The sequence below is a fragment of the Hibiscus syriacus genome, unplaced genomic scaffold (assembly GCF_006381635.1).
Source record: "Hibiscus syriacus cultivar Baekdansim isolate YM2019G1 unplaced genomic scaffold, ASM638163v2 tig00112225_pilon, whole genome shotgun sequence".
In the NCBI taxonomy this organism is placed as follows: Eukaryota; Viridiplantae; Streptophyta; class Magnoliopsida; order Malvales; family Malvaceae; genus Hibiscus; species Hibiscus syriacus.
The window spans coordinates 20,001-155,593 of NW_024063273.1; the positions used below are offsets into that span (position 1 = coordinate 20,001).

A 135,593-nucleotide genomic window follows, 5' to 3' on the forward strand; every position below is an offset into this window, starting at 1 on the left:
AATAGGACATTTCATGAGAGATTGTCCATTGAAGGACAGAGAGCTTGCACAATCAGAACGATCTGTTTTGATGTCTCAAAGAGGTAGGGGTCGAGGTAGAGAAAGAAATCAAACAGAATCTTCTACTCAACAGGAGATGCGCTCCACTGCTAGAATATATAATCTTAATGATAATGAAGACTGTGAGGACCCAGAATTATTAGCAGGTATCTTTCGGTTGTATAGTAAATGCGTTATGATATTGGTTGATTTAGGCTAGCATAATTACATTTGAACAGTAAATTGATGAGAGAAGTACTAATTTTAGTTATGAGTTAATTGTAGTAGTTTTATTGATATAAACCCATTAAGGTATAATGTTCAGGTAAATAAGATTTGTGGTTACTTGAGTGGATTAAATAGCGTATGAGAACATGAGAAAATATATGGTTTAGTTATGCTATAAGGAAATCTTGATAATGAGGAATAAATAGAGAAAGATATGAGAATGATAGAGTTTAAAGAATCAAGTAGGATAAGTGTTATAAGTGGTGTTAGATTATTTATAGCATGAGTGAAAGAGATATGTAGTGAGTAATTAAAGAGGACTGTATATAAGGATTGCTTCATATTGTTATAAAGTGAAAATTCGAGGACGAATTTTCTTAAGGAGGGGAGAATTGTAACATCCCAAACTAGGGGTTAGTGGCTAAATTATAAAGTTTAAGAATTTGATGAATTAAGTAGAAGAATGGAATAATTCGATGATTTATTTGGAAATAATTCCTAAAAGTTGTTAGTAATTATTAAAGTAGATGAAGGGCAAAATGGTCATTGAACAAAGATAATATTAAATATTAATAAATGGATATTATAATATATATGAGAGGTATGATTGAAGAGATAAGTTTTAGACTTATCTTCTTCATCTTCATCTTCTCTCAAACGTGAAGAGCCAGCTTGCAAAGGTGAGTTTCTTTGTTAGTTGGTTATTTGCTAAATTTATGGTTGGGTTTTGATCATTAGATAATAACTAAGCTTAAGGAAAGCTTAGGTTATCTTAAGATTGAAAGATAAAGAAGTTATGAAAGATTAAAGAAAAATGGGTTTTTAAAAGGAAATTTTGGAAAAGAGTTAATAAGAGATTTTTAAGATGGAATTTGACTTTTCATCAAGAAGAATAGGAGATTTATGAAGTTGGAAAAGATTTATAACAAATTTGAAAGTTTAGTAAGATTCTTAATTCTTAAGAATCTTGATGAAATATGGAAGATAAATATGATTTATATGGACATAAGTTGGTTTCAATAATGATAGTTGAGTTTAAAGTCATAATAGGGGATCAAAATAGAAGAATTAAGGGAAGAGTTGATGATTTACGTGTTAAAATGTCAGTTCTGGGCAATGTGCATCGATGCACATTCATTGTGCACCGATGCATCGATGATAAATACCAGAAATTGTTTAAGGTGCATCGATGCACATGCAGTGCATCGATGCATGAATTTAAATAGAAAACATCGAATAGGATTTATCCATCGATGCATAAGGAGTGCATTGATGCATCCCCATTAAATAAAAACATCGAATGCATTTTATGCACCGATGCACAAGTAGTGCATCGATGCATACATTCATTGAAAGAGGAAATGGGCTTTTCTCTTAGCCTAAGAAGTGACAGTTTAGAATATATCAATTGGAATATTGATATGAATTTGTGTATTGTTATGTAGAGATAGAAAGTGATCCGTTTCAGGACAATTGAGGAATTAGAATCGAATCAAAGCAAAGCTAAGGTGAGTGCAAATTATTTTGTACTTATTTTATTGAATTAACATTGGCTTGTGATGAGCCAGTGATGGAGTTACTATGGTAAGAAGTAACTTCTAAATTGTTATGTGATTACCATGTATGCATTAATACATAGAAATAGATGGATGCTATGTTATATGATTTATATGCTTAAGTGAAAATGCAACATATGATATATGTTATTTGACATGACATGCATGGTTACATGAAAGAAAGCTATATGACTACATGTATATGTGAAAGAAGCTATAAGCTTATATGCACATGTGATATACGTGATATGAATTACATGAAATGATTTACATGAATACATGTATATATATACATGTGATATGATATGAGATATATGGTTACACATACATGTGATATGTGACAGAAGAGAAAGAACAAGTGATACGAAATGTATAAATAAATGCCCATAGTATATGATACGAGAGCTATAGGTATAGTTGGCATGCCAAGAGTCGAGAGTTTTACCTATGTCTTTCGAGACATATGGACAGTATACCTATGTTCTAAGGAACATATGGACAGTTTACCTAGGTTCTTTGGGACCTATGGACAGTTGTCGAGGTTCTTTATGACCTCTGGATAGTTACCGGGGTCTGTGTGACCTCTGGATAGGTCCTTCGGGACATTTATACGAGCTGTGGTGACAGCATTAGTGCACAACCTCAATGTACTCACATACCTCTATTCTCAATAATATACATGGGCAATGAAATTGACAGACAAATGAAAGTGAAAGTGATAAAATAAGGTAAGTTGCATGTGTGCATGACCTGATTGTATATTGTTATCATACCATAGATTCATGCATATTGATATGTAGTGACTCAATGATATGAATGCACATACATGAATTATATGTGTTATATGATGAGTATATGGTAAGTGGAAAGGAATATTGATAGTGTTTGTATATGTATGTCTTTTATTTATATGAAATGATATATGGTTATATTATATGTTTTATATGCCTCACTAAGTCTATGACTTAGCGTGTAAGTGATTTACACGTAGGTACCAAGAACGAGAAGTGAAAGAATAGAAGTGGCAAAGACAGTATCACTACTAAAAGATCAGATCAGAAGTATTTGACAAAGTATGTATTTGGTTATGTATAAAGTGTTGGCATGTAATAAGTCATTAAGTACGAGCACTCTGATCAAGTCTGTATTTTGTTTTAAATAAAGTTCTAAATTTCCCGGGATTTTTCTTAAGAGTCAAGATTTGAAAAGTCAATGTGACACGTCGGACTCGTATCCGGGTCGGGTACGGGTTGGGGGTGTTACAGGGAGTAGCAGTCTTGAGAGCTCGTGGGGTTTTCACCAGTCCGGATTGATATTGGATTGGTCTTATTACATTGGTTGGATTCACACTCCTTTTCAATGCGGTCGCCGCTCTGGATTTTGCTTACTTTGATGGTAAATATTCCATAGAACTTTGTTTTTTTTTCGAGTAACAATTAGTTTCTAGATGTACCTCTTCGAAATCCTGCAGAATATGGGAAATCTCAGGCAGTGTTTGAGTGAAGAATCTGCTGAAGAAGACAATGTAGGAACAGATGAAGGTGATGAAACGTTATTAAACAAAACCAAATCCAAAACCAAGAAAACATCTAGAGGTATCGCTAAGCTCATTATGTCTATGCATTGCCTTAGCCTCACTGACAAATACATGCACTTGCAGATGCATGTTACAGGGAATGAATACAATGCTCGATAAGTTTTGAATGCATGTTACAGGGAATGAATACAACCTGAAATAAAACAAAACTTTTCTCTTGTGTTTCTCTCTTTTTTATCTCTCGTTTTAAGTGGCAGAGAAAAACGGTTTTACCGTTAAAAGGAACCGGTATCCTGCTCCCTCATCTCTACCTTCATGCTTTTATGCTTAGCCATGATCCCGCTCTTCACTGCTTAGACAAAACAGTCAGTATTTTCAGGAACATCTTCATATATGCTTCTGTTGGAAAAGCAAAAAAGACGCCCACAGTTCTCGGTGTTAAACGAAACCGATGTGATTTTGAATGTCTATGATCTCACTCCTTACAATGATTACGCTTATTGGTTTGGTTTCGGGATTTACCGCTCCGGTATTGAAGGTTTGTTCCCTCTTCTTAATCTTTTCGTTTTGTTTTTAGTTTTTTTGTACCAATGTTTTAATCGTATCTTTTATAGATGTAGGATTCTCAACATCATTTTTTCCGCATCTTCTGCTTCTACCGAGGGAGAATTCTTCTTTTTAGCTTTCACACCATTGGATTCTTTGGATTTTAATTGCTTAATCAATAACTCGGTAGCTACCTCGTCATTGCTAAAAACGACTGTAAATCAATTCTTTGGAGAAGTTACATTGTTTACGTGGTGAGGTAGCTCTTTATGTTGAATGCTTGGAGGTTAAGTTGAAAAGTCGAGTTTAATTTTTTTTCCAAGGAGTGGTCGATTTTGATTTCACTTTGGAGCGATTTACCTCTTTTCTCACGGCTCAATTGGTGTTTTCTTTTTATTTTGCTTATTGACGAGTAGCATATTGGTGTTAGTGCGGTTCCTTTGATTATTTGTTGTGGGTTTTTATGTTCTTTATTTTTTGCTCAGGGAATTTACGCTAAACTAGTCATTGCCGTTGTAGTGCTTTTGATCTGCAAATTTTAGATCTCTACAGCATTCTAAGGTTAGTGGTAGTAGTCAGTAATTTGGATTTGCAAATTTTATAATATAATATCGTTTTATTGTTGAGTTGGGGTGTTTGAATTCTGATTTACAGCTTCCATTGTTGAATGTTATTGTATATCTAAATGTAAGTTACATTTTCTTCTTTTGATTTCTGAGTGGAATGAAGAGGCTTGTCCCTAAGTTACATTATCAGGGCATTTGGGTTTGAGTACCTCAAATCTTTATAATTTGCTTTGACTGTGAAAGCTAAGTTCTTTGTTGGCTGTACTCTGTTGTAATGATTTGTGTTCATGAGAAATTTCAAAATTGTGATGGCACAGGGTGTTTCAGTAGGTCCTTTTTTTACAATTGGTTCTTCTGTAAAGCTAGGGAATAGATGTCGATTGCATCCTTCGAACCATGTTTTCAAAAATACAAAATTGGGGAACCACTGCATTTCTATGACGTGAGTTTACTTTGGTTGTCTTCCTCTCACTAATTTCTGAGGTTCTGTTAGAAGTATGCATGTTTTATGTCGTAATTTATGTAAGTACTAAACTTTATCGGGCAGTGCTGCAGTGGTCGGTGATGATATTTCCAGGCGTGTGCTTTGCATTGAAGTTAACTAAGCATGTATATATATTTGATTTTTTTCATTAAAAATCATATTTCCTCACAATATCTTGAATTTAACCCAAGTTTTAAGCAACATCTGCTATTTACACTTGTAGTTAACAGTCATTAATTATGGGATGAAAGGAGGAAAGGATAGTGGAGAAAGAATGGAGCTTTATCATATAGCAACAAGAATTCACCCTGTTTTCCTCCCTGGATTTTAAACTTGCCACATGGATTACTTATTCAAAATTGACTGATTAAACAAAGCCAATCCATGCATAAAGGTCATTTCAACAAAACATGATGGCTTAACCAATTTCGTGAAAGACATATTTCTAAAAGAGAGGGACCCCATGATAAGAAAAAAAAGCTATCAAGTCCCTGACTCAAGCAACCTGTTCTTTTTTTTTCAAACAATTTTACCGATGTTTAATTCTTGTTCGAGCCATTTCAGCAAGTAAAAAAACAAATAACTACTTTGGTTATTGAACAATCTTGTGTTGATGGGACGGTGGCAACGGTATTTGTCTTAAGATAGAGCTTGTTACGGTTATCCCTGGATTCATCTATTGTTTATCAAGTCTCCATTAAACACATTTATTCTTCTGCTTTAAACCCCATCATTTTGCTTATCAAGTCTCGTAACCCAATAATCCCCTAAACCCAATAATCCCAATAAACCCAATAATCCTCTAAACCCAACAAACCCTAGAAACCCATCGACAAATGGGGTGTTTGCTTGTCCCATACAATAACAGACCGATCATCAGAACCAGATACAACTTTTGCTCTGTCAGAACTAAAGGCACGGATGGTTATGCGTAGCAAGAGTCGGGAGAAATGTTAAACAAACTTCTGAACAAGTAAAAACATTGTAAGAAAAACATTTTAGTGAAAAGAACAGACAAGTAAAAGGGTTTAAATGTCAAATAATAGACATTGTATTTCCTTTCAAAGTTGCCCTAAGTTCAGAACCACGAAGGCTTGGATCCAACCTAGACAAGATACAAATCAAAATCGTAACACTATTGAACTGAACATAATTAAGCAATTATAATTTTTTGCACCAAAAAATGAAGCAATATTCATAGAAGACAGAATAAACACAAAGGCATTATTCCTTAGACATGTGACAGTAGTAATTTTTTAAATACAATTTCAGATAACATAAACACCTATGTCCTAGATATATCACGTCATAACCACAATTTACAAGTGATCATGGGTATGAAGATGATGGAATTAACAAAGAGTAACTAAGTTCCATAGAAGGTTCAAGAATTCGAATTCTCTAGTGATGTAGTGACATTTTGTTTAGCTGAAAAACCAACCAATGAAGTCTTAGGAGAAAAATCAAAATATCATATGACTGCACAGAAAGAACTAGAGCCCCTCAATCTGAACATGATGCAAGATAGGGATGAACAGAACAATTAAAGTTTGAGATGAAGAGAAACATAACCAAAGTCTTACAAACACTATATTAAGTTCTATCTTTTGAAGAGTAAACCAGGAAAAGTATGATCCTTTTTTCCTCATTTAGAAAAAAGATGTTGGATAGACAAAATGGCCAGAAGAGCAAAATAGAAGCAAAACAGAAATTTGGAGGGAATCCCCATGTCGTTGCTTCAGTCATATAAAATCAAACACCACCAATATAGAACATGAATTATGTGATTAAATATATATAAAATAAAAGATATAGTACCTCACTGTTCAGTCGGTGCGTCCATTAATACAGAAACCAGCATCTTCACGATGACCCATATAATAACACCAGCGGAGGACTTAAGAGCGTGCGAAAATAGCGTTGGAATGAGACCTCATCCCATCAAACAGTCACAAAAGCCCAAACCTTAAAAAGAAGCATGTAACCAAAAAACCCGTCTACCACCCCTATTCTCTTTCCGCCTGCGCAGGGTGAGCAAGGGAGACAAGCCCAACCCCATGAAAGGGACATGGACTTGACGGCACATTAAGGTGTTATTTTCTTGCCACTTATAAACCATTCACACTGCTTTTTATCTCTCGGTGTGGGATTTCGTCTGTTAGTTTCTTTACTTTTCCTACTTAAAAACTCATCTCTCATTTTAGTTTCTCTGTTTTTCCTCTTTGATTTTCATGCGCTAGCTACCAAAGCTCTGTTGTAGGATATTGTTCTATCCCATACAAAATATGAACACCGTTTTCCTCTTCTTCGTATATGCTTCGTTCACACTATATATGAATAATAAGTTGAGTCGTTTTGCGGCTGAGTTAGTTCCAACAGAAAAAGATGCATGTGAATGGTTTGTGGAGGGCTTACGCCCGAGATTAAAGGAGATGTTGATTTTGTTAAATCTGTCCTCGTTTCAAGAGGTAGTGAATCGTGCAAAAGCTCTTGAAAGAGCTCAGAATGAACGTTATGGGGATCAAAGAGTTCAATCTTTTAAAAGAACGGGGCCTTCATCGAGTTTAGTATCACCCAAAAGAAGTAGAGATTCTGGTTTTCGATCTCAAGCACGGTCAGAGTCGATGACATCCTCTGCTAGAGGATCAAGTCAGATGAGAGATAGACAGACTCAATTTGTAGAGTCTGGTAATGGAAGAGCACAATTGAGACATTGTCAGAATTGTGGAAGATATCATGGTGGGATATGTAGAATTAAATCTGGAGCTTGTTTCCGATGTGGGGAAATAGGACATTTCATGAGAGATTGTCCATTGAAGGACAGAGAGCTTGCACAATCAGAACGATCTGTTTTGATGTCTCAAAGAGGTAGGGGTAGAGGTAGAGAAAGAAATCAAACAGAATCTTCTACTCAACAGGAGATGCGCTCCACTGCTAGAATATAATCTTAATGATAATGAAGACTGTGAGGACCCAGAATTATTAGCAGGTATCTTTCGGTTGTATAGTAAATGCGTTATGATATTGGTTGATTTAGGCTAGCATAATTACATTTGAACGGTAAATTGATGAGAGAAGTACTAATTTTAGTTATGAGTTAATTGTAGTAGTTTTATTGATATAAACCCATTAAGGTATAATGTTCAGGTAAATAAGATTTGTGGTTACTTGAGTGGATTAAATAGCGTATGAGAACATGAGAAAATATATGGTTTAGTTATGCTATAAGGAAATCTTGATAATGAGGAATAAATAGAGAAAGATATGAGAATGATAGAGTTTAAAGAATCAAGTAGGATAAGTGTTATAAGTGGTGTTAGATTATTTATAGCATGAGTGAAAGAGATATGTGAGTAATTAAAGAGGACTGTATATAAGGATTGCTTCATATTGTTATAAAGTGAAAATTCGAGGACGAATTTTCTTAAGGAGGGGAGAATTGTAACATCCCAAACTAGGGGTTAGTGGCTAAATTATAAAGTTTAAGAATTTGATGAATTAAGTAGAAGAATGGAATAATTCGATGATTTATTTGGAAATAATTCCTAAAAGTTGTTAGTAATTATTAAAGTAGATGAAGGGCAAAATGGTCATTGAACAAAGATAATATTAAATATTAATAAATGGGTATTATATATATGAGAGGTATGATTGAAGAGATAAGTTTTAGACTTATCTTCTTCATCTTCATCTTCTCTCAAACGTGAAGAGCCAGCTTGCAAAGGTGAGTTTCTTTGTTAGTTGGTTATTTGCTAAATTTATGGTTGGGTTTTGATCATTAGATAATAACTAAGCTTAAGGAAAGCTTAGGTTATCTTAAGATTGAAAGATAAAGAAGTTATGAAAGATTAAAGAAAATGGGTTTTTAAAGGAAATTTTGGAAAAGAGTTAATAAGAGATTTTTAAGATGGAATTTGACTTGTCATCAAGAAGAATAGGAGATTTATGAAGTTAGAAAAGATTTATAACAAATTTGAAAGTTTAGTAAGATTCTTAATTTTTAAGAATCTTGATGAAATATGGAAGATAAATATGATTTATATGGACATAAGTTGGTTTCAATAATGATAGTTGAGTTTAAAGTCATAATAGGGGATCAAAATAGAAGAATTAAGGGAAGAGTTGATGATTTACGTGTTAAAATGTCAGTTCTGGGCAACGTGCATCGATGCACATTCATTGTGCACCGATGCATCGATGATAAATACCAGAAATTGTTTAAGGTGCATCGATGCACATGCAGTGCATCGATGCATGAATTTAAATAGAAACATCGAATAGGATTTATGCATCGATGCATAAGGAGTGCATCGATGCATCCCCATTAAAAAAACATCGAATGCATTTTATGCACCGATGCACAAGTAGTGCATCGATGCATACATTCATTGAAAGAGGAAATGGGCTTTTCTCTTAGCCTAAGAAGTGACAGTTTAGAATATATCAATTGGAATATTGATATGAATCTGTGTATTGTTATGTAGAGATAGAAAGTGATCCGTTTCAGGACAATTGAGGAATTAGAATCGAATCAAAGCAAAGCTAAGGTGAGTGCAAATTATTTTGTACTTATTTTATTGAATTAACATTGGCTTGTGATGAGCCAGTGATGGAGTTACTATGGTAAGAAGTAACTTCTAAATTGTTATGTGATTACCATGTATGCATTAATACATAGAAATAGATGGATGCTATGTTATATGATTTATATGCTTAAGTGAAAATGCAACATATGATATATGTTATTTGACATGACATGCATGGTTACATGAAAGAAAGCTATGTGACTACATGTATATGTGAAAGAAGCTATAAGCTTATATGCACATGTGATATACGTGATATGAATTACATGAAATGATTTACATGAATACATGTATATATATAATACATGTGATATGATATGAGATATATGGTTACACATACATGTGATATGTGACAGAAGAGAAAGAACAAGTGATACGAAATGTATAAATAAATGCCCATAGTATATGATACGAGAGCTATAGGTATAGTTGGCATGCCAAGAGTCGAGGGTTTTACCTATGTCTTTCGAGACATATGGACAGTATACCTATGTTCTAAGGAACATATGGACAGTTTACCTAGGTTCTTTGGGACCTATGGACAGTTGCCGAGGTTCTTTATGACCTCTGGATAGTTACCGGGGTCTGTGTGACCTCTGGATAGGTCCTTCGGGACATTTATACGAGCTGTGGTGACAGCATTAGTGCACAACCTCAATGTACTCACATACCTCTATTCTCAATAATATACATGGGCAATGAAATTGACAGACAAATGAAAGTGAAAGTGATAAAAGAAGGTAAGTTGCATGTGTGCATGACCTGATTGTATATTGTTATCATACCATATATTCATGCATATTGATATGTAGTGACTCAATGATATGAATGCACATACATGAATTATATGTGTTATATGATGAGTATATGGTAAGTGGAAAGGATTATTGATAGTGTTTGTATATGTATGTCTTTTATTTATATGAAATGATATATGGTTATATTATATGTTTTATATGCCTCACTAAGTCTATGACTTAGCGTGTAAGTGATTTACACGTAGGTACCAAGAACGAGAAGTGAAAGAATAGAAGTGGCAAAGACAGTATCACTACTAAAAGATCAGATCAGAAGTATTTGACAAAGTATGTATTTGGTTATGTATAAAGTGTTGGCATGTAATAAGTCATTAAGTACGAGCACTCTGATCAAGTCTGTATTTTGTTTTAAATAAAGTTCTAAATTTCCCGGGATTTTTCTTAAGAGTCAAGATTTGAAAAGTCAATGTGACACGTCGGACTCGTATCCGGGTCGGGTACGGGTTGGGGGTGTTACAGGGAGTAGCAGTCTTGAGAGCTCGTGGGGTTTTCACCAGTCCGGATTGATATTGGATTGGTCTTATTACATTGGTTGGATTCACACTCCTTTTCAATGCGGTCGCCGCTCTGGATTTTGCTTACTTTGATGGTAAATATTCCATAGAACTTTGTTTTTTTTTTTCGAGTAACATTTAGTTTCTAGATGTACCTCTTCGAAATCCTGCAGAATATGGGAAATCTCAGGCAGTGTTTGAGTGAAGAATCTGCTGAAGAAGACAATGTAGGAACAGATGAAGGCGATGAAACGTTATTAAACAAAACCAAATCCAAAACCAAGAAAACATCTAGAGGTATCGCTAAGCTCATTATGTCTATGCATTGCCTTAGCCTCACTGACAAATACATGCACTTGCAGATGCATGTTACAGGGAATGAATACAATGCTCGATAAGTTTTGAATGCATGTTACAGGGAATGAATACAACCTGAAATAAAACAAAACTTTTCTCTTGTGTTTCTCTCTTTTTTATCTCTCGTTTTAAGTGGCAGAGAAAACGGTTTTACCGTTAAAAGGAACCGGTATCCTGCTCCCTCATCTCTACCTTCATGCTTTTATGCTTAGCCATGATCCCGCTCTTCACTGCTTAGACAAAACAGTCAGTATTTTCAGGAACATCTTCATATATGCTTCTGTTGGAAAAGCAAAAAAGACGCCCACAGTTCTCGGTGTTAAACGAAACCGATGTGATTTTGAATGTCTATGATCTCACTCCTTACAATGATTACGCTTATTGGTTTGGTTTCGGGATTTACCGCTCCGGTATTGAAGGTTTGTTCCCTCTTCTTAATCTTTTCGTTTTGTTTTTAGTTTTTTTGTACCAATGTTTTAATCGTATCTTTTATAGATGTAGGATTCTCAACATCATTTTTCCGCATCTTCTGCTTCTACCGAGGGAGAATTCTTCTTTTTAGCTTTCACACCATTGGATTCTTTGGATTTTAATTGCTTAATCAATAACTCGGTAGCTACCTCGTCATTGCTAAAAACGACTGTAAATCAATTCTTTGGAGAAGTTACATTGTTTACGTGGTGAGGTAGCTCTTTATGTTGAATGCTTGGAGGTTAAGTTGAAAAGTCGAGTTTAATTTTTTTTCCAAGGAGTGGTCGATTTTGATTTCACTTTGGAGCGATTTACCTCTTTTCTCACGGCTCAATTGGTGTTTTCTTTTTATTTTGCTTATTGACGAGTAGCATATTGGTGTTAGCGCGGTTCCTTTGATTATTTGTTGTGGGTTTTTATGTTCTTTATTTTTTGCTCAGGGAATTTACGCTAAACTAGTCATTGCCGTTGTAGTGCTTTTGATCTGCAAATTTTAGATCTCTACAGCATTCTAAGGTTAGTGGTAGTAGTCAGTAATTTGGATTTGCAAATTTTATAATATAATATCGTTTTATTGTTGAGTTGGGGTGTTTGAATTCTGATTTACAGCTTCCATTGTTGAATGTTATTGTATATCTAAATGTAAGTTACATTTTCTTCTTTTGATTTCTGAGTGGAATGAAGAGGCTTGTCCCTAAGTTACATTATCAGGGCATTTGGGTTTGAGTACCTCAAATCTTTATAATTTGCTTTGACTGTGAAAGCTAAGTTCTTTGTTGGCTGTACTCTGTTGTAATGATTTGTGTTCATGAGAAATTTCAAAATTGTGATGGCACAGGGTGTTTCAGTAGGTCCTTTTTTTACAATTGGTTCTTCTGTAAAGCTAGGGAATAGATGTCGATTGCATCCTTCGAACCATGTTTTCAAAAATACAAAATTGGGGAACCACTGCATTTCTATGACGTGAGTTTACTTTGGTTGTCTTCCTCTCACTAATTTCTGAGGTTCTGTTAGAAGTATGCATGTTTTATGTCGTAATTTATGTAAGTACTAAACTTTATCGGGCAGTGCTGCAGTGGTCGGTGATGATATTTCCAGGCGTGTGCTTTGCATTGAAGTTAACTAAGCATGTATATATATTTGATTTTTTTCATTAAAAATCATATTTCCTCACAATATCTTGAATTTAACCCAAGTTTTAAGCAACATCTGCTATTTACACTTGTAGTTAACAGTCATTAATTATGGGATGAAAGGAGGAAAGGATAGTGGAGAAAGAATGGAGCTTTATCATATAGCAACAAGAATTCACCCTGTTTTCCTCCCTGGATTTTAAACTTGCCACATGGATTACTTATTCAAAATTGACTGATTAAACAAAGCCAATCCATGCATAAAGGTCATTTCAACAAAACATGATGGCTTAACCAATTTCGTGAAAGACATATTTCTAAAAGAGAGGGACCCCATGATAAGAAAAAAAAGCTATCAAGTCCCTGACTCAAGCAACCTGTTCCTTTTTTTTTCAAACAATTTTACCGATGTTTAATTCTTGTTCGAGCCATTTCAGCAAGTAAAAAAACAAATAACTACTTTGGTTATTGAACAATCTTGTGTTGATGGGACGGTGGCAACGGTATTTGTCTTAAGATAGCGCTTGTTACGGTTATCCCTGGATTTATCTATTGTTTATCAAGTCTCCATTAAACACATTTATTCTTCTGCTTTAAACCCCATCATTTTGCTTATCAAGTCTCGTAACCCAATAATCCCCTAAACCCAATAATCCCAATAAACCCAATAATCCTCTAAACCCAACAAACCCTAAAAACCCATCGACAAATGGGGTGTTTGCTTGTCCCATACAATAACAGACCGATCATCAGAACCAGATACAACTTTTGCTCTGTCAGAACTAAAGGCACGGATGGTTATGCGTAGCAAGAGTCGGGAGAAATGTTAAACAAACTTCTGAACAAGTAAAAACATTGTAAGAAAAACATTTTAGTGAAAAGAACAGACAAGTAAAAGGGTTTAAATGTCAAATAATAGACATTGTATTTCCTTTCAAAGTTGCCCTAAGTTCAGAACCACGAAGGCTTGGATCCAACCTAGACAAGATACAAATCAAAATCGTAACACTATTGAACTGAACATAATTAAGCAATTATAATTTTTTGCACCAAAAAATGAAGCAATATTCATAGAAGACAGAATAAACACAAAGGCATTATTCCTTAGACATGTGACAGTAGTAATTTTTTAAATACAATTTCAGATAACATAAACACCTATGTCCTAGATATATCACGTCATAACCACAATTTACAAGTGATCATGGGTATGAAGATGATGGAATTAACAAAGAGTAACTAAGTTCCATAGAAGGTTCAAGAATTCGAATTCTCTAGTGATGTAGTGACATTTTGTTTAGCTGAAAAACCAACCAATGAAGTCTTAGGAGAAAAATCAAAATATCATATGACTGCACAGAAAGAACTAGAGCCCCTCAATCTGAACATGATGCAAGATAGGGATGATCAGAACAATTAAAGTGTGAGATGAAGAGAAACATAACCAAAGTCTTACAAACATTATATTAAGTTCTATCTTTTGAAGAGTAAACCAGGCAAAGTATGATCCTTTTTTCCTCATTTAGAAAAAAGATGTTGGATAGACAAAATGGCCAGAAGAGCAAAATAGAAGCAAAACAGAAATTTGGAGGGAATCCCCATGTCGTTGCTTCAGTCATATAAAATCAAACACCACCAATATAGAACATGAATTATGTGATTAAATATATATAAAATAAAAGATAAAGTACCTCACTGTTCAGTCGGTGCGTCCATTAATACAGAAACCAGCATCTTCACGATGACCCATATAATAAGACCAGCGGAGGACTTAAGAGCGTGCGAAAATAGCGTTGGAATGAGACCTCATCCCAGCAAACAGTCACAAAAGCCCAAACCTTAAAAAGAAGCATGTAACCAAAAAACCCGTCTACCACCCCTATTCTCTTTCCGCCTGCGCAGGGTGAGCAAGGGAGACAAGCCCAACCCCATGAAAGGGACATGGACTTGACGGCACATTAAGGTGTTATTTTCTTGCCACTTATAAACCATTCACACTGCTTTTTATCTCTCGTTGTGGGATTTCGTCTGTTAGTTTCTTTACTTTTCCTACTTAAAAACTCATCTCTCATTTTAGTTTCTCTGTTTTTCCTCTTTGATTTTCATGCGCTAGCTACCAAAGCTCTGTTGTAGGATATTGCTCTATCCCATACAAAATATGAACACCGTTTTCCTCTTCTTCGTATATGCTTCGTTCAAGCCATCGATGAAAAACGAATGTTCTAAGCCTCCACAGTGTCAAAGCTCTGCTGTGAAGCAAACAAGTTTCAATGGAGAAAAGAAAGGATTCGAGAACCCAGGGTTTTCAAAACAACTTTTATAGTTCGAAGAAGGGAGGTAAACTAAGAGACATTAGGAGTACAAGCTTCGATATTTCCAGGAGTTCATCTCTGGCGCAAAAAAATTTCGTAAGTCTCAGAGGATTCGCAACAAAAGTGTGGAATTTGATGATAATCTCCCACTCTAGCAGTCTTTGGGAGAACTGTTTCTCTTTTCCCACTCTTGATTTTGCTTTGTGTCTCGGTAATTAAAGATGGCTATGAGGATTGGCGGAGACACGGGTCAGACCGGAATGAAAAAAATCGAGAGGCGTTAGTTCTCCTGGCAGGGGAATTTAAATTGAAAAAATGGAAAAAGATAAGAGCTGGAGAGGTAATTCAGTATTTTGGTGTTTTCTCCTTGCTTTCTTGTGTTTTCCTGCAAGGAGTTGAAGCTGTAATCAGAGTGAAAATGGGCTCTAGCTCCCATATTTGGGTTGTCGGATTGAAGGGTTACTTTCTTCAAGCCTCTGTTTCTGGAAAGATTGCCTAAAATATGGCTATTTCAAAGCTTTTGGGCATGGAAGAAGATTGCTTTCCTACCATCAAATATTGGATACGGGAACAATGAGCTAAAAAAAGTAACATACGCAGGGGGTTCTACACCTGGAAGCATACAGACATGGCAAATGGATGATTTATTTGGGCTGACTGACTTCAATCAAAGCTATGTTTACATGGACGATGGGTCATCTAAGGTACTCATATAGTTGTTTTGTTCTTATTCGAAACGTCTCCTGATCTTTAACCAATTATGTGCTTCAATATAACTACCATGAGTTAGCACTATAGCCTGTTTCCAATACTATGCGGTTTGATCGAACCAAGCCTCCGCTATTTCTAAATCCCCCTGTCGAAATAGACGATTCAATTCCTTTCCATGGTGCAGTTCTAGGTTTGCCTTACGATCATCCAATGGATATGTGGTATGTTGGTTGCTATTTGTATGAGCTATATACTGGAAAAGTTCTTTTCCCTGGTCCAACGAAGAATGACATGCTACCCCTGCATCTTTTTGTCACTTCCATTTGTTTAGCTTTTGTCTTCTTTGTGCATGCCTTTCTTGTCATATTTGCCTTTACTTTGATGCATAGTTGCTACTATTAATTTGAGGCAGTAATATCATGCCCGTAATTTTTTCAACATGCAGTTTTCCTATCTTTTTACAAGTTTATACAATATTTATGATTGTTACTGTGATATTTCTCATGTAATTCTGATTTGGATTCAATATGGATTCATTTTTAGATTGTATTTCTTTCGTTGATAACAAGTTTCTTCGTAGAGTATATTCTGCCATATGATATTGTTGGCGATGTGAATTTTAAAGAAATGATTTCTTAGTTCATTTTCTGCCATCACTGTTGTTCTAGTGACCAAATTCAATGTAGGTATTTTCTCCCTGTTCTTGTCTTCAATTTCTCAAAAGCTTTATATAGGTTGGCATTGTTATTCCTATACTTTTCTTTCTCCTTACTGTTCTATTATGTTCTCCATTAATACTGACTCTTTATCACTTCGGTGTTTCCTAAGCTATGTTTACTTGAACTTAGGTATGAATTTTGGACACGGATATTGTGTCCAACATGGGTATTTTCCCTTTTTTCCAAGATTTTCATATATTGGGATGCTACTTAGACTATCTTTATTTGAATTCCTTGAATTAGGAGGTTGGGAGTTACCTAGGAGATTTAGTCTAACATTTGAATTCTTTTTCACTGATATTTAATTTCTTATTTGTTTTACTTTGTATCTGAATACTATAACCCCACCTACCAGTCACAACTAGCATCAGTTGAGCAGAGACAAGGTGCTCATGCAGTTTTTCCCAGAAATCGATTCAAAATACGAAGGAATCATATTCTAGAAGATGCTTTTAATCAGACGAGTGCACTGTCTGAAGAAGATTTTAAAGGATTGGTATGCTTTACATAAGTCTTTTGACATATGAAAACTTTATCATCTTTAGTAGCTTTACTGTTATCTTCCCCAAATTCCCTCTTCATGCAGGCCAAGAATGATTTAATCAATTTTATTGCTTCCCCACAGATTCGTGTAACATTTGTCAATGAATTTGGATTGGAGTAGGCTGGTATTGATGGTGGTGGAATTTTCAAAGATTTATGGAAAATATTACTCTGGCTGCATTCGATGTGCAATATGGGTTATTTAAGGTTGTTAATAATGTTTACTCATTATCTTCTTTCTTTATACATGAGTGGTTTTCTAATAAGCTGATTGGGAACTCACACACTGGCACACACACTATTATGGTAAAGATGGCAGTGAAGTCTTCCTTACTTCTCTCCTGTTATGTTAGGATTGAAGATGGTATGCTTCAAATTGAACAGGTTGATAGTGAACATTGGAATTCATTTCTTTCTGAACTACGGAAAGATGAAGAATAATGAGATTTTCTTAGTCAATAATTTGTTTTTTCTTTTTTTTTAATAAAATTATAAGAGTGTTTTTCGCACCTTTTTGAACCAACTTATCCACTTGCCACCATTGCAGTTTGCAGAGTCTGGTAATGTAGAACCATAGTAGGCTCTCTACAGCCAAAAATAAGATCTGGTAAGAATGAAAACTGTATATAAGAATCTCCCTTCTGATATTCTAGTTAGGTTTTGTTGTACAAAGAAGATCAAACGTCCATTTCAAATCAGCTTTCTGCAATGTTTTCTAACCAGATCTGTGAATTCTAATCCGAATCATGGGAACTTCACTTTAATTAAAGCGTATGCTTGATTTTGGCATGTTCTATAACTAAATGAAAGTTTTTATAGTTTATTTAACTTCTTTAGACTATTTCATAGGAGGTTCAGAGATACTATTGTTGAAGATGGAGGTTCAGAATGTTAGTCCTTGTCCCACACAAATACTATGTATGGAGTTTCGTTAACAGTAATACCTGCTTTCCTATGATTAAGCTCTGAGAGAGGAATCTGAAAATTGTTGAGTTGATTATTCTCTCTATCTCTCTCTCTCTCTGATGCCTCCATATCCATATGAGCTATTCTTCTTTGTTGACATCTATGATCTACCATAGACTACCAATTATAGAATGTTTTCGTATATAGAGCTACAGTTTAATAAGTGTGCACAGATAAATAGAGGTTGTCATTTCTGGCTATGGTATGTTCCTCTGTTGATTACACTGGTGCCCGTCTAATGCCTGAAAATACCAATTCTGAATGTAACGACTAATTTATTATAATGTACATTTTTTTTGTTTATAGGAGGAAGAGATTGGTCATACTGCCCACCAACCTTTGATCTGAAAGCTAATGGTTTCTTAACCTCTGAAAAGATCCCTGAAACCTGGTTTAAATTTGTACCCATCTTGTTTTTTTCCTAACTAGCATTTTGGCTTCTTTGGCGTCAACATTAACCTCATTTCTCTTTTAATGATTTGTCCCTACTTTAAACTATAAAATAAACAAATAAATAGAGTGTTACGATGCAGGACCTTATTATTTGCTAATGTGGTTTTGTAAGAAATATCGTGAATGGTGAAATTCCGGGCCCTTAAATGTATCTTTGCCTTTGGCTCTTCGTGAAATGTTCTAAATTTCTAATTAGTTTGTGATTGGTTGTTTGAAATGGTGCCTTCTCTTGGGCACTAGATGATGAACATTTAATATTATTCGATACTACTTTCGTTATATATTATTCACTCCTCCTTACATTTGCAGTTTCTTGCCCTAGTTGTCAACTTGACTATGGATATAATGTTTGTGGTGCAGTGCTGAGCATTCGCTTCAATGAGGATATATTGAGTGTATGGAATCGTAATGCATCAGATCATCAGGTTTGCTATTAATAAATAGTAATCGTACTGATTTTCCTATTTCGTGTATCTGTATTTCGATCTCGTCAGTAGTTATTGATCGTGTTTTGTTTCTACCAGTCTGTCATGGCCCTTAGAGATTCAATCAAACGGCACTTATACCCTAATTATAGAGTCTCCATTGTCAAGACCACGATCTACTGATGAAATGGATACCAATTCTAGCAGATCCCCAGTTACCCCAAAGGCCCAAGATCTTCGGTTTTTTCCTATGGAAGATACTAATACAAATGAGAAAGGCACATACCAGATGTGGAATAGTTCTCCCCTAGTGCCAGTGGAAATTATTAATCTTTTAGGGTCTACGGACAGGTTGCATCATTAAATTAATGCTGAGTATGTATGTCAAAACTGTTCCATAGAAGTGGGATTATTCTTGAATCCCAGCTGTAGAAAAGGGGTTGCTCAAAGATTCCCAAATTTCTTCTCTGATGCCTATTGGTTCATTCTTTGAACGTTGCGAAATAAATGTTGTGGCTTAAATCTTAACAAGTAACCAATTGAGGTTAAATGTTGCAGTTGTTGACTATCATTCCTGTTACAGTGTTCTCGTTATTGCTCTAGCAATTGTGTGCTAGAGAACTTGCTTTGAGTAAAGCTGATGTTTAAGGTGTCTTTGGATTTTGTTCCTACTTGTATTATTCTTTGTATTTTTGTGGTATAATTATAGTATGTTTGTATCCATATGAAAAAATGTAATTTTTTTTTTGCAGCTTTAAATTGACATTTGTGAGGTACTGTTATCGTTGGGCAAGAAGGAAGGGTGTGTGCAAGATTCAGAGCAACCTGTTGGAAAGTCTTCTATAGAAAGGCCAAATATTGGGGGTTTATTTCCCATCGGAGATCATTTTGGCAAACTGAATCCATCTAACTTTTTGTGTGTGTGTGTGAAGTTGACAATTTCCTGATGTTTCATCAACCAAATGGAGTTGTATATCATCTAGGCATCAAATGAGCCATGGTCTTTTGGGATAACAAATCATTAAAGAGGGAAAATAGTGTGTTATCTTTTACCCCTTTATGGATCGTTTCTTGTTTGTTGCCTTTCTTATGACTTCTTTAAATTGTCGCTAACTCACTCCTTTACATCAAGGAACTTCTTAAAGGACCACTCCATTATGCTGCAACAATTACTTTGGCTGGTGCACTTTACTGGAGGACTTTACCAATCGAAATTGTTGCAATATGCAACCTTTGAACTGGAGATGGTAATAGGCTATAGAAGTCATTTATTTATTTTCTTCTTTCCTGAATTAGCTAGACTTAAAGCTGCTTGAGTGAACATTTCAAGCATTTCTTGGCAATATTGAATGGGGTGATTTACTTTGAATATTTGTGCTGAATTTTTTGGTCAAAATGCATAGTTAGATAACTATCCTTTCCTATTTAAGGCATTACGGATATTGAGATAGCATAGGTTAAAATCATACCAAAACCATAACTAGCCCAAGAGCGGTATATGAAAGGCTAGGACCAATGATGTGGACTTTTTAAAAAAGGTTGACACCATTTACTTATGTTCTGTAACATTTTGTTTCACTCAAAATATACTATGTATACATAATATTTTGTGATTGCGATGTTGAAAGCATGTTTGGAATTTCGTGGTTGGGTTGATAGGTTGTGTTCTGCAAAGATAAGAGATACTAATTATCTAGGATAATAAATAGTTGATCTGGAAGAATTTTTGAAGTGATAAAGAAGTATTGTAGTTAGTAATTTACTATTCGTTCTTAGTTATTTGTGAGAATCAATATTTCCATATCTTTATTTTGGTTATTGTTATGGTGTTGCAATCTGAAATAGAATTTTGGAGTTTGTCATCGTTAGGATATTTCGTTGTTCAAATGCATAAGAAAACCTTATTAAAGCTGATTATTGATGTTACATGGCTACTTAGAATTCGGGTAGTTTCGATGTAGCAATTAAAGATGGTTATGAGGATTAGCGGAGACACAAATCAAATCGGAATAAAAACAATCGAGAGGTGTTAGTTCTCTAGGCAGGGGAATTTAAAATAAAAAATGGAAAAAGATAAGAGTTGGAGAGGTAATTCATTATTTTGGTGTTTTCTCCTTGCTTTCTTGTGTTTTCCTGCAACGAGCTGAAGTTGCAATCAGTTTATTCTAACCATAGTATAGTCGGAGGGGAGGGGGTTGTGAATATTCTGGTGTTTTCAATGTGAACATGGTTTATCATTTGTTATCGTGATTGAAAGATTGGAAATGTTAACTGTCTATGTTTCCAGACAGATGGTATAATGTGTTAGTTGCTTTTAGGTTCATTCATCATCGAGTGCTTGTTGAAATCCTCTAACGAATAGATAGAATGTCTAATTGATTAGGATTGTTTTAATTGACAATTGTCCCCTACCTTTCATGTTTGTTTTCTATATCCTGATACATCCAGTATTTTTTTTATCTGGTTAACTGAACCAACATCTTAAATACGATGCTAGAAGTGAGAAGATGCAGCATCTAGTCTTAGTTACTGCAGCATCTAGTCTTGTTTTAGCATTCTTATGAGTTATGTTTTAATATCATGTGCAGGCTTTCCTTCTATTTGATACATATATAGTTAAGTGCTTGCTCATAAGGTCTTTGTTTATTGTCCATCCTGCTTTGCTTTCTCTTTCACTTTGACTTTAAAGGTTATCGTCTCCGAAGACCTTTCGATCTACAACACATTAAATAATGGTTCAAATCGTATGAAACATGTAACACCCCCAACCCGTATCCCAACCCGGATACGAGTCAGAGATATTACATTGACTTTTAAAACACAACTCATTACAAATAATAGTAAAATACTCGAACTTATATTACGAAAAATACAATAATATACATATGGTAATATAAGTTTACCAAAATATTCAGAGCATACACAACTTAACTCTTTAATTACATGTCAATATCTATTTTCATAACAAAATGACCTACTGATTAAGATGCTTTTGATCTGATAGTTGCAGGAGTAATGTTGTCTAGCTGCTTAACCTCGATCGCCTACTTTATCGGATCCTACGTGTGAAACACTCACACGCTAAGTCATCGACTTAGTGAGGCAATAATATAATAATAATATCAATAAACATAAAGTAATTGCCAAAATGAGATGGGTTGCAATAATAAGATGTATGTAAACAATGCAATAACCAAAATCATGTTTCTTACACATATACTTATCAAATTCACATTCATAAGTTCACCTTAGTAAGTTCATTAGCCCATGGTACCATACAGAGAACCTAAGGTATGTGAGTATTGTGAGGTTGTGCACTATGTTGTCACCACAGCTCATATAATTGCACCGGAGTGGCGCGTAGAATTGCACCGGAGTGGCGCATAGAATTGCACCGTAGTGCCATATAATAATGTCCATAAGGACCACATATCATTCCTTAAGAACCATATACATATGCCAAGGATCAAGTATGTGTCTCACCAGACTTCACACATGTTCCAAAGAATACATATATGTCCCGAAGGACCACATATCATTCCTTAAGAATCATATACATATACCAAGGATCAAGTATGTGTCTCACCAGACTTCACACATGTTCCAAAGAATACATATATATCCCGAAGGACCACATATCATTCCTTAATAATCATATACATATGCCAAGGATCAAGTATGTGTCTCACCAGACTTCATACATGTTCCAAAGAATACATATATGTCCCGAAGGACCACATAGACCCTCTACCCTTGGCATGCCAACTATACCTATAGTTCTCATTTACATAACATGGGCTTTCACAATTTATCTAATTCATATCACGTAGACATATTATTTCCATACCTTTATCATATAACTCATATAACTTTTCTTTCATATTCATGTCCCATAATGCATATGGTATGGATTCATGTCATATATCATCATATGAACTACGATCATGTATCAAAATATTGAATCTAGACTTATCACAAGTCTAGAACTGAATAAAATACATATTCATGCTATGCATATGCACTCACCTAGATTTCTTTGTTTTTCCCTCGATTGATCCTATTTGTCGATGGTTCCGGAACTCGATTAGGCTCAATATCTACATAAGCAAAATTTTCAAGATGATTATCAGATGCATAAGTCTTGAAATTAACCTCTAATAGCCTACCAATTTAAGTGATTAATAGTTTAGTCTCTCTTCTTTCTTCTTTTTTTTCATTATGGGGGAATCGGTTCCCCCCCTAGGGGTATCGATTCCCCTCTAGCATTCTGGAAATTCATATTCGTTGATGGGGTATCGATTCCCCTTGAATGGGTACCGATTCCCCTAGCCCAGAAATCCTATTTTGAGCTCGAAAATCATCTCATTTCAGCTCAAACATTCATATTTCACTCCCTTTAATACTTTTAACTTTCATACACTTACTTAAACTAATTATTATCCATTCAATACCTCTAAAACTTAAAAAAAACTAATCCTCCATATAGAATTTAAGAATCTTACTCAAATTCCAACTTGTTCTAATTTTAATTCTATCACCTCATACTTCTTAATTAGCTTGATGACAAGTCAAATCCAGCTTCTAATTCTTATTATGACCTTTAATCTAAGATTTCATTCAATGGCTCCCAACCTTTAATCTCCCTTAACTTACAATTCTTTGAGTTTCTAGGTCCTTGTTTCTCTCCATCATATTTCCTAAATCTTCATTAACCAAACCCATGCTTAACTCATAAGAATTAATCCAAAAGAAGACAACTCACCTTTGCTTGCAAGCTTCACGGTTGGAGAAGAAGAAGAAGAGAGAAATATCTAGAACCTTGTTTTCTCTCAAATGCTTTCCACGTGATTTATAAAATAACCTTAAGGAATATTTAATTATTTCTCTTACTAAAATACTCTTTTGCCCTCTTAATTTTCCTTCTTTATAATTCAATCCTACACCAAATAACTCAAATAGGTCATTGAACTCTTCCATCATTTTACTTAAATCACCAAATGCTGAAACTTTACAAATTAATCACTAACCCGGCATGGAGGATGTTACAAATCTCCCTCCCTTAAGAAAATTCGTCCTCGAATTTTTAATAAGAAAAGAGATGGGGATACTGATTCCTCATATCCTCCTCACGCTCCCATGTTACTTCCTCTACTTTGTGATTCTTCCATAAAACTTTAACCAATGGAATAGTCTTGTTCCTCAATTGCTTAACCTCATGAGCTAAAATTTGAATCGGTTCTTCCTCATAAGTCATATCCGGTTGTACCTCGATCTCTTATGGGTTTACGATATGGGAGGGATCTGATCGATATCTTCGAAGCATTGAGACATAGAATACATTGTGAATCTTTTCCATTTCTGGTGGTAAAGTCAATTGGTATGCTACGGGTCCCACCCTTTTTACAATCTCATATGGTCCAATAAACCGGGGACTTAACTTTCCTTTCCGACCAAACCTCAACACATTCTTCCATGGAGATACCTTTAAAAACACTTTATCTCCAACTTCAAATTCAATCTCCTTTCTTTTAAGATCAGAATAAGACTTTTACCGATCAGAGGCCACTTTGAGGTTATGCTGAATTTCTCGAACTTTCTGTTCTACATCTTGAATTAAATCCGGACCAAGAACACTTTGATCTTTGAGTTCATACCAATTTAATGGAGTACGACATTTTCTTCCATATAATGCTTTATATGGGGCCATCTTTATACTAGACTGATAACTATTGTTGTAAGCGAACTCTGCCAGCGGTAAATACTTTTCCCATGATCCTTTGAATTCCATTACGCATGCTCTCAACATATCTTCCAATATCTGAATAGTTCTCTCTGATTGCCCATCAGTCTGAGGATGAAAAGCCGTACTAAAGTTTAAACGAGTCCCCAACGCTCCATGCAAAGATTTCCAGAATCTAGAAGTGAATCGAGGGTCTCGATCAGAGACTATGGAAACAGGCACTCCATGCAATCTAATAACTTCTCTAATATACAGCTCTGCATACTTTTCCATAGAGAAATCCGTTCTAACCGGAAGAAAATGCGCTGACTTAGTTAATCGATCAACAATTACCCAGATTGATTCTCTTTTGTTCGGAGTCAATGGTAACCCCGAAACAAAATCCATCGTAACATTTTCACATTTCCATTAAGGAATGAAAAGCGGTTGCAATAATCCTGATGGAACTTGATGCTCGGCTTTGACTTGTTGACATATCAAACACTTAGACACAAATTCGGTGATGCTTCGTTTCATCCCTGACCACCAAAATCAATCCTTCAAATCCATATTCATCTTGGTTCCACCCGGGTGCATCGTTAACGGACTGCAATGAGCATTTTTTAATATTTCTTTCTTCAAGTCGTCATTTTCGGGTATTATAATTCTTCTTTTACAATATAGATTTCCATCTGACTTAATCTCAAAGTCTTTAATCTCTTTGTTCTTTACTTGTTCAATTCTTTTCAAACACATTTCATCTTTACTTTGGAATTCTCCTATTCGTTCCAACCATGCTGGTTTAAGGGTTAATTCTGCACAAAGACCACCGTCTCCCGTTAAAGATAATCTTGCATCCATAGCTCGTAAAGCTGCAAATGTCTTTCTACTCAAAGCATCTGCTACCACATTAGCCTTTCTGGGATGATAGTCAATTATCACATCATAATCTTTTAAGAACTCTACCCATCTACGTTGCCTCAAATTCAACTCTTTTTGAGTCATCAGGTACTTCAGGCTCTTATGATCCGTATATAAGTAACAACGCTCCCCATAAAGATAATGACGCCAAATCCTGAGAGCGAATACTACAGCAACCATTTCTAAATCATGAGTGGGGTAATTCTTTTCATGTGGTTTCAACTGTCTCGATGCATACGCTACCATCTTTTCTTCTTGCATTAATACACACCCCAACCCGTTATGGGATGCGTCACTGTATACTACAAAATTCTTTCCAGATTCCGGTTGAACTAATATCGTAGTTTCCGTCAGAATTCTCTTTAAAGCTTCGAAACTTTCTTGACAATCAGAAGTCCAAACAAATGGTACGTTCTTTCTCATTAGTTTTGTTAGAGGCACCACAATCATCGAAAAATTCTTAACGAATCTTCGATAGTAACCGGCAAGTCCAAGAAAACTCCGAACTTCAGACACATTCTTAGGAACTTCCCAATCCATTATAGCTTTAACCTTCTGAGGGTCTACTCTAATCCCAACTGCTGAGATCACATGCCCCAAGAAAATTACTTCGTTTAGCCAAAATTCACATTTGGACAATTTCGCATAGAGATTTTTATCCCTGAGAATTTGCAAAACTAGCCTCAGATGTGCGATGTGCTCTTCAATGGACTTCGAGTAAACCAGTATGTCATCAATAAAGACAACAACAAACTGGTCCAAATAGGGCTGAAAAATCCTGTTCATGAGATCCATGAAAGCAACTGGTGCATTCGTTACTCCGAATGGCATTACGATGAATTCATAATGACCATATCTCGTTCTGAAAGCCATCTTTGGAATATCTTTCTCCTGGATCTTCAATTGATGATAACCCGAACGTAGATCGATCTTCGAAAATACCGAAGCTCCTTTTAGTTGATCAAACAAGTCATCAATACGCGGAAGGGGATACTTGTTCTTGATGGTCACCTTATTAAGCTGTCGATAATCAATACAGAGACGCGTTGATCCATCATTCTTCTTAATAAATAACACCGGAGCTCTCCAAGGTGACACACTTGGTCGAATAAATCCTTTTTCTAACAACTCTTGCAATTGATTCTTTAACTCTTGCAATTCTTTCGGAGCCATCTGATAAGGTGCCATTGCAATTGGAGCGGTTCCTGGCATTACTTCAATTTGAAATTCTACCTCTCTATCTGGAGGTAATCCTGGCAACTCAGCCGGGAAAACTTCAGGGAATTCTTGAACTATTGGAATCTCCTTTAGCCCTTTCTCTATAGCTCTTAAATCTATCATATTTGCAAGAAATCCTTGACATCCCTGTAGCAATAGCTTCTTAGCTGACATTACTAACATTACATTTGCTAAGGGATTAAACTTTTCACTGCTCACACTTATCTCTGTTCCTCCTGGACTTTTCAGGGTTACCTTTTTCAATCTGCAATTAACATCTCCATAGTAACGGAACAACCAATCCATTCCCAGAATCACTTCAAACTCGTCAAAGGGTAATTCCATCAGATTAGCAGGGAATTCAATTCCCTGAACCTTTATGGGACACCCCTTACAGACTTTATTCACCCGGGCACTATGGCCTAACGGAGTTGTTACTATAATCTCATTACTCGTAGCTTCTAAGGGAATCCTCAATTCCTTTACTAACTTACTTGTAATATAAGAATAATTAGAACCCGGATCAATCAGTACCAATACTAATTTATCATACAACTGAAAAGTACCTGCTATAATATCAGGGTCATCACGGTCTTCACTTATCTTTAGATTGTACACCCGTGCAGTTGATCGAACTTCAGGTTGAGCAGAGAATTCAGACGGGTTCCTTCCTCTGCCTCTTCCTCGTCCTCTTTGTGAGGAAGAACCAACTCTTTCAGATGGTGCAGGCTCACCAACAATCAATGGACAATCCCGGATAAAATGTCTAGCATCTCCACATCGAAAACAAGTCTCAGCAGCCATCCGACAAGCCCCAGAATGGTTTTTCCCACAGTGCTGACACTGTCTCGCTTGACTCAGAGTAGATCTCCCAGCACCAGATCCCACTGACTGCGTCTGTCTAGGTCTTGCCTGACTTGCTCCCCTAGCAGACGATGCAACTGATTCTGATCTAGCTTGTGATCGAAATCCCGAGTCTCTTCCCCTTTTTGATGGTACTGCGCTAGAAGAAGCACCCATTCTCTTTGATGTCTGAACTCTAAAATCCCCGAATCTCTCATTCTGAGCTCTTTCAAGAGCCTTGGCGCGATTGATCACCTCTTGAAACGAGGACAAATTCAACACTATCAACATCTCTTTCAATCTAGGGCGTAAGCCCTCCACAAACCATTCACAAGCCTCTTTTTCGGTAGGCACAAGCTCGGATGCAAATCTACTCAGCTTGTTGAACTCACATTCATACTCATATACAGAGCGGTTCATCTGTTTCAAATTCAAAAACTCCTGCTTCATCTGCCGAATGAACTGTTCTCCTATGTACTTGTTTTTGAATTCATCTAAGAACAAAGACCTAGTCAACTGGTCACTGTGCATCCTTATGGTGACATTCGTCCACCATATCCTCGCCTGACCCCTCAATAAAGATACAACTCCATCTAACTTCTCCACTTCAGAACAGTGGAGACCATCTAACATGATTTTCAAATCATTCAACCAAAGATCCGCTGACACTGGACCTTCCTCAGCTTCTCCCTTAAATTCAGGAGCTCCTAAGCCTCTCAACTCTTTTGCTACATTTATTCTTTGAGTTAGTGGAGCAGAAGGTTGAAGACGCGTCAAAATAGTGTCTAACGTTCTGAAGAACGTATCTTGATCTTGCACAGGCACTCCTTGAGATGCCTGTTCTTCACCTTGCCTGGCCAGAGCAGGTGAATTACTGCTTTCAGCATGCCTATCTTCTCCCGCTTCACTTCGGGAGCTATTATGTCCGGACATCTAATAAGAATAAACACATTGTTGTATTAGCAAAACAACATACTCATACTATACCAGATCAGAAGTTCTCACTATTTGTTGGCATGTATTCCATTTAAAGACTCTATAGACTCTGGTTTATACCTAGAATCGGCTAAACCATAGCTCTGATACCATTAAATGTAACACCCCAACCCGTATCCCAACCCGGATACAAGTCAGAGATATTACATTGACTTTTAAAACACAACTCATTACAAATAATAGTAAAATACTCAAACTTATATTACGAAAAATATAATAATATACATATGGTAATATAAGTTTACCAAATTATTCAGAGCATACACAACTTAACTCTTTAATTACATGCCAACATCCATTTTCATAACAAAATGACCTACTGATTAAGTTACTTCTGATCTGATAGTTGCAGGAGTAATGTTGTCCAGCTGCTTAACCTCGATCATCTACTTTATCGGATCCTACGTGTGAAACACTCACACGCTAAGTCATCGACTTAGTGAGGCAATAATATAATAATAATATCAATAAACATAAAGTAATTGCCAAAATGAGATGGGTTGCAATAATAAGATGTATGTAAACAATGCAATAACTAAAATCATGTTTCTTACACATATACTTATCAAATTCACATTCATAAGTTCGCCTTAGTAAGTTCATTAGCCCATGGTACCATACAGAGAACCTAAGGTATGTGAGTATTGTGAGGTTGTGCACTATGTTGTCACCATAGCTCATATAGTTGCACCTAAGTGCCACGTAGAATTGCACAGGAGTGGCGCGTAGAATTGCACCGTAGTGCCATATAATAATGTCCATAAGGACCACATATAATTCCTTAAGAACCATATACATATGACAAGGATCAAGTATGTGTCTCACCAGACTTCACACATGTTCCAAAGAATACATATATGTCCCGAAGGACCACATATCATTCCTTAAGAATCATATACATATACCAAGGATCAAGTATGTGTCTCACCAGACTTCACACATGTTCCAAAGAATACATATATATCCCGAATGACCACATATCATTCCTTAAGAATCATATACATATGCCAAGGATCAAGTATGTGTCTCACCAGACTTCACACATGTTCCAAAGAATACATATATGTCCCGAATGAGTACATAGACCCTCTACCCTTGGCATGCCAACTATACCTATAGTTCTCATTTACATAACATGGGCTTTCACAATTTATCTAATTCATATCACGTAGACATATTATTTCCATACCTTTATCATATAACTCATATAACTTTTCTTTCATATTCATGTCCCATAATGCATATGGTATGGATTCATGTCATATATCATCATATGAACTACGATCATGTATCAAAATATTGAATCTAGACTTATCACAAGTCTAGAACTGAATAAAATACATATTCATGCTATGCATATGCACTCACCTAGATTTCTTTGTTTTTCCCTCGATTGATCCTATTTGTCGATGGTTCCGGAACTCGATTAGGCTCAATATCTACATAAGCATAATTTTCAATATGATTATCAGATGCCTAAGTCTTGAAATTAACCTCTAATAGTCTACCAATTTAAGGGATTAATAGTTTAGTCTCTCTTCTTTCTTCTTTTTCGGTTCCCCCCTGGGGGTATCGATTCCCCTCTAGCATTCTGGAAATTCATATTCATTGAGGGGGTATCGATTCCCCTTGAATGGGTACCGATTCCCCTAGCCCAGAAATCCTATTTTGAGCTCGAAAATCATCTCATTTCAGCTCAAACATTCATATTTCACTCTCTTTAATACTTTTAACTTTCATACACTTACTTAAACTAATTATTATCTATTCAATACCTCTAAAACTTAAAAAAAAACTAATCCTCCATATAGAATTTAAGAATCTTACTCAAATTCCAACTTGTTCTAATTTTAATTCTATCAACTCATACTTCTTAATTAGCTTGATGACAAGTCAAATCCAGCTTCTAATTCTTATTATGACCTTTAATCTAAGATTTCATTCAATGGCTCCCAACATTTAATCTCCCTTAACTTACAATTCTTTGAGTTTCTAGGTCCTTGTTTCTCTCCATCATATTTCCTAAATCTTCATTAACCAAACCCATGCTTAACTCATAAGAATTAATCCAAAAGAAGACAACTCACCTTTGCTTGCAAGCTTCACGGTTGGAGAAGAAAAAAAAGAGAGAAATATCTGGAACCTTGTTTTCTCTCAAATGCTTTCCACGTGATTTATAAAATAACCTTAAGGAATATTTAATTATTTCTCTTACTAAAATACTCTTTTGCCCTCTTAATTTTCCTTCTTTATAATTCAATCCTACACCAAATAACTCAAATAGGTCATTGAACTCTTCCATCATTTTACTTAAATCACCAAATGCTGAAACTTTACAAATTAATCACTAACCCGGCATGGAGGATGTTACAAAACATTTTTGCTTGATTTGCAGGAGGATTAGTGTAGCTGGATTTAACTCCAGTACCGTCCCCCATCATGCTGATAATATACATGTTGCAGTCACCCATGCCTCTTAGAAAGCAAATTTCAAAGTTATGTACCAACTATCTATTGCATTTTGGCTTTTAGCCCCATCTATGTAATTCCTTCCCTCTCCTAACTGTTCAAGCAAACATAATTTTCCATAATAAATTCTAGTCCTGGGTTCGAACCATATTTTTGGATATTTAAATTTCAATGTTATACAAATTCTTTTGACTTTATGCTAAAAGCCTTCGTAAATGTTTAAGATTATGGTTTTAGTTAAAAAAAAAAGGTAAACTACACATTTAGTAACTATAATATCGGGTTTGGTTCATTTTCGTACCTAACTTTTAATTTTTTTAAAATTCAACCATCATATTGAATTACGCTTTCTGTTCGTATTATTATACATGTTAAATTTGATGAGCTTGTGTTTCCCTTTGTAGCAGCTAAACAGGATAATGCTCGTCACGTGGTACCATCTCCACGATCAGCATCGCTACAGGTCATTCCTCGAAGACACAATGCATGTCCTACTGCAGTGGAACCAATTTTGGAACATTCTGGTGCATCGTCTCAAGCAAATCATGCTGAAAATGAAGCGGGTCATGATGATAAGTTGGGTAATATACTTGAATTCTCAGATCACTCGACTGAAAATTCACTCATGAGTAGTCCTACGGTCAGTGCTGAAGGAGTTAATGAGTCTGTTCAGCATTCAGTCGAGGATGCTAGTGTTCCTGATCAGGTACCACTAACCAACACTCACCCTATGGTTACTAGAAGCAAGCATGGCATTTTCAAACCTAATGTGTTCCTTGCTATGGAAGATATTGTTATACCTATTGATATTCATCAGGCTATGAAGTCGAGTCAGTGGACATCTGCTGTGCATGATGAACTTGTTGTTTTACAACGAAATGGAATATGGACATTGGTTCCATTGCCAACTGGACGAACAACAGTTAGTTGCGAATGGCTATTTAAACTGGAAAAAAAATCTAGATGGCTCGGTTCAACTTTACAAAGCCAGGTTAGTGGCAAAGGGATTTCTGCAAGTACCAGGATATGACTTCAAGGAAACTTTTAGTCCCGTGGTCAAATTCCCAACTCTAAATGTTATTCTATCCATAGCTGTAACAAACAAGTGGCCACTATGATATGTGGATGTTAATAACACTTTTCTCCATGGTGATTTGAATGAGGAAGTCTTCATGCAATAGCTGTCTGGATTTGAGCAGTTGGCTGAGGATGGAACCAAGCTTGTATGTAAGCTTCATAAGGCTTTGTATGGGTTGCGTCAAGCTCCCAGGAACTGGAACAACAAACTGAAATATAGCCTGATACATATGAGATTTCAAGTGTCAAGGGCATATGAATCTTTGTTCATTTCACTTGCTCAAGGGGAAGTTACCTATATACTTGTCTATGTCGATGATATTGTGATCATTGGTCAGTCAGTTACTGTAATTGAATGAGTGGTTCAGTCACTCAAAAGTAATTTCTCGTTGAAGGACCTTAGCGAGTTAAATTACTTCTTGGGGATTGAAGTCCAACGTAGTACTAGTGGTCTTATATTGTCTCAAAAGAAGTTTATTTCAAATTTACTAGAAAAGACATGTATGACAATGGCAACTCCTACCAGTACACCTATGGTCGTATCCAATAAACTTCAAAAAGATGTTGGAAAATCGATTGAAGATGCTCGAGAGTTTTGAAGTGTGGTGCATTACTCAATGCATGTCACACAAGACCTGACATAGTGTATAACGTGAGCAAGGTTGCTCAATTTATGCATGAACCATGTGAGAGTCATCTGCAGGCTGCCAAATGTATCCTAAGATACCTAGCTGGCACAATTGAGTATGGTTTGCTCTTCAAGCCATCAAAGGAAGCACTAAGAATTGTTGCATTAGCGGATGTTGATTGGGGAGGTTGTGTAGATGATCGAAGGTCGATGTCCGGTCATTGTGTTTTACTTGGTGGTAACTTGGTGTCCTAGAGCACAAAGAAACAGAAAGTTGTCTCCAGATCCACCATGGAAGCCGAATATCGCAGTCTTGCAGATGCAGTCTTGCAGATGCAGTAGCAGAGGTTACTTGGATGGATGTATTGTTGAATGATATTGGAGTAACACAGTAGGAAAAACCAATCGTTTGGTGTGATAACACGAGTGTCATATCATTAAGTGTGAATCCTGTCCAACATGCATAATCTAAACATGTCGATTTAGATGTGCATTTTGTTAGAGGAAAATTGTTGGAAACAAATTATATGTTAACTATGTTCCTGTTGCACATATACTTGCAGATAGGTTCACAAAGCCTTTGTCAAAGATAGCCTTTACAACGTTTCGAGAGCAAGTGAATGTTTGTCTTAAAAAGGAATGAGAAGAAGAATAAGCATGAGGAATGTTGGAAGAATGATCAAGCTGCAGGCTAATGTGCGTGACGTACTGCATGGTGTGTATGGAGAAGATTCAAGAAGTTCATTGTTGATGATGTATGTTGTGTTGCAGGCAATCAGAGCCATAGACTGTTAGGATATTGTTACACGGTTACATTTGTCAAAGTCTGTTAAGAAGGTTGCTTCTTAGTTCAGCAACCAAAATGTTATATAAGTCATGTACATCTACACTGGTTAATCAATGGAATTACAATAATTGTTTTTGAATTAACTCTTGTTTCTTAACACTCTACAACAGAAACATGACTGCCACACGACGCCAAGGCATCACAAACTTCTTTAACCCTGGTAAGAAACACCCGCATGTTATTATCGCCCTTATTAAGAGACTGCAACTTATAGCGCAAGTTCATAACAGAAGTTGTAGATCTATTAACAAAGAACTGAAGTACCGTACTCCAAACAACAGTAGTTGTTTCAGCACCAACAAATTGAGGTAACAAGTGAGCACTAATGGTAGACAATAGTCAGGAGGCCACATCACTATCTTAAGCAACAAAATCTTCATACGCCTCATTGGAGATCAAGGTTCCATTCTCATCAGTAACCATCTTAGGCTGGGGTTGTATCGTACCGGTAAGCAATCGTTCAAGGCAATGACTCCTTACAGTAAGAATAACTTGTTGTTTCCATAAAAGAAAGTTTATCTCATCAAGAACCACGTTCACCTTCTTATTGGTAAACAACCTGACACTACTAGAAGAAGCCATGAACGAAGCACCACACGAAAGAACAAACGCAGGAGCCGGAGCTCACCCTTCAAAATGCAGCCAAGTAAGCTCCAAGATCTTTGGCGAAATATACCATGTTGAGAAACTCACAACAAGTATAGTCAAAAGTATGTTCTCGTTCTCTAATTTTCAACAATTCAATGACAAGCTTATATAGGTAAAACTATAACGGACTACTAGCCTAGCTGGCATAATCGTCTCCTAGCTGGCAAGCTTAACAACTTGGATAACAACTCTAACAAACTTCACAAGCTTTTAGCTACACACCAACCAGTAACTACATACCAGTTCTTACTCTCTAATACAGTCAAGAGAATAAGGACAAATAAATCTTCATTTCATTTTCCATGAGAATCACAAAAGACAAATAGAAAGAAATAGATCTTCGCCAATCAAGAGTGAAGTTTGGGCGTCCAGTTTTATGTTTTATTAATTAAAGCTTTTAAGCGCATTACTTCATATAACCAAATAATAATTCCTGGAAGTAATGTTATTTAAATTATTATTGAAAATTGTATATTATCAAATTATTTTTATACTATATTAATATGAAAGTTTATAAACAAATTTAATTTGATTTTTATAATTAATATCGTACAACATTTAAAAATAATGGTATATATTAATATATTTTTCCTATTTTACGTTTGATGATATTAAGTTTATATAAAAATAAATTATAAAATAGTTGAATAAATTGTTACAAATAAACAAACATATATATATATAAGAAATTTATTATTTACATTAAATCCATAAATAATATTATAAAACGAACTAAGATAGTTTTTTCTCCAAAAATCTTACATCTCGAGGATAATACCAACAAGATAATTTGATCCTAAAATCTTATATTGCCACATTCACAAACAAAGGCTTTAAGCCCTTTGGTTATGATCAGAGTCTTCATTAAAAAATTAATTGAATCTTTATTTGTTATTAGCCCTTTAATCAATTGAAAAGTTTGCCTTTTAAACTTTTTTAAAAGAAATATTTCAAGACAAAAATGTAGAAAAGAAAGAGAGAAAAAAAACATGCGGAAATATTCTGGGAATAGATGGCAGTATTCATTTAGTTCGGTCATCTTAATTAAAAGTCGGAGTATATTTGAAGTTGTCAGTTTCCACATCAAACAAAGCTTTGTTGGGTGGTGAATGCTAGATGTATATACATAGTAAATTTGAATGGAACTTACAAAATTGAAACTATAAAATGTTTCACGTTGTTGAATTTTTAATGGTATCCTCTTGAACCTCTGGATTGATACAGTTCCAATCTACTCTTTGCTTCTGGTAATAAACCTTCAGTGTCTGGATTTGCAACTAAATGAGCTTGCTTCAATGCCCATTCCAGCACTATTAGCACTTCCTCTTGAGCAAGCACTTCGCTGTCGGGAATGTTGTATGCAATGTAACACAGAAGAGTCAATGACGGAAACTGCACCATCTGTTCCCCAAAGTAAACCAGTTGGATTAAATGCTTCACCCCGCCCGCCTCCACTATGGCTTTCGAGTGGTTCACGTGGAGGTAGTTTTGCGGTGACGCAAACTTGTTAAGTGCAAACACGCCTTCCATTGAAACTTCAGCTTCCATTTCGTCCAGTAGTTTAACCAACGGCCCGATGACCCTCGTTTCGGATGCTCGGAAAGTCCTCGCCAAGTTCCCGATTGATTTGATGCACGGAATGAGGAGGTCCAAGTCCCCCTTATCGATGACTTTGAGCAATTGATCGAGAACGGCTTTGGCTGCGGGGGCAGTAGGTTTGAAAGAAGAGCGTCTCAAGTCAGTATTTTGCTCGGCCACGGCAGTGATCTCCATTAACGCAAGGGAGGAGTAGTATCGAATGTCGTCGGTGCTCTTGTCTAACAAAATAGCAAAGCACAATAGAGCTCTGGATTCGGTTACGCTACGACAAATGCTGAGGTTTCCCTTGCAAAGCTGCCACAGAGCCCTTGCTGCCATTGCTTTCATTTGTGCTTTAGTGGCGGGGTCTTCGAATTCCCTGCCCTTAATGCTAGTTCCAGATATGGAGACATGGTGATGCGACCTGGCACCAGCACCTTTGGGATGGCTAGCTTGTCTGTTGTTGGAGCTTCCAACATTCTTGCCTTTGGTAGCCATTGTGTTGGTAACCACATTCTGCATTTGGCTAGGCGCTTGTTTCCCCATGGATTGATCCATATGACTCTCGCCTTCAGTCTGGGGATCTTCCGGACTTTTACTAGCCAAAACAACAGAATGAATGGATGCCGCCTGCTTGGTCACGATGCTATACTTGCTATGTTCCTCCACGGTCTCGAAGGCTAGATGACTGACCAGAAACCGGATGATATTGTTCTGTGAAAAGTGGTCCTGGCATTTGGGGTGATGTGCAGCCAATTCTGAAACAGCCCAAGCCACCACTGTTTGAACTTTCATCCGCCCTTCTTTCAGGATTTTGGCGAACACTGCACAAACACCAGCATTAACAATCTGTTCCACACTTTCGGCATCACGTCCGAGCAACCCAATAGCCCTGGCAGCATTCTCCTGACCCTCGGGGTTCCCTTCCTTGGCCAATTTCAACAAGGGAGGGACTCCTCCTTCCTCGATGATCAACTTACCATATCGATCATTGTCCCGAGCCAAAGACACTAGTGAAGCAGAAGCATCACACCGCTCTTCTATCGTACCCCTGTAAAGAATAGCGATTTGTTCCCATATAAGACATAATATAGGTTCGTTCGCCGCAATGGGAGGAAGTCCCAGATATTCATCATCTTTATTGTCTCCCGACACAGCCAAGAGCCACGAAACATCTCCGATAGAATTCTCCAGTTGCATCGACAGTTTCCTAAAGGCTGCCGCAGGGATAATGGTGAAAAGCCGTCTCAAAAGACCAGTTCTACCACACTTGAGGACAAGCGTTAGGGCCTTGTCAAGGACTTGTACCGTGTCATCCACGATTCTCCGTGTCGGGCGTTCGTAAACTTCGTTGCTAGCCCGGGCAACTTGACGGAGCAGGCTGGCTAGCTTGTCGGTCTTGGCTTTAATCTCTTGACATTCTTGTTTAAACGATTGTGCTTCATCCGCTGCCTTTGTCACCATATCCGCCACCTGTATCGGCCTCGCCAGTAGTTGTTTCACAATGCCCGCCATGGTGCAAGCGGACCCGGAAACAATCACAAAATCCAATAACGACAACGAACCTTTTCAACACAAAACAAACGAAGTTTTTTTAAATCCTAAACTGTCTGGCTTTAACGACAAGATAGCGCAATGTTTGAATGTATTGAGAAATTTATGTTAGTTCTTTCATTTTTTGGCACTGGGAGAAAAAAAAATTAAATGTAAAACCAGAGTCAAAGAAATGTAAGGAGTTTTCGTAAAGGAGGTATCAGTGAATGCACAGTTTCCCCGGGGTGGCGTGGCCAGGGAGGATGTGGTGGCGCCGCCAGTGAATGCAAAGGAGATAGCTTTAGATTTGTAATGGTCACACGAGCTTTTCTCCACGTTTCATGTCCAAAAATAAAACCCACCGCTCTTCTTGCGTTATATATAGGAATTGGATTGTTTTATCCATAAGTTTATTATTATAAAATTTTACTACTATCAATATGAAAACCTTCGACTTTTACGCTTTATTCTCACGTTTTTATTAATCAAATTGCATTTAAACCAAAACCCAAATACAAACATTAGCCATTTTTGTGAATGTTCGAATTAGCCATTGTAGGATCAGGTCTAAGCACTTTGCTTTGAAATCCAATGGCTCCAATAAAGCACACCAGCATCCAAGTCAGCTGTTATTGTTGTATGTTACATTTTTTTTTTACAAATTGTTGTATGGTACCTAGATTGGAGCGATTATGTTTCCGGACATCGAGTATATTAAAAACTTTTAATGCACTTTCATATCTTTTACCTTTTATTTATGAAAAAACAATCACTTTTTTTTTGTTAGAATAAGTAAGAAACATAATAAAATTATAATCTTAATAGTGAAAATGTCACATAAATTAAAGTCGATTAATCACAATAATGATTATTTTTCAAAAATTATTAAATAACACAAATTAACTGTTTAATAATAAAAATAGGATTTTACAAAGATAGATTACAAAAAATAATCAAATAACTCAAAAAATAGAATATACGACAAATATGACTATCGACGATCAAATATAAACACAATCTATTTGGAGTGGTTAGAAATACCTATCAATATAACAAAACCCACTCTAAAATTTTAATAAAAGGTAAATCAACAAAATAAATGAATAATTGTCAATTTAAGAGATGATATCAACTTCATTTTAATCGTAACACCTTGGGTATTCTCTAATTTACAGTAGTAGGAACATGAAGACAGCTCAATGTTGGCTCGTGTGATTAATTTGTATGTGGATGAAAGTAAATTGATCATGACAATGAGTAAGAGATAGGTTGGTTTAGGGGATCAAGAGAGAGCAAATGATGATAAAATATCCCAAACTTTATATTCATATCAACTGAAAATTTCATCAGTAAATTGACGATTATGATGGAAACTAACAAAATCTCTATCTTATTCCTATGGCTAGTTCTTCGAGAACAACCATTTAGCATAAAATGAAACCAGAAACTCAGAATTATTTGTTTTAAAGCTGTCCACAATCGGATATAACAACAGGCTTGGAAGTCCTTCCACCGCTGGACCCGACCTTCTCGATGGCTCGAACCACGTCCATGCCTTCAACTACTTGTCCAAACACCACGTGCTTCCCATCCAGCCACTCAGTCTTGGTCGTGCAAATGAAGAACTGAGAGCCTTTCGTTCCCGGTCCGGCGTTGGCCATCGAGAGGATCCCAGGTCCCGTGTGTTTCTTGATGAAGTTCTCGTCTTTGAACTTGGCTCCTTATATCGATTCGCCTCCGGTGCCGTTTCTGGCGGTGAAATCGCCTCCTTGGCACATGAAGTTGGGGATCACGCGGTGGAAGGTCGAGCCTTTGTAGTGGAGAGGTTTTCCACTAAACCCAATGCCTTTCTCGCCGGTACAAAGCGCACGGAAATTCTCCGCTGTAGTGTGTAATCACCATTTTTACCTTAGCCTCACTAGATGTCCCTCCACGTCCCAGCTCCACCAGTGGCCTCTAGCAGCTCCATGTCGCCGGCAGCTCTACCCGTGGACTCCCTTGTTCCACGTCCCAGCAACAACAGCTGGTCTCCTATCTAGCAGCTTCCCAGCTCTAGATCATCACAAAACCAAAAAAAAAGGTGTAAACATTGGTTTTTTCATCTTACATGTAAAATGGGGTTACAAAACCCCCGGAACAGTATGTAATTTTTTAGTCCGATCCAGCATCAACACACAGAGAAAATTGGAAATAAAAACATAGCAAAGGTTCTCTTCCATTTGGTTTTCGTTTATTTTTCAGCTTTACATTTTATTTTTTATTTTTTTAAAATCAAACAGCAGATTAATATAATAAAAAAAACAGAAAAGAGAAGAAGTTCTTACCTCTCGGCCATTTAAGATGGCAGGAGTTTTATGCAGTGGGTATGATCCTTGCTTGTGCATATGCAAGGTATTACTTGGAGAAGGCAAAAAATGAAAACACCCGTGTTTGACATATTTTATTTTAATCTAGCACTCACATCATACCCGAGTCTAAGTAACACTGATATCAATGAAACTGATTACGTTTCAGGCTAATTTACTGGAGGACACTTATGCTGATGTAAAGGAATACTGATTACTGATTGCCGAAAATAATAATAAAAAAAGAGCTTCTGTTTTTCTTCTTTCTTAACCTTTAGTTGAATATTATATTCATATGTAAGTGAGAATTCTTTAGTTCCACACTATTATTGAATGATGGAGATTTAGGATTACTGTATTTTGAGCTTAAGTTGAGGTGAATTTAGTTTTATACCTTATTACTTGACATGAGTAATATCAATAATCCGAGAGGATTAAGATCCCTAATGATCAATGGACTCATCGGGCAGGATCAACAAATGAGCTTGAGATCCGGCTCAAAACATTGGTTCTACCCAATCAAGTTCAAACGTGAGTTTAATCCTCACACACTTTTATAATCAATAATCTCAAGTCACAAAATAACTTTGATATATATATTTTCTAGTAATAGTGAAAAATAAAAATTATACTTAATCTAATTTGATAGGTTTTTTAATTTATAAAATTTAGATTTCATGCTTTTTATTGGATTAGACCAAATTTAGGGTTTAAAGATAATTTCTTTTACTTTATAATAATTATGAAAATGATATTTTTGTGTATTTAAATATTATTAATTTTGTTTTTAATAAAAATGTATGTGTACATAATATATTAGAATTATGATATTTTATTAAAATTCTTAATCAAATTCAGATTGAAATTGTATTATTAAAAAACATATATTGTTTTATTTATGGGGTTATGTTGTGAGTTTGGGCCGTGTACAGCCAACCCAAACCCTAGTCCCTTTAACCTTCCTCCTCCATTCTTCATCCCAGTTCTCACCGCACCCAAAGCTAAAAGCTCCCTCGTCTCTTCCCCCTTCATTCTTCATTTTCAGCAGATCCAAATGGTTTGTTCATCCCCTTCTCTTCATTATTCGATGCATTCCCCTTTTTTAGATTTGTAAATTGTAACCATCTTTTTTTTTTGCTGCAGGCCCCAAAGAAAGACAAAGCCCCTCCTCCATCATCCAAGCCTGCAAAGTCTGGAGGTGGCAAGCAGAAGAAGAAGGTCAGTTCCTTTGTTGCTATCTATTTAACGGCAGTTTTAAAGTTGGTTTTGATTTGGGTTTCTTTGCTTTTGGGCATTTAACAGAAGTAGAGCAAGGGAAAGCAAAAGGAGAAGGTGAACAACATGGTGCTGTTCGACCAAGCTACTTATGATAAGCTTCTCGCCGAAGCTCCTAAATACAAACTCATCACTCCCTCTATTCTCTCTGATCGTTTGAGGGTACTTTGATTTGTTTACCTCTTTTTTTTCTGTTTATCATTTTTTATATGTAAACTGTTCCTTTGCATGATGTTTTCCCTTACTCTTGCATTTGTGAGTTGTGGTGCTATTAAATTTTGTTTATCCGGAATTCCGGATGTCGAGAACTGGAGATCTAAGTTGTTTATTTGGTTACGTAAATTGCGATCATTAGTTGTTGATGCCACATGCTACATGGACCAGGGATTTATTCAGGTTTCTGAATATAGTGCCTAGTATAGCTTACAAAAGTTGAATGTCGTGGCAATGGAACCCAAAACCACTCAATGCCAATGTAAAGTACATTTGGGATTAACTCTTTTTTTCTGATTAATATGCATAAAGAATTCATTCTTTCAAATTGTCCATTTCTCTAATTAAGGTTTTCGTCGTACACTTGATTCGTTGCTTCTATAGAGTTAGACGCTATTTGTTTCTTGGGTTGCTGTTCTATTTATATATGGCCGTTTCTAAATGCATGTGTGAGTTGTATAACATGAATCTGCAATTGACACTTGTTTGTTCTCACATGGATTTGGATTAAGAGATTTTCAGATATTTATCTAGGCTCTTGATTATAGCTTGTAATATAGTTTATGAAAAATTAAATTATATCTTAATGGTGGTTAAAATACCGTTGAAATGTCAGCCTAACATACCTTTGGTATGAGCTCTTATTGTTTGATTACTATTTCCTCTGATTAAGGTTTTTGGCATCCACTTGATCCATTACCGTTCTTTTTATGCACGTGTGCTCCTCGATGCATCTGTGAATTCATATTACAGGAATCTGCATTTGGATAGTCTTAATATTGTTTTGTTTGTGCCTTGCAGATTAATGGATCACTTGCCAGAAAGGCTATAAGGGAATTGATGGCAAGAGGGTCGATTAGGTTGGTTTCCGCCCATTCGAGCCAGCAGATTTACACTAGGGCAACAAACACCTAGATCTTTTTCTTATATATTTTCCTTAATTAGTCGTATATGGTACCGCCTTTGCTGAGTTTTGACACGTGCAAATGGTTCCTTTTGTTTAGCATAACACCATAGCTCTATTGAGTGTTTCTGCAATTATCCTTGTGGTTTAAAGGATGGTTTTTGAGATTTTGTTGGCATGCTCTGTTTTCCCAAATAAGACTGGTGGGTGGTTTAGATTCTTGCATCTTAGCACTGCATTTTCATATGTTGGTGGGTATTAGGGGTAGTGTAAATTGATGCCAATAAAGGGCATTTACGAACCAACACTTTCAATTTTACACATGTATATAACATATATTCAGGCTTCTCTTGAAAAACACATTTAAAAAATAGATAATTATTTTATTTATATACAAAATAATACTACTATCATCAATTTTCATATTCCGACTTCAAAATTGATCATTTATAAGCAATTCACTAGGAATGAATAATCGAACTATAAGAAACGAGTAAAATGCGCAGGGTTGGATAATCAAGTTGTATCTTATAGTATCGTTTTTTATATTATTTTATTAAGTCGTTGATAACATTAGTATAATATGTTGAAATTAGAAGAGTATCCCTCTTACAAGCTATAATTTTATGAAACATATTTAGGGTTTCAATGTTATTTTGATAATAATATTATTTATGATCATTCAAGTAAAATCCTTTCAATTGAAGTCAACAAAAATTATATTTTTGTCTCGAGTCTAATTAAACTGAATAAATATTTATGGATTAATTTAGATTTAAGTTTATTTTATCCACAATATTAAGATTTAAACTCTAAATAGGTCATTTCATCGTATCCTGACGAGCATTTTCCTATTAAAAATAATTATTTAAATTAAAAACATCAACATGGAAAGTAGCAAAAAGTAGCGATACAGTTCAAGCGTACATATTGTAATTAGATTGGAATCTTTTAAAATGTCGACCAGTTTCTTCAACGGAACCAACCTAACACCACGCTTCTGTTTCTTATTTGTGCTCTTTTACCCCCCAAAACAAAACATTATTATCGACCACTAAAAAAATAATTATACTATGAGGCATGGGGGGACTGACCATGGCCTCTAGGATAGGGTGATAATCTGGAGCTTAATTTGCTGACAATCTTATCTTTATTCTACTTCAATGTTACCCTTTGTGGCATCTAATTATTCGGCCATCAGATTGGTTAGGTTGATTATATCATCATCAAATTTTAGTATAAGAAAGTAAAACCGAGAATAAGAGTACTAACAGATATCCGCTTGAGCTTAAGTAAGAATTCTAATTTTAACTTTTATGACGGTGTGCCATGTGATAATATTATATTTATTTAGACACTCGATTCTATAAAATAAATAGAATGCACATTTCACTAAACTACGTGAACTGTCTTTTCACATGCTTTTGTTGCATTTTGGCCATCTAACCCCATATATTACTCGTACACACACGCTTTTCTATTATTGTTCTTTTGCATCTCATTTTGGTGTAACCTTCATTGTCAGATTATATCTGTTTTAATATTGTTATTACATACCCTACTTTGGTTTACATTACTGAGTCATTGTAAATGCACTTCACAGGCCAGATATAATATTAAATTTTGGATTGAAGAATGCATTCATAATTTTATTTTATAATTATTAGAAAAAACAAATTTCTTTTAAGAAATTGTACGTATCATCAGTCATCACATAATAGGTATATACGTTTGTGTCTTAAATTCTAATATAATTAAGTATTTTGATCACATAACCTTACACACTTTTCCTATTCTATATCAAAATTATCATCTACATTCCATATAATCTTTATCGTATCTGATCTTTTAACTCAATCCCTTTCATTTCTTTATTCCATTCTTCCTTTATTTATTTCTTATACACAAATCATATCTTTCCTTTCATATTCACATACTCTTGTCTTATCACCTATATTCATCTCTGTGTAACAATCTTCATTGCATCCTCATAACTTTGATATCCCTATTTCTTATACCGAACTTTATTCTTTATCATCTCTTGTATTTGTATTTTCTTCTTTAAAGCCACTTTTTAAAACATACCAATGCTTATCTCTTTGCCTACATCATATATGTATGATCAAAATACATAACCACATCCAGATTCATATCATATTTGATTAACTCCACTTTATCTTTCCTCCAATCTTATAACTCTAGCACCTTTACTCTGACAGCTAGATAATAACTTATGTTCAATCTAGGACACAAGCCCTATTATACCAATTATATACATCCTTTCCAATCTAAATTATCTCAAAATTCGCTTACTCAACTTATCAATTTCACATCTATTCTCATACATCCTGAAATTTCTTTTGCTCAAACTCAACATTCTGACTTCATGTGTCCTATAATCTGATCATCGATATACACATTCTCAAACTCTTCTTATCAATCCTCAGCTTTACTCAAATATACAAATTATTACTTCATTTTCCTTTACTATACCACATTACTATGATCCAAATATGCAACTGTATCCAGATCCATTTCAGATTTGGTTATCATATCCTGACAATATCTTATAATCTTATAATTCCAGTACATTTTTATCACATACTCTGGTTAGCCAACGCTAACTCTTTCCATTTTAACTGCAAACCCTTATCATAAACATACTCTTGTTTATGCTCAATACTATCACTTCGTTTCAAACTCATAAGCTCTGACTTTATACATCTTATACACTTGTCACTGATGCACTTATCCTTGAGTTCTTCTATAAGTACTCACCACGTCATTCGATCTTTTTAACATTCTTATGGTGACACTTGTTCACCATATTCTATCTTATCCACATACTAACAAAACTAATCCATATCGCTTTTCCGATTCAAAATAATAAAGATCTTCTTTCACTATTCTAATATGATTTCAACTTTATGAAATCAACCTTTAATCTTATAAGACACTTTCTGAGGTTTCTGCTCTTCATCCTGCCTGGCTAGGGCAAGTGAATTGCTATCACCATCAGATTTGTCAGCTATCGATTCACTTCGACAATTTCTATAATCAATTTCTACTATATTATACAAATCTTGTTCTATTGGCAAGACAACATACTCCTTACCCTATCAGATCATAAATTTTCACTCTGTGTTGGCATGTACACATTTTATGACACTTTGGACTTTAGTTTATGCCGAGAATCGGCTAAACCGTAGCTCTGATACCATTAAATGTAACACCCCAACCCGTATCCGACCCGGATCCGAGTCCGAAGTGCCACATAGACTTTTCAAAAACCTTTACTTGTATAAAATAGTGAGTAATTTAAAATTTATTATTACATATAACTTATTCAAAACCTTTATCGAACTATTTAGAGCTTATACAATATATTATCTTGAATACATGCCAACTAGAACTTTATGTATTCAAATACATATTATTTATCTTTCTTCTGATCTGACTTTTGGTAAGAAGAACTGACCTATCTTGCTCCACGTTGCTCTTTACTCTTTTCACTTCTGTAACCTACGTGTGAAACAATCACACGCTAATTCGTTGACTTAGTGAGGCATAAAACATATAATAAAACTCTAACTCGTAATCTTGCTTGAACAATTTCTACTAACATATCACAAACAAGCATCACACCCACATATACATATAATTATTTTCTTTCCTATCGTTATCATATTATCACCTTTCATATTTATATTCTCTTGTTTATATGATCAATTAAGCTCATATCATATATCTTATAGCATATACAATAATCACTAACACACATATATCATATTATATAATTCATATCACAAAACACCTATATACATCACATACATTACATTCAATGTTATCTCTTATTAGCCCATGTGCACCTGTGAGAACTGTAGATATGTGAGTCTATTGAGGTTGTGTACCACTATGCTGTCACCACAGCTCATATAAATGTCCCGAAGGACCTATCCAGAGGTCACAAAGACCCCGGTAACTATCCAGAGGTCATAAAGAACCTCGGCAACTGTCCATAGGTCCCAAAGAACCTAGGTAAACTGTCCATATGTTCCTTAGAACATAGGTATACTGTCCATATGTCTCGAAAGACATAGGTAAAACCCTCGACTCTTGGCATGCCAACTATACCTATAGCTCTCGTATCATATAACATGGGCCTTATATTCATATCACTTCACATATTCACATGTACATTTCACTTTTCATATGATTTCATAATCATCTGTCACGTAGCTTATAACACTTCTCTTGTGTTCATATGGCATGTAACTCATTGTCATCTCTTATTCTCATATGATTCTCATACATCAAGTATATCACATAGCACATAGTATAACATATAAACTTATACAGGTATCCATATACATACTTTCATATACTTCGAATAACAATGCCCTATAACTTCTCACAGTTTTACCTAATCACTTATTTCACATTAATTATATTCTAGTTTCATATATTACTTAATTCAATTTCACATAGCTTGTTACTTATATAAATATTTTCTCATAACTTATCATCACATAGTTCCCATAACATTTTCCTATAGATTCATAAATCTTTACCATATGACTCATGTATTATATGTTCATTTCAGCTCATATATCCTCTCCGTATAACTTATTTTACATGTTCATATAATCACTTCTGTCAATGTCTCCTCATTTATATATTATTCTTATATTGTCCTATAAATCAATGTTATTTAACTTATCTCAGGTTCATATAACTCATCTAATTCCTATAACACATAAATCATTGCCATATAACACATATCATATAAATTCATACCTCCTAACATGTAATACAACTAAGCATATTCATGTAATATCAAACATAATCATACAATCATTTATTCAACATATTGGAAACAGACTTGTCGCAAGTCAAATTTCCATATACAATACGTATATTCTAATAGTACGCACTCACCTGGCCTCACTAGTCCATATCGATCTGTTATCTTTCCTTGATCGATCTTACTTGATATGTTCCGGAACTTGTTTAGGCTCTGTATCTACATAATAATTCATTGATACTAATTAGTATACTAATTAATATATTCTAAACTATCATTTCTTGGGCTAAAAGAAGAGTCATTTTTATCTTTTAATGAAGGTATGCATCGATGCACTACACTATGCATCGATGCATAAATCCTATTCGATGTTTGTATTTAATGGGGATGCATCGATGCACTCCTTATGCATCGATGCATAAATCCTATTCGATGTTTGCTTTTTAAATTAATGCATCGATGCACTGCATGTGCATCGATGCACCTTAAACAATTTCTGGGATTTATCATCGATGCATCGGTGCACAATGAATGTGCATCGATGCATATTGCCCAGAACTGACACTTTAGCACGACAATCATCAACTCTTCCCTTAATTCTTCTATTTTAAGCCCCTCTTATGACATTAAACTCAACTACCATTACTTGAACCAACTTATATCCATGTAAATCATCTTTAACCTCAAAATCCTATCTTCCTTATGAGATTCAAGAATCATACCAAATTTTCTATATGTTCTAAATCCAATTCTATCACTCCAAATCTCTTAATTTAACCATTGACAAGTCAAATTTAACTTCCAATTTAAGAAATGAACTTTATTCCAAGATTTCATTTGTAAACTCTAAATCTTTAATCTCTCCTAACTCCACCATCCTTTGCTTTTAAGATGATTTAAGCTTTCCTTAAGCTTAGTTATCATCTAATAATCAAAACCCAACCTTAAAATCAACAATTTAATTATAAACAAAGAAACTTACCTTTGGCTCTTGGCTTCCACGTGAAGAAGAAGAATAAAGGAGAAGAGAACTCTGGAGAATTCTCTCCCTTTCACGTGCATTTATCCTTACCAATCCCATTTTTAATTCATTTCTTGGTCAATTGACCCTTTTGCCCTTTATTTCCTTTAATAATTACTAAATAACCTTCATCATATATATCCAATAATCATTGAACTATTTCATTCTTCTACTTTAGTCACCAAATTCTGAAACTTTACAATTTGGTCACTAACCCGGTGGATGTTATAGATACCCACCCATAGAAGTATCGATACTTCCATAAGAGTATTGATACCCAAGGAATTTTTTAAACATAGAAAAAGTTTCATAAAGACAGAATTATTAAAAGTAACAAAAAAAGATGCACTATAATAAAGTAAAGGAAAAACAATGAATACTGACGGTCAGCGATCAGCGCAAGGATGATGTCATCGTCGATCGCAAAGATGAAGAATAAAAGAGACTAACAGTGACTAATAAAAGAGATAAATAGGGCAAACCCTAAAATATCACTTATCCTTAAGTTAATTGTTAAAGAATTTTGTTTTTTAATCATATTTTAAAGAAAGAAAGAAAAATCAAAAATCAACCTTATGAAAAACCCTAAAATATCACTTAACCTTAAGCTAAATATTAAAGATTTCTGTTTTTTTAATCATATTTTAAAGAAAGAAAAATCAAAATTCAACCTTCTTTCATAAAACAACAAAGTTTAAATTATTTAAATTTGTATAAGTCCTTTTGGGGAAAACATGACATTTCAACTAGGGGTGTGCAAATTACCCGACCCGGTTGACCCGACTTATGAATACTACATTTGTGCTTATTGGGCTAACAATGATCACGTCCAAAAGGCTCCTAAAATTAGAAAGGTAGGATGTTAAAATATAATTTAATTTGCATTTTGAAAACTTTGAATTTGAAATTTGGATTTATGATTTACTATTATTATATATTTAATTATTAATAATATTATATATTAAATTAAAGTAAACAACTTTTTTTTAGAATATTTTAAAGTAACACCGGGTATCCGGGTATATATAATAATATAATATTATTTTATATATAAAAAAGAGTCCCTAAAATTAAAATAAACAACTATTATTTTAGAACATTTCAATATATAGGATTTTTTTTATCTAACATAATATTATATATTAAATTAAATAATTATTTTTTAAAACATTTAAAAAAAACCGGGTATCCGGGTACCCGTAAAATTCGGGTACCCGAAACATCCGGGTCGGGACACGGGCCGAGAAATCAATGACCCGGATGTTCCGGGTACCCGGTTTTCAGATACCCGGATTTGCACACCCCTAATTTCAACGTCTATCAACATTCAAAGTTTTGATTATAATAAATGCAGGTGCTAAGTGCCTGTATTGATTTATTGATTATAATAAATACATGCAAGTTTTGAAAACACCGGAGGAAATAAATAGAAAAATGATTATAGGAAATGAGAAATACACATAAGTTGCTCTAATCTAATAAGTTATTTAAGGTGGCGGTGATCGGGGAGGGAGCCATTTAAGGTATTTCTCATAAAATAACCCTCCTTCTTTACATTAAATAATCTATTTTGAAGTTTTTTACCATAAAAATATGCATACCATGAGACTAATTAGTTAGCATGTAGTGTAAAAAGAAACCCTAGTTATATATTATCTCAAAGGAGAAGAGCACATACACGTAAAAGAAAAGGTGAAAGTTAACAATGTTTGGTAAGTGATTTACTCAGTTACGAGAGTTTCCATCAAACATTACATGAGCCATGAGTATTGGGTGCATATATTTTAATTTGATAATCTAATCTTTTATTTTTATAATTTTATGTATTAGATTAACTAATCTGATTAAAATATTTTCTCTCTTTAAAACACTCATCTCAACACAGTTATTTTAGTGCGTTTATATTATTATAAATTTATGTATAATGTTTTATATAAATTCATTATCAGTTGTATATATATTCTGATGCATTGTGCTTGTCTATCGTATTCATGTTACTTTTTGATATTTTTCTCATAATTTATCATAATATTTTAAAATGACATATGTTCATAATTTTATATAAAAAAAATTCAATTTGAATGATATTTATTTATATTATACATTTTGTATCATAAAATTTAAATTTTAAGTATGAATATTTTTCTGTATTTTAACACATTTAAATATTTTTTTCTTGTACAAACTAAATGGTCTAGTGATTAAGGAACTATTATTTTACTTAAGATGTCGCACTTCTTAGGCATTTTTTCGAAATTGATGACCAATTTATAAATTTTTTATAGTTGAGGAAGTCTAATGGAGTTAGCCAGTTATAAGAAGAATGGCGGTCAAATCAGATTCCCCAAACGGTTATAAGAAGAATCGCGTTATACGTTGATTTGACGTCACGTGAGGTAAGACACGCCCCTGATACGCGCCCCCTGAGACGCGCTTTATATTGACATGGATACACGTGTGTATGACGAGGGCAGGGGCCGCACCTTATGTCACGTAAGATATAACACGGGGCAAGGGTCACGCTATTTAATTATCTTAATTATCAAACATGCATCCTCGCTCAACTCCCGAAAATTGACATCTAACCAATTTAACAGTATCCGTCCACCGTTAAAATTTTCCGGGATACGTCCTAGACTAACCCGACACAAAGTAGTCCAAGAACTGAAAGTTATCCCTGATATCACACCTTCATCCACCGGAAGCCCCAGGTGCATAGAAACATTCTCAAGCGTGATCGTGCACTCTCTGCATGAAAAATGAAATGTGTGGGTCTCCGGCCTCCACCGTTCTACTAAGGCAGAAATAAAGTCTGGTTATATCTTACAGTAACCCTGATAACTACCTAGGTGACCGAATCTAGCCTCTACTAAATACGACATTACACGAGTAGGTATAACTAACTTAAGGTTCCTAATAAAAGGATCTAATATACGGTCTCTCTCCTAAAAAATAAATAATTACACAAATTAATTTTTAAACTAATAATCATATATTAAATAAATTAATTAATTAAATTAAAACGTTAAAATATTATCGTATCAGTAAAGTGTCGAGATATATAATTTCTATCCAACCAAAGTAGATCGCCTTCCATTTTATATCTGTAAAAAAAATTAATTAAATAAAATATTAGCAATTAAAATAATTAAATAAATTACTAAAAAAACTAAATATAATAAAATATACCTTAATAATAGAATATAAGAGTATTTGAGAGAAGTTGAGAGGATTTGATGTGATGAAAGTGATTGAGAATTGATGTATTTATAGGGAGGGACGGTTGTAAACGGGCGGGGTAATTTGGTAATTAAAGATATAGCGCGGGGTCATACCCTTAATTACCAATCTACCCTCGCCCGTTCACACGTGTATCCATATGCCCTACCCCACGTGGTGCCAACTCAACGTATAGCGGTGTAGGGGCGCGTCTTACTGCAAAAGATGTTAAATCGAGAAATATAATCTGATCGGTGTCTAATCAGAAATATTAAATAAAAAAAGATGATTTTTTTTTTTTGAAAAACGCCAAGATTATCCCACAAATTTTCCCAATAAAATAAAAAGAGAATGAAGGGTCGCTGAATCTGAAAGCTGTGGAAAAGGGAGTGATTTGGAGAAAGGAACATTTTGAAAAGAAAAAGAAAAGGAGAAAGGGAGAGAGATGGACCCAGAGCAAACATTTACGAGGGTTCTAGGGAGATTTTCTCAGATATTAACGCCAAGAGTGAGGGTAGCTTAGTATATCTATCTCTTCATTGCCATTACTTCCTTCTGTGTTCTTGTTACTATGCATGCCAATTATGTTCAACAGGTATTTCAAGCACTTTTCATGCGATTTCTTCAATTTATTGGGATTTCTCCTGGGAAATTGCTTAATTGGATTTGAAAGAGTTCTGTCGATTTAATTTCAGCTAAATTTTACTGGGTATATCGAGTTTGGTTCTGTTTGAGATTCAATTGATGTTCACTGTTAATGATTGTTACTCGTTACGGTTTTTCTGTTAATTATCAAAGTTGAACTTGACCAACTTACTGACTTAATTTTATAATCAAAGTTTGGGACAAGGGTTCACCTACTGCTGACCGTTTGATATACTGCTTTTTATTGTAAAATTGATGATTTCAATGAATTAAAATTCCCTTTGGAATATGTTTCTCCCCCCCCCCCCCCCGCGAGTACTAGAAATAGTTTTAGATGGTTCATTGTTTGTGACAATAGCGTCACCAGGATTGCTAATAGCATTAAGGAACTAATGGTTATCTTCATAGGAATTGAACTAGGAATTGAACTAGGATTCCGGTGGTAGCGGTTGATTACAGTTTGGTTTGATATATAAGGGAAACTTGAACAAATTGTGTTGCTTTTATTGCATATGAAGCCCGGATGTTCGAGTGAGCTTTCTGGAGTTTATTTAAATTAAGTACAACTTATTCAGATTAAGGTAAGATATCAGTTTTTATTTTGTAATTTATAAATGATACATGAACTTTCAAGATAGTGAATAGATATCAGATTTGTTCTTTCTTGTAGATAACCAGTGCTGGTTTGTGGTCAAGAAATGAGGCTGAATTCGTTGTTGTAAATAACCCTGATTTGGAAAACATGACTAAAAATGTGGAAGTTGCAACCACTGATGAAGAAGGGTTGATGTTGTTGGATGCCAAGTTTTGGTTGAACTGGTTTAATTCTGGTTCTAGGAAGGGAAAATCAGCATTGAAGTTCTGGAATACTGATGGTGATCTTATTGAGCAGCATGCAGAAAGCACAACCAATGGTGAAATCTCTAAGTCAAATATTGATGACGTTGTTTCTAAAAGTGAGAAGGAGACACGAAACAGTTTCTCTTTATCAGCAAAAAAGACATTTAAAGCAGCTGTTGTTCAGTTTGGCAAATAGTTGTACAGACGTTTATCTTTCATTTGGAGACATTCAGTTCAGATCTTCGGGAGTTTCCATAAGTTGTTGGTGAGTGAACAAGGAAGCAAGCATGTCCTTTCTTCATGGCTTAAATTTCTCTTTGTTGAGTTTTGAACTTCTTAAGTGCAGAATGTAACAGGTTTACATCTAATTCCTCTTGTCCCTAAATGGTTGCATATACTACACTTTAACAAGTTTAACTCCTTCGCAGGTAGATAACATCATAATACCATCTCAGTTTTGTTCTCTTGGTCTGATTGCGAGTATTTTAACTTTTGAGATAATCATGAATCCTTAGGTTTTATAAAATACTTGTGCTATTGGTTTCAGTGCACTGGCTTGAGAAAAGAAGTAAAGCATTTGAACCAACTTATCTCTATTCTTTGGAAAAGGTATTTTCTTTCTCTGTCTGAAATTTCTCTTGTTTTGTTGAATCTTTGATGCATTCAATATTATATTGTGTGGATAACAAATATCCAGCTTTCCAAGTATAGGATACATATAAAAAAATGCTACTGCTGCAGGGTTACTTCTTGTTGCCTGAAGCGGCAAAGTCTCGGCATAACATACGTACTATTAATATTAGCATATCAGCTCGACATCCCTGTTTTGGGAACAGGTAATATGTGCTGAATTTTACTATCTGTAACTCCCATTTTCATCTTTTCGTAGATTGATACATTTCTGTGGGTGCTGTGAGTAAACAGAATAAGAAAGCCATATATATTAATGGCATCTTATTTGCAGGTGGCAGCAGCTTCTCATCAATAGATTTGTTGGGTATGACACTATTATGATGAATAGTTTATTGCGTCAGCCTGGTCAAGGTAATACTTTGTATATGAATGCAGGGTCACACATTTCTTCGATAACTTTTGAGTTATACACTATGTAACAACACGTCTATCTTGCTAATTTGATATAGTTCGTTAGATGCTTCGATGTTTCAATGTATTTCATTTTAAGCTTGTTTTATCTTTCCATGCTTAGTTTTCATTTTATTAGTCACTTAACATCTTTGATTGGTAATTTTCTTTATATTCAATAAAACAGTCATGCCTGTAACGATATGTACTTAACCCTAGTGTTGATAGTGGTCGGTATGAGATTATAAGCTGACTCGCTGCACATCCTTCTAATCCTAAGGGTGGCTTTTGTTGTACTTACGTGCTATTTTTGGATTAGCATTATGCCAATGGGCTTTATGCATTAAGTGGGTTGTTTCATGTTTGTTACTCTTTTTGCATGGTGATTTTGAGGCTATTTTGTCCATCTTTGTTCTTTACACGTGTGGAAATTGTATTGCAGGTTATCTTTATAATTTTCAGACCAAGGAGTTCTATAATCTTAGTTATGCACAAGAATTGCCAGATGGTTCTGCAAGACTTGGAGGTTTGTAGTTTAATTTCTTTTCACGCATCAAGACATTTTATTACACTAGCCATCTTATTCTACAACACCTTAAGTTATTCGTACCTGGGTGTGAATGCTTGATATGTGTACGAGTTATACACAGATATGTTCAAACTTTTCTAAGTTTTCTTGTATTTTTAGAGGATCCTTGGTGGGTCATATTTCCATACCCATGTCGGATACGAGTTTCTGACACATGTACTTCAAGAGAAAAATGAAGATTCAAAGCAACATAGACAACATCACTTGTGCATGTAACATTTTACTATTAAGCTGCCCTTATATTTAAATGTCCTTGGAATGTACCCGACTATATCAGAAGCAATTTAACTAAAATTTAGCTAACCATGTCCAAGGATGTGGTTTTAAGAATTGGTCCTTTTGCACTAGAACATGATAATAGATAATTGTCGTGCTTCATTTCTATAATCTGGTTTTGTCGCAAGTGGATGAAATTTTCTTTGGTGTTACTTTTTATCTGGTTTCAATGCAGACTATCTCGTCACCAAGTGTGGTGTGCTTATGATGTCTTTGTTCGTATTTTTCACAACCACCATGTCTGTATCATTTACACTGAGGGAAACTCAGACTCGCATGCTTAAGTTCACAGGTTCATCGTGCAAGCAATGCAAGTTTGCGCAGCCATAGGATTGCATTCTTTCCAATTTGTTGAAGAGGTTCATGATTAAGAAATGGATGCCAATTTTTGATATTTCAGTGCAGCTTCAACACCATGCTCGATATAGGCTTCCAACATTTCAGTTGATATTTATTCACATAATTGAATCGCTTGTATTTGTACCGGTAGGCATAAATCTGATTTCAACTTATCACACAACAAATGCTCTTCAAAGCCTTTTTATTGGTTTAAAATATCTCTTGGCGTTTCATTTGAACTTCCAAGCATTTGCCATGAGCGTTAAAGGATTTTGTTGTTGCCTTGCAGATTATGATTGGCATCCTATTTTTTCTGTTTGAGTTCTACGATGATCAACTATTGGCTTTCATGGTTCTAATTATTGTCTGGCTATGTGAGCTATTTTTACTGATCAGGTACCGCACTCTCTCAACCAGTCAACCTATGTTACTTGGATTCAGGTGTAAATGTCGAATATGTCTGTTCAACATGGCTATATTTGATCTTTAAGTTTTTGCATGTATTTAGAGGGTCCTTCAAGAGTCAAATCCTACCCCATACTGAAATTGTGTTGGACACAAGTAATTTAAGAAAAATTAAGAGGGAGAGCTACATGGCTCTTGGCTATAGGTTATAATCATATCACTTAAATTAGATCATCAATCTGTCTTCTTTTGTTTTTCCGTTGGGTGTGGATTAATATGCACGACGTATGGATATGCTTCTGTAAGCACCAATTTTTATCCAAAATACATATATTAAAATGCAAAAGGCAAGAAGCAAAAAAGAGTCAAATAAAGTTGCCACCACTTGCTAAGCTCCACCCCGTGGTCTCCTTTACCAAAATACATAGAAAATGCAAAAAAGCAAGAAAAGAAGTCAAAAAAGGTTGATGCCACAAGAGTACTATCCCTTGTCTCCTGCCGCTTACAACGGCCAAAAGGAATACGTGCATGCAATTTGCTTTTTTTTTTTTTTTATGTTAGATCAATGTAAAATGGCTATAAAAAACCGAATCATAATGCAAGGGAAGGGTGAAAAATTCTAGCAAAATACACTGTAAACTATCATCTTCAAGAAAAGACTCCAAAGGTTACCTATTATTCACTGTTTTCTTCTTTTTTTCTTCTTTTTCGAATATAAAAAACAATTATAAAAAAAATAAACAAGTTTATTTCGGCTAATCAACCCAGCTAAACCAGCAAAATAATGAAAATAAATAAATAGAGAGGAGTCTAGAAGTTACTTGAGAAGAGGAAGGGTCTCATCGGAGTTAGGTCGTCGGTGTAAGTCGAAGGCGAGGAAGTTGAAGAGATTAGGGGTTCGTAAGAGTTTTGCAAGTGGGTTTTGGGTGTAGATCTAGATTTTTAAGGAGAAGGTTTTGCGGTTTTGGGGGTGAGAGTGCTCTGTGTCGTCGTTGAGGGTCATCGGAGTGCGAACCATCTAAGGAGTCGAGAGTTTTTTGAGTGGTATGAGGTTTTATTTGAGGGTTTTTAGGTCGAGTTTAGCGCTAGGGGTGTAGATCGGAAGAAAAGGGAGGGTTTTCGAGTCGATTTTAGGTCTTCGACTATCGCGTGTTGTGGTCGGAGCGACAAGGTTGCAGTGACGCTGGCTTCCGGCAAGGGTTCTCGCTTGAGGGAAACGGGGGATTTGAGAGGGTGTTTAGTTTTTTTTAGGGTTAGAGTTAAAATGAAACAAAAAGAAGTAAAAATAGGTTATATAGGGATATTTTGTGGCTTATTTACATCTTAAGCCCCTTCACTTTTGTCCGTGTTTTGCATTTAGGTCCAAGTAGAGGGCTATTTCGGTTATTTCATTTTTTATCGGTGCTGACGTGAATATTTTCCTTTTGGATACGTATGTTATGCATTTTTGGGTGATTTTTTGTTTAGTCCCTATATTTTCAGTTTGCTTTATATTTTAATTATTAATTTGTTCTCATTTTGCTTTTGATTTGGTCACTTAATTTTTAATTTATTTTAATTGAGTCTTTTATATGTTTAATTCATTTATGTAATTTTTCAATTAGTTATTAGCAACTATTTAATTTGTATATATTTTATATTTATTATTTATTTATTTTAAATTTATTATTTAATGTTATTTAGTTAGTTTGTTATTTTTGATGTTAGGTTAGATTCGAATCAAATTCAGAAAATTAGGAGGACACTTTAATTTTAATTAGGGGACAATTTGAATCGAGTTTTCGTATTATACGCTCGAATACTTGAATCAATTGTTCAATTAAAAAATAATTAATAATAAAAAGGTTCTAAAAAAATCAGTATAATAATTTAGGTGATAATTAGATTTTAATTAGCCCCCTAACTTTAAAAATTATTAATTTAGGTCCTTAGCCTTTTAGATCTTTTAGAAATCCTTGTTTTAGATCTTATCTTTTTAGTCCCCGAATTTCGATTAGAATTTTATTTTCGACATAATTAATTAAGATTAATAATAGAGCCTCCATTTTAGTTTATATTTCAAAATAATCTTTTAATTTAGGGGATAATTCGAGTTGGCCTTTAATTTTCATAATTTGACACCTAAAGTTAGAAAAAGCCTTAATTTACTTTAGATTAATTAGGATTAAATAAAATTTTGCTTGATTGCATTGTTTTAAAACTTAAGGCACTGTTCACTTATTAAGGAGTTAATAGTATATCCTCCGCGATCGTGCTCAGGGGGTGACTACTGGTAATTCCTTAAATAAGTCGACATCATTTTCAAAACCACATCATGTTTTTTAAAAACGAGGCAATGTCGGTTATTAGACACAATAGTTGATCTCCCGCATTTACGCTTGGGGGCGAATGCTATGTGTCTCAATAAACGAATACCCTTTTCAAACTTTGCATCCTTAATGATTTTTAAATTAAATAAAGATCGAACTCAAAATTTTTGATTTTAAATACAGGGTAATCAACTAGGTACCAAATTTTAGGCGTTTGTGGGGGTGCTAATCCTTCCCCACGCGTAACTGATTATCGAACCTGATTTTTAGATTATCGCAGACCCCAAAACTCAGCATTTTGATAAAAAAATAAAATGTTTTATTAAAATCACCCGATTTTTATGGTGTTCCAATCTCACCTTAAATGATTGGTGGCGACTCCTCACCTTTTGAAACGATTTTCAAAGAGAAAACCCCCGAGTCGGTATCGGCCTTTCCCCGCCCGGGCGAAAAACGATATTGATTCCCAGATTAACTAGTTATTATAAAAAGAGCTTAAGGCATCAATGTCTTCCGATAGGTTGAGAATGCAATCAGTGTTCATACCTGATTTTAGTACGGGCAGACGCGGTTCAGAGACAACCTTATCATTACCTAAGAATCAATTTTGCCAGAGAAGGTAATTATCCGAGCCCTGTAGCACGTTCAGAGATTAAGAGAGCAAAGAGATGAGACTAACCAAGAATTGGTGCAGAGGTGAGCACAGATTGAGCAGCTCGAAGCACATCTGCCTAGTTTGGATGAGACATTTCAGAAACCTTACAACGTCAATGGGTTTCGTCTTCAAAAAGAAAATGAGATGTTAAAGAATAGGATAATAAAGCTAGAATGAGCAGGGTTGATCCACTCATCCGCATAATAGCTAGCCAGACAGAAAAATGAGGCCTTAAAAGCCAAGATTCCTGAGCTATAAGTTACAGTACATAGATGCCATCAGCGAATTCAACAGTTAGAGGAGAGTCGACCATGGACTATTTAAAGAAAACATGAAGCAATGGAGAGAGCAGTGAATCAGGTCAATGGTGTTGCTCGTCAAGTCTTCGAATTATCTGAAGAAGCGACAACATTAAGAGTTTTCGTGATCCCAGAAGCAGAGAAAGAACGGCGCATCATGGGATTGATGATAGAGCTCGAGAGATTAGCGAATAGGGCAAGATTCTACGTTTAATTTCCATATTGATGTACTCTTATTTCCTAAGTGATTAGAAGTTGTGTGTTGTTGAGTAGTTTTGTATAAACTAAGTTATTTTGGAATAAATATCGGGTTGCATTTGCATATGCATCTTTGCATTTTTGCATTAACATATACACATTGTACATTACATGGTATACATTGCATCTCAACATGCATTAATCAAGGATCCATTGAATAGCTTGCGAAGAGTCTTCTGATAAAAGTTTTGGGGTTAGATGAAGTCATCCCATCCGTACCCAAAAAGGATTGAGAGTTATGAACGTAATGTTAGCACCGTCTGATGTTGAAAGCACGTCATCGAGATCCGTGGGGTACTGAGAAGCAAGGCCCAGATTTTGTTTGAACCAGGGAATTGAACTCTAACTCGTAATGAGACAATCTGGGGGGCCATTTACTAAGAAATTCTTTCATCCACCGTGAAACCTTGTTGCACTGACCTTGTCCTGTTTGAACGTGTTTTTGTTATTTCCTTAGTATATATTTTGTTAATTGGTTAAAATATCGAATGGATTAAAGGTTCTTTTACTACTTCATTAATTATAGATCTTTGACAAGGGGCAAGATTAGACCTTTCATACCCCTTCTCAGACAGAAATAACTTTTCCATAACATTACCTTTTTCAGAACTATGACTTTAAAGTCATACATTTCCCTTCCTAGACATAAAACCAATATTCGTTTCCCAACCTCAATAAATCCTGGGGGCATGACGAGGACCTTTCCTGTAAGAAAGACAAGATGAAGTGTTGCGGATCAAGTTTTGAGAATTCGAATAATTGGGGCATACTAAGAGCAAAGTGAAATAGAAATAAAGGGGATCATTGAAATAATTCCATCATGCATTAATTATATTATTTTCATGTAAATAAGGTTAATCCTGAAAACTCGTCCCCCAGGGGATACCTCTTTTACGAAGACTTTCATATATGAGATGATGAACGGTTTTGTTTCATTTATCCTTTCAAAAATATGTATATATATATATATCCCTTGTTGTCCACTTTTGAGCCTATAATATTTTTTTCCTTCTAATTCAACCCTAACCAATGATCACCCTCCACACTAGGGGGTAAAGGTGAAAGACATATGCTCCCATGAGTGAAGATCATCAATCTAGATTTCGCTACGGAATAAATTCATGATGAAATAAAGTGAGGAATACCAAGATACCACAAGGTAGACCAAATACGAAGAGCTCGAAGATCAAATCAAGTTAATAACACAGAGAAAATAAGAGAAGAAGAAAAGAAAAAAGTAAAAAAATAGAAAAAAAGGAAAAAAGAATTAAAAAAATAAAAAAATAAAAAATAAAAAAATAGAGAGAGAAAAAAGAGAGAGAAAGGAAAAGAATGAAAGAAGACAGAAAATCGATCAATCACTCCAAGACGGGCGGTTCAAAGATATAGAACCAATTCGCCAGAATATCAGAGAACACCAAAGGAAAATAAAAAAGAGAATAAAAGACGTGCAAGCGGATTCAAATCGAGCAAGACAATATTGAAGACAACAGAATAAATCGATTATTGGTTCAATAACCCTTAAACACTTGTTTGGTCCTATTTATCCCTTTCTTTCATAATCGTGAGCCCCAACTTGCGTTACGTGCCTGAAAAGTCTCTTGTAATCATAAATAGATTTCTAAGTGGAGAGACTATCTTCATATTTCATTCCGCTCCTCAGAGTTAATTTTACTTGCAAAAAATGGTTTCTAAAATCTTTAATGCATGATAGAAAAAATAAAATACGGGTTCAGGATGTGAAATTTTAGACAACGTCTTGAAACCAAAGGAGGATTCGAGTTAAAAACTTGAAAATGTAGCTCGAACACAAAGATTGTCAACCACTGCACTAAGAACGATCTTATACATCTCTTGATAAAGCATTGCACAGTCTAAAAGCACTCACGAGAGTTGAGAACCAGTGAACATTTCCATAAGAGAAGCATGACAGTTTCTTCATCAGATCAATGAACGCCATAATCAAGAACGCAAGAAGCCAACCTGAAACACATTACCTCCCCATATTAACCCGATCCTTTTATCAGCATTAATCTTTACACTTTTCAAATGTATATAATTTTTGAATGATTAAAAGAAAATTTGATTTATTTGATATTCAATGAACTCTTGTTTTACAATTTGTTTTGATTGTGAGCCTGAAGAAAATGAAAACATTTTTTTAATTATATTCAACATTTTTTCACATTTCCAAAATAAAAGAAAAGAGAAACATTTTGCAAATAGGCCAATCTCAAGTGAAAAATATCCTTAAAGCTAATGAGGCTCGTTCGACCTCTATCGAAGAAAAGAGCAAACGATGCCAGGACAATGAAGCATTTCTTGAAATAAGATAGTCTGAGAGATCATAAGGACCAAAGGACAAAACTGCTAACACTTTATCACGACACTATTAGAAGCAAATGATCGCCTTAGTTGAAGGTGACACATATCCCAGCTCATGAAAAAAATAAAAGACAGTTATGATCACTTCTTAAGTGTCCATCTGGTTGTGGCATCGTGAAGATAAGCCCCCAAGCTATTTGATAACATTGTTGATTAGTGACACTAGAGTGAAACCATTTGAAATCATGATTTTGGCACAAAGAGAGCCATGAGTACCTTTATTGGGGCATTACCTAAATAAGATATTGTTAAACTCACAAGATTCAAATCAAACAGACATGGTGAATGACCCCCGTCGGTTGGAGTGCTAGGGTCGAAAGATGAACACAAGAAGAGCTTACCCAGAGAAATGAATCATTTACGCTGCAGTTAGCCACAGACTCTAGAGAAACAATTCTGATTGAAAAATTGAGTCAAATACGTATAAGGTGCCCAATTATCTACCAGATCACAACGAGAATTCAAGGGATGAAGTCTAGAATCATGTTGAAGAATAAAGACAAAAGATAGAAGATGAGAGGGATATCATTGTTCCGAGTGATTAGTTTGACCATGTTGATGTTTGGGGCATACTCCATATCAGAGTGATCAAGTGAAGGAAGATCGAGATCTCCATTTTGAAGTCAAAAGAGGATTACTGATAAACATTTCTACACATAAGAAAGTCACGCATTACACGTAGATACATATTGCATTCATATTTCATGCATCAGAGCATATTTTTGCAAATTTTTCAAGAAAAAAATAGGAGAAAAAAACATAATTCAAGCCTTGAATGAAGGGAATTATATTCCAATTAGTATAACCTCAAGAATTGAGGAGCCCAATCCAAGAAGAATCATTACTTTGATGTAGGGGCACGTTACCCAAACAACATAATATTTTTAAAAGATTTTTTAAGAAACTAAGCATGAATTTCATGGGTTTCTTGATGATGATTTTCAATGATTTTTTTTATAAGAAACTAAGCTTGAGGGACCAACGTGATATGTAGGGGGTTCCTTAATGACAACTCGAGGGACCAACGTGATATGTAGGGGTTCCTTAATGACAACTCGAGGGACCAACATGATATGTAGGGGTTCCTTGGTGAAAACTAGAAGGACCAACGTGATATGTAGGGATTCCTTGATGACAACTAAGAAACTGAGCTTGATTTTCAAGGGTTTCTTGATGAGTAAGTTCTTCGAGCCATCAGTAAGTCTTTCGAGCATGATGCGTAAGTCCTTCGGGCCATCTATAAGTCTTTCGAGCAAGATGATAAGTCATTCGGGCCATCCATAAAACCTTCAGGCAGAGTGTCTTCAACATTTCTGATACTCGATTCATCACATATGGAGTTGAATCAACAACACCTCACTCGAGGGACCAACGTGATATTTAGGGGTTCCTTGATGACAACTAAGAAATTGAGCTTGATTTTCAAGGGGTTTTTTAGGAGTAAGTCCTTTGGGCCATCACTAAGTCTTTCGAGCATGATGCGTAAGTCCTTCGGGCCATCTATAAGTCTTTTGAACAAGATGTCCTTCGGGCCATCCATAAGACCCTCAGGCAGGATGTTTTCAAATGAGTTTTTAGAAAACTAAGCCTAATTTTAAGGGATTTCTTGACGATTATCTCCAAAAAAATGAATTTTGTCTCATTAAGACAATTTTTACTCAAAACAAGTTGTCTCTTTTGAGACAGTTTCTTTCAAAACAAAAGCTTGAGTTTGTTTCTTTTGAAACAAAGTTTGTCTCTCTTGAGACGGTTTCTCTTGAAACGAATTTTGTCTCTCTTTAGAAAATTTCCCTTGAAACGAGTTTTGTCTCTCTTGAGATAGTTTCCTTGAAACAAAATTTGTCTCTCTTGAGACAATTTCCCTTGAAACAAGAAATTTTATCTCACTCGAGATGGTTTTTCTTAAAACTAACTTCTTCTCGCTTGAGACAGTTTTCCCTTGAAACAAGAAATTTATCTCACTCGATAGAACTTCTCTTGAAACAAATTTCTTATTCATTTTCATCCAGATGTTGAATATTTGGCAGGAATTCCAAAGTTAGCAGAGGTTTCATTTCTCAATCCCATGTTGAAGAGGAAGATTTCAGCAAAGAATCAAGCCACTTCTTTTTAAAAGAAGTGGATCTCAACAAAGATTCGAGGACCTTTGGGTCAATAACTTCGAGTACTTCAAACACCAAATCACTGAAACATGATAATCTTTTGCAGGTTTGAAAAACTTCAAAGACAAGATAAATCAATCAACATTTCCAATGAAGAGTTCATAATGAGAAGAATTCATCCAACGAGGGAGAGGAAGTTCTTAATGAGAAGAACTTGTTCAACATTGGTTCAAATCCATCACAAAAGGAGGTGGATCGACATTTTTATTCTCGCTCAAATCCAACGCAGATGGAGTTGGATCATCGTCAGCTTTTTGCTCGATTCTATCACAGAAGGAGGTAGATCAACACCGACATCTTGTTCTATTCCATCACAAAAGGAGGTGGATCGACTTATTTTCATCTCACTCAAATCCATCACAGAAGGAGTTGGATCAACATCAACTTTTTGCTCAATTCTACCACAGAAGGAGGTAGAATTCTACCACAGAAAGAGGTAGATCAACGCCAATATCTCGTTCGATTCTATCACAGAAAGAGTTGGACCAATATTGTCATTTCTAGCTCGCAAAAAGCAGTAGATTGTCATCCCCAGCAAAGAGTCCATAATGAGAAGAACTCACAGCTAGACAAACAGTTCAGTCCGAATAAAAATGGTGTTTTTGATCTTTGCTCTGTTCTCGTTTCACAGCAACGAGTAAAGAGGGACAGCTGTAAGCACCAATTTTTATCCAAAATACATATATTAAAATGCAAAAAGCAAGAAGCAAAAAAGAGTCAAATAAAGTTGCCACCACTTGCTAATAGCTCCATCCGGGGTCTTCTTTGCCAAAATACATAGAAAATGTAAAAAAGCAAGAAAAGAAGTCAAAAAAAGTTGATTCCACCATAACATTATCCCTTGTCTCATGCCGCTTACAACGGCCAAAAGGAATAAGTGCATGTGAGATTTAATCCAAAGCATCATCACACTGCAAGTTGCTTTTTTTTTTATGTTAGATCAATGTAAAATGACTATAAAAAGTTGAATCATAATGTAAGGGAAGGGGGGAAATTCTAGCAAAAGACACTATAAACGCTCATCTTCAATAAATAACAGACTCCAAAGGTTACCTATTATTCATTGTTTTCTTATTTTGTTTGAATGCATGTTTCTTTTTTGATCGGTTTATTTTTTATTTAGCAAACAAGGATATTTACTTTTCAGTTCGAATAAAACATATTACATATTGTATTTTTACTGTGATACTTTTTTCTAAAAACTCAGATCTAGTTTTCGAATATTTAATTTTTTTCTTCTTTTTCGAATATAAATAACAATTATAAAAAAATAAACAAGTTTATTTCGGCTAATCAACCCAGCTAAACCAGCAAAATAACGAAAATAAATAAATAGAGAGGAGTCTAGAAGTTACATGAGAAGATGAATGGTCTCACTGGAGTTAGGTCGCCAATGTAAGTCGAAGGCGAGGAAGTTGAAGAGATTAGGGGTTCGCAAGAACTTTGCATGCGGGTTTTGAGTGTAGATCTAGATTGTTAAGGAGAAGGTTTTGTGGTTTTGGGGGTGAGAGTGGTATGTTCCGCCGTTGAGGGTCGTCGGAGTGCGAACCATCTAAGGAGTTGAGAGTTTTTTGAGTGGTCTGAGGTTTTATTTGAGGGTTTTCAGGTCGGGTTTAGTGCTAGGGGTGTAGATAGGAAGAAAATAGAGGGTTTTCGAGTTAGTTTAGGGCTCCGACCATCGCGTGTGGTTGCCGGAGCGATAGGGTTACAGCGGCACTGGCTTTCAACGAGGGTTCTCGCCCGAGAGAAAGGGGATTTGAAAGAGTGTTTAGTTGTTTTAGGGTTAGAGTTAAAATGAAACAAAAAGAAGTAAAAATAGGTTATATAGGGATATTTCGTGGATTATTTACATCTTAAGTCCCTTTATTTTTGTCTGTGTTTTGCATTTAGGTCCTAGTAGAGGGCTATTTCGGTTATTTCATTTATTTATCGGTGTTGATGTGAATATTTCCCTTTTGGATACGTATGTTATGCATTTTTGGGTGATTTTTTGTTTAGTCCCTACATTTTCAGCTTGCTTTATATTTTAGTTATTAATTTGTTTTCATTTTGTTTTTAATTTTGGTCACTTAATTTTTATTTTATTTTAATTGAGTCTTTTATATGTTTAATTCATTTATGTAATTTTCCAATATTATTTATTTATTTATTTTAAATTTATTATTTAATGTTATTTAGTTAGTTTGCTATTTTTGACGTTAGGTTAGATTCAAATCAAATTCAGAAAATTAGGAGGACATTTTAATTTTAATTAGGGGACAATTCGAGTCGAGCTTTCGCAATATACGCCAGAATACTCGAATCAATTGTTCAATTAAAAATTAATCAATAATTAAAATGTTCTAAACAATTTTAGTATAATAATTTAGGTAATAATTAGATTTTAATTAGCCTCCTAACTTAAAAAATTATTAATTTAGGTCCTTAGCCTTTTAGATCTTTTAGAAATCCTTGTTTTTAGATCTTGACTTTTTAGTCCTCAAATTTCTATTAGAATTTTATTTTTGACATAATTAATTAAGATTAATAATAAAGCCTCCATTTTAGTTTATATTTCAAAATACTCTTTTAATTTAGGGGATAATTCGAGTTGGCCCTCGCGTAAATGCTCAAGGGCCCATCTCGTTTATTCGATTCAATAATTAATTAAAATCAAATAAAATTAATATTAGGGCCTACGTTATTAGGCTTGAGCCCCTAGGTTCTTTAATTTTCATAATTTGAAACCTAAAGTTAGAAAAAGCCTTAATTTACTTTAGATTAATTAGGATTAAATAAAATTTTTCTTGATTGTATTGTTTTTAAAACTTAAGGCACTGTTCACTTATTAAGGAGTTAATAATACATCTTCCGCGATCGTGCTCAGGGGGTGACTACTAGTAATTCCCTAAATAAGTCGACATCCTTTTCAAAACCACATCATGTTTTCTAAAAACGAGGCAATGTTCGGTTATTAGGCACAATAGCTTATCTCCCGCATTTACGCTCAGGGGCGAATGCTATCGGTCTCAATAAACGAATACCATTTTCAAACTTTGCATCCTTAATGATTTTTAAATTAAATAAAGATCGAACTCAAAATTACCGATTTTAAATACAGGGTAATCAACTAGGTACCAATTTTTGGGCGCTTGTGGGGGTGCTAATCCTTCCCCACACGTAACTGACTCTCGAACCTGATTTTTGGATTTTTGCAAACCCTAAAACTCGGTATTTTGATAAAAATAAAATGTTTTATTAAAATCACGCGGTTTTTATGGTGTTTCAATCTCATCTTAAATAATTGATGGCGACTCCTCACATTTCAAAACGATTTTCAAATAGAAAACCCCGAGACGATATCGGGTTTTCCCCTCCCGGGCGAAAAACAGTATCCACAGCTTCCAACGAGTTTACTTCTCATTTTCACTTAATTAAATTATTTCGTTTTGCAGTGTTCGGACACCAATATCAATGAAGTTCTTTCCTCGCTTCTTTTTCGTTCTACTTTCTGGTTTTTCACATTTATTTCTTCTCCTATCCATATGGTATGATCCAATACTTTCGTCATATGATTTGCTTTACTGGAATGTGTTTATATTATCTGAAATCTATATTTTAATTTCTCCAGGTTTTTCATATTTGGCTCTATCTACTGCCACAACATTCATACAGCACCTTATTCTGTACTTCTGGAGTTGTTTTGAGGTAATCATCATGGAACAAGCTGACAATCTTATTTTCAATGTTATGATTTGCATATAAAATTTTCTATCTACTCTTTAATGTTCATTTATGTAACAACCCAGAGATTTGGAAAAAAAAATTAATTGGAATTTGAGGCGTTAATCAAGTAAATTGGTGAAATTTGGGGACTAAATTGAAAGTTGTTTTAGAGTTAAAGAAACTTTAGGGACCAAATCTTAAATTTACCCTAAAAGTGTTGCCAACTCCAACTTCCAACCAATATCCTGACGTCGTCCGACCTTTGATCGTCGTTTTAAAAACACCGTCGTGTTCATCATCGAGCGAGGAACAAATCCCTTAAGTTAATTGAAGTAAAACGCTGCCAAACGTCGTGAATTTCAAGTCAAATTCTCGATTTTTTTTAGCTCCATCACCAAGAAAATCTTAAATTCATCGCCGATCGTTGATCCGTTTTCGACACCTCCCGCACAATCGTGTTCCTTGTGCCGTTCCGAGTCTGTCGGTGTCATCCTTGGTCTCCGTCAGTGGCGGCGCGTGAGGAGGTGAAGCGGCCAAAGTTTTCGATTTGTTGAAATCGAGCTCTCCACCATTTAAAATTGTGAACCGAGCTTTGTAAGTGTTTCGAAATCGCTTAAAATAATTTTTAGAATTTTTTTCGTGAATTTTACGCTGCCGGGAGAGCTCCCACGCGCCCCCACTGCGCGTGGGGAAGAACAAAATGACCAGTTTGACCGGTTCCAACCCGACTCGACCCGACCCGACCCTTTGACCGTTGACCGGGTGGTATTTTTTGTAATTATTTTGAAATTGGTCGTATTTTGGTAATTATTTTGAAAATTGTGCTAATTTCATAATTTTTAAAAAATATTTTCGTATTTTTTTTAAAATAATGATATTATAGTAATTATTTTGAAAATGGTGACATTTTAGTAAATATTTCTTAAAAGGGTGATAATTGTGTAAAATGGTTGATCATCTATTGACCACCTTTGACCAGAAATTTGACCGGCTATTAAACAACCGTTAATCTTTTTCGAGTATACCTATCTTAAAATTTTTTAACGTCTCGAATCCGTTTTTGGGGTTCGTTTCACCAAATTCAAACTCGAAAGTCTCCAAATTGTCAGTCAAACCCGTTGACTTTGATTTTGACCAAGAATTCAAATATCTGGAAGGTCATATTTTTAGTTTTTCGACGTCCTGAATTTGATTCCGAAGTCCGTTTCGCCATATTTTGACCCAAAATCCCCGAATCGAGCATGTGAACCCGAAAAGGCTTAGTATTTTAATATTTTGATTATTTATTTGAGTCATGGTTAAGAAATTGATTCAATAAAAATATTTTATGAAGGTACTCGTGTTTCACCTGAGAGAGGATCAGTTAGGTTCGGAGTTATTCGTTCGTCAGATCAGCCCGAACTGCGTACTACAATAATTACCCGTAGGTTTCCGTATATTATTTAAATAAAGATTAAGATTATTTATATTAGGATTACAATATGAATTTTTTCAATTCGTAGGATCTAGCGCTGCAGCAGAGCGTGATCGACAAACCCAGTAATAGGCTTCCCTATCTGATTTCTCAGACTGTAACATGTGTGTTTCCTGACAGTGTTATCTTACTGTTTTAAACTATCATATGAATTGTTTCAAATTTATGATGATTTTGAATATTGTTACGACATGATACTTGTTTCCTGAATACTGGTTACCCGACACTTGATTTATCGGATATTACTGATCTGATTTATGGTTTCTGTAATTTCTGCATATGATTTTCAAGCATGAATCATTTTCATGTTTTAATGGATTGATATTTATTTTCACCTGGATACATACATGTTTATTACTGTCATTGGGGTATTATTGAGGGAAGTATTTTAGACTCTTTTGTTGTGTGCTCAAGGTAAGTCCTTACCGGTGTGCAGGTGGGTGTATGGTTCTGAGGAACCTACACATGTTGGTGATCGGAGTGATTGGATGGGGAAGTTATTACCGCATGCTCCTTGGCTTTGTGCTCAGGATAAGTCCTTACTGGTGTGCAGGTGGGTGTATGGTTCTGGAGAACATACAAATTATAGTAATCAGAGCGATTGGATGGAAATAGTGTTGATATTTTAAATAAAACAAACATGTTGATAAACTGATTTTACTGAAATATTTTATTAGTATAATTTCATACACTGTTTGAAGCACACTGGGCTTTTTAGCTCATTCTATAGTTTTACCCTTTTTTTTCAAATAACAACAGACCGTAAGCTAGCAGATTTGACATCAGGGGAGATCAACTACTTATTTTGTACGAACATATATCTCTATATGTTTTTTCTAGTTGTGTTTGGTGACATGTATTTGTTATTGTTTTAGAGATATCTGTATTATTTATATTTTGTTCTGTATTATATCTAATGTATTATAAGTTGTTTAAAAAAAATCTCTCTTAATGAGATATGTGACCACTTAGATTGGGTCTAACTTATAGATCAGGTCTGGGGGTTACAATTTATAATTCAAAGTTTAACTTAAATGTAATAACATACGTAATTTATAACATAGAAGAAAAAATAAAAATAAAACCCAGGCCTGAATCTATGTCAGTCGTTGGATATGAATATCTCAAACCGGTATGTTTTAGAAACGGGTATGTTCAAAATTTTCAAGATTTATGTGCTTGGAGGGTCCTTGATTATGTCCGGATGTATGTCGGAGAAATGTAGTTCTCATTTATGTTATATTAAAATAAAAAATTATAATTCCAGCGCTTATTATAGGTATTTTACACTTTTAGGTACCAGCAGTTCAAAGGTTTATCAAAAACCGGCGGTCTCAGCTTCAGCAGCATCCAGACTTCCATATCACCTCCTCTACCATACTTGCATCTACTCTACATATTAGAAGGTTGAACACTTGAAATCCAGGCGTAGCTAATACGGAGGATCCTTCCTCTGGACTAGGGTCAAGAACTGGATCCAATCAAGCAGTGCCGGCAAATGGAGCTGGAGAAGCTGGCGGCCCTCAAGGACACTCAGGAAATGACAACGCGAACCAGACTGGCAACCCTGCCCAGCATATTCACTGTCAACCTGTGCTGCCACAAGCCGAAGCTGGTTCTTATCCCGGGACTATAAGTTCATTCAGCTCACTGTTATTATGGATCTTGGGAGGTGCTTCATCTGAGGGTCGAAGTTCATTTTTTTCCATGTTCCGGGATGTGAGAGAACAAGGGCCGGTTTACACAGACTACCCTAGGCATGAAGATCGTGCAATGCAGAACATCGATTAAACTCATGCATGCTGGGTGGCACTCTTAAAAGCAATGGAGATGACAGATGGTGTTAGATTAGATTGTTTGTATAGTAAATGTTAGGGTCATCTATACCAGAGATGAACATAACATGCATACATACATATATGGTACAAAATCAAATGTTTTAAAGTTTGCATAGTTAAAAACACTTTGAATATTCACCTAGGGCAACTTAAAAAGAAAAGATAATCTTGACCTTGATGTCAAAATAGGCCGTCCCTGCTGTTTTTTTTTCCTTTTAGCGCAATTTAACTCTGTAAAGTAGTACAATAAAGTTTCAATTACAAACAAAGCAGAGCATATTTTAAGACGACCAAAGTACATTGAAAGCAGCAAGCTGTAAAAACATGACAATACACAATATGGGGGATTATAACTCATTATCTAGAGATACCCTATCAAGAACATTCCAATAAGCTGCACGCTTCTGACCGCTGTTGGTGGGTGAGACTGATGGGGAACTTGACTAGAAATGTGATTTTGGGATCGCCTCGATTGCCTTCTTTGGCCTTAGGCATCCCCTGGCCATGAATCACCTTGACATACCCAGGGTATACGATGTCACAAACATATATACTCATTGTTTCTCCTCCAAGCAGAGGGACTGCAAGGTGACAACCTGTTAAGGCCTTCACCAATAGGATCTCAACTTCTATCTCCAAGTCGTCTCCTGTTCGTTTGAATAGGTGATGCCGCTGTTCTTGTATCGAAAATTTGATGTCGGCCGGAAGGTATCCTGGTTTTTCATCGCCTTTTCCATCAAAGGTAACCTTTGTTCCTTTTGTCCATCCCGGCTTTATGTTTATTGTTAGTGTTTCCTCTTGTTTCACGATTATTCTGCCACCGTTTTACATGGGAAGTTAAATGAAGGTTTTGATAGATGGATTTTGATTGGGTTTGGTTATCAATATTTGCATATAATAAGGGAATTAGGAAATGGAGTTTCGTACCCTTCCTTAGAGATGACATCTTTGACTATGTTGATCCTCTTCACTGCTCTAAAGCAAAGCTCTTCCGAGTGTTTTCTCGATCGGCTGAGGTTTTCTCCGAGTCATGGATTGAAAGAATACAAGATGAGTCCGACTTGTACTTCTCAAACGGTTTTCTGTTTCTGATGCACCTTTCCGACTCGTACTTCTCGAACGGATTTTGTATCTGATGCGTCTTTCCGACTTGTACTTCTGGAACGGTTTTCTGTTTCTGACGTGCCTTTCTGACTTGTACTTCTCAAAAGAGTGGAAGCTCTACTGACGCTAGCACTTCTCATTTGTTGTTTTTCTTCTTGTAGTTGCGACAATTCGTCTTGGGTGCTTTCGACTCAAGGTTCTCAAAAGTGAATATTTGAAAGGGCTGCTCCATGATCGGCTCGAATTCTTCGACAAGTAGGTTGGTTCAGGCGTAGGTGTGTGAGTGTGACTTCTCCTGCTCGAACTCTTCGTTTGAAGTGAAAATTGGCGAGAAAAATACAGATTCATCCATGCTCAGACTCTCTTTCTTGTCTCTTTTAGAAGGTTTTCCCCCTTTCTTCGATTTCTCTTCTTTCACCTTTTTAATGGCTGTCTGAAATTTGAAGAGAAAAATAGAAATCGAACATCAACATTCATACAAACATATAATTAAGATGTACACGTATAGATGAACCTTCAAAGGAAAATGAAGACGTATGCATGCATCGCATTAGGGTTTGCATGAAAATTACATGCACAAACAAACCTGATCCGAATCATCATCCTTAAACTTGCTATCGTCTTGATTATTCTTTGGAGAAAGTTTATGATCAGACTGCCATTTATTGACAATAGATAATTTGTACGCTTTGCATGACTTGCCGATAATGCCGTAAAGATCGGCCGCCGGTCGAGGACGCTCGTGATCACGATGATGATGTGACTGATCTCGATCTCCCATGAGAGATAGGTTATAGGGTACTGAGAATTAATACGAATGTGTTACGAAAGGAACAATAAACTTAGGGTTGCAAAAGGAATGAGCAGAGAGAGAGTGTTTTGTGAAAGGCCTGAGGACTAGAAACACAAAGCAATATGTTGAGACTTCACGTGCCTTTAAACTTTTTACAAAGGGCTTCTTAGCAGTGCTTTGTTACAACTATATTTAGTTTAACACAATTTTAATCTGGTCCTTCGTTTTATTACAACTTCTAAACGGATTTTTTTTAATTAGGTATAGTTATGGAAATAAACTTTTTATAAGGCATGGATTTGATTTTTAAATATATAAATATCTGTGATGTATATCTTTTATAGGAATTAAAAACTTATGATTTTATTCTTTCGAAGAAAATGTATTATGAAGAGAACAAGGTTCTTATTGTATGTAGTCATAATTTGATCTTTGATTAATTGGTGTAAGATTATTTTTCTCTGTCTAAAACTAAAATCAATAATTATAAATAACAAATAAATTAATTAACAATTAAAATATATTTAAATTTTATCAAAATAATTATATACAGTAATGATATATCAATATAAATATAAATATACCAACAACCAATTGGTCTAATGGAATGCGACACTAGATTTCTTAAATAAGGTAGGGTTCGAATTTTGAAGCAAACTGGGTTGGGAGGGTCACCCTGTCGCGGCCGTCTTTCGGTTGGCTCGGAATTGGGCTTCGATTTGGATAAGACGAATTGGAGTCGCCACTGACCATTTTAATAACATTTAGATAGGTCGGACACCATCTTACCTCATCTGCGTTTTACCAGAAATATGTCGTTTCGGGAGTCGGTTACGGTCAAGGAAGGATTAACACCCTTAAACTGCCCTTTCGGTACCAACTAATTTATCGGTTGTCTTAAATGGCAAAAATTGAAAATTTTAAATTGAAATTTAAAAATCCGATTCAAATTACTTACTTTTGATTGATTTTCAAATTACTTACTTTTGATTGATTTGAACGAAAACCCTTAAAAAGATAGAAATGTTAGATTTGTAATGAAATGCAGGATCAAATTAAGACAGAAATGCATAAATATGAAAATAATAAATAAAACAAAAAATTACAAAGAAGAAGAAAAATAAAATAAAATAAATGAAGATGAAAAAAGAACAAAATTAATAAAATGGTAAAATTAATAAAAATAAAAGAAAATAAAATGAATAAAAAAAAATAGAAATAGAAATAGAAATAAAATAAAAACAAAAAAGAGAAAAAAGTAATGGATAAAAACATAAACACAAATAAAACGAAAAATAAAAAAATAAAATAAATTAAAATAAATTAAAAATAATATATATAATGTCAGGTAAAGAAAATGATAATATAAAAAAACCAAAAAAATAATAAACCAATAAAGGAAAAAATATTAAACAATAATATAAAATAAATACGTGAATAATGAAATGAAAATAAATAACTAAATAATTAAAAATAAAAAAGGAAATTAAAATTTAGAAGAGGACGAAATTGTAAGAAAAAACAAATTAAGGGACAAATTTAAAGCATTTCGGGGCACAATGAAACCTTTTAAAATGACAAGGGGCCAAATGGGAATTATCCCATTGTTGCTTGAAAACACGTGGATCCCCTAGGGGATCTGCTCGGGTCAGGTCGAGCTCCACAGGTTGACTATATAAGTAAACAAATTCTTTTAAAATTTCATTTACCTCACTTTTACACCAAAGCTCTCCCTCCCCAAATCCATTTTCTCTGCACCATTCTTGGGTGTTCTTCAAGAACAAAGAACACCATCGCATTTTCCAGGAAATGACCACTGCGCCACCTCTTTGGCCGCTGATCATCGATGATGAACCCAAAAAAAATCCATTTTTGAAAAGTCCTTCGTATCCTCGTTCCAAAAATCAACGTTTTTTTTTAAAAATACCTCAGGGGAGTAGATCTATAAGAGAAGATTCGAGCACCCCCTTTTTTGGTCATCAGCGATGTGACTTAAAGATCGAGAAAGAAGACAACATGCATGCCAAAATCAACCGAGTAAGGTAAGGAAAAATGATACCCAAAAAAAGAAGACAAGTGGATCTTTGAGTATGATTTCTTGCGTATATCCTCTTTTTTCGATGTGTTTACATGAATATTTATAGTGAAAAATCTATTGTTTTTTAATCTCGATTTTTAGAGTTTTATCTAGATTAAATGTCTTGCTATTAGTTATTTTTGGGTATTCTATAACTCCACGTTGTTGCGTCCGAGAGAGAGGGTCGTGGGTTGTTACTGGGGCGAGGGAATCGGCAGAAGAATCGACCTTGTTGTTGGCTTGGCGAGTGAGTGATGCGGCGCTGCTTGGAATGTTAGGGTTTTGGAAACCCTAGCTTGCTGGTCCGGGTCAGGCTTAAGCGGACCCAGTTCGGGTTGTTGGACTGGTTTGCATGTAATGGGTTATTGAACTTGTAAACGGGCTGCTCCACTGGATCCGCGTGTTGGGCTTGCTGACTTGGGGTGCATTATTGGGCCACTTGTATTCTGAAGTTTGATTTTTGTCAGGCCTGTAAGATGTAATATAATAAAATGAATAAATGTATTATAATATATATATATATATATATATATATATATATATATATATATATTATAAATGTAATATATAATATGGAATGAGACGAAATTGGGTGTCTATAGCTGCTCCTCTTTTTCCTTTTTCGTGGAATGAAAAGTAGGACAAAGATAAAAGGACACAAATTTTCGTCCGACAGAGTTGAAAATTAACTCTGGTATTTCAAATAACTCCTTTTCGAATTGATTTGCAGATGACTCCTTCGTCGCGAGGTCGAGTCCATCTCGAAATAATATGGAATTAAAGTCGCAGTTCGAAATTTGGATCAGAGTATGGCTTGTCGTTGCCAAATTGTAGTCAACTTCGGTATTCTTCTCGGTTTAAAGACCTTGGTTAAAATTTTGACCAGAAAGTAATTCCTTGACTCCACCATGTGGTTGATAGGCCCTCTGTAACACCCCAACCCGTACCCGACCCGAATACGAGTCCGAGGTGTCACATTGGCTTTTAAAACCTTGACACTTAAAGAAAATCCCCGGGAAATTTAAAAAAAATCAAACGTTTAAAACAAAATACTTTAATTTACATAGAAGAGACTACAAAATACAAACTCGATCAGAGTGCTCATAATTAACGACTTATTACATGCCAACACTCTATACACAACAAAATACATACTTTGTCGATTACTTCTGATCTAATCTTCTAGTAGTGATACTGTCGTTGCCACTTCTATTACTGCTCTTCTTGTTTCTTGGTACCTACGTGTAAATCACTTACACGCTAAGTCATAGACTTAGTGAGACAATAAATGAACATGTAACAATAGATTCATAAATATCCATTTTTACCATTTGATCATGACATTTCAATATGCATATATATATATATATATATATATATATATATATATATATATATATATATATATATATATATTTCATGACATATATATAATCATGTCATGCACACATGAAACTTACCTTCTTGTATCACTTTCACTTTAATTTATCTTTCAATTGTATTGCCCATGTATATTATTGAGAATAGAGGTATGTGAGTACATTGAGGTTGTGCACCAATGCTGTCACCACAGTTCATATAAATTCCCTCATGGGGCACCGGACATTTGTTCAGTATTCGTCCCGAAGGACTGCTATATATGTCCCGTAGGACCACTACGTCCCGAAGGACTACAATACCCTCGACTCTTGGCATACCAACTATACCTATAGCTCTCGTATCATATACTATGGGCATTTACGATGAATACTTTTCTCATCACTTGTTCTTTCTTTTCTGTCACATACCACATGTATGTGTAACCATGTATTTCATATCATATCACATGTATCACGTATTGCATATTCATATATCATTTCATATATTCACATAACTTATCTCATTTCACATTGGTCATGTCTCATAGCATATATCACATATGCATATAATCATGTATATCATATCATATATAATAACCTATACTCATTTCATGTATTCATGCACATATAAGAATCACAAACTAAATAACATTTTAGGAGTCACTTCTTACCATAGTAACTCCATCACTGGCTCATCGCAAGTCAATGTCCGTTCAATAATATAAGTACAATTAAAATTGCACTCACCTTAGCCTTGTTTTCTTTGATTCGATCATAATCCTTTGATTATTCCGGAACTTGTTTAGACTCAATATCTACATAAATATAACATTTCAAAACAACTATCAGAAGCCTAAACCTTAAACTTGATGTTAACAACTTAAGCCAGATTAAAGAACCAAATTCCATTTTTCATTTAGGGGGAATCGATACCCCCAGGGGGAATCGATACCCCCTGGACATTCTGGAAATTTTCGTCCAAGAGGGGGAATCGATTCCCATTCATAGGGTATCGGTTCCCTCTACCCAAAAATTATATTTTAACCCCGAAAATCATCAATTCTTCACTTAATTCTTCTATTTTAAACCCCTATCATGTCATTAAACTCAACTACCATTACTTAAACCAACTTATATCCATGAAAATCATCTATAACTTCAAAATCCTATCCTTCATATGAAATTCAAGAATCATACTCAAATTTTAATATGTTCTAAATATAATTCTAACACTTTATATTCCTTAATTATCATGATGACAAGTCAAATTTAACTTCAAATTCAACTTATCAACTATTTTCCATGATTTCATATAAAAACTCGTTTTCTTAAATCTCTTATAACTTCTTCATCTTTTGATTATAAGACAACTTTAGCTTTCCTTAAGCTTAGTTATCATCTAATGATCAAAACCTAACCTTTAATTTAACAAATAACCAACAAATCAGAAAACCCTTACCTTTGCCTAGCTTCCACGGTTGGGAGAAGAAGAAAGGAAGAAGAAAGAGTTTTCAGATAACTCTTTCCCCCATCCCACGTGATTCATTCATATAATTGGGGGAAAAATATCTTTCATGCTAAATGACCATTTTGCCCTTTAATTCTTTGGATAATTACTATAAACTTTTAGGAAATATTTCTGAACCAATCATTGAACTATTCAAATATCCAATTTAAATCACCAAAATCAAAAGTTTTACAATTTAGTCACTAACCCATATTTTGGGATATTACACCCTCGAGCTGAATGGAATCGAATCTCGAAAGGTATTCGTTGACAGATAGTTTTTCTCGACTTAAGTTATGCTGTCGGAAAACAGTTTCTTATCACTAAGGCACAGGTAACTCAGGTCTTCTTCTCGACTTGAAAACCTCAACTACAATCGGACAGTAGTGTGATTGATGTGTCATCGAGCTGAATGGAATCGAACTCGATAATTTTGTTGACAGATAGCCCTTCTTGTCTTGAGCTATGTTGTAAATTTGATTTGCCTCTAAGTTGAATGTAATCAAACTCGAAGGTCTTTGATGACAGATAACTCTTCTAGCCTTGAGTTATACTGCAAATGATATGCCTTTGAACTGAGCGTAGTCGGACTCGAAGGTTTTTTATTGGCAAATAGCCCTTATTGCCTTGAGTTATGTTGCAAATGATGTGCCTTGGAGCTGAGCGTAGTCGATCTCGAAGGTCTTTGGTTGGCAGATAACCCTTCTAGCCTTGAGTTATGCTGCAAATGATATGCCTTGGAGCTGAGCATAGTCGAAATCAAATGTCTTTTGACTGACAGATAGCCCTTATTGCCTCGAGATATGCTGCAAATGATGTGCCTTGGAGTTGAGCATAATCAAACTCAAAGGTCTTTTGTTGGCAGATAACCCTTCTAGCCTTGAGTTATGCTACAAATGACATGCCTTTGAGCTGAGCGTAGTCGAACTCGAAGGTATTTTGGTGGCAGATAGTCCTTCTAGCCTTGAGCTATGCTGCAAATGATGTGCCTTAGAGCTGAGCGTAGTCGAACTCGAAGGTCTTTGGTTGGCAGATAACCTTTCTAGCCTTGAGCTATGCTGCAAATGATGTGCCTTAAAGCTGAGCATAGTCGAACTCGAAGGTCTTTGGTTGGTAGATAACCCTTCTAGCCTTGAGTTATGTTGCAAAAGATATGCTTTGGAGTTGAGCGTAGTCAAACTCGAAAGTCTTTTGGTGGCAGATAGCCCTTCTAGCCTTGAGATATGCTGCAAATGATGTGCCTTGGAGCCGAGCGTAGTCAAACTCAAAGGTATTTGGTTGGCAAATAACCCTTCTAGCCTTGAGTTATGTTGCAAATGATGTGCCTTAGACGAAGTCTCGTGCTTTGTCTGCCGATCTTGATCATTGGAATTGAACATGCCCCATTTTCTTCTCGGATTGCAGCCTTTCACATTTGAGACTGTCCTATTTGAAAATGTTTTTTTCCCTTCTCTTATTTAAGAGGGGAAAAAGGATATGAAAATATAAAAATTCTATAAAACATTGCCCCTTAATTCAGGCTTACAATCGAATCGAATCAAATTATAAACATGAGCTCAAAGAATATCAAAGGAATCAATAACTCTTTTAATGCCTTCAGAGTTATAGCTCTTTGACAAATATTCAAGTGGATGAGTTGGCTTTAGGTTGACTTCCTACTTTCTAAGGTTTCAGCCATAAAAAAATGTCATTTTTTCTCGATCGTTGCAACATGCCCCTCTTTTGGCTTGGCATATTAATTGGATACGGATAAAATAACGCAACTAGCATAATCAATTACTAGACCTTTTATTTCGGTCCTCTGAAATCTTCTATTTGTTCAAGCTTTGTAGGCTCCTCTAACAAAGGCAGTGCAAAAATATCGGTCTAAAAATAAAATTCTTGAGCGCTCGTGTAAAATTGACTATAACAGGTGTTCCTTAACTCCCTTAGTCCATTTTTATCGAAACTGCTTATTTAAATAAATTTAATTCGCCATTGTCTGGCTAGCTGAATCTATAAAGTCGGGGTGTTTAACCAATTACTCTAGAGGGACAGCTCAATATGTAAACACCTTTATCATGTTAGCTGAATCTTATCCATAAAGCCGGGGAGTTTAACCAATTTCCTTAGAGGGACAACTCAAGTTTTATTGTATAGTATAATCACTTTTATCAGGCTAGCTGAATATTATTCATAAAGCCGGGGCGTTATTGTATATATATAATATTATAATATGAGTATACGGATCCAATTTCTTAAGTTTGTCAAGAAGAACTTGTTATAGTCTAGGTGTTGTTAAAAGTCAAGGGGCCAAATGGAAATTATTCCATTGTTGCTTGAAAACAAGCGGATAGGGGTTTCGCTGGGGTCGTGTTGAGCTCAACGGGTTGATTATATAAGTCAACAAATTCTTTTAAAATTTCATTTACCTCACTTTTACACCAAAGCCCTCTCCCCCAAATCCATTTTCTATGCACCATTCTTGGGTGTTCTTCAAGAACGAAGAACACCGCTGCATTTTCCAGAAAACGGTCACCGCGCCACCTCGCTGGCTGCCGTTGATCGACACCTGATGACCGATGAACCCAAAAAAATTTCCATTTTTAAAAAGCCCTTTGTATCCTCGTTCCAAAAATCAACATGTTTTTTAAAAAAAATCACCTCGGGGGGAGTAGATCTAGAAGAGAAGATTTGGGCACCCCCTTTTGTTCATCAGCGATGGAACTTAAAGATCGAGAAAGAAGATAACATGCATGCTAAAATCAACCGAGTAAGGTAAGGAAAAATGATACCTTTCTTTTTATTCCTCTTTCGAAAATTACAAGTGGATCTTTGAGTATGATTTCTTGCGTATATCATATTTTTTCGATGTGTTTACATGAATATTTATAGTGAAAAATATACTGTTTTTTAGTCCCAATTTTTAGAGTTTTATCTAGACTAAATCACTTGTTATTGGTTATTTTTGGGTATCCTATAACTCCACGTTGTTGCGTCTGAGAGAGAGGGTCGTGGGTTGTTGCTGGGGCGAGGGAACCGGCGGAAGAATTGGCCTTGCTGTTAGTTTGGCGAGTGAGTGATGCGGCGCTGCTTGGAATGCTAGAGTTCTGGAAACCCTAGCTTGCTGGTCTGGGTCGGGCTTAAGCGGACCCGTTTTAGGTTGCTGGACTGGTTTGTGTGTAATGGGTTATTGAGCTTATAAACGGGTTGCTCCATTGGATCCGCGTGTTGGGCTTGCTGACTTGGGGTGCATTATTGGGCCATTTATATTCTGAAGTTTGGTTTTTGTCGGGCCTGTAACTTCTTCAACACAGTCTCCATAGATATTCTCCTCCTTGAATAGTTTCTTGAGTAGATGAGCCCTAAATTTATTCGTTTCCTGAAGTAACCCAAATAAAAAAAACAAACCCAAAAACCAAATTCTGCCGTAAAATAAGACATGCCCAAAATAATTGGAAGCGTAAAGATGTGAGAGGGTAGAAAATGAGAACTAATAGCATCATCGAATTCGGGAATCGGGTCAGGAAATTTATACTCAGCAGCTTTGCAAATGAAGTTGGGCAATGAGAAAGAGAGAAAAAAGTGTTGTAGTTTTTATGGTTAAAGAGTAGGCGAAAGAATTTTTGAAAGCAAAGGAAAGTGAAAATGGAGGAGGAGAAATAGAATGAATTGGGGAAGAAGGAAAGGAGGGAAATGAGAGAATTGTGGAGGAGAGAATAACTTTGCTTAATGAACTCGTTTCCCTTATCTTCTATTCTTCTAGCCTGCTGGGGTTTAACGTGGAGGATACGGTGGAGGAGAGTTGCAGATAATGAGGGAAGGAGGGTGGGGGTAATTTTAGGGTTTTTAATTTTTTAGGATTAAAATATTAATATTAATGTTTTATTTATTTTATTTTTTATATATTTAAATTTTATAAAAAATGAAAAAATTATAATTAGGGACATATGTCAAACAATGAATGGATAACAATTTTTATTTAATGATCGTTAATCTTCGAACACCTAAAATATTAATATTTATAATGTAGATACTTGTCCAAACTCTCAATTAGGCATTAAGCCTCTTAAATATCCTAAAATTTTAATGAGAAAAATTAGAGAGCTCGTTCATGAAAGCAAAAAACAGGAGTAAATTATATGTTTATTTCATTCAATATACTTTTAATTTTTTCATTTATTTACTGAACTTTAAATATTGAACTTTTTCTGTTATCCGATCGTTAAATTTCTAACGTCGTTAAATTAAAATTAAAAAAAAAAATTAAAAGTAAAATGAGTGAAATAAGAAAGAGAGTAAAGTTTAGTGAGTAAACATGTAACATATTTTATTATTAAAATAAGTTGCATCAACACCCCGTTATTGAGTAAACGGTTTAGTAACAAAAAATTATGTCTAAAATTTAATGAGAAAATTGAAAAATTGAAAGTATGATGAATAAAATAGAAGATAGAGTAAAATTTAGTGAGTAAGCGTGCAATATCCCCGTAAAAAACAAATAAGACTCTCTCCCAAATTTGCAAGAAGATCAAAACAAGAAAATAAATAAAAGGGAGAGAACTCAGCAGCATAGCATTTCGAATCGGCCTCGAGAATCTTTCAGATCCGAGCAACCGTCCGATGATCGCAATGTCGTCCTCCTTCTTCTCCTCCGTCCGATCGTTCACCTTTTTTGCCGCCATTTACCTCTTCCTCTCTCTCGCTTTCGCTTCCGAGTCGGATCACAAGGTGAATCTTTAGATCTCGTGTTTTTTGGTGTAATTCTTTCTCTTTTTCGAAATTAGATCTTTGTACATTTTTCGTTGTATTCAATTCTCATTCTTTCTGAATGAAAGCTCATATTATCATTTTTTTTATTATGTGTTTGATATTCAGATTTCATTGATGTCGTATATTGTTTTTTTTTCTTGCAGTATCAACAAAATGATCCAATAACTCTATGGGTAAATAAAGTTGGTCCGTACAACAATCCTCAAGAAACGTATAACTATTACAGCCTTCCTTTTTGTCAACCGGGTTCGAATCCAGCCCACAAATGGGGTGGTCTTGGTGAGGTTCTCGGTGGAAATGAACTGATTGATAGCCAAATTGATATAAAGTTCCAAAGTACGCTTTCTTTGTTTCTTTCTTTCTTTCTCTTGTTTGAGTCTTAATTTCGATTGCTGTAAGCTTTTCTTTTAAAACAAATTTCCAATTTTTTATTTCTTCTGCTCCTTTTTTTCTTCAACAGAGGATGTGGACAAAGGTGTCATTTGTCAACTGGAACTTGATGAAGCAAAGGTCAAACAGTTCAAGGATGCAATTGAGAACAGCTATTGGTTTGAATTCTTCGTAGGTATGTTTTTCTCCTCATTATTTTACATGCACGAATAGATCTAAAACGGTATTGATACTTGATAGATCAGTTGGGTACTTAAAAATATATGGATCTGAAAGTATCAGAAGTGTGGATCTCTTCGTAAAATAGTAGGTGGCCAATAAGAAATGTGATGCCATGTATGCCTTAGGGCAGAGCACACTCCGTATTGAATAAAATGTGCTTTGCGTTTTTCGGGACTACAAGGGAATTTGTGGATGCAGTAGATGCTCGGTGGATAAGTTACTGCTGCATTTCATTTGTTGACTTGTCGAACAATACTGCTATTCTTCATCAAATTCTCTAGTAATGATCCCCTATTTGCCTAGGTCTTTTTTCTCATCTTCATAAATCAAAGAAGAGAAAACTTTCTGATCTGCACTATAAAATTTTAAGGAGCATACCAAGTCTGCCCTCTTGAAATCTTAAGGATCATGCCAAGCCTACATTCTTGATTGGACATGTTATTGTGGATGGTTGCATCATACTAGCTAGAAATAAGAGTGGAATCATGTACGTAGATGCAGAGAGTGTGGATGTGTGGGTGCTTTCTCTTGGTATTGTATGTCCAAACACAGGCTTTAAGGATTATTTTGTCTAATAATATGGCTTTCTTTGTTGAGCGCTTACCCTTTATCATCCTTGGCTTCTTGTTGATGCAATGTCTTGTGCTCTTCGTGTTTCCGAAAGTTCAGATGACCTGCCTTTATGGGGTATGTGATTTATCTACTTCCTCTTATTTTTTTTCTGGTCTACTAATCCTTATCTACTTTGTTACTGAAGAGCGTATCTTTGAACTTTTTAGGCTTTGTTGGCGAGCTGCATCCTGATAGGAACAATGAAAATGGCAAGCAGATCCTTTACACACATAAGAATATTGTTATTAAATACAATAAGGATCTGGTTTGTGGTTTATAACATATATATGATTTATGTTCCATGTTTTGGAATCTTTTATTGTCATAGACTGTTGTCTCTTGCAGATTATTCATGTCAATCTCACTCAGGAGGGTCCAAAACCACTGGAGGCTGGGAGAATTTTGGACATGACATATTCTATCAAATGGCTTCCTACTAATGTCACTTTTGCTCGTCGTTTTGATGTTTACTTAGACTATCCTTTCTTTGAACACCAAGTGAGTAGCTTTATTGGTGTTTGTTTCCTCTTTATGAGATTCTTTTTTTTATCTACAACAAGATAGTTCATTTTTTGTACAACTCCTCTTGCGTTAGGTTGCTCTGTTTTCTTGTAATTTCCCAAGAGCTTTACATGTTGCAATGTGCAGATCCATTGGTTCTCTGTTTTCAATTCATTCATGATGGTTTTCTTTCTCACTGGTTTGGTGTCAATGATCTTGATGCGAACTCTGAGAAATGACTATGCAAAATATGCTCGGGAAGATGATGATTTGGAAACTTTGGTGATATTACCTTCCCCTTACTCTTTTTTTTTTTCGTTAAGGAAATTTCTGTTTTCTGAAAATTGTTGTTCTTGTTTTTCCCCTATTCTCTCAGGAAAGGGACGTGAGTGAAGAGTGTGGTTGGAAACTTGTCCATGGTGATGTTTTTAGGCCTCCTAGCAATTTGGCTTTGCTTTCTTCTGTCGTTGGCACAGGCGCTCAGTTAGCATTGCTTGTTCTCCTTGTCATCTTATTGGCAATTGTGGGAACTTTGTATGTTGGGTATGTTAATAAGATATTATGAATTTCAAAACCCATGGGAGCTTTCGACATTTATATATTGCTGCTCATCATGGTCACTTTTATGTGCATATAAAGTCAAATATAAATGCATAGTGCTACTCCATGAAGCCCTGTTATATGAGCTTCTTGTTTTTTCTAGCATTATTTATTTTTTACCATGATTTTTTTTCTTTCCCCTCATTTTTTCCATAATGGTGACCACACATTATTTGTTGGTTTTGGTAATTCAGCTTTCAGCCTTTTATTGATAATAATCTCATAACCTGATTATTTTGTTCAGGAGAGGAGCCATTGTCACTACTTTTATACTGTGTTACGCGTTTACATCATTCATTTCCGGTTATGTGAGTGGTGGAATGTACTCACGAAATGGGGGTATGTTCCTTTTCCCTTCTCATCTGGCCTGCATTTAACCCTTTCCTTGTGGATCTTCCAAGAATTTGGCCTCTTTTCTGTTTTCTAGGTAAAAGTTGGATAAAGTCAATGATCCTTACAGCATCTCTGTTTCCATTCTTGTGCTTTGGGATTGGATTCATCCTGAACACAGTTGCTATATTTTATGGATCTCTAGCTGCTATTCCGTTTGGTACAATGGTGGTTGTTTTCGTAATTTGGGCTTTCATTTCATTCCCCCTGGCACTTCTTGGTACAGTTGTTGGAAGAAACTGGAGTGGTGCTCCAAATAATCCATGCCGTGTGAAGACCATTCCTCGCCCAATCCCGGAGAAGAAATGGTATCTTACACCCTCTGTGGTCTCTCTGATGGGAGGACTTCTGCCGTTTGGGAGCATATTCATTGAAATGTATTTCGTCTTCACATCATTCTGGAATTACAAGGTGAAATTTTTCTCTTAAGTTTTAATTGCTTGACAATGAGCATCTTCGGGGATTGAATCACATTTGCAATTCTTTCGTTAGAGTATTAAATTATTTGGATGCATGTTTGATAACATACATAAAAATACACCTAATGAACGATTATGTACTATTTAAAAAGAAAAATATAGACAAAAATAGCCTTTCACATTTTCTTAAGTTGTAAAATTGGTATTCTGTAGTATTTAATGTATTGCCATTGCTATGGAAATTGGAAAGGAAATAAAATCCGTAGGCTGTGGTAGATATTGGATTATAGTTAACTCCAGCTTAGGCAACCATACGTCTGAATGAAATGAGGAAATAGTTTAGGGTTTTGTTGTATGTCCATATTCGAGTAATTTCATGCAGTATACTTGTGTTTCGCAGGTTTATTATGTCTATGGTTTTATGCTACTGGTCTTCCTGATTCTCATCATTGTAACCATTTGTGTGACAATTGTGGGGACATATTTCTTGCTAAATGCCGAGAACTATCATTGGCAGTGGACATCATTCCTCTCTGCTGCCTCAACTGCTGTTTATGTGTATTTGTACTCGGTGTACTACTACTCTGTGAAAACCAAGATGTCAGGCTTCTTCCAGACCAGCTTCTACTTCGGTTACACTTTGATGTTTTGTCTTGGTTTGGGAATTCTCTGCGGTAAGTTCTGAAATATATATATATATTAATCATAATTGTAATAAATAAGATCACCGAAAACTTTTCCATGAGCTTATTTCAAATAAGCATGTTCTCCCTTGCCTTTTTCCAACAAGATCCCAAGTTGGGATTTTCCTTGGCTGAGATTTTGGACACTTTGGGATATCGAAGCACTAGTCATTTTATGGTTTCTTTCATAGATCGGGTGGTGGTGGGTTTATAAAAAAAATGCATGGTTGCTTGTTTTACTTTATCTCTTCTGCTTGTCACCGTTTGGTTTATGCAAAACAGAGAATGGAGTTGTTTAATTAATGTCATCGCTTCATGTGGTTTTTGATTACGCAGGAGCTGTTGGTTTTCTTGGATCGAATTTGTTCGTAAGGAGGATCTACAGAAACATCAAATGTGATTAGAACTTTTGCTGTCGGAATGTAGAGAATCGTTGATGCTTCCAGGAGCCTTTTAGTTGTCGAGGCAATAAAAACATCAAGGGGAAGCATCAGTTATATAGGGACCCCTACACGAAATCTGCAGAGCGGTAAGCCCCCACTATTTTTGTTCCGCATTCCTTTTTATTTTCACCCGGGTTGTATTCGGAAGCCTTGATTTAGAAATCAGAATCATTGTTCAAAAAGACAGCCAAAAATATTAAAACTCCTCTCATTCTGTTCTATACTATTTGTCTTTCCAATAGATGCTTTCAACTGATGATGGATAATTTCCCTTTGGATTTTTGTTCTATTATTTGCATATATTTTATGGGATTTTTTTTTATCTTCATTAAAACTTTACTAGCAATTTTTTCGTAATTACGTTGATTTTATGTTCTCATAGTTTTTTTTTTAAAAAAAAATTGGTATTTTTAAGACCTAATATTTTACTTATTTTAGTGTTCCTAGTGCTAGTAGTTCGGTCCCCCATTTGTGAATCGTGCAAGATTCATGAATAGAAAGGGCAATTGGTCAGGCGCTCTGTTTGATTAGAGAATGAGAAAAGAGTATTATTGATATCATCTCCGGTTAGGACAACAATAATTTAAGTGTAAATCATAAATTTTACTGTTCAACTTTAGTCTCGCTAAAGTTTTGGTAGTTGCTTTTTTTAATTATATTAAATCGAACAAGATGCTTCAAATTTGTTTTCTTTTTATTTTCATGGACCCACCACGCTTCAAATTTCAAGGATGTTCGACCACGATATATCACTTCTTCCCTTGAGATTGTTCTTCGTCCGACCAAAACCTAACCACACTTTATAACCTTGATTAAAATTAAATGTTTGTTATCTCTTATATTTACTGTCAAGACTCCAGAGATAATAATAAATCTATTATCTGCCATGACAATTTATCTCAACGGAAAAATAATGCATTCAGTATCTGAAAATTGGAAAGTAAGAAACAAATTTAATTGCGAAGGCATATATTTAAAAAAACTACATAATCAGAAACAATGTTTTAAAGTCATATATTTATAAGATTAATATGAATATAAATACTTATAAAAGATATACGACCAAGGACTAGACGATATTAATGTTTTCAAAGATATGGTATCCGATTATGGGGTATTATTTTATTGAGTCATCGATTATTAAAAAACTACAAAATGGTTTTAACGGTAGAATGTTACTTTTTTAAGCTCTCAATTATTAAAAGTTACAAAATGGTCACTCGACCATTTATTATGTTACAAATTCATCCTTTTTCATTACAAAATTGATGATAGTTTGAGCTAGATGTTAACATGCTAACTGGGATATGATAGTTGTTTGAGATTCTAGGGTCAAATTATATCATATCTCAGTCAATAAGTTAACGTCCAACTCAAATTGCCGTTAATTTTTTAACAGAAAGGATGAGTTTAGAAAACAATGAATATTCGAGTGACTATTTTGTAACTTTTAATAGTCGGGGGACTCAAGAAAGTATGTCTTATAGTCGAGGGAATTTTTTGAACTTTTAATAGTCGAAAGACTTAACAAAGTAACACTCTATAGTTGAGAACCATTTATGTAATTTACCTAATTTTATATTAAAATTTACTTATAAAACTATTTAATAATACGTATAAATCAATTAAATTATTTGTTTATCTCTAACATATCAATTATTTGCACATTCGTTAAAATCATGATAATTTGTAAAAATCGAAACCCAAAGCAAAATTCCATACGTATGGATAACTAGATTTTCCTATGACTTGAATGAGAAAGACTCGACTAGAAAAGAAGAACCTTTGCTCGAGAAGATACACGCCTTGGCCTGAAGTACTGCGTAGCTTGTCGATGTGGGACGCGGAACAGGAAATTTACATATACAAATACTTAATTGAAATGTGAAAAACAAAAAAAAAATATAATTCAGGCTTTTCAAGTTCTCTCTTTCTAGATATATGTACAAATATATATAAAAAGAACTTAGAAATTAGCTTGGAACTTGGAAGAATTCCCAGTCGAAATTACTTGCAGACTGCAGTTTGTTAACTTTCTACAACTTCTACACGCTTTCCAGGAAAAATACAGGAAGCTAAAACTATATATATAAGAATCTGTTGAGGGTGCAATACAATTGGCAAGTGAAAGGAAGATATGGAGCTGATATTTTCAAAGCTACTAACACAAACTGACATCGAGAGAAGATTATCGGTGCTGACCCGTATTATGTATTGGCTTCCTTTCATCGAAGGTGACACTGGTCGCCGGTACGCCGATTTACGAGTGGAGGACATCGGCTGCCACGTGTGGACTTTCCGGTGCATATGGCGAGATGGGGTGTACGCAAAGCCTGTTTTCTCTAAAGGCTGGCTTGAGTTTGTGTATGCCAAAAACCTTAGAATCTATGATAAAGTCGAACTGTATGTGGAGAAAGATGTTGATGCAGCCGCTGTTGCTTATAGAATTGAAGTGACAAGGAATGTTTTGAGGTTGATGGGTCGAGATATTTGGATTCACGTTCAACATTTACATCTTTATGGTTTGGTTTAGATTTTTATATTTACTTAAACACATGATTGAAAGGGTTTTGTATTTATATTCCAATATACATTATGAGTGATTAAAATTTAATTAATGTGCCTTAATTATTATTTTAATTATTTTGTAAGACCTTCACCTATAGGTATATCATGAATTGATTAAAAATGGATATTTTCCCCCCAAGAAGTCAGAGAACAAGAAGAACAGAGAGCCACAAAAAAAGTAAAGATTCGTGAAAGAAGAGTGGAGGATCCTGAAAACTCCCAAACAATGGACAGTATGCAAACGGAAGACGAGGTCCAAGATGATGTTAATGCATCCAAAGAACGTCCCAATAGCCCTGTGATGACCACTTATGCTGAGATGGCTGCTAGAGGATCGCTGATGAACAAGAATCCACCTGTCACGATGCCAGAAGAAGAAATAGTTTATTAAGAAGGAGATGTTGCTATGGATTTATCGGGAGACTATCCTAAAATAAGTTTCTCTAACCGTATCCATGAATTGATTGAGAGGAATATGAAGCAAGTTATCATCACTAGATTATTGGGGAAAAAGATAGGTTATAAGGCGCTGGTTAACAGGATACATGCTTTGTGGAGACCGTTAGGAAATTTCAATTTGATTGATCTCGATGATGACTACTTTCTAGTGAAATTTAAAAATCTTGAAGATTATACGAGAGTGCTCACGGAGGGCCCCTGGATGATCTATGGAAGTTACATGACAGTGCAACCTTGGTCTAGAAACTTTACCACCTCTGAAAAGCATCCTTCTCATGTTATCGCCTGGTTGAGACTTCCTGGTTTACCCTACAGGTATTACAATAATGTATTAATCAGGACAATTGCGAATACAATTGGAAAAGTCATCAAAATTGATTACAATGCCAAAGTTGGAGAAAGAGGCAAGTCGCTAGAATTGCGGTTGTTATTGATTTAAATAAACCTCTTATTCCATGCGTGGGAATAGATGATTTTATCCAAAAGATCCAATATGAAGGTCTCCAACTAATCTGCTTCAAATGTGGTACCTATGGGCATACAAAAGAATCCTGTCGGATTAACCAAGAAGAAAAACAGATGAAAACTAGCAACACCGATTATAGAATTAAAAAACAGTCGAATACTGAAATTAGCAAGGATAACTATTTTGGTCCTTGGATGGTTGTTCAACCAAGATGAAGATACAATAGAAATCTAAGAACTCAGATTAAAAACAAAGAAGCATAAGAAAGATCAAACAAAGGATCCAGATTTACCCATCTCCGTGAAGAACCATTGGAGGAAGGCACTAGTGATAAGAACAAAGGAAAAGATCTGATAAATAGGGAAGCTGATATACATAAACATGCTACCAAAATGACTTCTCCAGTGATTCAGACGAATACCAGAATGAGAAATAGAGGAAATGTAAGAAATAATGGCATGATAAACCTAGCAGAAGAAGTTACTGACCAAACCCAGAAGAGAAATACTACTACCATCCCTGAATTTAGAATTACATCTTTAATTGTTGTGCCAATTACTGAAGGAGGAATGACATCTGAGAATGATCATACCGAGAAACGGATTTTAGCTGGAATTCAAATCATGGCAAAGGAAGACACCCTTATAAAAGAACACAATTATTCAGTGGGAAATAGCTCACATACTGCAATAACCATTCAAGAAGACAGTAACAACCAAAAACCCACGTCTAGATGGCATTTCAACAGAAAGCCTAATCCGATCTCTCGCATTACTAACAAAGGCCTTAAAATTAGAAAGTCCAAAACTTCTATCAACCCTAGCATTTCTTTACTTTCTGAATGGATCCAAGATAGTTCTACTATCTCTGAGAATATAGCCCCTCCAGATAATACCACTCTCACTGACAGCCAGAACCAAATGGTAGTTCACGTTGATCAGTGCCAGGTGCAAGAAATAGAATAGAAAGATAAGGAGCAGACACAAAGTAATTGTCCCTAGACTTTTTGTTTATGAAAATCCTTTTCTAGAACACTCAAGGTGTGGTTAAACCCGCCTTTAGAAGACACTTCAAAGATTGTGTGAATAAACACAAGCCTAAGATTATTGCTCTTATGGAAACTCATACTAGTGGCACTAAAGCTGATAGAATAATCAATAACATGGGTTTTAATAATACTTTTAGAGTTGAAGCTCGGGGCCACAGTGGAGGTATCTGGGTGCTTTGGGATAACTCGGTTAAGGTAAAAATTTTGAACATTTCTAATCAGTATGTTCATGCTTGTTTCAAAGGTTTGAACAAAATCAGTTGGAACTACCTTACAACTGTTTATGCAAGCCCCAATCCTATCATTCGAGGTAAATTATGGGATCTCCTGGATAATCTGAAGCCCAACAATGATGAACCCTGGATCCTAGGAGGGGACTTCAATTGCATATTGAGAGATGAAGAAAGAATAGGTGGAAGCTGTCAATTCAGAGGAGGGAGTAAAAACTTTTAGGATTTCATTTTCAACAATGAATTATTAGAAGTCAGTTACCAAGGGGATGACTTTACTTGGAGGCGAGGTAACCTTTGGCAACGTCTTGATAGATGCATTATGAATATAAAGTGGCTTGATCTATTCTCAAACACTAGAGTTCTTCACCTTGACAGAATTGGTTCTGACCACTGTCCTATTTTGCTCAATACTTCTAACAGCCCTGATAGAAATAAGATTAAACCGTTTAGATTTATGGCAGCTTGGTTGGAGCACCCTGAATTTGGACAGTTCCTTAAAGATGAATGGGCAAAAAAGGACAGTCTTATGGATAGTCTCAACCAATTCAAGCAGAGCATTAAAACTTGGAACAAAGAAATATTTGGTAGCATCAAACAAAAAAAGAAAAGAATTCTTGCTAGATTGAAGGGTATTTTTTTGGATAAGTAGATTGAAGGGTATTGATAATGCTTTACGTAGATATAATTGTGAATTTTTGATAGCTCTCGATTATGAGCTCAAAGCTGAGCTCGACACCATTTTAAGACATGAAGAACTGTTGTGGGCTCAAAGGGCGAAATGTAAGTGGATTAATTATGGAGACAAAAACACCAAATACTTCCATTCTTATGCGATCACTAAAGGTAGAAGAAAACTTATAACTACCCTCAAAACAGATTCTGATACATGGTATGAAGATCAAGATATGCTCAAAACTCATGTGAAGGATTTCTATGAGAAACTGTACACTAGGGACCCATCACAGACCGTTTGATAATAATGAAATTAAAGAAGCTCTGTTCAGTATGGGTCCCCTTAAAGCGCCTGGTGTTGATGGCTTCCACGCTATTCTCTTTCAGAAGAATTGGGACATTGTTGGGGGAAACGTTTGCTCGTTAGTCAAACATTGTCTTAATGGTGGTCAGATAAGTGAAGCTCTTAATAGAACTAGTCTGGTCCTACTGCCAAAGGTTGAAAAACCTGAGAGAATTAACCAGTTTAGACCAATTAGTCTTTGCCAAGTAACTTACAAAATTATTACGAAAGTCATTGTCAACAGACTCAAGCCTATTCTCCCTACTATGATTTCGAATAGCCAAACGAACTTCATCCCGGGAAGAGTTATTACTGATAATATTGTGTTAGCTCAAGAAGTGATACATTCGATGAAAAAAAGAAAGGTAAAAAAGGTTGGTTGGCCATCAAGTTAGACCTGGAAAAAGCCTACGACATATTAGATTGGTCCTTTATAAAAGAAAGCATTGAGAAGATGGGTCTGCCTAATAAAATCATCGTGGCCATTATGAACTGCATTACTTCAATGTCTATTCAAATTAATTGGAATGGTGAACTCACTGAACCGTTTCAACCTTCTTGGGGCATTAGACAAGGGGATCCTATATCGCCGTATCTGTTTGTCATATGTATGGAAAGATTGGCTCAGGAAATAGCCTTATTGGTTAAGCAAGGAAAGTGGAAACCTATTAATCTTTCTAGAAATGGTCCTGACTTATCTCACCTATTTTTTGCAGACGATCTCATCCTTTTTGCAGAAGCTGACATCAACCAGATTGGAGTAATCCAGAACACTCTCAATAAGTTCTCATTAGTTCTGGGCAGAAAATTGGACTCCAAAAATCCAATATCTATTACTCGAAGAATGTCAATGCGCAAACCAGGAATAGTTTAACAAATTTAATTGGCATCAAAGAAGTAGAGAATCTTGGAAAGTACTTGGGTGTTCCTCTTTTTCACAACAGGATCAATAAATGCACTTATAACAGCATCACTCAAAAAGTTAAGGATAAACTCTCAGGTTGGAAAGCCAGATCATTATCATTAGCTGGAAGAATTATCCTTGCCAAATCTGTCCTAAATTCGATCCCTGCTTACACCATGCAATCGATTTTACTTCCCAAATGAACATGCAAGGAGCTTGAAAAACATACAAGAAACTTCATTTGGGGAAATACAAATGATCAGAAGGGAATTCACCTTGTGAATTGGGAGAACCTCTGTAAACCGATCAAAGGAGGGGGAGGATTAAAAAATCTGAGATTTCAAAATGAGGCATTTATTTTTAAATTAGTCTACAAACTAACTACTCGTACTGATCTTTTATGGGTGTAGGTTATGAGAAGCAAGTACAAGATGCAAGATACTCTCCCTGAAGAATTGGTAAAAAGAGGAGGTTCACCCCTATGGAATCACATATGTTTAGTATGGTCTAAATTCAAGCAAAACATATGTTGGAATATTGGAAATGGCAACAGGGTTAAATTATGGCATGATATATAGGTTGACAACAAAGGCCCTTTATCTAGACTTTGTAATCGACCGATGGATGTAGATAATGACATAACTAAAGTAAAGGATATGATATGATCAACCAACAAGGCAACTGGGATTGGGGAAAACTTATAACGCTTCTGCCTAATCAAGCTATTAACATGCTAAGAGCCACACCTCCCCCAGCTGAAGACAGTATTGAAGATTCACCGGGCTGGATCCTTTCTTAGAAAAAAAATTTCACTATTAGATCGGCTTACAAGTGGATAGCTAAACTTAACAGTAATATGGAAGAAAAGATTTAGGAAATCATTGCAAGCCAAAAAAACATTCCCAGAATCAAGACCTTTCTATGGTTGATTGCAAGAAATAGCATGTTAACCAATTCAGAAAGAACGAGAAGACATATGTCGCTGGAAGCAATCTGCCCTATATGCCACTATGAAACAGAAGACATCAATCATATTCTAAGATACTTTCCTAAGACGTTATCAATTTGGACGGACTTGATAGACCCCCATAAGATAAACAAATTCCTAAACTGTAACCTTAAGGTTTGGATCATGGAAAACCTCCAAACATCCCAGTCCACATCCACAAGAATTGAGAACTGGCTTATATTCTTCAGTTCGGTTTTATGGTACAAATGGAAGAAAAGAAACCAGACCATTTTTGACCCAGAGATGATTGAGAGGGAATCGATTGTCTAACAAGCTAAAAGGCAGACCCTAGAGGTACAAAATCCGATTTCTACCAATGCTACCAGATTGCAAAGCAAAGAGAAAACTAGAATTAGATGGCAAAAACCAGCGATTAACTACTGTAAAATTAACACGGATGGAGCCAAAAGACATAACACAGGAGATACTAGTTGTGGGGTTGTTGCTAGAGACTGTAATGGCAATTGGATTTGGGGTTTCAGAAAAAAGTAGGGATCTGCTCTATTTTAGAAGCATAACTATGGGGCATCCACGAAGGCTTGAGAATTGCTTGGATGAGGGGAGAAAGGAAAGTTATCCTTTAATCAGACAGTAGAGAAGCCATAAATCTAATCAAGAGCAAATCGATCGAGCACATGAAACTTACGATTCTACAGCATATTGGAAAATTACTTGAAAGAAACTGGGAAGTTGATCTGAAACACATACCTAGAGAAGCAAATCGTGTGGCAGATTTTATCACCAAACAGATGTGGAAGCACCATGAAGACACCAACTTCTTGAAAGAGTACCCTAAAGAAGTTGAGGAGCTGTTGATAGTGGACAAGACGGGAAGCTAGGCGGTCTTTTTCCTTTTCAACCAAAAAAAAAATATCATGAATTGATTAATTGAAAATAATTTTTTATTAGTTGTTTTAATTTGAAAATTGAACTTGCTAATCAAAATTTTATAACCCATCCGCGTATCACGTAGAGAAACAATTACAAAAAAAAGACTCCCATAGACGGACAACAATAACTTCTCTTAAACATGCTGCTTAGATTTCATTAACAATGATAATATTAATTTCTAGCTTAGTCCTTGATTATACATTACAGAAAGATCATATTATTGATACCAATTCTTTATTTTTTTTAAAAAAATTATATCTAATGTGTAATAACTTCTTTTTTATTCTAAATAGATTAGGATGATTACAAGAGAGTATATGTTCATAATTTTTCTTAATCATTAATTACGCATATACACCCTATAAACACAACTGCTTGAACCCAATAATTCAAGGGAGAACAACTCTTCCTTTAACCACTAAGGACACTAAATGGGTTCAATACATAATAAAATTATACATATAAAAAATAAAACTCTCACGGCAAATAAGAAAATAACCGATCATGAGCATACACATTTGGTTAGGTGGCCAAAATACTCATCTTTGTTCTTTCATATTTCCTTAGGTCATGTGTCTTAGAACCACTAAGATCACTCCCCTTTCTTTCCATAGATTTTCGTCTAGGTAAAATAAAAATTAGATTTAAAATTTATCCGAGGTAGTTTTGCCCTAGTTTATGGATTGAAAAAGATTTGCCATATTTGTGAAAAGATACAATTTGAGCCATAAATAATGCTTTTGCTTATTTATAAACAGAATCAATGGAGGCATTACACTAAAATCACAACTCGCATTACTTAAAAGTAAAGGAATAAATAGATGGAGAGTTGATAAAGGGCAAATTTGTGCATCAAAAGTTTGGATTACATTTATATAAACCCTTGGTATTACTTTTAACTCATGCCAAATAAAAAGCAACCAAATAAAGTTGAAGACTTTGTATCATATACGCGTAGTTTTGTTGTGTTAATTATCCAAGGGTAAAGGGGCACGTAGAAGAGGAAAAAGGAGAAAGAAACCAACCCATTAATAAAGGAACAGATGAATCCAAGCAAAGCTATGAGTGATGACAGTCAAGTTCAAAAACCCATTTTCCAAATCCAGATTCTATTTACAATGCTAATCAACCCACAAAATTTTACTATTCCACCTGACGAGTTGCTTAACAGAGTTCTCGTCCCGGTTTAACTCACTCGGCTGGCATTACATTAAGACCGGTGCATTGGTTCGGCGTTGTCCGTTACATGAAATACAGTAACTTTGAGTATGAACTCCCTCGACCTGAGCAGCTCAAAGACGCAGACGTCTCCTTCCCCTATATTATTCTCCACTGTGAATTCATACCATCCCTGGCTGAACTTAGCTTTGCCTCCCCTATAAAGACATCGGACGGGCCATTGTTTTCCGTCGGGAAGCTGAAGTTTAATGAACCCGGAAACACCGCTTAGATGCTCTGCGAAGCACGACGGTAGGTACTGCAAGAGAAAACATCACAAATGTTCACCGAGACACATGATACCATGAAAGCAAATACAATACATTTCAAAGGCTCACCATAATACATCCCCTGTATAGATACGATGGTCGCAATACAACCCTGCAGAAAGGGTTAGTTGGCTCGAATACTTTGGCCGCATTCATTGCCCTCTCTCTTTCTTCAGCTGTCACGGTTCTCTTTCGGGCCGAAGCGCTTTCATAAAATCTATAGCGCATATTTGCATCGTCTTCTTCATGTCCAACGCATAGATCCTGTTCATCTACATTTGATTGGACAACCAATGATGAATTCCAAATCCCTTAAAAGAGAACAAATGACAAACTTAATTAAGAAGACTTACTAGGGTCAAACTTGTGCTTTTTCCTCCCGGGTTTCTTCACTTGTGGAATCTCCGAACCTGAAGTACGCAATTTCACTTCATTAGCAGAATCATCTTAAGCTCAAGTCCGTTAAACGAAAACCATACCTCGAATAGGGTGATTATTCACACTCTTCGCCACATTAAGGTTAACTTCACCGCTCCAGTTAATGGAGTTTTCAGGTTTAGGCCCGCGGAACAAATGCTGCACCGCTGGAGAGGAGCATTCATCATCTTCGAGTTCTTCAAACGGATAGGGCTTACCATGATTGTATTGAGTACCGACAAGGGCATTAGTCTGATAGTTTATTTCGGAGTTGTACAAATTAAAGATACTAACACTGAAGGCAGAATTCCCTTCATATCGAAAGATCAAAAAGTAGCCGATACGGATATAGTACCGATCCACGAATTCGGGCCAACCCTCATGGAACCAGACCTTATTGTCAACTTTCTTTATTCCTACACGCCAAACATGACCATCAGGAACAGTGAGAGCAGCTGCAACAGATAGTTCGTCCTTTATACTCTTAACAAAGTTATCAGGGAGCCTCTGCAGACAACCCCATAATCCAAGTTAGGGTTTGTTTGTCTAATTAAATAATAAAATTGGGATTTTTGACGTCTGTGAAAATCTCGTCCGCCGGTTGAATCCCCGCCGGCAAACCACACTTGGCAGGCTTCTCCAGAAGAAATCTGAAGATCCCTCAGTAAGATTCAAATGCTTGTACACAACGATTTGCAAATCAACTCACATAATTTGAATGTTACATAGAAATTCAAACATTCCAACAAAAATCCATTAAAATGATTCATCACCAAGATTTAACATGCTATTTTCTGCAAATTTTTGCTATAATAGATTTGACCAAAATCACATCAAAAGAATAACCCAAAACCTTCAAATAAAATTTCACAAATCTCCTTAGTGTACCATCAAGCAAACAAGCTCAAGCATGTCCAAAACATTCAAAACCCATCTACAAGTCTCCAAAACACACTTAGATCCACACAAAAACAAAGAGGGGAAGCTCTAATTTTCCAATACCAAAACTTTGCTTCAAAAAAGACTTCTCAAAGAAATAAAAAAAAACCAACTTTTCTAACTAAAACCAGAACATAAAAATGATTGATAAGCCCAAACAAGAATCTAGAAGAAAAACTTGGGTTTTGAGTGATGTACCAGTTTCCTGTGTTGTAAAGAAGAGGGGAGAATAAGCTTATGGAAAAAGGGGCGTGGCATATTTTTGGAGAGAGGGGTCGGATCATATAATGTTGTTTGGGTTTCCAAAGTGTTTGTGTGTATATATACTGTTTCTCACAGTGATTAAAATGATAAGACTTGGGTCGAGTGTTAGAGATAAAACGAAGAAGAAAAACTCAACATAATAGAGAAAGGAAGGAGCTTTCAAATCGGGGTCTCCACTTTTTCTGTTTTTTAAAGTTTCTTTTTTAAAAAAAAAAATTAACTTGACCTAAAAGTTAACCGAGTGTGATCACACTCTCTTGGCGCGCACTCACTGAGTTGTTTACCTCGCCGGCTTAAACTCAGACACCTTCGGCGTGTCTCACCTACCATCCTTTTTTTTGTTCTTTATTAGTAGTATTGTGCTTTACTAGGAGTACGCTTTTTTTTTTTTGGGCATGATAAGAACAAATTTAGTTGTTAATATTATTACGTTTATTTCAGATATAGACATTATTGATTTTACATCATAGTTAAAGGAATTATTATTTTTTTTAAATATCATGGGTTCGAGTACTAGCGATTATATTAAAGTAATTGAGTATTCATTGTCAAATGGTTGAGAGTAATTAAAACATACACTATTTTATAATCACCCTAACTTAATAAAAAATTTATTTAAATTATTTTACTATTGGAATTGATTTTGATATATTTTCTCGATATTTTACACATTTAGAAAACAGTACGTTAGTTTTTAACATATTAAAGTGAAAATAAACGCAACATTTGCAAGGCTGAAAAGTGTTTACGTTGGCCTTCAAACTTTGAAAAGGGCAGTGTGTTCGGGTTCGTTTAATGTAACCGAAAAAATGGGTCGGACCCCGTGTGTGTAATTCCATTCGCATCTATTATGCTCCTGCTATGGATGATCCACACCGGAGAGTCGTTGCCGGCGTTAATCTCAACCATGACGACATCGTCAAATACCCCCGGCTGAGTTAGGGTTATTGACCGGTCTTGCATTGCTCCACATAAATTCCGACAGGTTTTGTGGGATAATACCAAGGTCATTGTCTAAGCTTATATTGATGTTCGAGTTCGACATCAGTATCAATAGGTTCATCGGAAATTTTATCGATGTTGTTCTTTCGTGGTTGGTTATTAAGTACGTCGACATCCGATTCAACGATTTCAAAGGCGAATTACCTCCGGAGGCCTTCGAGAAAGACATCGATGCATTGTTTCTAAACAACAGCAGGTTCACTTCACCTTTAAAGCCATCTGACCACCTCATATCACCATCAGCTCTGTCACTTGCCTACCATATCGAGGAACTCATACTCCCACCAAACATGGGATTCCAATACTCATCACCTGTAACCTCCTAGACACGGCCTGGACGTTATGCCCAAATCTAGGCGGTTACATATCTTATTCAGAATTTTTTCATATTTAAAATAACGTTAAAATCAATATAACAACATAATATGAAATTAGTCATAAGAAAAGTTCATACGATATATATATATATATCGAGACGGTAATACAGATACATCGAGACGGTAGCAAAAACAAGTGTCACCAAAGTATAACAAAAGACATATAGAGATATATAGTAATACAAAAATAGGAGTAGTCGGTCCTCCTGATGCCAAGTCTGTTAGCCTACGATCTGCTACTATCTGAAAAAGCCCAGTGTGCTTCTTACGGTGTATAAAAACATACAGATAAAACACTTCAGTAAAATCAATTCATCAAACATGTTTTAAAAATATTAACATTACCCTCATCCGATCACCAGAATGTGTAGGTTCCCCAGAACCATACACTCACCCGTACACCCGGTAAGGGTCTTATACACACAACATAAGGACATGTGGTAAGGACTTACCCTATGCACAAAGCAAAAGAACTTGTGGTAAGGACTTATCCTGAGCACAGAGTTGAGGAGCCTACGATAAGGACTTACCCTGAGCACAAAGTTGAGGTGCCTACAGTAAGGACTTACAAGTCATAGACTAGGCCTGAGATATTTCCTCCAATAATACTCTCAATGATAGTAATAAACATGTATGTATTTGAGTGAAAACAATAGTTTAATTTAGTAAAACATAAAATATTTCAAACTTAGAAATCAAATACATAAATATAGAATTCAAAAATCATATAAAAAATATACAGTAAATCAGAAGATGTATTGCACTTGTACCTCTTCAATTGATTGTGGATCTAGGAAGAAAGCAAAATAACCTGTATAAGTGAATGGCTCAAAAGAGATGGTTAAGGGTGGTAAACGTACAGGTGAATAGGTAGGTTATTTAATAAATGAGATATGGAAGTAGAAGATGATTGATATGGCTATGGGTTTGGTTAATGAAACAATAGGATGGTTATGAGGATAATATCTTAAAGAAGACTCAAAGAAGAACCAATGCTATAGAGAGAAAAGACCCAAACTTCATATTGCTTCTTTAAGGGGTGGTATAAAGGACTTTGACCCACTAGTTATAAGAACGAGGAACCAGAAGTATCAAGGGGAAGGGGTTGACGCCACAAGTATTAAAATACTTGATAAGTCGATAAAAGTCACCAAGACTTAAGAAAGAGAATATTCTCACTTAATTTAATCAAAAATGTCTAGTTACAAATGAATTATGTTTTCCTATTTATAGGAAATGGAGGGGCATGGTCGAATGATTGCAAGGGGTTTCAACCAAGCCTTGTGCCCTTTTAAAATGACATAATTTAATGTTAAATAGAGATGATGGTTCGATTTAAATGGAGGGTAATAACCCTTGGTCGAATAACTCTTGTGTCCCTTCAAGTTGGCGCCAAATTGAATAGGAAATTATGCTTGGTCGAATATGAGAGGGTTATTCATCTTGGCGCCTAAATGATACCACATGCAAGGCACATGGGGGCTAGTCATATGGCACACACATGAGTGTTCTAGGGATCCTTGTGGTGCAGCCTTGTGCATGGGATGATGGTTGGTCATGTGCTCCATCTTGGGCGTGCACGTGTCTCCTCCAAAGTAGCTTGAGTTTGGAGCTAGCTAGCAAGCATGGGGCTGTTTGTGAATAAGCTTCCTAGTTGAGTCCTTTTGAGCTCCATAATAACATGTTCAGCTACATTCAGCTACCATTGATATCACTTTTGACAACTCAGCTCTAAATAGTCCAACTAACTGAGTTTAGCTAGCCTTGAGCTCCTCCAGCTGAATTGAGCTTTCCTTAGTGTTCCATGAGTTGCCATGTACTTTGAGAGTTGTTTATGAGCTGCATATGATGTCCAAATAATCCACCGAGCTACCCCAACGTGTGTCATACTCCAATGTACCTACATGTGCAAGGAAGTAAGGTAAGTCCATGGCATTAAGCTGATATGAGCTAAATACCTTGTTGTCATGCATGATTATGGTAATTTGAGCTATGATTGAAGGTCATGAGCTAATTATATCATCTCATAATATGTGTGAGCTAATGTATAAAGCCTAAGAGCTAATATGAATGCATATGAACTAATGATTGAATTATAAGTATGCTCCATTGATGTATATGTGATAATCATGCTTAATATGATTATAAGATTATTCTAACATGCTTAACATATTAAAATAACAATGTGCATGATGTGTTCATACTAAGTTATTTATTAATTACATAACTAGTATTCTTATCATGAAATGTATTATAATAGTATATATTAGAAAGCTAGTATAAAGTAAATTCAATATAAAGATGTTCAAGAGTACTCCCTTTGTAGATGAAAATGTACTTGCATCATCAGATATCAAATAAACATTATTTAAAAATCAGTTATCGCATCGCAAAAATATTCAGTGTTATCAGAAATCTAAAACAGTTCAGATGAACAATTTAAAACAATAATGTAACACCATCAGAAAACACACATGTATCGGTCTGAGTAGTTTGATAAGAAAGCCTACTACTGAGTCTGTCGATCACGATCAGCGACAGCGATATATCCTATGAATTAGAAAATCCATATTGGAACCTAATATGAATAATAATAACACCTATTTAAACAATTTATAGATACATACGAGTAATTCTCGAGGAACGTATTGTGCAGATATGACAGATGGGAAACACTAGATCTAACCAACCTTCGATCTGTGAAACATGAGTACCTTAATAAAAATATATTCTCGAATCATTTCCATAATCAAATCCCAAATAACTAAGCAAAAATGCTAAAAACATTTCTTTATTTGTAAACCCATAATTTTTTTTTTCGAAAATAAAACATAACATTTTCATTTATATAATAAAAATAAAACGTTTGTTGTAACATATTACAAAAATTATCACTTTAATACATTCCAGATCATTTTCTTAAGTCCATATACATTCCATCTAATTATCAAAATAGACATAAATGTCCTACAATTACTGATGAGGCAACCATTGATTGATGATGTCCACTACACTCCTTACTCCGCTAGTCTTTGTTATTTCCTACATGTGAAATCAACACATACAAAATATTTACTTAGTGAGGCATAGTAATACAAAATGTATTATACTTAAATATATGCATATCACAAATTATCAAAATATGAATAAAATCGTATAATTCATATCAATTACATTAACTTGGCTTGGCTAACCGATCTTTATTCAAATAGCATGATAAACTATTTTTAGTATGCCCAGTATACCTATTAATCAATATTTTCCAATTTAACATTTATTTTATCCAATGTATGCCAAGTGAGAATGCAAAGTACATGCTTTGCACCGAAGTGTCGAAATGGAAATTCACAAATTCATTATGAATTCTATGGATTGCACGCATAGTGCCAAAATGATCATTCATAAACACATTATGAATACCATGGGTTGCACATTTAGTGTCAAAAATGCACCGTTATGCATTAAACAATATCAATCGATAACTTATATGCACAATTGTATATCGAAATGGTAATTCAAAAACTTATTATGAACAACATAATTGTACATATAGTGCCAAAAGTACACCTAGTACTGATACGAAAATACATCGTTATGCATTAAATAAAATCGATCGATACCATCATACACGAAGTATGTCGAAATGAACCTATGACTCTCAATGCACATACAACAGGCTTTTAAGTCAATTTCACATATTTAACCATTTATTTCTTCAATATCAATAACCATCGAACAACATCAACATTCATCTATTCATTTTAGAGTAGTTCATACTCTAAAACTTATTCATAATCTCATTCCCATAAACATCATGAAAATATATCAATGTACAGTAAAACATGCTTTATCAAAATATTTGGGGTTGACTCGTCGCAAGTTTCCCTCATTTTATAGAAGTACAACAAATGCACTCACCTAATATGCCTCACTAGTACGTTGTAATGATGTTCGACTATTCGACAACTTTATCCTTGCCCTTTTTCTTGCTTGACTCTGGAGCTTGGTTATGATCTACACAAGCATTCGTTAATTACATATACTATATAAATATTAGTATACTCTCTAACATTTATACTTTTAATAATACTCAAAAGTATTATTATTTTCAATTTCTATTAAAACTCATCATATCTAAGATTTCCAGACTCAATAGTATCGGTACCCCTACTATGGTATCGATACTTCTATACTATGGTACTTATACTCCCTTCGGTATCGATACCATTTTTTTCATTCTGGAATCCTTAGTATCGATACCTTCCTCTTAGTATCGATACCCACATCAATATCGATATTGTTCATCCTATTTTCTCAAATTTAAACCTATAGTATTGGTACTATTCTTCCAGTACCGATACTCTTACCTAAATTTTTCATTTTTCATTTTGATTTTTACCCAAATTTTGATAAATTCTCTTACTTTTACCTCCAACAATACCTTTAAACTCATCATCACTAAACCCAACTAACTTTTCTTCATCAATCTTCCTATAACATCTAAAATCTCCAAAGAACACTCCAAACCAAGAATCACACGACTTTTTCAAACATGTTTTTAATCATATCCAAGGCTTCTAATATCTCATTTACTTATTTGACAAGTCAAATTTACTTGTAAACCTCAATAAAAAAAAACTCATTTCAACATATCACTCAAAAACCCATTTTCTTAAATCTCAAATAATTCATTAATCACTTAGTTTTAATCCTCCTTGAACTTTTTTTAAGCCTTTATATTACTTAAAGTTTCAAAACTAGCCTATAAACTAAAGAAAAAACCAATTTGAAGAAAACATAACTTTGGCGATGGAGGAGTGCACAGACAAGCAAAAGAGAAGAAGAAGATAACTTATCCAACTTTCCTCTTTTCCTCTTCTTCAATATCCCTAATAAAAATAAACTTTAAATCCATTTCCCTCTAAATGACCAAAATGCCCTTCTATTTTTCCATTCTTACTAATTAATCTTAAACACAATTTCCTAAAACATTTTTTATACTTTACCATTTATTCAATCCTCCAAATTTTAAATCGTTTCAATATAGTTACTGACCCGATGTTTGGGGTATTATAATTCTTCCTCTTAAGAAAATTCATCCTTGAATTTTAAGACGTATCTTATGTAAAGAGGTGTGGAAATTACTTTCTCATGTCCTCATCTCTTTTTTAAGTAGCTTCTTCTACTTTGTGGTTTTGCCAAAGAACTTTAACTAAAGGAATCTTCTTGTTACTCAGTTCCTTGTTTTCTCTAGCCAAGATCCGTAGTAGTTTTTCCTTGTAAGTTAAATCTAGTCGAATCTCTATTTCTTCAGGTGCAATGACATGGGATAGATCTGGTCGGTACTTTCTAAGCATCAACACATGAAAAATATTGTGGATCTTGTACATATCAGGAGGCAAATCTAACTGATAAGCTACGAGTCTGACCCTTTTTAGAACTTTATATGGTCCAATGAATCTCAGACTTAGCTTTCCTTTACGCCCAAACCGCAAGACTTTCTTCGAAGACGATACTTTCAATAATAGCTTATCCCTCCACGTGAAATTCAATCTCCTTTTTTTTATATCGGCATAAGATTTTTTTCAATCAGAGGCTATCTTCATATTATCTTGGATAACTTTCACTTTATCTTCCATTTCATTCATTAAATATGGCCCAACCAGGTCTCGATCTTTTAATTCAAACTAATTTAAAGGTGTTCTGCATTTTCTCACATACAATGTTTCATACGGGGTCATCTTAATACTCGATTGGTAACTATTATTATAAGCAAATTCTGCCACCTTTCCCATGATCCTTTAAACTCAATCACACATGTCTTTAGCATATTCTCCAATACATGAATAGTTCACTATAAATGTCTATCTATTTGCGAATGAAAAGATGTGTTGAAATTCAATCGAGTACCCAATGCCTCGTGCAAGGACTTCTAGAATCTTGAAGTAAACCTTGGTTCTCGATCAGACACTATCAATATAGGCACTCCATGCAGCCGAACTATCTCTTTTACATACAACTCTATAAATTTATCCATTGAGTAATATACCCGAAATGGAATAAAGTGAGTTGTCTTGGTCAGTATGTCCACAATTACGCATATTGAGTCCTTTTTATTGGGGTTCAGAGGTAGATCTGAAACAAAATCCATTGTAATTCGTTCCCACTTCCACTCGGGGATGGATATCAGCTGTAGCAATTCGGACAACACTTAATGTTCAGCTTTCACTTGCTGACATATCAAATATACTAATAAACATCAATAAAAACTCATATTCTAACATATCATTCAAAAACTCACTTCCTTAAATCTCAAATATTTCATCCATCTCCTAGTTTTAATTTTATTTAACCCTTCCTTAAGCTTATATATCACTTAAGGTTGCAAGAACAAACCAGAATCTAAAGGAAAAACTAGTTTGATGAAGCTTACCTTATCTATGGAGAATGCCACGTGAAAACGAGAAAGAAGAAGAAAAATAGCCAAGGTATTAACACTCTCCCTTTTCCCCTTTACTTTACTTTAATACCATAGTTCATTTCCCCCTTAAAGGACTAAAATACCCATTTCATTCTTTTATTCTTAGAAATTAGTTTTAACCAAATAATTTCTAATTTATTTTCTTATACTTTATCATTTATTAATTAAATCCTCAAAATTTAAATCTTTTCAATAAAGTCATTGGCTTGATGTTTTGGGTATTATAGCGATGATCATCACCGCCACCATCATCGAAACTGTTGTCAACCTCCAATCAAACTTCTGGTAACTTTTTGCTATAATCTGCCGCCATTTGTCGTGGAGAAGCGTTTAAAGTTTCGTAAGATTTTAAGCCATTGTCTCTATTTTCGTCGATTCTGACAGATCCCTAATTCCATATGCTACGCCGCCACCTCCATTCGAACCACCGTCTAATTCATCTCAAAACCCATCCTCGTCGTCGCTCCGTCGGTTCTCTTCTGGTGTCCACCATGGTAACGTGGTTGAAATGAAATAATTTATTTTTTTATTTTTTATAATTTTATTAAAAGTTTTGGGTTTTTTGTAAGTAAATTAATTTTTTTTAATTTCTTCTTTTTCATTAAAAATAATATTTGTATTATTAAAAAATAAAAAATATAATGGTATGAACTTAAAAGTAACTGAGAAAACGTTAGGCACTAATTTGTAGCAAAAAATTCTTTAGGCACCAAATCTTTTTTCGAGGTAAAATTTAAGCACTTATTTTTGTATTAAGCCAAGTATTTCATGTTTTCCTTTTTTATGGTTGTAGGTTTGGTATCTGGAATTTTATTTTGAAATTTAAATTTATTTAATATCCATATTAAATTTATATAATATTACTATTTAAATATACTTTATTTAAACAATTCATCAAATATTTACATTAAATAGGTAAAATTTTAAAAATAAAAGGAGCTATATGCATGAAAATAGAACAAGTCCAAAATTTTAGCATAATAAAACTAGAATGAAACGCTTAATTATTACATACATCTTGTTGTACAAGACCATTAAAGCAGGCTTTTTTAGAAATGAAATGTACACAGTTCACTAAACACAATTGGAGATGTAGTCATTTTTAAATTTGGATAAACTACAAAAATGATCTCTTGAGAATAGGGTATTGTTTTATTAATTCCCTTGACTATTAAAAGTTATAAAATGATCATTTGACTATAGAATGTTATTTTGTTAACTCTCTCGGCTATTAAAAGTTACAAATTGTTAATCAGACTATTCATTATATTTCTAACTCGTCCTTTTCCATTAAATAATTTATGATTGTCTAAGTTGGACGTTAACATGATGACTGAGATATGATAATCGTTGAAATTCTAGGATTATATTTTATCATATCACAATTAACATATCAATGTTTAACTTAGAATACCGTTAATTTTTTAAACAGAAAAAGACGAGTTTAGAATATAATGAATAGTTGGATGATCATTTTGTAACTTTTAATAGTCAAGGGACTCACCAAAACAACACTTTATAGTAGGAGGATCATTTTATAATCATTTTTAAACTTGATGCTCCATTAATCGAATCTGATTAGTTGTTGCAGTACCATCTTGATTCCAAACTGTTTTTGCTCTCAGCTTTAAATTGTCATGATATATATATATATATATATATATATATATATAGAGAGAGAGAGAGAGAGAGAGAGAGAGAGAGAGAGAGAGAGAGAGAGAGAGAGAGAGAGAGAGAGAGAGAGAGAGAGAGAGAGAGAGAGAGTTTGCATCATATGAAAAATGTGCTGTTTCAGGTTTTCAGCTAAGTTGAATCACAAAGACTGCTTTCATGTAACTTCTTTTGAGATTGCAAAATGTTTTTTTTTAGATTACACCGTCATCGTTAAAGCACGAATATCCATGCACCATTGAAGGGTTTGAATGATTATAGGATGTGATATTATTTAATCTATTCAAGATTCGACCTTTTATAGTGCAATTTCGTTAATTTATGATGAAAAGAAGAACCAAAAAGGGTAAAAACAAGTTCAAGGAGTTATCTTCACCACGTTAAAGACAAGGTCAACACTTGATTACATGCGTTACAAAGAGATCAAAACCCAACATAACGCCGCTTCAAAAAAAAAACATAAACACTTGCACTTTTGAAAGCCAAATGCTGGATGTTCTTCCAAGAAAACGGTAGCCTCCACTTGGATTAACATTGGTTGACCACCCTCGCGATTACCTCAATGGCCCAACCCGAATCACATTGCATATATTATCTCACCACTACTATCGATGTCTAGTTCGGAATCGTCGTCGAGGTCCCGGCTACCAGCCAAATAACGGTCGAGATAATTCGTATTTGTAGCAGGGATAGTGGCTTCGGAAATGATCTGCAGGATCTCATCCACACTTTGCATAGGTTGATCAGGTTCTTCGAACTGGTCGTTCATCGAGCTCTCATCCAAGAGATCTGCTGGTAAGTTCTTTAGAAACCACTCATGGTTCTTAATTTCTGGGATGGATATCCTCTGTTGACAACAAAATCAAATCTAAATTATGTACCTCAAATTTATGAATCAAGACCATAAAAAAAGAGGTTGCAACTTTTACAAATCTATGTTGCTCGGACTCTTTAGTCTTTATCGTCAATCATGGAGATATGAATACGAACTCAAGGTTTCAACAAACAGAGAACTAACCTTTTCCGGGTCAGCCACAAAAATCCTTGAAAGCAGATGACGGCACTCGGGGGATATATTGCCGATGCTTCCTTTCGTTCTTCTTGAATCGAAAGTGCCGATGCTTCATTTCGTTTACTTGAATCGAAAGTGCCGATGCTTCCTTTCATTATTCTTATTCACCTTCATTTCTTTCTTCTTCATCCTCTTTTACGAGGTTCCTTGACATATATTTTTTCCTTGGACACTTGGCTGTGAAGCTTTCAAGTTCCATGACACCTTGGAAATCCACATCTGCTGGAAGGTCCTGAGTGATGCCACATGCCACGATTCTCATTTCTTTTAACTTCAGCAGAAATGTTACGCTGAGTTGGATCATGGAAATGCATAACTCCAATATTCCAAGGAGCTAATGTTGTTGTTGACATATGTAGAGCAGGATTTTCAGGGGGCGGTCGAAGCCTTTTGTTCTTAGCTGCATTCGGTTGAATCAGAGCCGGTGGAGCAACAAAGGGTTCTATCTCCCATGATGAAACCCTATCAGGCCTCTGAATAGAGGCAGGCTCATCCCATTGTACCTTTAATGAACGTCATTTTGAATCTTTCCAGTGAGAAGAAAAGCCTTCAACCCCAACAATTGTTCCAGAAAACCTTCTCTCAGAAGAATCTTCCCTTCACATCTCATCTTAAATCTCATGCCAACTGCAAACTTACTATTAAGGGCATCTAAATATTTGTTCAACCCAATGATGAACTGACTTGTCCTTGGCTTATAGTAGACAACAAAGAGAGACTGAGTTGAAACAGCATGAGATGCATTTGCAAGCACTCCTAAGTGCATATTCTGACTTGATATCACTGACGACGACATGCTGCTCTATTGGCGAACTACACGCCTAACTCCGACACGAAGCTCCCCATTCTCTCCTCTCAAGAACATAAAGGAATCACCAGCGACTAATCGCTTTGAAGTTACAAATGTACTCTATCTTGTTGTCAGCAAATGCCTCCTTGGTTGGCCTCTGAATATATGCTTAAAGCGCCACTCATAACCATGAAGATCCTTTGCAACCAATTCCTGGGTTGGCATTGCCTGTTCATGTCCAGTGGAGGAAGGCATTCAGTGGCATGTTTTCGAAGAACAGAAAACCCTCCATGGGTGCTTGTATCTGAGGCTGTTAAAACTTTGCAGAATGAGTGGATGGTAGGTCTTTGAGGCTCAAGAGTGCATTCATCAGGAGTTGTTGGCTCAGGTTGATTCGGTTCCGACATATAACTTCCATAACTCGATATACAGATCATCCCTTCCGTTTCCTTCAGAGGATACATTATTTGTCTGCGAAAATGCTCCGACTCTATTCGCCATTGAACTCTATATAACTCACCGAGTTAAGAAGCAGTAATAGTAGCAGAGCAGCAACCATTCTGTTGACTATATTCCAAAACATTTGAAGAAGCAATATGAATTGAACTGGTTTGAGTGGCTCGGTCAGGCAATTCAACAAACAGATGATAAGCTCAAGCGAAAAAAAATTATTCACACAGCAAGCATAAACCAATCTGAGCAACACAGCATTAACGACGATGACAGAACATCAACACCAACGATTTAGAGTAGTGAGATTCAAACTAACAAACCATTGACGTTGATAAAGAAAGAGGAAATCAACAATTGAGAAGAAGAACATCGAAGATCCATATTCAGATCAACAACTACATCCGTTAATCAAATAGAAACACCATACCATAACTACTGGGAAACCACCGTCTACTCCAACAAGCACGATGAACTAACAATAACGCCCTGAGCTACGCAGCAAGAAAACAGGAGGCTCCAGGAACTTATGACTCTGATACCAAGTTAGGAAGTGACTACAAATGTCAATATACACAGGAAAGAATGAATTATTATTCATCTCAGCTGATACATTACATTTATAAGAAAATGTTAAGTTCATCAGCTCCCATTAACCGTCTAACAAACTAACAATCCTAGCTAACCAAACTAAGAGAATAACCGCCTCCTCATGCACGTGTATTACAACAGTCTAACAATGGACATAGTCCGGAATCGAGTATTGGACGTTTATAATTCGCTGCGAGAAAGAACCAATTCCATTAGTCTAGATTTTAACAAGTTCACATAAACCAAGGAATGAGATTACATGTATTGTTTTGTGGAAGTTCTTAGGATCATCGGGGTCCTCGAACGGATATGCTCCGACCAACATAACATATTTGGTTACCCCACAAGACCAGACATCCGCATTCTGTCATGTAGTCCGGCAACAAAATTTTAGCATGTGAATTACTTGCTAAGATAAAAACAGGATGAGTGTTGAATAAGGTATATTTGGACCAGAATATCCATATGAGGCAAATATGGAGAAAATATTACCATTCCATCATATTCTTTCTTGAACAACACTTCAGAAGCTATATAAGCTGGAGTTCCCACCGTTGATTTCGGCTGCAAATGAAGCACCGATGACTTGAAAAAGTATACAATGTCAACATATACGTATAAGGAAAATCAAAGACTATAAAATGAGAAACGCAGAGGGGGAAAGGGAGCAGATATGGTCATATGGGTGAAAATGAAGAGCACTTATACCTTGGAATACCCGAAGTCACAAATCTTCAAACGAGGAGTTGGATTACCATCCAGCAATGTGTTCTCCAATTTCAAGTCCCGGTGGCATATTTGCTTTAGAGTGGAATTCGGGAAAAAGGGATCCACCAGAGTCAACTCGTATTCTATTTCGGATTAGTAAAGCAATTAATGCAACTGTAGTTTCTTACCATTGAATGACAGTAACTCACTCCTGATATAAGCTGTTGAAAGAAAAATAGTGTCTGCAAAATATACCGATGTAAGTTCTACAACATAGACTAATATGCAATCCATCCAACACTATTCGAAAAACATCACATAAATGAACCTCATCCTCGCTGAATCGGCCGGAATTACATATCCTTTCGAATAGCTCTCCTCCGGCAGCATATTCCATCGCTATAGCCAGATGTGTTGGTGTTAATACGATCTATGTCACACCATAGATTCACAAAATAAAAAGAAACATTCTCAAGGATGAGAAAACGATGAATAAACCTTAATGATGAACAACGGACCAACCTCTTTGAATCGGACGATATTTGGATGCCTTAGCGACCTGTGGTTGATGATTTCCCTTGCACATTTTCATCTATCTGTTGCATACAAGTTCAACAATACATCAAGACTAAAAAGAAACACCAAAAACTGAGAAATTCTCCATAAGACGCATTTTACAATTAGTTGTTTGGGAACAAGACAAAAAGGCTCCCGTGTTAAGGGGTCGTCGGACTCTTGGGGACGACACTTCTCCTCCGAAAGAGCCAGCAATCCCTCAAACACTTGTCAATCTGATCGGCACAAATCAAAGAAGATGATCGTCAAAACTAGCAACAAGACAATCAAAGTCCATTTTCAAGCTCAACAACATCAAAAACTAGAGAAAAATAATGGAAAATAACACAAACCTTGTCACCTCTCTCAATATACTTAACAGCAACAAGCTCATCAGTTTGCTTATCTCTCATCAACCTAGCCACCCCAAAATTCCCAGAACCAATATCTTTAACCAGTTCATAACGATCACTATCATGCATAATAGGCAACTCCATCCCAGGTCCCACTGACATCGCCGATCGAGCCACTGAATTCTGCACTCTCTCGAAAGCTTAGAAAAAAAAAACACACCTTCTGAAAACACAAAACCAGTCGCATTACCATCTCATATAGCAGTTTCAGAGACAACCCAGATTGAGATCAAGCTGGTGGTAGCACAATGACCGTCCGATCACTATAGGTATCCTTTTGGTTGGTGAAGAAATGGGTTTTGGCCCGTGAAACGTTTGCCCTCCCTTGAAAATTTTTCCTCCTTGTTTCCTTTATTTGTAAGGATTTTTCTTGGGGACAACATATTTTGAGAAAGAAGCTCGTAAAGTGTTTGGCTTTTTTAGCTTGATGATATGAACATGTATATATATAAAGTGTACAGAATCAATGAACCACGAGGAGAAAGAGGGGAGTAAGGGTAAAGAAACTGTGGGCGAGCTTGTTTCAGCAATATTGTCTTCTTCTTCGCCGTCCATTGCTCCAACTCAACATGCATTACAATCGATTCCGTCTTTTTAGAAAGCCTTAGTTTTTTCTGCTATACTGATTAATTAGATTTTGATGGAATTTGTTTCTCTGTGTTAGTGTTTGGTGTGACCGTACCAAAGTTTTAATCCACGAATAGCTGATTTCGTTATGTTGGTTTCACTTAACATAATTTTTCCAATTCAATTTGTTAAATTATTACAAAATTTAATTATTATAGACGAGAACCACTTATAATAATATAAAATTAGATAAATTTTATAACTGTATATTTATTTATAATTAATATTTTTAAATTTAAACCTTTAAGTTTTATATTCTACTTATATTGGGCATTATTATATTACAAAATCTCATTAATTTTTTCTTGAGAAATAACTCAAAATTAAATTAGTTAGAAAAATATCCCAAACTGATGTAGGTTTACCTTGCGTCAATAAAACACATTTAATAAATCTCCTATTTTATAAAGTGCGAGGCCTCTCAATTTTTTTAAATTTTAATTAATAAATGCATGAAACTTAGAGTTGAGCAATGCAGGCAACAAAGCTTTACCTTCGCTCTCTATCCTCCGTCTTTTCCGCCCCCTCATACCGCGTTCCGCTGCGACACGGTTGCTCCCTTCTTTTTCCGGCCACCGTTGCTTGGCTCGACGGGAGCGAATCGTTTGCGTTTGAAGACGGTGATGAGGCTTTGGTGGGGGACGATATGAAGCGTTTGGAGGCGCCGGTGATTGAATTTAAGGAGCTGGAAGAGTTTCCGGAGCAGTGGCGAAGGTCGAAGCTGGCTTGGCTTTGTAAAGAGTTGCCTGCTCAGAAGGCGGGGACTTTGGTTAGGATATTGAATGGGCGAAAGAAGTGGCTGAAACAAGAGGAGGCTACTTAATTGGCTGTTCATTGTATGAGAATACGAGAAAATGAAACAGGGTTTAAGGTATTAGTTTTCCTTATTCATTTTCATCAATACTTTTCTTTTCCCGAATTTGATGTTAAAAAGCTTAACCTTTGATGCTAAAATTTAGATTGAGATTGTGGAAAAAGTTAGCCTAAGACCTTGTCTACGGTAGACAAATCCCATTTCAGGGGTTATGCTCTCCCAACACTGATTTTTCACGAGGCTTTAGTGGGGTTGCTTTTAGGAGGTTTACGTATAGAGTCGGATGAAGAGAGAAAGAATCATGCGATACGGTTTGAGTTTAATCAAGATTCGGACTCGCATTCGATTTTGAAAAGACATGTTCATGATCAATATCACGAGTGTTTACATCCTTAAGATAAGCTAATAGCTGGAGATGATACCCCGCACAGGTTCAGTACCATCTCACACTCATATTTCGATTCCTTTGCGGACCAGTTTTTTCCAAAGGGTCAACCAGTGATGCCCAAGTTAATTCACCGGTGGTTGTCTCCGATTGTTCTTGCTTACTGGTATATGTACGGAGGGTATCGAACATCATCCGGCAATATTCTTTTGAAGCTGAAAGGGAGCAGTGAGGGTGTAGAGAAAGTGGTGAAAACAATTAAAGCAAAATTCGTGAATTGTAGAGTGAAAAGAAGAGGGAGAGTGTTTTGGCTCGGATTTCTGGGAAACGATTCGATTTGGTTTTGGACACTGGTGGAACCTCACATATTAGATGGTTTGAAAGATTTTCTCAAGGCAGGCAGTGACTCCGGTAACGATTCTGCAGGCGAATCCCGAGACATCAGCTTTGACACTGCATCCCATTCCGAACAGAATGCTTTTTCTGATTACAGAGAAGATGATAATCGGGTAGATTTACACATAAATAGTAGATCTTTTGATTCAAGCTTTAACATATTATCGTACTATAAAAAAAGATGGTAACTCTATAATCATACTCAAATAATCAGTTAATAAGATTTCTTAGAAATTATATTAATATTATTAGAATTAAATTTCAGTAAAATTTAACATCTCTAATTATTGATTCAGGTCGAATTCAGCAAGATTCCTACAAAGGTCTACTCAGGGCCTTAGGGAGTGGATTAACGTAGAAAAAGCGAAAGTTAAGGTTGTGGTAAAATGGTGGCAAACTACAAAACCTTAAAATATGTTTAATTATAAATTACATCTCTACACTTTATGAAAATTAAAAAAGTAGACTTTTTATTTTAGTTTTTCAGAATTTGGTCTTTTAAATTTAGTGATCTTTAATTCATGTTTATATATTGATTAACGCTGGATTAATTTATTAGTTTTTGTATGTCACATGACTAAATTTTGACAAATTTAAGCAAAATGACTTATTAATATTTGTGAAGTAGATAGACAAAATTGATTAAGAAAAGCAAGTCAAAGAGAATAACGCAACGGTCGTGTCAGAAAGTTGCATTTGCGCGCCAAACACTCTCAGAACTCAACAGCCACTAAACTTCAGGAGAGACATCAAAATCAATGGTTTTCAAACACATTAATCAAACAAAGAAACACCGAATTTCGTAAGAGGAAAAAAAACCATGGAAGAAACACAACCAGATCAAAAAACTAGAGAAAAGCTTGCCATTGATATTGCAAATTCCAGTTGGTGTATCAGGCGCTTATTGAAACTCAGGGCAAATGTCATCCATATTTTATCTACAGGTTTTACAAAGACAAATGACTTCTGGAAAGAAATTTGGATTAAGGGAGCTAAAGTCTCATGGGACAAACTGATATGGTTTCTACTGCACCTTCAAAAACATAACATGATTACATGGATGGTGCTTCTTGACAAATTCCCAATTAAAGATATGCATCTTAGAATGGGAATCATTACTGACAGCTCATGTATACTATGCAATGAGGCTACGGAGACTAGAGACCACCTGTTCAACGAATGCCCTCATGCAGTTTCCTTGTGGAATGATATCCTGAACCTCTCCGGCTTATCCACTCCTCCATTACGATGGGTGAGCATGATAGACTGGGCCTGTAGTAATTGGAAAGGTAAGTCCATCCTCACTACTATCTTGAAACTTGCTTGGTGCGCTTTAATCTATTCACTGTGGGAGGAAAGAAATAGAAGATTGTTCCAAGGAAATAAAAAAAGCGTGAAAGATATGTTGAACTCTATTAAGGAGATTGAACGTATCCAATTAAGAGGAAGGAACATAAATAGATTAGATAATATTAATGTTTACCTTTGTCATCGTTGGGGTGTTGACCACCCAATTATGTTGTAAGTAAGCAGTCCTTTATCCCAATGTTGGGATAATATTTTGTATCATTTACCCTATTGTTGGGATTTTTTCTGCAGAAAAACTCTGCATCTTGGGTAATAAAATTAAATTTATCTAAAAAAAAGCTTGTCATTGATAGCAGTGGGAGCAGCAATGGCGATGCGAGGTTCAAATTAGATGCGTATGCACAAGAACTTGTACCCAAATCACGTACCCAAACGCCCGTTTCGGCTTATTGTTACCCTTTCTTTCACTATCCCGGTGACTTCACTGGATCGGATTGATTCTTTGTTGGTGAATAAAAATCGGCTACTGTTGCCTATTTCATCCCAAATCCTAATTTCTCCATCTCTAAATTTTTTTTCCAAGAATGTGCTCACCGATGATCTTCGTTTAAAGATAATCAAACAGGTAATCTTATTTAATATGTCGGCTTGGCGTTGTGTTTTCATTTCATCTGCTTGAGTTTTTGTTTAGCTCACAAATTTCCTAGAATATGAAAGGATCCAAATCATTAAATGATAAAACAGGTGGAATAACAGTTGAGCGACATGAGCCTCATAGCAAATGAATCCTTACCAAAACAAATAAGCAAAGATCCCCAAGGTTATGGTAAGAACAACAGATTCTTTCATTAGGACAGTTTCTTTGATTGACAAATTTTGCCTATGCTCTTCAGTTCCCATATCTTTCGTTGCTTCAATAAAGAAAATAAGGTCTCTCATCACCACCAACTACTTGTTGGACAAAGCACTTCGATCCTCTTCAAAGCTTCTAACTGTTTTTACTCTCGTTTACTCCTTTTCCGGCGCAAAAACTGATTATATTTCTTCCTTTTCATTTGCTGAAATTAAGGTTGTGAGTGATGATGGTAAGAAAGTTAAACGTAAACACCCTTTCACTGACAAGGACAGAGAAGAAGTTTAGGAAATTTGATAGGAAATTTCCTTTTTTTTTTCTTTTTTTTTCTTCTGTTTTCTTTTATTTTCTTTGAACTCTAATGAGTATTGTGTTGAAAGTAAAAAAATAAATAACAAACATGGGCGGCTGAATTATTTGGTCCAACTATGGAGCAGCTAAAATTGGTCCAAGTTAGGTAGCAAATTATTGAAATAATAAATGGTAAAATTACTAAATTAGTATTTTAGTGTATTTACAAGATTAATCCTTAAGCTTCAACTATAAATACCCTAACTCATTTAGCTTCAAAACCATCCCAAATCATTCTAGCTTTCTCTCAATACTAGAGAAATTAGAGAGTTTTCTTGAGAGTTGTTTTCTCCTTTTTATCAAGAGAGAATTGTCATTGTTTTCTCCTTGTTTGATCGAGAGAAGTTGTAATTCCTATTTTCTCATAGTGAAATTCTTCTACCTATGCCCGTGGTTTTTACCCTATATTATTTAGGGATTTTCCACATAAAATTTGTGTCTTATTTATTTTCATTTTTATTTTCTCAAATTATCAGTTGTGATTTTGTTCTATCCGATAGCTGTATTCCGCAACAATTGGTATCAAAAGCCAGATTATAGTGTGTAATATCTACTTATTGTCTTCGTGGTTGCCACCAAAAGGTGGATCCTCCAACATAAGAAAGTAAGAAGTTATTACTCATTCTTTGAAGGTTCTAGAGAACTATTCATGATAGTGAAATTGTGGGAGCTATCTGTAATAGAAGCTATGACAACAAATTTTGATATTGAAAAATTCACTGGGATAAATTTCTCACTGTGGAAATTGAAGATGAAGGTCATTCTGAGGAAAGACGGTTGTCTAGCAGCTATCAGTGAAAGGCCGGTAGATTTCACAGATGACAACAAATAGATCGAAATGGACGGGAATGCTATGAAAAACTTTCATCTAGCATTAGTAGATGAAGTATTGTCAAGCATCGAGGAGAAGAAGACAACTAAGGAGATATGAGATCATCTCACCAAATTGTACGAGGCCACATCGTTGCACAATAAAATTTTCCTTAAGAGGAAATCGTACACTCTACGAATGTCAGAATCTACTTCAGTGATGAAGCACTTAAACACACTGAACACTTTATTTTCTCAGATTACATCCTTAAGATGTACAATAGGAGAACAAGAACCTGTTGAACTTCTACTTCAAAGTCTACTTAATTCGTATGATCAACTCATCATCAACTTGACAAACAGTAATGTCACCAGTCTAGTCTTCGATGACGTTGCAGCTGATGTTCTACCAGAACAAAATCGACGCAAGAACAAGGAAGACAGACAAGTAAATCTACAACAAGCAGAACCGTTGACAACGATGAGAGGGAGATCAATAGAACATGGTCAAAGCAATAGTCACAAACATTGTAGATCAAAGTTGAGAAGCAAGAAGAATTTAAAGTCCTACAACTGTGGAAAGAAGGGTCACTTGAAGAATGATTGTTGGGGTCTAAGTAAAAACTCTAATCCACAAGGCAATATAACAAACACTTCAGATGATGGAGATGCTCTATGTTGTGAAGCGTCAATAACCGTGGAAAGTAGAAAACGATTTGCAGATATATGACTCATTGATTCGGGAGCAACATATCACATGACCTCAAGAAGAGAATGGTTCCATCATTATGAATCTGTCTGAGGAGGAACTATGTATAGTTGCAATGATCATGCCTTAGAGATCGTTTGCATTGGAACCATCAAATTGAAGATGTATGATGGAACAATTAAAGTTGTTCGAGATGTACGGCACGTGAAAGGCCTGAAGAAAAATTTATTATCCTACGGATTACTGGATAATAATGCAAGCAAGATTGAAACACGGAAAAGAATCATGAAGGTGTTCCGTTGAGCGCTTGTGGTGATGAAAGGCGAAAATATAGTAGCAAACTTGTACATGCTGAAGGGAGAGACTTTGCTAGAAGCTGAAGGGAGATACTTTGCTAGAAGATGAAGCCTCTGTTGCTCATGTAGTTCAGATTCTGCAATGCTATGGTGTAACATCCCAAATCAGAGTCAGTGACTAAATTACAAATTTTGAAAACTATGTGCTCGATTTTGAAACAAGTTAAAAGTTTAAGGACTTAAATATGAATAATTCCTTATTGGATTAGATGATAATTATGGAAATTTTTAAGGGTATAATAGTAATTTCATAAGAAAGATTTTATTTCCTCCTTTATCTAGGATATAACACGTGGAAGTGAAGAGAGATAAGTTTCAGTTTCCAGAGTTCTCTTCTTCTCCTTTCTTTTTCACGAGTGGAAGCCAAGAGCAAAGGTAAGATTTCTTGTTGGATGATATTTAGCTTAATTTAAGATTGAGTTATGATCATTAGATGATAATTAAGCTTAAGGAAAGATTAATTTGTCTTAAAACCATAAGATGAAGGAGTTAAGAGAGATTAAAGACTAGGAGTTTTTAAATGAAATTTTGGAAAATAGTTGATAAATAGAATTTGAAATTAAATTTGACTTGTCAATAGTTGAATTAAGAGATTTGGAGTGATAGAATTGGATTTAGAACATATAGAAAATTTGGTATGATTCTTGAATTCCATTTGGAATATATGATTTTGAGGATAAAGATGTGATAAATGAGAATAAATGAGTTTAAACATAAGTATGTAAGTTAAGAATAAGAAAGGGGGTAATATATGAAGCAATTAAGCTGAAAAGAGTAATTTTCGTACATAAATTGGAATTCTGGGCTAGTGTGCATCGGTACACATTCAACATGTACCGATACATCAAGGGTAAATTTCCAGAAATTATTCAGTGTGTATTGATGTACAGGAAGTGTATCGATGCACCCCTTAAAATGAAAACATTGAATGTAATTTGTGTATCGATGCATAGTTAGTGTATCGATATACAAATTAAGGAATGTACAGATGCACTACAGAGTGTACCGATGCCTACATTAAATAAAAGATAAAATCAGTCTTTCTTTTAGTCTAAGGAGTGAACAATTAGAGTATACCAATTAGAATACTGATATGGATCCATGTATGTTTATGTAGATATTAAATGTAATCCCGTTCCAGAACAATCGAATGACTAGGATTGATTCAAAGGAAACAAGGCCAAGGTGAGTGCATATTAGATAGTATATGATATTTAATGGAAATAAGACTTGCAACAAGTCTATTTCTTATAGTAGTATGCATGAATTCATGAACATGAGCATATGTTTGTGATGATTGTATGAGTTATATGTTATTGTATGTGTGTGACAGGATTTGTATGAATATATGCTAGTGTGATAAGATATAGGAACCAGTATAAGTGGTATATATATATACTTAAGTTACATGATATTGACATAATGAATAATATGCATATGTGAGGTATAAACATAAGATATTAAGTGAATGAACATAGATGATATTCATGATGATATAAGAATAAGATATGAATCATATGATATGGGTTATATGGGAAATATATGTGAACAAGATATGATATATATGTTTATGTGAAACCATGCAAAGTGACATGCGCGATGTGATATGAATATATGGAATATGATACAAAGTTATGTGATTATATGATCACAAGAGATAAGAAACATGTGAAAATGAACTATATGATTATATGAATATGTGAAATGATATAATGCTAATGCCCATGTTATGTGTAAGGAGAGCTAGAGGTAAAGTTGGCATGCCAAGAGTCGAGGGTTACCTATGTCATTCGAGACATATGGACAGTTACCTATATTCTTCGGAACATATGGATAGTGGTCCTTCGGGACATATATAGAGGTCCTTCGGGATATATACATAGGTCATTCAGGATAAATTTAACATGCCTCTAATGGGACGACCCCATACGAGCTGTGGTGACAGCATAGTGCACAACCTCAATGTACTCACATATATATAGTTCTCACATGTGTACATGGGCTAATAAAGAGATAATTATGAAAACAATGTATGTAATATATGTATATGATGTGTGATATGAATTGCATGCCATGATATATGTGTGATATGGGTTATTGCATCTGTTACATGATATACATGAATATATGTTGATGTATATGTGAATGAGTATAAATGACTTATATGATGATATAAAAACTTGTTATAAGATATAGAATATGAACGTAAGAGATCATATGAATAAGAGATAAGAGATATGAAGTATAATAGTATAAGATTATGATAAAAACATAAATAATGATATGTATGTGTACAGGTATGTAATTGTTATATGGAAAAAGTATATGAGTTGTATGATTTGATAGTATAAATCAGTTATGCATGATTAGTGGATATGAATTACATTAGATGTATTTTTATGCCTCACTAAGTCATCGACTTAGCATGTGAATGTATCACACGTAGGTGTGGAAAGCTAGAAGATAAATAAAGAGGAGGAAGATAAATAAAGAGGAGGAATATAGGTTAGCGTCTCACTTACAAAGTTCAGATCAGAAAATCAAAGAGATGATTTAGTTGTATTTGGTTATTTTGAATATAGGTGGCATGTACTAATTGATTGAGTTGAACACGCTCTGATATGCTTTGTAAACGAATTGATTGGATTAACGTAAAATATTCATTTTAGTGAATTGTGAATTTGGATTTTTCATCCACATGTAAAGAAAAATGATTTGAAAAGCCAATGTGACACCTCGGATCCGGGTCTGATATGAGTTGGGGTTGTTACACATGGCATCATAAACTTGGGCACATGTCAAAACAAGGAATGAAAGTCCTTGTGGAGCAAAAGCTACTTCCAGGCTTAACAAATGTATCACTTACTTTGTGTGAGCATTGTATAACAAGTAAGCAGCACCGGTTGAAATTCAACATGTCAAATTCTAGAGGCAAAAGTGTTATAGAATTGGTTCATTCTGACGTATGGCAAGCACCAGTTACATCCCTAGGCGGAGCAAAATACTTTGTCTCATTTATTGACGACTACTCAAGGAGATTTTAGGTGTACCCTATTAAGAAGAAATCAGATGCGTTTTAAACTTTCAAAAACTTCAAAGCGTGAATAGAACTTGATTCTGGAAATAAGAACAAGTGTTTCTGAACAGATAACGGAGGATAATACATAAATGAATAATTTGATGTCTTTTGCATGAAGGAAGACATCAAAAGACAGTTCACAATGACAAACACTCCTCAACAAAATGGAGTTGCAGAGCGGATGAATAGAACCTTGTTAGAAAAACAAGCAATGTTGAGGGCTGCAGGCCTAGAAAAATCATTTTGGGCAGAAGCAATCAATACTACCTGTTATTTGGTGAATGAACTTCATCAACTGCAATAAAGCTGAAGACACCAATAGAGATGTGGACTGGTAAACCAGATGATTATTCAAACCTCCATGTATTTGGAAGTATTGTGTATGTGATGTACAACTCCCAAGAAATTTCAAAGTTGGATCCAAAATCCAGGAAATGCAAATTCTTGGGGTATGTTGATGATGTAAAGGGGTATCTCTTGTGGGATCTCATGCCCGCAAAGTGATCATCAGCAGGGATGTTATCATTGTAGAAGATAAACTACAAAGAAAAGAAGACGATGATAGCAATGAAAAGTCAGAGACTGCATAGATACATGTGGAAAGAAGTTTGAACAAGGATATTCCTCTGAAGCAGAACCAATACATGATGAACAAGAACCAGAGAGTTCTGAAGTTCCAACAACTCGTCAATCAGATCATGTGAGAAGACGTCCCAATTGGCACTCATATTATGTTATAGAAGGAAATGTTGCATACTGCCTCTTAACAGAGGATAGTGAGCCATCAACATACCAGGAGGTAATAAACATCTCAGATGTTTCACTATGGATGATGGCGATGCAAAAAGAAATTGAAGCCCTTCATAAAAATAATACATGGGACCTTATGTCACTACCACAAGGAAGGAAGCCAATTGGTAACAAATGGGTCTTCAAAATCAAGCGAAATGGTGACGATCAAGTTGAGAGGTATCGTGCAAGATTGGTGGTCAAAGAATATGCTCAAAAAGAATGTATTGATTTTAATGAAATCTTTTCTCTTGTGGTTCGACAAACAACAATTCGAGTAGTCTTGGCAATGTGTGCTACATTAAACTTACATCTAGCGCAGTTAGATGTTAAAACAACTTTTCTTCATGGAAATCTTGAATAAGAGATTTATATGCTCCATCCTGAAGGTTTTGAAGAAAATGAAAAGAAGAACTTGGTTTGCAGGTTAAACAAATCTCTGTACGGTCTAAAGCAGGCGCCGAGGTGTTGGTATAAGAGATTTGATTCCTTCATTATGTGCCTTGGATACAACAAACTTAATGCAGACCCATATGTTTATTTCAAGAGGTTTGATGATAACGATTTTGTTATATTATTGTTGTATGTGGATAACATGTTGGTTGCAGGACCCAACAAAGATCATATTGAAGAATTGAAGGCACAACTGGCTAGGGAATTTGAAATAAAGGACATGGGATCAACAAACAAGGTTTTGGGGATGTAAATTCACCGAGACAGAAGTAATAGGAAGATTTGGCTTTCACAAAAGAATTACTTTAAGAAAATCTTGTCATAATTCAACATGCAAGATTGTAAGCCAATTTCTACCCCTCTTCCTATTAACTTCAAATTATCCTCCAGTATGAGTCCTAGCAGTGAAGAAGAGATGATGGAGATGTCTCGAGTATCGTATGCATCGGCATTGGGAAGTTTAATGTTTGCTATGATATGCACAAGACCAGACATTGCACAAGCAGTGGGTGTGGTTAGTCGGTACATGGCGAATCCAGGCAAAGAGCATTGAAATACAGTAAAAAGGATCCTGAGATACACTAAAGGGACCTCAAATGTTGCATTATATTACAGAGGATCAAACTTACTAATCAATGGGTATGTAAATTTTGACTATGTAGGGGATTTGGATAAAAGTAAATATACTACAAGATATGTGTTTAAATTTGCTGGTGGAGTTGTAAGTTGGGTTTCAAAATTGTAGTCAGTTGTGACTACATCCACAACAGAGGCAAAATATGTAGCAGCTATACAAGCCAGTAAAGAAGCAATTTGGTTGAATATGCTATTGGAGGAGCTTGGGCGCAATCAAGAGTATGTCTCTCTGTTTTATGATAGTCAAAGCGTCTTGCATCTAGAAAGGAATCCAACATTTCATTCAAGGACAAAGAACATACGAGTTCAGTACTATTTCATTCGTGAAAAGGTGGAAGAAGAGACAGTAGATATGCAGAAAATCCATAGCAAAGACAACATATCATATTTCATGACGAAGGCAATCAATGTTGATAAATTTACTTGGTGTCGATCCTCTTGTGGCCTGTCAGAAACGTAAGCAATATGAAAGTACAAGGTAGAAAGAATGGTGTGAAGATATGATTGTTTCAATCAAATCTTCAAGTGGGAGATTGTTGAAAGTAAAAAAATAAATGACAAACATGGGCGGTTGAATACACATGGGCAACTGAATTATTTGGTCCAACTATAGGGCGACTAAATTGGTCCAAGCTAGGCAGCAAATTGTTGAAATAATAAATGGTAAAATTGTTAAATTAGTCCTTTAGGGTATTTACAAGATTAGTCCTGAAGCTTCAACTATAAATACCCTAATCCATTTAGCTTCAAAACTATCCCAAATCATTTTAGCTTTCTCTCAATATTAGAGAAATTAGAAAGTTTTCTTGAGAGTTGTTTTCTCCTTTTTATCAAGAGAGAATTGTCATTGTTTTCTCCTTGTTAGATCGAGAGAAGTTGTAATTCATATTTTCTCATAGTGAAATTCTTCTACCTTTGCTCGTTGTTTTTACCCTATATTATTTAGGGGTTTTCACGTAAAATTTGGGTCTTTTTTATTTTCTCAAATTATCAGTTGCGCTTTTGCTCTATCCGATAGCCATATTCCGTAACATGTTGAATATAAATATACTTCTTACATGAACATACTCTTTTTTTTCATATATTTGAATGATAGATATTAATACCTCCATTGTCACGTGCATGTTAGACGGGAGAAATGGAGAGTTGATGACAAAGATTTTGTTGTTTTTGGTCTAATTTGGACCTCCCGGTCCGTCTGCTCTTTAAGCTTTTAAAATTGAGTCCCACAATTTAATTTCTGAAATTTAATGAAGTAAAGACTTAATGCTATGTTTAGTAGGAATGTTATTTATTACTCATGTTTTAGTAAATGAATTAGTAATAAACTAACTTCATTTGGTAATTTTTAACCACTCACATTGTTTAATTTAGACATAAGGTGGGAATAAGTATTGCTTATTTTAAACAGAACTTGAGTTTTTATGCGTTGCAAATTACAATTTTGTTTCTTCTATTTTCTTGTAGTCTCGTACTGTTGTTGTAGAGAACTTGCCGGAAGATCACTCTCATCAGAACATTGACAGAAATTTTAACGTTGTCGGAAGTTTTTTTTTAATGTTTTATAATTTTTTTTATCATTTCTATTTCAATTCGGGCAAGGGGTTATTTCTGCAGCACTTGCTAATAGTATTGGAACACAGTGTGAAGAATATACGAATATGCCATCCCCATGAATCCAAACCTTCCCGCTCTAAAACTGAGTTTTGTAGTTCTAACGAGGTAAGAAGATTCAAATCGCAGGGCCGACGTTAGGTATTTTTTGATTCGGGGTGAAATAAAAGAAATGGATCTCTAATTATGCAAAATCTTGTAATTCTAAACTATAAGCACTATGGAAAATATTATGGGCATGGAAAATATTATGGGCGCGGGCGCCCCTCCTGCCCCCGGCCTGTCAAATTGGACATGTTTATTTTCTTAAAATTATCCTAGACAGTTTTCCTCATTTTCTTTTTCCATTCCCTTTAAGCTTCATGCACTCGTGGAGTTCGAATCGACCGAGATTGCTGAGAAAGCGGTAATGCTGCTACTGTTATTATTTATCAGATCTTTCTATTTTTTTCAAGTGTCCATATTCGTTTCCGGCACTCATATCCGACACTTATTTGGATATAAAGGCATAGATACTGAGTGCCTACTTGTAAATACCCAAGATGTCTGAATCTCTTTGCAGACGTATTTTTCTACAGACATTAAAATCCTTGTTCAATATCCACCACGACAACATTATTGAAGAACTGGTTTGTCCTTTCACCGGCACATAAGGTCCCTCCGCACTTTTAGACGTTGTATTTTTCTACAGACATTGAAATCCTTGTTCAATATCCACCACGACAACATTATTGAAGAACTGGTTTGTCATTTCACCGGCACATAAGGTCCCTCCGCCCTAAAATTGAGACCTGCACAATAGACTTCACAGAAGACAACTCAACTAATGAATCCACACTGTTAGCCGCAATCTCGTTCTTCTTGATAAACTTATATTCAGATGGATAACCAATAAGCTTGTAACATGAATCTTTCTTATGATCCTTGATATGGCAATGATCACATATTACTTGAAACTGTTTCTTCAAAGAAGATCCAGATAATAAAGTAGTTGGTTCTTGAAGCAAAGAATTGACACTTGAATTCTTGCGTTGTCCTCCTTGAACTAACATCGAATAAGCTTGGTTGATCGACGGAAGAGAGGCACCAACAATAAGATTTGTCTCCGTACCATTGAATAGGAATTATTCAAACCCATAAGAAATTGAAACAACCTTCGACGATTAACATGCTCAACATTAGATCGAGAGGCTTTACAGTCACAACGAGCCAAAGGCACCAAAGCATCATATTCATCCCAAAGTAGCCTCAACTTAGTGAAATAGACAGAAATGGAGCTCGTGCCTTGTAAATGAGAAGCAATTTCTCGATGAAGAAAAAAACACAAGAACCATCAACTTTATCAAATCTTTCCAAACCAAGACAGCACTTGAAGCAAATATTATTCATGCAGATAACTCTTGACTGACTGTTTAGAATCCATGAAAGGACTAGAGCATTGCACCTATCCCATTGAGCAACAAGATTTTGTGGAAGACCCTCTCGAGTACAAGAACGATCTTGTTCTTCGCCAGCAGGGATTGTGCGACTCCATAAACTGTAGTTTTGAATACCAGTCAGCTGTTGTGAAAGGAAAATGGTTCCAGGAGTATCGGATGGATGCAAATACAAAGGATGATTAAAGTCAATCGGTAAAAAAAAAAAGGAAGGAAGCAAAGCGGAGAGAAAAGAAACATTCAAGAATGACAAACGCCCAAAAAGCTTGGGCGACCTTCTGAGACCATGTTGAACGTGGTTCTTGATTCAAGGAAAAACTTTATTCATTCATCTCTGATATTTACAAAACTTTTGGAAGGCTTTATATACAAACTTACAAGCAACTAATAAACCTCTTAACCATCTCAACTTATAGTCTCTTGGTATTTCAATTCAAACTTTTTTAACACACAAAATTAAATTTTCTTGTCAAAAAAGTTATAATTTTATCATTCTTCTCTTAATAACTTTGCCTTCAGTAAACGCATGTTCGATTCTGTGATTGTTCAAAGGCTACACCAATTTTAAAGACGGTAACAACATTAATTTTGTCGAATTAACAAAGATATAGTTACCATATACATACGTCTTTATCAAATGGTGGGAATTTGCTTGTGTTTCTGTGACAAGTTCATTTACTATTATTCGAATAATAGAATGTAAAAAAAATATTATAATATTGTCTGCACATCAAATTTAATTAGTTGAGACACAAATTGTAGTAAAAATTTCCTTAAGAAAATCAAATGCATGATAAATAAATGTTTTCGAACCATATATATATATATATGCATTGGGCCATAAAATAGGTTTCTCGAAGCCCAACCGTACAGAGTATATATGAGGTATTTCAACTTAAATTTTTAATTTTGGGTTTAAACTTTAAAACCGACTTAATTTCACTTCAAATAATTGAGATCTGATGCGTTAATACATTATTTATGTTTTTATGAATTTCTTAAATATTTATAGTCTAACAGCTTTGCATTTTAGTTACTCGGGAATATTTATTTTTCTACAAATATTGATTAAAATAATATTAAATAATAACCACAAAAATACAATATTTATGACAGGTCATATTTTTATTTTATTTTGTCTACTCAAACACGATTATACAATTCCACACGGCATCCACTAGCTTTTAACATTTATATGCCTATGCCCATAGATAATCATAATAGCTACGCCCCTCGTTTAGGTCTCTTATTTATTTACTTATCATTCCAATTAATAATACTTTTATACATTTTTTTAATGTTAATATTTAATATTAATATAATTTTTTTCAATAAATTAAAGTCTTAAGGTTATGAGGTTTTAAATTTGTTGATGAGAAGCTTGGCATGCTATGAAGATTTATTTGAAGTTAAATTCTATTATAAGTAGTTCTTGTCGTATCTATACTGATCTCTTTATTAGTATGAAATTAAAATTATAAAAATATAGAATTAAAAAGCTAGACCCTTGTTTCTCTAGTAGTTTAGTTCATTTTCAGTAGTCTAATTTATTTATTACATTATGAATACAATCACTATTTTTATACGTTTTGTTAAATAATTTAATCGGACGAGATGGTATATTCAGGAGTTTGGAATAGCTCGATAGAGTAGATAGGCATTTTACAATTCGAAATTAGACCTAATCTACTCAAGTAATTTTTTAATTACAAAATGTGTAAATATAATATAGATTTTTAATATAGTTATCTATATATGACTTATTGATCACTAATTCAAATTAGGTACGATAAATTTTTATTATAAAACCATATTTTAAATTTAATTTTCCACATCAATAGTGTAATCACAAGAGAGAACCTAAATGCATGAACTTAATGAGTTTGGATTTGACTTGCTCTCATAGTTTTTTTAACTGAGTTTAAGATGAATTTTGTGAAGAATAATATCGGCTTGCAATAGAATCAAATTTTGATTTAATCCAATTCTAATAATTATTATAATATATGTCTATATTCATATAATTATCTTCGTATATTATAAAACAAAAGTAAAAAAATTATTTGTATTGGTTAAAAATAATTATTTATTTTAAAATTTAAGACTAATGAAATATTATCAAATCTCAAGTAAGATTGAATAAAAAATATTCAATTTTTGAATTTTAATTGGGAAAAAAAACTAAGGTGAGGACCGAACCAAAATGAAAGGTACAAATATCAACGTCTAAGATATCAATGGCTCAAAGCGCATCGTCCTATTCCTATCAGTCTGTCGTCCTTTTTAACAGACTCTCCATTCTACAAACTGTAAATCTCAAATAACAGCAAAGCCAGAAATGAAAAAGATATTATATTTTCTCAAAGAAACTCTCGAAGCAAATAGGCAGAAAGTGCACGAAGAGCTCTAAACGAAGCAGACATGGAATCTTCAAGCACAAGCTTCTCATTGTCAAAGAGAAGAAAAACCGTTGATTCTAAAGAATCGCAGGAATTGGATTTAACTTCACCGGACGTTGAGCTCCGAAACGCTGCTCGCTTCCTTTCGAACTCGAGGAACAAGCCGTTCGCCTTCTCGAACTCCGGTGGAGCATCGGTAGCCAAGGAAATGTACTTCAAGCCTCAGCTCTGGCAACCAATCCTCGACAAGCAGTCAGCCATGTGATATTGTCAAGCATAGCTTGAGATTCGTAGATCTAAAGGTGAGTTTCGAAAATTACTTTCCTGTTTGCTTGCTGAGAAAATGAAATGAAAGATGGGAAGTCGGTTTTATTCTTCAAAACATTACCATTTCGCTTGAGCTAGGATATGAACCTATTTGCTAAATATATTAATTGATTACCTGAACCATTTAACCAATTAATGTTGTTCTTTTGCAGGCCAAGAGTTTTGAAACTGAAATCTCAACGTCAATAAATTCAGGTGAATTTTTCACTGATTCCTTCACCCATCACTACTATTTTTTTTTCAACTTACATTCATATATTAAAAAAAAAGCAACAAGCACGAATATTTTCCCTTAACTATCCGTTTTCTGACCTCCATTTTCGTTTTTTCTGTGCAGAAACAACTCCAACAATCGAGCTCATTGGAGGCACAAAGGAAACGCCATTGCCACGTAGAAAAAGGCCACCGTCACCACAGAAACAGCCGTCACATGCTTAGATGGACGATTTCATAGCCGTCGCTGAAATGTACGAGCAAGTCCGATTCGCAGAAAAGAAACTGTTTGTTTCTCCCATCAATTTTTCATTCTTCTTTAGTGCGTAGGATAAGCCGTACCACCAAACTGCCGCATTCTAGCAGTAGCAGAATCAAGAAAAATCCCCCCAAATCTCTGACTAACTAACAAACTTTTCAGTTCGTTATATTCCCTCCGATTTTTTTTTAAATTGCAGGTACAATTATGACATTGTCAAGGATTACCTCTGGACGGTGGGGTTGTCTCATGAAAGACATGCTAATATACGGCGTTACCGGATACATTATAATATATTTAATAAATTCGGTTTAGTGTTACCTGAAATATCGAGTAATAATAATGTTGTAGATGGAAATCATGAAAAAATATTAAAAAATTTGGCAACCGGCAAACTTAGCTTGTCGGTTTGTGTCGATACAATTAAAAATGTATCGATCCATAGCAATATAACATGTAAAAATATGATAAAATTGGTGTCATTATGATAAAACCGGTAAAGCGCTACCGGATATATTGAAAGTGTCGATAAATTAATATAAGTGTCGACACTTTTGTAATTTAAAAGAGAAGAAGTTATAGCGCCTAAAAGGTGTCGATACTTTATAAAAATGTGTCGATCCATAGCAATATAACAGGTAATAATATGACAAAACAAGTCTCGAAATGATAAAACCGGTAAAAAGCTACCGGATATATTGAAAGTGTCGATAAATTAATATAAGTATCGACACTTTTGTAATTTAAAAGAGAAGAAGTTATAGCGCCTGAAAAGTGTCGATACTTTATACAAATGTATCGATCCATAGTAATATATCCGGTAAGAATATGACAAAAGAGGTCTCGAAATGATAAAACCGGTAAAAAGATACCGAATATATTGAAAGTGTCGACACAAAAACATCGACACTATTAGATTTTGTGTCGATAAATATAATGTAATAGGTAAATTTTCAATGTAACAGGTAGAAATATATCGGGTTCATGAGAGAATAGGTCAACATAAAGTATCGACATTTTGTTTAATTTGTGTCGATACATTTTTTCAAAATGAATGGCAAACGAGATGTACGCATAAAGTGTCGATACATTTTTAAAAAGTATCGATCCTCGAAACATCAAAATCGATAATTATTATGTAATAGGTAAATTTACAATGTAATCGGTTAAAATATAACCGTTAATTAGAAAATAGGTCTACATTATGTATCGACACTCTTTAAATATGTGTCGATACTTTTTTCCAAAATAAAGCACAAATGAGTTGCACGCATAAAGTGTCGATACATTTAAAATTGTATCGATCCTGAAAACATCGAAACTGATATTTATAATGTAATAGGTCAATTTATAATGTAACCGGTTTAAATTTACCGTTTTTATGAGAAAATAGGTCAATATAAGCGCTACCTATTACATTATATAAGCGTTACCTAATTTGTTATTGTACTTGATAATATTTCCGGTTAAATGACTATTTTATTATATAAGCGCTACCTATTACATTATCTAAGCGCTACCTAATATGTTATTGTACTTGATAATATTTCCGGTTAAATGATATAACATAACCGGTCACTTATTTAATCGGTCACACCGTTTTTTAGTTTTTTTTAGACGCCGCATAGCAGAATTCCCCTGGACGGTCGATACAAGTGGATTCGATTAAAGCACGGAAAGTGAGATAGGTTAAAGTTACATGAGGTAGCACGGAGATACGGCACCTGACAGTAGGAAAAGATAGTATTCCAAAACTTTTAAGCTATGGAGTTAGTTAAATTTAAATAATTTTAGTATTTGAGTTAATCATGTTTCTTTTATAATATAATCAAATTTAGTCCAATGAGGGTAAAGTGCTTGAACTTTATTTCAAATTAAATCTTAAAATAAAACTAAATTCAACGTAAAATATTAAAATTTTAACCAGATTCATATCTTTGTTATAATTTGAACTATACGGTAAACAAGCAAAAAGCTTACAAAGGCACAGAGCATTGCGTATGTGGGTGCGTGGCGAGAGAGATGACCGAGTCCTCTAATTGCTTGACAGAAACAAAGGAATGGCAGTCCGCAGAGCAGCGGTACGGGCGCAAAACAAACGAAACGCAGGGTCCACTTCACAAATGCTTTGGTTGCCGCGTAAATAAATTGTACATTTTGATGCTTTTCTTGGCCAAGGAGTTTAAATTCTTTGGTTTGATAGCCTTCACATCAGAGCAGTAACCCTGCTATCTTCCTATGTTGTTTCTAAATGAAAACGAAAGTGAATTTTAATTCGAATTTTCCAATATTATGTTGAATATGTTTCATTTTGTATTTCTCGATAAGAAACGACGCCTTCCAATGTTAAAAAAAGAGAGCATAAGGTCAACTTCATAATGGGTCATTCAATCATTACATTTTTCCTGTTTTCAATAATGACTGCCAAGTTTATGTTAAATTGTATAGTAAACATAATAACTATTGTAGTTATTAAAATTTATATGTTTATCAATTTAATTTTAATTTAATAAATTTAATTTTCTAATAAGATGACATGTGTCATTACCTCAATAATTACATGACTTAAAACGTCAATTAAGTGTTAAGATATCTTGAGTCATGATTTAATTTTTTTTAAGTTTAATTATATTTTTCATAATAACTAATATAACTTAAATATATTATTATAAAAAAATTATATGACTTGAACCAATAGTTAAGTGTTGGCCCCGATTAAATTTTTAATAACTAATTATTAAAATAGAAAAAAACAGTAATATGAGTGATTAAATTTGTAATAAAATAGTTCAGCGATAGGAAAATAAGAGATATAATGGTTGGTACCAATGATGTAGCTTACCCAAAAGTATAGTCTAAAATGCGCTTAAAATCAAACCATGACAAATGGCATCATTACAGCACTGCCACCGGCTCCTCCTCAAACAAAATTATCGGCTCCAAATCTCAGAAAAAAAAGAAAATAAAAAACCCATCCAAAGTTCTCCACCAAAACTCTTGTTTGACTTGTCTGAAAAAAAATCGTTGGAATCAACAAAGGGATACCCGGGGAATTTGAATCGGAAAAACAAGCGTTGAAGATGATGATTAGCGGTGGTGGAACTGCGTATTGGGGAAGAAAAGAGGCGGCAGAGGGTAAAGGAGTGAAAGGAATAGTTGTGGTTTTTGCTTGGGTTTCGATTCACGAGAAACACCTTCAAAGTTACCTGGACTTTTATTCCTCTCTCGGCTGGAATTCCCTCGTTGCCCGTGCTGATTTTCTCAACGTGTATGTTCCTTTGATTATTTTTATGGATATATACATTATTAGTTTTTGTTTAGTTACTTGGAAAGTAAATTACAGTGGAAGAAGCTTCGTTTAGCTACTTTAATTGTCTAAATCTCGTCATTTAGGGGAAGAACTTCAGTGTTCCTTTTGGTGGTTCTTTGGTCCAAGTTTCTCATGAAATGGGTGTTTCTAGATGAACTTGTGCTTCTATTAAGTTTTGATAGTCAAAGTTTAATTAGAGTTCTTTACACTATGTTCTTGCTAATGACTGTGTTAATTGGATTCTTAATTTCCCGAACTTATGTCCGATACATGATAAGCGGTATTGCCTTCCAAATGAGTGGAAAAACATAAAATATTTTAGTAAAGCCATGCCAGCTAGGTTATTATATCCCTTCGGATTCCATGAAAAATAGTTGGGGGTAATGGACTGGGTTTATTTTAGGATAGTAAATTTTGCATTCATAGTCAACTGTCAATGATGAGGATGGGTAGATAGAATGTGTGGAAATAATTAGGACATCAGCAATTAGTTGTTTGGTTTGGACGTGTTGATGGGGCTATATTTGAAATTGGATGTTCACTAGTGATATGAGCAAATGAGTTGCTGGCTTTGCCTAGTTCACATAGGAGATGTAGTTTGTGTGGAGACTGTTAGTTGTGGTCTGTATAAGTTATTTGCAGGGTTCATACATATTAGAACTTTGAGTTCTTTGGAACCATGTGACTTGGACTCAAGGGCCAGTGTTGAATACGGGTATGTTTCTGTCACAGTATGGCCAAAATTTTGAAGTTTTCCCATGTTATTTGGAGGATCCTTGGAGGTCATATCTCTATACGTATGTGTCGGACAAGAATAACTTAACAAAAATGAAATGTTGGAGCAACATAGCTTTGCTTTGTACTTGTCAAATCTTAGGATCTTTGATTTAGCATTCCTTTGCTACAATTTCGGCAAAATTCTTTCCTTATTTTCTTTTACTGTAATGAAAAGTTTCAAGTTATGTTCTTCGGTGCAGATATTGTCCTGAGAGGGCTATGTCCTTGGCATTTGTTGTTCTAAATGAGCTTCTTGAGGTCAGTTTCATTAAGGTTTATTATCGCTGAATGATGTCTTAAATTTTTCCTAAAATCATTAACATGCCTTTGGTTTTTGGATTGCAGGAACTAAAGATTAGAACTTGTCCAGTGGTCTTTGTAGCTTTCTCGGGTAGTCCTAAAGCTTGTATGTACAAGGTTTTTCAGGTACTAAAAATTTCGATATAATTCCAACCCCAACAAGTAAAGACACTTTTTTTTCTTTGATTTTCATGTTGCAGATGAAATAACTATGCTATGTTTAATGTATAGATTATCCGAGAAGCGGGTGAAGGTCGGATTAATCCGGTATTCTTCCTTTCTCTTTTAGTTTCTCGTAGTGGTTTACTTATGATCCCTTTATAAGATCTCTAATATTCATAAACCTAACTGAAGTTTTGTTGTTAATGGTCTTCATTTTATAAAGGAAAGGCAGTTGATTCGAAGTTGTGTTTGTGGACAAATTTATGATTCTGGTCCGGTAGATTTTGCAAGTGATCTGAATGCTCAATTTGCTTTACATTCATTCATACGAAAAATACCTGGACCATCAAAACTTGTTTCTTGGATCATTAAAGGCGTTGCTTCTGGTCTCAATGGTCTTTATCTAACCGGATTTGAGTCTCAACGTGCCGAGTATTGGCAGACTCTTTACTCCTCTGTTGTAAGTTTATTAATCCCTATTAGCTTGTTGTGTTTCCTCTGCTTCCTATGGCTAATCTTTATCTGTCCTCATTTGTAGGACTTAGATACTCCATATCTCATTTTATGCTCGGATAAAGATGACCTTGCACCATATCCAGTTATATTTAACTTCGCTCAAAGCTTAGAGGATCTTGGAGCAGATATTGAGATTGTAAAGTGGAATGGCTCTCCTCATCTAGGTTGGTCCGTAACCATCTCTGCTTTGTTATTACTACCAAGTATTGTAACTTCCATTAAGTTCATATAATTTACCATGTCTAAATATCCAGAGTATTTTTAGTTTTTACCGTCAATGCTCCTGGTAAGGGGTTTGCCATGCTAAGTCTATGCATGTCAACCTCATGTCAAGGGCATTGACAAGAGTAAATTGGAGACTTAACATATTATATACTTGATTAATAAGGAAGTAAAGGCATAGTCAGCTGATTTATATATAAATAACTCATTTTATGTTTTCTTTCTAGATTTATGAATGCCAGAGTGCTTGCTCGAAACTGTGTCTTTTACCTTTAATATGTTCAGTTACTTGTGTTTGTTTGACTGTTGAGCTAATGTCATTCTTTGCTATATTTCAGAACACTACAAGCATTATCCTATCCAATAC

At 35.1% G+C, this 135,593-nt stretch overlaps 4 protein-coding genes, 1 long non-coding RNA gene and 8 pseudogenes across 6 annotated transcripts in view; 7 read left to right on the top strand and 6 right to left on the bottom strand.

Annotated features, from left to right (window-relative positions):
• Positions 1-16,654: 16,654 nt before the first annotated feature.
• Positions 16,655-20,287, top strand: LOC120175990. The gene is made up of 5 exons (XR_005521290.1): positions 16,655-17,053; positions 17,183-17,307; positions 17,648-17,707; positions 18,880-18,944; positions 19,697-20,287. It is a non-coding gene; the product is annotated as an uncharacterized LOC120175990 (long non-coding RNA).
• A 15,211-nt stretch (positions 20,288-35,498) lies between these two features.
• On the bottom strand, positions 35,499-37,410 carry LOC120176022. The gene has a single exon (XM_039182535.1). It carries the CDS (start codon positions 37,401-37,403, stop codon positions 35,499-35,501), a length of 1,905 nt encoding a protein of 634 aa, XP_039038466.1. The 5' UTR covers positions 37,404-37,410.
• A 1,472-nt stretch (positions 37,411-38,882) lies between these two features.
• LOC120175999 lies at positions 38,883-40,805 on the bottom strand (annotated as a pseudogene).
• LOC120175982 lies at positions 40,723-45,294 on the top strand (annotated as a pseudogene).
• A 6,271-nt stretch (positions 45,295-51,565) lies between these two features.
• LOC120176019 lies at positions 51,566-70,450 on the top strand (annotated as a pseudogene).
• A 389-nt stretch (positions 70,451-70,839) lies between these two features.
• Positions 70,840-72,349, bottom strand: LOC120176000 (annotated as a pseudogene).
• Positions 72,350-81,781: 9,432 nt separating this feature from the next.
• On the top strand, positions 81,782-86,536 carry LOC120176037 (transmembrane 9 superfamily member 1-like). Its single transcript, XM_039182553.1, has 12 exons — positions 81,782-82,013; positions 82,199-82,391; positions 82,516-82,620; positions 83,337-83,354; positions 83,447-83,544; positions 83,625-83,777; positions 83,928-84,062; positions 84,157-84,323; positions 84,625-84,719; positions 84,808-85,181; positions 85,590-85,863; positions 86,209-86,536. The coding sequence occupies exons 1-12, from the start codon at positions 81,906-81,908 to the stop codon at positions 86,274-86,276; spliced, it is 1,788 nt and encodes a 595-aa protein (XP_039038484.1). The 5' UTR covers positions 81,782-81,905; the 3' UTR covers positions 86,277-86,536.
• Positions 86,537-96,028: 9,492 nt separating this feature from the next.
• LOC120175988 (B3 domain-containing transcription factor VRN1-like) lies at positions 96,029-98,153 on the bottom strand. Its single transcript, XM_039182513.1, has 5 exons — positions 97,950-98,153; positions 96,875-97,319; positions 96,749-96,823; positions 96,465-96,667; positions 96,029-96,385 (listed from the first exon to the last, which is right to left on the bottom strand). Exons 1-5 carry the CDS (start codon positions 98,007-98,009, stop codon positions 96,119-96,121), a joined length of 1,050 nt encoding a protein of 349 aa, XP_039038444.1. The 5' UTR covers positions 98,010-98,153; the 3' UTR covers positions 96,029-96,118.
• A 9,818-nt stretch (positions 98,154-107,971) lies between these two features.
• LOC120175987 lies at positions 107,972-112,297 on the bottom strand (annotated as a pseudogene).
• LOC120175986 lies at positions 108,677-110,553 on the bottom strand (annotated as a pseudogene).
• A 2,870-nt stretch (positions 112,298-115,167) lies between the features above and the next one.
• On the top strand, positions 115,168-125,958 carry LOC120176001 (annotated as a pseudogene).
• A 3,020-nt stretch (positions 125,959-128,978) lies between these two features.
• On the top strand, positions 128,979-129,905 carry LOC120176003 (annotated as a pseudogene).
• Positions 129,906-132,824: 2,919 nt separating this feature from the next.
• LOC120175983 overlaps positions 132,825-135,593 on the top strand; it is a 3,467-nt gene continuing 698 nt past the window's right edge. Inside the window, exons 1-7 of one of the 2 annotated variants that reach the window (XM_039182506.1) lie at positions 132,825-133,207; positions 134,227-134,284; positions 134,372-134,452; positions 134,558-134,593; positions 134,712-134,948; positions 135,027-135,168; positions 135,565-135,593. The exon at positions 135,565-135,593 is cut by the window's right edge and continues 698 nt beyond it. In XM_039182506.1, coding sequence (XP_039038437.1) covers positions 133,020-133,207; positions 134,227-134,284; positions 134,372-134,452; positions 134,558-134,593; positions 134,712-134,948; positions 135,027-135,168; positions 135,565-135,593 — 771 coding nt within the window. In that variant the 5' untranslated portion in view covers positions 132,825-133,019. Of the gene's footprint in view, positions 133,212-134,226; positions 134,285-134,371; positions 134,453-134,557; positions 134,594-134,711; positions 134,949-135,026; positions 135,169-135,564 lie in introns of both variants that reach the window. The other variant, XM_039182507.1, reaches the window with a different exon arrangement.

What these genes read in the sequence shown, in the direction of transcription:
- LOC120176022 (XM_039182535.1), bottom strand. Translation starts at nt 37,403, where the DNA reads ATGGCGGGCATTGTGAAACAACTACTGGCGAGGCCGATACAGGTGGCG.
- LOC120176037 (XM_039182553.1), top strand. Translation starts at nt 81,906, where the DNA reads ATGATCGCAATGTCGTCCTCCTTCTTCTCCTCCGTCCGATCGTTCACC. An exon ending in CATCATTCTGGAATTACAAG is followed by an intron (nt 85,182 to 85,589) that starts GTGAAATTTTTC and finishes TGTGTTTCGCAG; the next exon opens with GTTTATTATGTCTATGGTTT. An exon ending in TGGTTTGGGAATTCTCTGCG is followed by an intron (nt 85,864 to 86,208) that starts GTAAGTTCTGAA and finishes TTGATTACGCAG; the next exon opens with GAGCTGTTGGTTTTCTTGGA.
- LOC120175988 (XM_039182513.1), bottom strand. Translation starts at nt 98,009, where the DNA reads ATGCCACGCCCCTTTTTCCATAAGCTTATTCTCCCCTCTTCTTTACAA. An exon ending in CTTTACAACACAGGAAACTG is followed by an intron (nt 97,320 to 97,949) that starts GTACATCACTCA and finishes GGTTGTCTGCAG; the next exon opens with AGGCTCCCTGATAACTTTGT. An exon ending in GAATAATCACCCTATTCGAG is followed by an intron (nt 96,824 to 96,874) that starts GTATGGTTTTCG and finishes CTGCTAATGAAG; the next exon opens with TGAAATTGCGTACTTCAGGT.